Source organism: Haemaphysalis longicornis, unplaced genomic scaffold (assembly GCF_048455015.1).
Source record: "Haemaphysalis longicornis isolate Haplotype H1 unplaced genomic scaffold, Haemaphysalis longicornis Haplotype H1 scaffold_8, whole genome shotgun sequence".
Lineage (NCBI taxonomy): Eukaryota > Metazoa > Arthropoda > Arachnida > Ixodida > Ixodidae > Haemaphysalis > Haemaphysalis longicornis.
This window is the reverse complement of record NW_027526445.1, coordinates 187,490,266-187,630,871: the sequence shown is the minus strand read 5'-3', so window position 1 is coordinate 187,630,871 and position 140,606 is coordinate 187,490,266. Positions and strand designations below refer to the sequence as shown.

The window sequence follows — 140,606 nt, the reverse complement described above, 5'->3', positions numbered from 1 at the left end:
GCCCTCGAAAATTACGGAACCGTAGAAGAACGGACGCCGATCACTGCTGACGAGCTATGCCGCCTACTGGAGTTCTGCTTGGCCAGCAGACATTTTTCGCACAATGGGCAAATTTTCAAACAGGAAAGTGGAACCGCAATGGGGGCCGCCATCTCCGTAACAATGGCTAACATGACGATGGAGCACGTAGAAGAGAAAGCTTTGAACTCCTTCCTGCCGCAAGCTAAACTCTTTCTTCGGTATGTAGACGATTGTTTGTGCATAGTGAAGACCTCCACAGTTGACAGCCCGGAAAAAACGCCTAAATTCCGTTCACCCCACCATCCAGTTCACGGTTGAATCTGAACGAGACGGCTCCATTCCATTCCTCGACGCTCAAGTGACAACAGGAGGCAAGAGCCTGGTGTTCTCCGTTCACAGGAAGCCGACGCACACCGGCCGGTACTTTCATTTTGATTCGGCCTTCCCCGCTAACCACAAAGCCTCTGTTGTCTTCTCTTTATTTAACAGAGCTGATGCAATTTGCTCGGCCGAATCCGAACGTAAAAAAGAAGTAAGGCATGTAATTGCGGACCTCCAGAAAAACGGCTACCCCAAAAGTTCATTCACTCCGTAACCCGCCGCCAAGAGCAGAACAGGGTGCCAAACTCTCCGAGAACATCGACCGTTGGAACACTGAAGCGCGTACCGGTGCCTTATATCGCAGGAACGAGCGAGGCCTTGGCCCGCACTTTCAGAGGAGTAGGAGTTCACATCGCCCACAAGCCTTCGCCCCAAATCCCCCGCCCCAAAAACCTGCCGACAATAGAGAAAGAGCCTGGGGTGGTTTACCGCATTCCGTGCGCTGAGTGCAACGCATCATACATCGCTGAAACAAAAACCTACCGGAGAGGATTAGGCTACACAACGGAAACAGACTACACAGAATACGACGTACGGAAACAGAATACACAGCGCAGTCGCCGAACACTGTGAAGTGGCCGACCACAAAATTGACTTCTCCGGAACGACAATCCTCGAAGGGGAAACGAACTGCAGGAAGCGGCTTTTCCTTGAGTCATGGCGTATCCAACGAACCCCTGGGAACCTTAATCGCTCGCTTGGCACTCTCCCTTCGGTGTACACACACGGATTACGTGCCGCAGCGAAGGGCTTTGCGCGAGGGCAGCAACAGTGAAAGACCATAAGACGCAGCTGCAGTGTGGCCCCAGTCACCCCTGAAGAACAACCAGAGACTTCGAAACGTCGGGTTTTGTCTATCTGTTTACAGTTGCTGTCAGCGGAAGACCACTACCGCCTCGTTTTGCTAGCGACATTGCGGCATCAAAATCTCGAAACGCTGCCCCTTTTTATCCTACCCGTACGCACAGTACCTACAAAAGCTGAACGGGGGGAGGCAGAAGCGGTAAACTCACATTTCCGTCAAGCCGCGGCAGCTCTCGAGGGTGGCGGGAACCGTGGGTCCGGAATTGTTGTTGTTGGTCCGCGCTGTAGTTTCAACCGCTGCTCCTCCGGCTTTCTCTTCTTCGCCTCGTGCCAAAGGAGAGAACGTGCTTGATGGCCATGTCGATGATGCACTGGTGGTCACACCTTGGTCAGCTAAGATAGCAAATTCCCTGCGTAGGAAATTTGTCAGGAATCTCCTCTGCGTACACGTTTATTCATTTGCGAATGGTCGTGAAAATGATAGAGCATAAAATAAAGGCGCCACTCACAGAAATACGTTTGATTCATTCGAAAAACTGCTTTGTCCCTCATAACAATGACAACAATTTTAAAGCAAGAAGGAGGAGGAGCAGTAAGCTTTATTTTGCGAGCCTTAGGTGCTGATATCTGGGCACCCGCCTGGTGGGTGGTTTCCTCTACTCCGGGATACCCTGGCCTGCGCTGGACACCCGGGCCCTCTCTTCCAGGCTACTCTGGGAGGAGAGGTCGGAGCTGGTCAGCCGTGCCACCCCACTGCTCGTATGTAGGTTGGGGATCAGGAGTAAGGGACGGGCTTTGTTGACACCCCCATATCCGGTGGGGTGCCAGGGTGGGGCAGTATTTGGTAGATGCGTGGTAGAGGGTGGGGTACATTGCATTGAATATAGTGTTGGTGGGGGGGGGGGGGGGGCGAGGGGGTAACCCTTTGTTTGAAGTCGTCGGATCATTGTAGCTTCGGTACTGGATAGGTGTGGGTGGGGTGCTGGGTATTGTTGTCGCCCGCGGCGGTAGTGCAAATAAAAATACAGTAGAATTGCGATAACTCAAACTCGAAGGGACACCAAGATTTTGTTTGACCTGTCAGAAATGCTCATAAATATTGCTGTGTGAGACACTCCAACTGGTGTTGTAATGAAACATACAGACATATTGTATTTTACAACATTTACACACAATACTAAAGCCGTAGTCAAACAAAAAATCTTGCACCCCTCCGTCTAACAACGAGGAAGGTTGAACGCGAAGCTTTCTCGTGACAGATTAGTGTGTTGGCCAATCCCACACTGCGAGTATGTGGTACTCTGGAGGTGGGCACCACCTTTCTACAATACCCACAGCAACTCCGGGGTGTGAACTCCGTAGGCCTAACGGTTGGGTTTGGGGTGCACGGTGCACATCGTTACCTGCTTCGTGGCGTTCGCTTCCACCATATCGAAATGGAGCAATCGATAGCCACCGGCTTCATAACGCGAGGAATGCGGGTTCGATTCCGGCCACGAGAAGCGTTTTTTTTTTCTTCTTTCACTTCACCCACGATCATTCATGACGTCAGAGAAAGTTGGCTTTCCTGCAGGGCGTGTGGCATAGAACGGCATTAGAGAGGACAATACAACTTCGCTTCAAAAGACTCGCGAATGGATGACTGCTCTGTATGTGCATGAGAGTTCAAAACAAACTTTTCAATAACTTGGTGTTGAACCATTAAGCACGTCGGTGTGGGGCAGAGGCTGATTGAATCAGCCCAATGCCACAGTAAATACAATCTCAAAAGACCAGTCACGTGCTTGTGCGCGTGAGCTGACGTCCGAGAGTCACGCGTGAGTGAGTGAGTGAGCGAGTGAGTGAAAAAGACTTTATTAAATGCCGGCAACAGACGTAGTGTTGCCACTACGCCCGGACGGAGCCACTCGTTGGTCCTTTCGCCACTCTACTAGACTGGCACCATCGCTACTCACTGCGGTGGTGGTCGCCCTGTTCCTCGGAGGGAGGATGACGCCCCACAGCTTTCACCCTGGTGCTGCCGTTCGAGAGCCGACAGTTTCTGCTGGACAGCTGAAAGTTGGTCCTCCTTGCTGTTACTTCGCGTGACGTCTTGATACTCTCATGTACCGCGCTCCGGCAGGCCCCAACTCAAGTACTGCGCAGATACCAGTGCGGGAGGTGGGTCCTGGTTGAAGCCTCTACTGGTCTGACCTCACAGTCCCAAAATAAATGGGCAGCAGTCGCTCTGGCGTTGTTGCACAACACAGACGTATCGTCTGGGTACATTTCTGGTGATATGTGCCGCATTATGACCGGGGTCAGTAATGAATTGGTCTGCAGTTGTCTGAATATTGAGGCTAACTCCCTAATTAGCTCAGGGTGTGGCGGTGCCATCACCCTTCTATTGTTTCTGTAATACTTGGTTACACCTTGAAAGGTGTCGAACCTATCTTTGGTCTCCATCCACCACTCTGCAGACGAATCCATTACTGTCGCGTGGCCTGCTAATTCTCGCGCTACAGTATTAGCCATCTCGTTGTGGCTGGCCATTGTCTGTGACACATTATCATAAAGGCCGCCCCAGCCTCTAGTGCAGGCGATAGTCTTTCTTGGGCTCCTTAAACGCAGAAATTTTGATGTCGGTGAGTCGGTCGGTCGGTCGGTCGGTCGGTCTGTCTGTCTGTCTGTCTGTCCACCCGTCCGTCCGTCCGTCCGTCTGTCCGTCCGTCCGTCCGTCTGTCTGTCTGTCTGTCTGTCTGTGACTCAATTCAGCCACCCGGCCAAAGCGAAAAAAAGCTGCGCAATAGTCTTATATAGCTCCAGCCAAATGTAAACGTCTAAATCCGTCGTCAATGTTAATGCTGGTAAACATTGTTGAACAAGAACAAAACATACCGTAAATATAAGGCAGAAAATCAATACATAAGTGATATTTATTAAAAAATTCATGGATGCTTGGTTTTTGCGACAGAAAATGAAATAGTTCATCAACTGCAGAAAATCATCGCCTGCTTTTGCCCGTGCCACTATAGCTCATAACGGCATTAAAGAAATCAAACGGCAACAGCAACGAACGGATCCACTAGATAGATTACACGTTTCGCTTGGAACGCTCGTGGACTAGGGCAACGTGGTTGTATAAACGTTGTAGTGGGGTGCCTCGAATCACACGCGTATCCGCTTTACGGAAGCGCTCTCCTCGATGTACCCCACATAGAGCAGTGGGACGCGGTAAATTTAAATTGACTTGAGCAAACCCCTAGCGTGTTATCTTGAGAAGAACTGCAGAGGGACCGCATGAGAGGTGAACGGGAAAGAGAATGGCAGCATTTACCTGGCAGGGGCGCCAGTGGGCTATCGTTTCTTCTTGACATTTGCGACGACAGGAGCAGATACGCGGTCATGATTTGTTCTACCTCAATCGACACGCGATTGTTGGCGCAAACGGTTTTGCTGTGCACGCGTATGCATGTAATCGGTTTAGTTTGCGACTTTTACAGGTATAATCAATGTGGAGATGGAAGCGGCAAGCGTAGCAGATATCTTCAGGCAAGCACAAGCTAAAAGTTCGAAGTTACCTAATTTACTCAATGTAGCAGCTTGAATCAAGCGGCTTGAAAGGATATTGAAAACATAATGGGCCAACCATAAGATTGAAATTTGTTTTTGGATATACTGAACGTTCGAGTTCTCAAAGTTGGAGTTATCCGAGCTTAGTGTAATATAGACACCAAAAAAAACGTAATAAATGGGCTATGAAGACAAAATACAAGTTTGTTTTATTCGAAAGATTTCGTGTTTATAGTGCCCCCAGCGCTTGTCCGGATGGAAACGATGGTTTATTCACAGAGAAATTAGTGAATTCAAGTTAAAATTTGCCGATTGCATCTTTTAAATGTTGCGAAAGCGTTCGATAAAGTTTTTCACCGATTACTCCTACTAAAAATACGGAATTTTGGTCTTGATACTAATACGCTAAAATGGATTGAAAATTTCTTCACGAACCGCCGACAATTTGTAGTGGTTAACGAGACAAGCTCTTCATTTGAGCCTGTGCTATCGGGTGTCCCCCAAGGCACAGTACTAGGGCCACTAGTTTTTCTCATCTATATTAATTATTTGCCTAACTGTATTTCTTCCCCAGTCCATTTATTCTCTGACGACTGTGTCCTTTTCCATGAAATAGCCACAATTACTGAGGCGTATGCGCTACAGGGTATCAATAACGCTATCTCTTCCTGGTGTGGTAAGTGGCAGATGAACTTAAACGTTGACAAGTGCAAATCCATGTGAATCTGTCGTTCCACTACTAACCCGTTTTCATATCACTTAAACGGCACCCGTCTTCAATTTGATTCATCTTACAAATATTAGGCCTTCATATTACACCCCACCTATCATGGAAAGTGCACATCGAATTCATCGCCAACAAAGCTAACCGCATGCTTGGCTTTTTTAAAATGCAACTTTCATTCCACCCCGTCGTCCGTAAATCTACATTTTTACAAAAGCATCGTACGCTCGCAACTTGAATACGCATAATCCATATGGGATTCTTCCACGGAAACTCTAACTGATTTGCTGGAAATGGTTCTGAACATCTCGGCACATTTTATTAACTCAAACTACCACCGGACAGCCAGCGTAACCCCAATGAAAAACAATTTGGGCCTTCCACAACTAAGTTCACGTCGCAAAATCGCACGTCTCCGCCTCTTTTTAAATTTTCTTCCCGCAGCACTTTGCGAGATTGTTTAATCACTTCGCTATCATATATATCATCGCGTCTGGATCACACGCGCAAAGTCGCCGCCATCAGTTGTATCACTAAGGCTTTTACTGCAAAGCAGTGTATGGCTAACCCCCCCAGTTTTCATTCCGGTGTCATCGATTTACTCTGCACCGCTTCGGGGCTCCTCCTCACCACCGCTGACACCTCTTTCACAACTATTTTCCCCCTCGGCTCTACCGATGCCCCTTTGGCAAGTTGCGCAGTCGGCAGCTTACGGCGGTGGTGCGGTTATCAGATGATTGCGAAAAATAAACAGAAGCACAAATGGGCCTAAAAATGCACTGACGATTACCACAGTCGGTAATATGAAATTTGTGCGCAGCGCGAGCTGCAGTCTTCTCGGCCACGGCGCATTTCTGCTGCGTCCCAGGAAGTGTTCACGTGATCAGCGAACATAGGTGGCGTGCGCTACTCTACTGCTACCTCGCAATGCGCTTCCGCCGCCGGCCAGCATGTAGCAAATGGTGTTTGAACCACCCGCGCAAACGTCACGTGGTTTGGATTAGCGGAGAATGAAACAGCGTCTGGGGAAAGTGTCAGGGGGAGGGCGCTCCTAGGTGGCTACGCATGAGACATGTGTGTTAGAAAGCAGAATGGATGATGACGCTGTAGCCGCACGTGTCATACTCCACTTCACCCTTCGCTAGACGCTGATTTCCGTTTTCTTTCTTTCGTTGCTGCTGCGTTAGCTCATTCAGTTAGATCTAAGGACGTAAAAAATGCCATGTCACACCGTTAGGTTGGCTGAGACGTGAAATGACGTCATTCTTTAAAGTTATCACGACAGTTGCGGCAACACTCTGAACCCGGCCTTACACAAACAGTGAGAGGCTAACGACGCGGGAGGAACACAGGCAGTTCCATGTTTATCGGCAAGAACAAAGCTTGGATCCGCCAGAGATTATTTCAGCTAATTGGCTAGGAAATATGCTCCGTCGCAAATTACAATAAACGTGTGTTGTTTTGTGCACTCCGTGGACTGCATCCAGCTTTGCAGGTCAACCTTCTTCACAAAGTGGAAGGGCACTATTTTTTTTAATTCTTTCATCCCGCGTACGTCCAATGACTGGAGCTACCATCCACGAGACATTGTTTAAATTAACGATGTCTATTTGTTTCGCTCTGCACTGTGTGGTGTTACTTGAATAAGTCTTGTTTTGCGCACATCCAATTTCTTACACGTGATATCTATTTAAATTACTGTATTACTCCCGAAATATAAAAATGTGTACAAATTGATATGTCTATAGGCCTCGTGCGCTGGTATACGGTGGCGCCACTGAATTTGAACCATCGGCGCCCCCTGTCGATCCGCGCCGCATCTTTTGCTCGTACCGTGCTTCGCCGGTCCGCGTATCCCGTGCGCAGGGCCAGCGTGACTACGCGAAGCGAGTCGTGCGTGAACTGTTCTGTGGCTTCGAATAAATTGGAAGCTCTGAGAAATACTAAAAAATAAAGGCTACTTCACCTGCGGGAAAAAAAAAGAAACCGGACGCCAGCAACCATGTCTTCGGCATCAACGCAGAAATTCAGGCCGAAACAGGGCCCCCTATATAGCCCTGGAACATGGTGTGGTTCAAATGAATAGTTTAAAATGCAAGTGCGGCTGGGAGTAAGCAAAAAATATGGAATGTAAATTTTAATCCATCAGCATTTTTTGGTAAAACCCCAGAGCCCAATCTTTGTAATGCCTCGCATTTGCACAATAACGCACAATGGGAGATCGAAGTTAACGCGTCGTAATAGTGCAACTGTCGACCATTTGTCGAGTGAAGTTAAAAATACATACTGGAAAAAAGAACAAAAATGAACTTGCTATATCGAGAAGTCTGCCTATTCACAAAAACCGCGTGATTAATAAAACAAAATTATAAAGAACCCAGAAATGCAACCCGAACAACACAAAAAGTTATTAATACGCACCAAATCCCAAACACCTTGCATTCGCACAAAAGGTCATAATTATTAAAATATTTGTCGTGTAATAACGTAAATGTATGGTATTTGTATACGAAAAACTAAAAATACCAATAGAGGTAGAAACGAACTAATGGAACAAAAAGGAAACCAATCCGCCGCACTCACCTGTTTATTGATTCCAAAATAACACAAACCAGAAAAGCAAACAAAATTACGAAAAAATCAAATAAGCACCAATCTGGCCGGAACCGCCAGGGGGCGCCGACCAGTGCAGACGTGACAAGATCGGCTCCCAAGTGTTTGAACGATTTCGGTCGGATAATCTGCTTTTATCGCTGTGTTTTTGGCCTCAACCAACGCCGGAAGTTGCAGCGCTTCTGTGGATACCAGGTTTTCGCCGGTGGGTGATGTTTTCACCGAAGTACTGAAGCTTTTTCCCGAGCGCCACGCTGGCGACCGCTGGGCTATAACGCTCGGCAGGCCTAGCGCGGCGACGCGCCGATGGCTGGCCTCGCTGCTGGCACGGCGAACTCTGCGGCAGCTGTCATGGCTTCGATGCAAGTGGAAGGCGATTTCATCGCCGAAGACGATATTGACAAGGAATCGGGCTGGAAGAAGGTCACCAGCCGAAGAGAAAAAAAAGTCAGCCGAGCGCAGCACGATAGTCACGCTGGCGAAGAGAAGGTGAGTGCACGCTGGCCGTCGTTTTCCAGCGTCGTGAATCGGGTGGTAAAGGCCTCACGCATGCCTCCCATGCCTCAGGAGCACATCAAGATTGTGATGCGCCCCAGAGGTGGATTGAATTTGGAGAAAGTGGGCCCCATAGTGGGTAAGGCGATTACCGAAGCGGCAAGCTTGAGCTCGGAGCAAACGCTGCATGACGTAATCTGCCCAAACATTACGCAAAACATTATGGTGGCCAGCACCCCTCTAAGAGAAAATGCGGACAAGTACGCTCGCATCAAGTTCATAACGGTGGCCGGGAAGGTCTTCGAAGACAACGCTTACGAGACCGCCCCCAGCGATACGTGCAAGGGGATTATTAGAAGCGTGGACATCGCAGACGGGCCTGCAACCCTTGAAAGGAACATTTTGAACGACCGTAACCCGTTGGCGCTCGGCGTCAAGAGAATCAATAACTCCGGATCTGTCATTATTGTATTCGACGGACTTCGTGTACCGAACTTTGTGAGATATGGACCTACTCTAGTGCGCTGCTACTTATATCGGAAACAAGTGGGCGTGTGCTACGCTTGCGGAAAGATCGGACACCGGAAGGACGTTTGCCCGACACCCGGTGTTTCAGAATGTAGGGGCTGCGGCGTGCGCAACCCAAGTGACTCACATGTGTGCAACCCGAAATGCAAGCTGTGCGGGGCTTGCATGTGACAGCGGATAAATGGTGCAAGAAACGCTACTTGATTCCATACGTGGTGCGTGTTAGACGTCAAAAGCGCGCGAAGGCACAGATGGTCAAGGAAGAGACGCAGACAGTGAGCGACAGGGCCCAATCCAGGGGGCGAGCTAGCTCGCACTGCCGCTCTCGGTCCCGACGTCGTGCGTCATCAAAAAAGCGAGACGCAAGCAGGAGCAGAGGTCGCTCCCGCTCCAGGGGGCCGCAGGCGCGTTTCGCGGCTGGTGGGGGCGCAGACTCGTGGGCCAACAAGGTTAAGGGCAAAGAAAAAGGCGCGGATCAGCCAATGGCCCAAGCGAATCGTAGCCTAGAAAGAGATAGGATTCTATCGCTGGAAAATGAGAACAACAGCCTTAGGGCGGCGGTAGAGAGGCTCACTCTCGAATTGATCGAGCTCCGCAAAGAGATTACTCGTAACAAGTCCGAGTCCTCTGAGAGTTCCTCAGATAGCGAGGTTCTGGGGTCCATGGAGGTTGCTCCGTCAGAGGCGAGCGTCCCTCGGATAGCGAAGTTCCAAAGTCCATGGAGGTTGCTCCGTCAGAGGGCGAGGCCGCAGAGTGCCCAGCTCCCAAGAAGCGGGCCCTTACTCCGCCCAGTCAGTTGCAGTTTAAGGCAAAGTCGGAAATCAAGGAGGCTCTATCTGCCATTAATGATAGTATCAAGCAGATAAACGACCGACTCACCCGTATTGAGCACAACGGGGACAGCGTCGGGGCTAGGCTGAAAAAGATCGAAGCATACTTGAATGATACGGTAGTTCCAGCTATGGTGAAGATCTATCCCAACCCTTTGGCAGAGCAGGGTAGATCCAACAGTAATACTAACCTAAATAACGCAATCCCACACGGTCAAGATGGCCTCGATAACTAAAGCCTTTATAGCCTGGCAATGGAACTGCCGAGGATTCAACCCAAAAAAGGCGGCCCTCCAGCAGTTTATTAGATCACAAGCTGAGAAACCACATGTTATTTTGCTTCAGGAGACTTGCGGCTGACCTCCCTTTCACGGGATACAAGGCGGAGAGCCTCCGGGAGGATAAAGGCAGGGGTGTGGCTATTTTGATAAATAAGAAGATCCCTTATATCCGACACGAGCTCCGTACTTCGCATTGTAAGGTAGAATTTATCGCTGTGGAGATAATTCCTAATAATTATATAGGCAACAGCAGCAGTATATTTCTCCTCAATTTGTATAGTAGCCCAAAAGAATCGAGGCAGAGCTTTAAGGCCATCCTAACTAAAGTGGCACGGCTAGCCGGTAACGCTCCTCTGATCGTTGGTGTGGATTTCAATGCCCCTCACCAAGCGTGGAAATACCCTTACTCCACCGGCAAGGGTGAAAGGTTATGGACGCACGCCTCGGACCTTAGTCTCACTCTCATTACAGACCCGGGTCACCCAACTAGATGTGGCACTTCTACGTGCAGGGACTCGACGCCGGACCTAACTTTTGTCCGGGGAATCGAGAAACCTAGCTGGGTGAATACTGATATTGACCTCGGCAGCGATCACTATATTGTAGTCGTCAGCTTCGAGGTAGTCTGTAAGAAGCTGAGGGAGTTTAAACTGATTGATTGGGATAAGTTCCGCAAATTGAGGGCTAATCCCGATGCCTCTCCCGATGAGGCAGATCCTCCGCTCGAGAGCTGGATAGAGCAGCTTGGGCTGGACATTCATGCGTCAGAAAGAACCATCCTCACGGATGTTGGAACTGAGAAGATGGACAACAGATTAGCTAATCTCCTTGAGGCTAAGCAATCAATACTAGCACGGTGGAAAGGCCAACGACTGGACACGAGACTTAGGAAAAAGATCGCGCTGCTGAACAGAGAGATTGAGGAGTACTGTAAAGTTCTATTTAAACAACAATGGGATGAGATATGTATGTAAACAACAATGGGATGAGATATGCAATTCCTTAGACGGCCAACTTCGCAAAGGGAGAGGCTGGGGTCTCCTCAGACATCTACTAGATGAGAGAGGTTCCAGATTCAAGCCAACCCAGCGGTCGCTACTGAGCAAAATAATTCACAAGGCGCGGAAGGAAGCTAAGGATGACGAGCTCTTGGAAGATCCAGCCGGTCAGTATTTGCCACTTATAAAAACGCAGACTTTCGTCCCTCTGCCAGTAGTGTATACGGGTTCTCCCGACCACGCGCTTGACGGAGATTTTTCGGAGGGATAAATTCGTTTTGCTATTCAGGAGCTTAACAGTAAATCTGCTGCTGGCCCTGATTGTATTTCGAACAGATTTCTTCGCAATCTTGAGGATAATTCTATCAGCTATCGAACCAGACAAATCAATAATATCTGGAGAGAGGGCTACGTCCCAGATACCTGTAAACACGCTAATGCGATACTCATTCCTAAGCCGGGCAAGCCTCTCGGACTTAAAAACCTCAGACCGGTCTCTCTGACGTACTGCCTCGGCAAGGTTGCGGAGCATCTTGTGCTTAAAGGAGCCATGAAGAGAAAATGCAAGTTGGTTTTATTCGAAAGATTTCGTGTTTTATAGTGCCTCCAGCGCTTGTCCGGATACAAACGGTGCTTTATTCACTGAGAAATTAAACAATTTAGGTTAAAATTTTGATTTTCCCGCTCAATCGTGCGTTTTCGTGGTCCCAAATGACATCACAGGAACCGATCGCTCTGCAGCCTAGAGTACCTTCATTCACGCATCCGCCGTACAGGGTAGAGACACGTATACGCTGGCGCCGCCATTTTCGGTTGCTCGCTCGCCGCCGAAGCAAGTCATTGTGTCAAAACCGTGCTAAAATTATCGCCGCAACGCGGTTTACTGAAGAAGTTTGAATCATATTGTCTGTTTCGCGTTGCTAGGCCTCGCGGGAAACGAAAAGAATAACGCGTTGAGTCCGTTGGCCCAATTGCGGCGGCACGGGACCGTTCAAAGGTTGTCTCCACCCTGTACAGCGGTGTTGGTTTGTTGCCGCGTTTCTTTACGTTCCGTAACCTAGATGGCGCCACCATACCGTGGCAAGCGTTTGGTTTGTTTTTGCCCGCATTTAAACCTGGCTTGTTTTTGTTCTGGGAGAAAATATTCGTTCCCTGAAACAGTGCTCGCTCGACAAATGGGGTCACGTAAGACACCGTTGCTTGCGTCAATCGGCCAGTGTCGTCTGAGACAAATCCAAGCCCCGTAGTGCTGTGCAGCTAAACCAAGCATGCTGTGCGCAGTACGAACAGCAGAACGCATCAGTACTTCTATGTTTACATGTGCTTTCGTAACTTCCACTGTTTGTTCCATCATTCTTATTGCTTTGTAAAGAATGTGCCCTAAATTTAAGCGCAAATCGCTCGTTCGTCTAGTTTGTAAGCTCTACCTAATTTGCGTCTGCTTCTGCCAGCCTCCGCCAATCGCAGAGCTATAGGTTCTGTTGCGGGAAATGAGCTGGTGGGTAGCATGACCATTCCCGTTCTTCCTAATTATGTAGCTTATTTGAGCGAAGTTTACGTTAAAAGTGGTGTCAGTATGATTCTAACGAGACAATCTTTTGAATGAACCGAACTTGTGTTTTCTCTTCATGGCTCCTTTAACAGGCTCTCTGCTTATGCGGAGGATAACCGGCTTTTCCCGTATACCATGATCCGCTTCAGGCCGGGTCTTTCGACCCAGGAAGCTATGCTCCGGATCAAAAAGAAGCTGCTAGATCGGGTCACTCATGACACAAAGACCATTCTGGGCCTTGATGTAGAAAAAGCCTTCGATAATATACGCCACACGGCTATACTTCAGGCCATATCGGACCTTAGTCTCGGCGAGCGTTTCTTTTCTTACGTTCGATCTTTTCTCAGCGGCAGAGCCGCCTCCCTACGCATTGGAGATATTATATCAGAACCCCTCGAGCTTGGAGACAGGGGAACTCCTCAAGGATCGGTACTGTCTTCCTTTTTGTTCAATCTAGTCATGTCCAAATTAGCTAGAACACTTCTCGATATTGAGGGGGTTGAACATGCCATCTACGCTGATCATGTTACCCTGTGGAGTGCTGGGGACAGTGACGGTAAATTGGAGGCTCGATTGCAAGAAGCTGTCAGGGCCACAGAGCTATACCTCACCCCTGCGGGTCTTAAATGCTCCTCAAAGAAGTCGGAGTTGCTTTTCTATAGCCCATCTAGACCAGGGCGCAAGCCCAGGGGTTGGGAGCAGGACAGGAGGCCCAACGTTGCGCTTTTTGACATGCACGGCAATCGCATTCCGGAGGTCAATTCCATCAGAGTTCTGGGCTTAATTATCGAATGAAACGGTTCCAATAACTTAATGTTACAGAAGATTACCGGGGAAGTTGAAAACGCGTTACGAATGTTTCGACGCATTCTCAACAGGAATAGGGGTATAAGCGAGGAGTGCGCCATCAGGCCTATTCACGCTTTCGTCCTATGCCACATTTCTTACGTCGCGGCTATGCTCAATTGGAAGAAAACCGAAGAGAAACGCCTCGACATCATGATTCGTGGTGTTTTTAAGGTAGCTTTGGGGCTTCCTATCAATGCATCCACAGATCTCCTACTGAAACTAGGGGTTCACAATACGTTATCAGAAATCGCAGAAGCCCAGCACACTGCGCAGGTAGGTCGACTGTCAGGCACTAGAGCAGGCAGAGACATTCTGGTCGCTCTGGGCATCTTTACCGAACAGAATAAGGACAGTGTTAAACACCTTAACAGAGAAATCAGAGACTCCATCGTGGTCCGTCCTTTTCCCAGAAACGTCCACCCTGTCTTTAATGAAGGAAGGAGACTGTCTCGAGCCAAGGCACTTCTAGCTGCAGCTCTCAAGAGCCCCACGGAGTCGGCTTTTGTAGATGCTGCTCAGATAAATGGAAGACAGGACTTTTCGATAGCTGTCATTGATGCTCAAGAACGGATGTGCAACGCACTTTCCGTGTTTACCAAGAATCCGGAGGTTGCTGGGCAAATGGCCATTGCACTTGCTCTGCTTGATCCTCAACATAAGGTCATTTATAGCGACTCTAGGGCGGCCACTCGAGCCTTCGCCAGGGGAGTGGTTGATGCCAAAGTCTCCAAGTTATTGGAAGATAGACACATTAGTAATCATTCGATAGTCTGGTTTCCAGCACACATGGGCGACCTCGGGGGAGGAGAGCGGAACTTCAATGAATCCGCACACGAGACGGCGCGAGGACTCATCAGCCGCGCACCCTCCCAACCACCCCCGTCTCCACAAAGGGCTTTCAAGGATCAACTTCAGACCTACAACGAGCTCACCAAGCACTTCTACTTAAATCGACGGGAGCAGGACTCAACATGGCGCAGTCAGTCACTCTTCGCATGTTACAAACGGACTCGTACGCCAATCCTTGGAGGATGAGCCACATCGACTCGGACTACGACGGAACTGCTACGTGTTCAAAGTGTGATGGGCGTGTGAACTTGGGTCATATGTTGTGTGGTTGTGCTACACAAGCCTCCTATCTGGAGGATAAGGTCAAGTGGGACAGTGCTCTCAGGAGCAGTGAACTTGACGATCAACTCTGGGCTGTCCAGAAGGCCCGCGTAGCGGCGGAGAGTCTCGGGCTCCCCGTCCCGACGTGGGAGATGCACTCTACACCTTGACACCGGTCAGGTGTCCTTCAGGACACTTTTTGGAAATAAAGTTTCACCACCACCACCACCACCAATCTGGCCGCAATTAAAAGCCTCAAGTTGAACAGAAGCGGCATAGGAATCCATACACACGTACAATTCTCTAAATTTCTGGAACTTTGTTGATATTTCAGGTACACAATCCCTTGCTTCGTTTCTGTGCTCGTCGGCAAACCCAAAGCACTTTTTTTTTTCGAGGAAGCTGCTGGAAGGCTGTCTGCCGCGGCTAGGTCTAACACACGGCGACGGCGATTTTACATCAGTAGCCACGACAGCCGAGCAGAAATCGTCCACGAAGTTGCCGTGTACGTGGAATAAGCCATCTGTGCGTCCAACGCAGGACACACAGCAGCAAATAAAACGCTTATTTAAATGTTAGCACGACGAGCGCTATTGAAACTGTCGAACATCGAAATTAGTGTACACGTCACCCGAAAAAGGTGCCCGCACAAATTCGTGATGTGAAATTGCGTTTTGCTGACGTTCCTGCGTGCGAGGGCAGCCACAAAACTGTAGAGCCAACATTTGCTCCGACAGACGCTGTTGACAAAGAAATGCTGGAACCAAGCGTTGGGGTGATCAGATGGCTTCTCGGAGCGCAGCCTGCGCTCTCCTTAATAACATTCGCATCAAAACCAACACAATTTATTTTTCGGCGATGTTCCAGACTTGTTTTTGTAACTGTTGAGCCGTCGGAAAACCCAAAAGTAGGCAGAATTGCTTATTTTTTGCCCGTAAAGGCGCCGTTCTGTGATACCTCCGCCGCTGGGGGCGGCTGACCGCGCCGGCCCCGTACGAGCAAAATATGCCGCCGCGGCTGCCAGGAGGCGCTGCCTGTGCCACTCAAGTAGCAGCCCACTAGCCCTATAGAAATGTGTTAACAATTTTCTTCTACATTGCTCGAGCCAGCTTGGTAATTTTTTTGAAATACCTGCAGGTTTTCATGCTTTTTTCCGTTAAACCCACCCCCCTCTGTAATGTATTATCCTGAGGGTACCAATAAATAACAATAAATGAAGCGTAAATTGCGATGACCACTCCTTATGATTTGGGGATTGCGAAAACATTAGTGTCAAATCAGCGAACGCTTCCTCTCATTGTCTTCATAATCTTTTTTAGCTTTTTCTTCTCTCGCTTTGCACAGTCAAGCAAAGGCGACATTCAGTGATTAGCTGCTGCGGTACTCGTCAAATTGCAGTTGCGTTATTGGCGTCCTTAGACCACTCATGTAGGCTTCAATACATGTCCCTAGCCCACGTCTCCAATTCGAGGGCCTCGACGATATCACTGGGACCACTGGCGATCCGTTCTTGTGAATAACGTTCCCGCCAGGCTCGACTATACCAGTGAAACCCAAATTACCCTAATTTTCTGCGCTGAATACCGTAATTACCCGATTCTAACGCGCCCCCGATTCTAACGCGCACCCGATATTCCTGGCAAAAAAAACAACGAAAAACTTGCACCTCTGATTGTAACGCGCACGGAACTTTGTGAGCAAGAAAAACGAATGCGAGAGAAACCGGCGATTTATTTAGCGAAGTAATCTCACTCGTCTCACTCCCCGTCGCTCTCCACTGACCACAACATCTCGTCCTCGGTGCCCTCAAGCACGTTCGCGATGCCACACTTGTGAACGAACGTTCAACCATGGTTGATGGGATCGTGGCCCACGCCTCGCACGCCCATCCCGCGGGCTTCTCCAGAGGCGCACGCTTCAGCCGACCGCTCGTTTTGAACGCGTGAGAGCCACTGCTGCCATTGCTGTTATCAAGCGCGCAAGTGGAACGATTTGACGATTTGTGTGAACGCTGACAGAAAAGCCTAGGCGCCTATGCTTCCTGCGTCAGAAAAACCGTTGCTAAAAGCTTTGGCGCCATCTTGAGATGGCGATAGATGGCGATGGCGATGGGTGGGACGAAATTTCCGCTGTTTCGGCAGTTTCGGTTTCGTATTCGATTCTAAGGCGCATGCGATTTTTTTACCTATTTTTCCGGAAAAAAATGTGCGCGTTAGAATCGGGTAACTACGGTAACTTTTTTTAAATTAGTTGTATAACTTTAACGCTGATAAAAACATTGACTTTTTTTTATTTTTTTAGCCTTCTCCTGATTTGTGTGCCATCTCTTGGCCACAATGCCGGATTGTTAACTGTTCATGCCTTCGCAGTGACACCCGCCTTGGAAATAAGCTGGCCACCTAATGTGATGGAAGCGTTCGTCGTTTACGCACTGAAAGCGTTCCAACAACTTGAAAGCAGCTCACAAAGTGCACAGACCATTTCCTTAGAGACCAGTGGTGTATATTCAGAGCAGGAGTGTGAGGAGGTCGAAGGACCGCTTACCCAGTTTTAATTCGGGCTTAAGTGTTTCAGAACATCCGTTTCCAACACAAACAGAGGTAAATAATAACACACAGATTTAAACGACTTTACCCTTTCAGCCATCATTTTTTTTTATTTCTGGGAAAAAGCGGTGTGTTTTCCTGAATACTTGGAACCTATAAGCGTACAAACAGAACTTGAGCTTGTGGGGGAAGTTATTATCGATTTATGGGCATGGCATGTACTTAGGTCATCAGGTAATCAAAATATTCAATTCCAGCAGAACTAGCTTTGTTTGCTTGTTTTCCGGAACTTTAGACAACACTGAGCCCACGAACAAATAATACAAACATAAAGCTGGATGTGCAAGTATTTTTAGATTTACAGCCATGTGTTCAAACTAAGAGTTCGGTCGTTCGGGTAACCCCAACGTCAGACTGGTCATTACTGCAACGCTTTCCTCTTGCTAGCGTCCACCTGTAGTAAAAAGCTAACAATGCTATGGTGATATCTATCGAAAGGGCATCCTTGAAGAACTATTTCCCAGAAAATTACCTGTTGTGGTTTTCTACTCAAGTTGCTAGGATAATTTTGGTTAATGTCCTAAATATATGGCCCCAGCGGTGAAGGGAATACCGTATAAACCGGATTATAGGTCGACCCGGTATATAGGTCGACCCCCTACCTTGAGGTGGGAAAAGTTGACAAAAAAAAAAATAATTCGGCACAGAAGCGCACTCACAATGTCTATATTTATTTTCGACGCCCGTCCGTCACTGCCACTCACTATGCCTGCCGAAGTCACTCGTCCGAGCTCTCAGAGTCGTCCGAGGATGACTGCTTCGCACTGTCATCTTCCATGCCATCAGGCGCGTTGCTGATAAAGCACTTCCTGAACGCTCGTGTAACCATGTCGTCGGGCAGCGACTGCCCAGAGAAGGACACCCAGCTTGACACGGTCGCAACCGGCCCGTATAGGTCTTTTTGTTGTCGCCGGCTATACACTCATTGTACAGTTTGCAGAGCCGGTCCACGCATGGCCTCCGGAGCGATCGTGAGCGAAGTTCCCGGACGAAGTTCCCGGATGAAGTCCGCCACTTTGTTCTCCAACTCGGGTTGCACCGCTTGACGTCCACAGAACGATCGGTTTCGGGAGTTGTACGCGCACAGCTTAGCTTTCTGGCTCCGCCACTACCGCACACTTTTCTCTGAAACGCCTAACTGGCGTTACGCCGCTATATTCCCATTCTGCTCGGTGACTCAATCGCCGTCAGCTTAAACGCTGCGGTGAACTGGCGTCGACTGCCGCCACTCATCTCGGAACAGAGACGTACAGAAATGTACGCACGCAAGCGTAATAGACGAGTAAAAGACGAAAAAACTAGAGAAAAGCGAAATCAAATAAAGGCCTGATAGAGCGAGAGAGCAGTCCGACACGAATGGCGATGGCGATTGGCGACGGACTACGCTTGCACATTGTTGCCAGACAACAATTTCCATTCTGCCAATGACCGCTATATAAGACGAGGGGTGAGTTTTGTGCGGATTTTTTTGGAAAAAAACTCGACCTATATTCCGGTTTATACGGTAATATACTAAAACTGAAAAGGTGCAAGCCACAAACAGGCAGCTGAGTTTATTGGCGATCATTCATTTCTAGAACAGCTGCGAATGACATGAGAGGGTGCATGCCTCCTTTAGCGCTCTTTTTCCAAACGCGAAGTATCCAGGTTACTTATTGCACAGGCTTCTAGTTCTACTATTATTAGCTGGATGTGAAGAGAGAGAAAAACACAATACACTGCGGGCAATTATTCACGCACCATTTATTCGCGATAGAGAAGTATTTAGCCAACACCATGAAGGTATCGCAACAAACGTGTAAAAAAACGAGCCGCAGTCAATCAGTTTTGGTATTTCTACATTGCCGTGGTGGGCGACACGCCGGAAATCGTAGTAAAATGTCGACGACTTGTAACACTACTTATTAAAATGTAATCCTTTCGCCGGCAGCTTATCGCAGTTCACGTCACGGACTCTGCAAAAGGTTTGTGCTCTTCTCCACTGGGAAAGCAAACGAGGGATGGAAAAGGAACCCGGAAGTGGACGGTGGAAAGGAAAGACTCAATTTAAGAAAAGGTCCTGCTTGACTCGGGCAATTCTGTCGAAGAATTCCGGTATGCACCTCTTCGTCGTATCCACCATGTGGACGTTGAACAGGAGGAGCGAGAAGTTCTTTCGCGGAGGAAGGCTCTTCACGAAGGCGACCTGCGGTGCGCGCGTTTCGGGAATGCGGATAGTTACATATAGGACATAGGATGGCATTTAAATGAACACCGAAGTCAAAATATAGATTCCGGTAGATCAGCTGATTAGCTCACCGAGAACACAAATACACGACTCTTACGTGTAGCTTTTTAAAACTGGGGTAGCAGATAGCGAAAATGAGAAGGCGGATGCCGCCGCCACTGGAGCTTGCACAGAAACTGGTTAAATCCTACGGCGTCCGCAACTTCTTTCCTGGCTGCCGCTGGATGGCGCTACTCGTTCACACTTGGGACAGCGGAACCGCCTTTCCTGAAAGCTTGTACACTACGCCAAGCGGTTTATTCGGAACATCAAAGGCATGTTTCCTTCAACAAAGCATCAAGACTTGGTCTCTTTTTTTTTTTCATGCTTAAAGCAGTTCTCAGCAGCTCCAAGCAGCTCCTCGCGGGTTAGATTCCCGGCCGCGGCGACCGCATTTCTGATAGAGGCCAAAAGCAAAAACGCCCGTGTGTACGAGATTTCGGCGCACGTTAAGGATCCCCAGGTGGTCGAAATCTACATCACCTTCGTAGCGTCGGCGCGTTAAACCCCACAATCAATCAATCAATGAATTCAAGCACCTCCGTACTTTATTTGCCCATCGAACGTCTCTGGCGGGAGCAGTTTTGGGCTACTTGGAGCTCTGAGCCGGCAAAAAAAAAAAAAAAAAAAGAGACCTACTGATTCGATAATAACGTGCGCTGCATATTTGGACGGGGAACACGGACAGTGAAAAAGACAAAACCATACGATGGTGCGCGTGTTCCCCGTCCAAATATGCAGCGCACGTTATTATCGAATTCAAGACTGTACAACTAGCCCCTAAACATGACTTTATTAAGACCTACTGATCTCGGGTCGCATTAAAGAACCCTTTGATGAGTGGTCCTCAGCTGAAAATGACGTGGCAGTTGCGAAAAGCACGACAAATGCGATCGAAAGTGACCAAAACGCACGCTAAGTAGTCGCGGTTTATTCGGTTGCTTCTATACCGCTATACATCGCCGCTGCCTCGCTTGCTTCCGGTTAATGGTGACGCACACGGCGGCTGCAGAGATAGAAGCTTTATTTTTGCTGGGCTTCTTATCGATTAATCTTGACGGTCAGGCCCGATAGACTTGGTCTTTCTTTGGCCGACGTATTTCTGTAGCTGCCTACTTCGCAATGCGCGATTTCGTTCCCTTCTCGCCTTGCGGACCAGGCAGCTAGAGCGACCCGTCGGCCAACGGAAGCCCCTGACTGCCCGACCATCGTGATTAATTAAAAAGAAGAACAGCACAAATAAAGTTTTATAATCAGTGCTTAGTTAGCAATTTTTAAGTAATTGAGGCACTTCCGGCCCCGAATCAACGCTAAAACAGCTACGCGTAGGTCAGGCTTTCGTTTGAAACCAGCTTGCTGTTTGCCTTCATATTTTAGGGGTGCGATTGGATGCAAAATGCATTGAAATCATGAACCCTTCCTCTCCGTGAAGGTCGGTAACCAGCGAAACACTTTAGCACGCAACACAAAGGTGTCACAGCATTCAGGTGAGAAGTATGAGATAATTCTGTTCCCCTCGCGCGTTGACCGCGGCCATATGTAAGAAATACAGAAACATACAAGCACACACTGTTACCTTGAGTCTAATTCGAAGGCGTGCTGTTGGTAACTAATCTGCTTAAAATGCATGTCGTTAAGCATGAAATTTTAGTTATAATAGAATCCTGATTGATTGTAGGGTTTTACGCGCCGACGCAACGCAGTCGATGAGGTGCGCCGTAGTGGAGAACTCCGGATTAATTTTGACCACCTGGGGATCTTTATCGTGTGCCGAAATCTCGCGCACACGGGCGTTTTTGCTTTTCGCCTCCATCAGAAAAGCGGCCGCCGCGGACGGGAATCGAACCCGCGACCTTGTGCTCAGCAGCGCAACATAATAGAATCTTGTTTAATGTGCTGTTGTACGCGATCCACACCTTGTGACGTTCTTCTTTCTCGCCGGCGGAGACCGCATTTAAAATTGCGAGCTTGTCTTGAAAAGCCAAATATTTTCTTATTCAGGCAGCAGAAATCATACACGAACCCATACCACAGATGTCAGGGGACACACGCGACTACGCACCGATAGGCAGGCTTACCACCTAACCGACACCGCACCCACACGTGGAAACGCACGAGAGATCGCGGTGCGGTGAATCCCGTTAAATTGGTGCGCTTTTCCGCCCGATTTTTGAGAAAGAAAGCAATAAACCTTGACTTATCAGCGTAGCGAATTCGTTACGTCCAGGTTAACCGTCGCAACTCCTTCGTTACGTAGAGGTCGCAAACACATGGGCTTCAATGAAGGGGGAAATGGGGAATTGGAAAAATTCGTTAAATCCAGGAATTTGTTACATAGAGGTTCGTTATATCCAGGTTCCACTGTACTCCCTAAAACCCTTGTTATGTGGCCTTCACTACTTTGCCCGAATTTATTGCGTAGCGAACACATTCGCTTTGATTTATGACAATATCAAAAAACATTTGAGGGTCTTTTATTACAATAGTTCCACATGCAACGAAACTGACACGTCAAGAGTTACAACTGGGCAGTTTACTCGATGTGTCCACATAGAAATCCTTAAGCTTTTAAAATGTTGAATTATAACAGCTTTCTGTTCCTCGATTTCTGAAATTTCGCATTAAGTGTTTCTTCCTCTGCAGGTCGCTTTTAAAAGTGCTTAGGCCTGGATACTGAGCGTGGTAAAAAATTTTAAAGTGGCACCGACAGATTTTTCTCAGCACGTTACCGTCGTGACAGTATGTTGCGGAGTGCAATTTTAAACGCGAAGTTGGAAAAAGCAGCCAGTACGCGATGGTAATCGTTTGTATTAATAGTATAAACAGTAAAGACTACAACGAAGTACTACCGTTTTGCCTCGGGCAATGATCAAAAGGCCGTCTTTTCGCATTAAAGATGCTGGCATACGCAAGCTTCCCTGCCGACTCTAGTAATTAAGCAGTTTGGTCGCATACAAAAAGTGAATCCTCGTTCTATAAAAGCCCTTGATACAGTAAGCATTGGGGATTTTGTTATAACGACAGTGTTGATATTCGTAGACCTCATTGTTTCCGACGTGTCATTTGCAAGTACGCTAACCCCGCGTTTTAATGAAGTGTTTTATTCGGAGTCTCTATGTCCTGAAAGTGTTTCATGGTCCGCAAAGCCGTGTATACCCCTTCTCAACGAAGCATCGCTTATAACGAAGCCCGCTTCTCATCATGATGACTTCGTTATACCATGGAAGGATCCTGTGAGCTCAAATCGGCGTCAAAAAAGCAACGCCAAGAAAAAAACACGCCGGAGTTCACCACGACGTACTAGGCATAAATGTATTCTTAATATTAATGATGCAGCAATAACTTGCTTACGTTTCCAAACTAAAAACATACCTGTCTAAGGCACCTACTGAATCTAATTCTGGTTCCGCTTTACTAAAGCGGGTAAAAAATGTTAACGGCAGCGCGAGAAAGGTGTTCCTTCAGCGACGCAACCAATGGCACATTATGCCATAACCGGGCTTCAAGTCATGACAGGACATGACGTCTTATTCTTTGAAGCCCATCATTCCGGTTAACGGCGACGCCGGAAAGAAGCAGTTACAACCGCCAACAGTCATACGGCAGATTCATCAACATGGTGACGCCATGGTCATTGCTCAGGGTGAAGTCGTCTTATTGCTGGTGATGGCTAAACTTCGCGGGCTACTACCCTTACCGGGAGGCGAAGTTCCGTTCCCTTGAGGCTACAAGCCCGTCATTTTCTGTACGCACACAGTGCCATCACTAATTTTCCTTCAACACTCCTTCTAACGTTTTCAGCAACTGCTAAAATAGCGGCGCAGTTTCGGCTGAGTAGCCTACGCGTAGAATGGCGGGTTTCTGTGCGAACTACCTGGTTTCGAACAACAGCAATGTCAATTTTTTTGCTAGACCAGTTCTTGTATTTCTGCCGTATAATGTTCCGTTGACTCAGACCTACGAATTCTTTTTTAAATAATGGTGTTTTGGTGTCTTTAGGACGGTTTAGGGGCGGGATTTGGCATATGAACACGTTTAAATAACTTTCTCCATCACACCGGGAGTGCCTGGCTTGTACCCACTTCGGAACGGAATATCGCTTCCGGAAGACGGACTTAAGTGGGCCATTGGATTCCCCAAGTCATCTGAAATGAATACCCATGAAAGCACTTCAACTCACCTTCTCCGCCATAGTGCTTACTGTATCCGCTAGGAAGACGAAATAGTCTCGTGCAATGAAACCTACTTGATAGCTCGAGTTGATAACCTTCCACATCGTATTATCACTCGGGCAGATCTGAAACAGAGCGCGGAGGGCAACCTTGCAGGACATCTGAACGATTCCGCGACAGCGCCGCGTTTTGAAATGGGTCGACACGTCCTGTGTGCAGGGAAGATGTACTAAACATATTTATAATCTCCAAGTAAAAAGCGACGTTTGAACGACTCCCTTAAAGCAATTCAGCAATTCCGATTGGAATTATCGGAACGCATGCGTACCTTGGCGCAGCTCCCCTTCAAATTGGTGAACATCGAAGGCGCTGCCCTTACAGTTGTAATTCCAAAGATTTCATTAACTGATAACCAGTTTAACATTTACAATCACTGGTGGAACCACGTGTGATTTTTTTTTCGTCTGTTAAAACCTCCCTCTCCTGTTTATTCCAGGAGGAGGAATAGTTTTAATTTCGTCAGAAAAGGTCGTAAGGGAAGCTGGGCTGTAGGTCACGCGGGTGGCGACACGACCATGTTTTAAAGCGACATCCAGTGCTCTTGTCACGGTTTGAACTTCAAATAACAGGTCGGGACTGAGCATCGGCACCTCCCACTACATGGAGTTAGCCAAGGGGATACTCGGAGCAGCCATACACGATATGGGTTAATTATGCTCGTTTGGCATTTCGCAAGGAGCAGTCGTGTTGGTGTAATCTCCTGGATAGCTCAGGTATAGTTGATAAGGGTTATAGAATGTATTGGTCTGGAGCTGCCTCCAGGATACTGGCTGAATATTGCTAAGAGATTTACTGAGTAGATGATATTGAAGTACCTCGATGTGGTAGTGCATGGCGGTGTTTGTTCACAGAGGAAAATTATTGTTGATCGCTTTTTCACAGGAATCGGTAAAACACGAAAGTGGAAGGGGCCTTCACAGGAGCAGTTGAATGCTAAGGGAACCTCCTTCATGCGCGAAGGGTTCACGAGCCTGACCCCACCATACAAAGTGGCACCGACACGCAAGCAACAAAAAAAAATTGAGGTTGATCCCTCTTTCCTAGGAATCGGCCAAACACGAAAGGTAAAGGGCCTTCACAGGAGCAGTTGAAGGTTAAAGGAATCCCCTTCATGTGCGAAGGGTTCGCGGCCCTGACTTCGCCAGACGAAGTGACGACGACACGCAAGAAACAAAAAACGGTGGATGGTGCCTCAATTCAAGCGCGTCCCCCGTACACGAAGGCGCTTAGGGTGTCTCGATTCACGCGCGTCTCCGCCGCACGGAATGGAAGCACCCTCTGAACGGTCCCGTGCTGCCGCTATTGAGTCAAACTGCTCAACGCGCTGTTCTTTTCGTATCCCGCAAGACCCAGCCACGCGAAAGAGATAAGTTGATTCAAACTTCCTTCGCCAGTAAACCTTGTTTAGCGATCATTTTAGCGTGGTTTTGATACAATGACTTGATTCGGCGAAGAGCGAGTGACCCAAAATCGCGGCGCCAGCGTATACGTGTCACCACCCTGTACGGCAGACGCGTGAATCAAGCCACCCAAAAGGCGCTGGCATCGAGGCGCCAACTGTCGGCGCTCATTGGCGTCATGATGCGCCACTCGTGGCCTCCGCGATCGGCTACAGGCGGCGCGCCGTTGTTCCGGCTGTCCCAATCGCCCGGAGAGAGCGTAAGTTGAAAAGGGGGCGTGGCCGCGTTTTTCGCCACACCGCGGCGCGCGTAGCCTAAGGTCGCTTTTCTCGGAGCGGGCGGGTGCAGGGGACGAAAACTCGGCCTTCGCAGCCTGTGTGCGACGTTTCATAAAAAGAGTTACCGCACACCAATGCAGGAAAAGGTAGAAGCAATTACTGGTGTTATTAGGGTAGTTACTGGTGCTTTTGGGTTTTCTACGTAGACTACGCCCGGGGTGACGCATAAGTGAATTCGTTGCACAGCAGTATTCTTTTCTGTAGTCACGCATGGTTCCAAAAGTACACGTTTTCCGGATTTATTTCCGAAAATCTCGGACATGTTGTTTGAAACGCACGGAACGCATATTCCGTGCGTTCCGAGCAAGAACCAGATTATGGGAATTCAACCGACCAAAATCCAACCATTAGCAAACACCAAAATACCACCTCTGAACGTGTGGTCTTTGACAGATAAAGTAAATGACATGGCAACACTACCTGAAAAGTTTGGCACAACTTTTACCGCCATACTATTTACAGAGATGTGGTATACTTCAGCATCAGAAGTGTATACTGTCCAAATGGCTAAGTATTTCTTCAGCAATAGGCAGGGTAAACGTGCTGGTGCCGTTTATTGGCATGCATGCATGCATGCACAAACACAGACTTCCAGTCTACCACAAATGGACGTGGTCTAAGTAATGTCATAGAAATCTTTACCCGAGGTACGATTGCTAGTTCTCTACTTGGTGAGTTTATTACTAATATCCCGAATAACTTACTTACGGCCGACGTTGTGCATACATATATTAGTGATCACCTTAACTGCTCACCAAAAAATAATACCCTTAATATTTCATGCCAACAAATTATGTGCCGAATATTGCCCCAGCAGAACTAGAAATTCAGAAACATTCTTACGAAAAAATACGCATGTAGAGTCGATAGCGGTGTGAAACGCATCGCGGAAAACCTGACCTTTTCACACACGGCAAATAATTCAGTAGCGAGATTGCAGTAGGTACTTGAGACCTCTAAGCATATTAAAATAAAACGCAAAAAATGATTTATTCGGGCACACACACACACGCACACGCACACGCACGCACACACACACACACACACACACACACACACACACACACACACACACACACACACACACACACACACACACACACACACACACACACACACACACACACACACACACACACACACACACACACACACACACAACGGATACCCAGAGCGTTCGAAACAACTTAAAAGGAAAAAAATATCTTTTCGCGCAGCGATATTGCGCGAAAATGCAGTGACAGCAAAAAAAGAATTCAGCATTCTGGCACTCACTCTGCCCGACATGACAGAACCCTGGGCTGTGACATTCGGCTTTCAAACGAAGGACCACTAAAGCTCCGTGGAAAGGCAATCGTGGGTGTTAAACAACGTAAGTTAAACCCTTTTGTAGTTGTATGGTCGAGTCAAAACACATATACAGTCGAATCCACTTATAACGATACCGCTTATAACGATATATCGGATATAACGATGGACAACGATTGCACCGTCCAATTTTGTATGCTTTCTATGGTAAAATAACCCGCTTATTACGATGCTCCCGAGCCGCGATATCGGATATAGCGATTGAATCCGCTTACCGCGCGCGCCGAAAATGCGAGCTGCCGCCGGCGCTGGCGCCGGCTTTTCGGCGCCGACAGCACGCGACGCGCCTTGCATCCCGTCCACCCCTTAGAAAACGAGTCGACTGCGCCAAGCGAGAGGAGGACCAGCTTTTCTTCCCGACTCCCCTCCCGGAGCCGCTGCTTTGTTCTCGTCCGCGCGTCCGGCCGAACCAACGTTCGGCTGGTTCGGCCAGTTCGGCTTGCACTGCTCGCAGCTCGGAAGTTTCCCTCCCCATTTCTGCGCGCCGAACTGAGTGCTTTTTTTTCTCCGCATCTGCCTTCGTTCAACGTTTCACCAGTTTCACTGTGGAGTCGGACTGAATGTTCGGACGCCATGGCCAATTCACCTGCGGCGCTTCCTTCGCAAAGTTGCGCGCCGTCGCAGCAGAAAAGAAAGCACACGGCAATCACTCTAGAAGTGAAGAAAATTTTCAAAGACCACGCAAATGGCCAAAAAGTGTCCGCCCTCATGGCCAAGTACGGGCTCTCACAATCGACCGTCTCCACAATCATCCGTTTTCGAGAGCAATTAGATGCTCTCGAAGAAGATGTGCGTCAGCTTCGCGTGAAGCAGTCAAAGCTGACTGACTATGGCTTTTCTGCAAACGAGTAGTTGCCCTACCTCACTTGCATGCTAATAAAATGTTTTGATCTCTCTTGTGGCTTTTTTTTTCTCGACCCGCTTATAACGATTATCGGTTATAACGATGGGATTTTCTTGGCACTTGGATATCGTTATAAGTGGACTAGACTGTACCACATACTGAGGGTTTTCTGGCATGAAAACACGACAACGAAGGATGATTTAGAACTCAAAGCACATGCTGCGTCGGCCAGACGAGCGTCTCTTCATGTTGATGATTATGATTATGATTATGATGATGATGATGATGATGATTGCTATTGGTTTCCCCTTTGAAGCGGGGTGATGACATGTCATCTTACCAAAAAGGACTAATATAACCATGTTTTACACTCTTGGTTTAATACTAGCGCTGCTTAGGGCAGGCACTAAAGCTTATTAGGCCCGAAATACTTTTTTTTTCTGTTACAGGTGGTAACTGTCCTAGGCAATATTCCCCTCTCTGCTTTTCGTCCACCAGCATTCTAATCTTCTTTTCGTCCCCTCGAGAGCCTTGAAGTTAACTTCCTCTCTGATACCCTTAAATCCTAGGGCTTCTGGAAGCCCAATATTCCCTTCATGTTGATTTGGATGGATACCCTCACATTCTAACACTAGGTGCCGCATAGTTTGTTTCTTTTCCGCAGACCACGCATGCCCCATCATTTTGTGAATACTTCCCACAAAACTCTTAGTTCGCAGGCAACCTGCTCTTATTTCGCAGGCCGCCACCTCGCGGCGGGAATCGGAGTTAACAAAATTACACCTCTCCGCCTGGCCGGAGTAACGGCGCGCCGCCGGCGGCAGATCGCGTAAGCCACGCGCCACTTCGCTTTCCCTTTCCTCGACGGCAGCACCATCTGAATGAGTAATATGAAAGGACATCGTGCGCGTTCATTGGGCTGCTGACGTCTCCCTTTGTAGCGCAGTGGGCAGAGCAACACGTACCTCACGTTCTGGCGGGAGAGTCGTGGGCTCAAACCCGGGCGCCTCAGCATTATTGGCACTTTTTCTGGCGCCGTCACTTCCGTGACGGATATGACGTCGCCGAAATCTTTGTGTACCCGGGCATAAAACACTTCCGTGTTAAAATAGCCGGTTTATTCCGGGACAACAAAATCAAATATGACATGCACAGAAAGAGCAGCTTGAACACGTAACTATGATGAGAATAACGCTAAAGCGCACGGTGCCTCAATTCACGCGCGTCCCCAGTACACGAAGGCACTGGCATCGAGTCGCCATCTGTAGGCGCTCATTAGCGCCATGATGGGCTACTTCAGTTCTCCTCTCCTAGACGGCAGCTCCACCTGAATGAGTCATCGGGAAGAACATAAGACGCGTTCGGAAAGCTGCTACGTCTCGGTTCATAGTGCAGTGGGCAGGCCGCAACGTACCTCCCGTGTTGGCGAGAGACAGGAGAGTTCGTGGGCTAGAGCCCGGGCGCCACTGCGTCAATAACACTTTTTTCTGGCGACGTCCTTTCCGTGATGGATATGACGTCACTGAGATAGCATAAATGGAGCGAATTAATTGAACGAAACTTGAAAACAGAAGAGACCACAGAAATAAAAATTTAAAAATTATGTTACGAAATAAAAAAATATCGGGTTAGCACATTTAATCGTTCAATTTATATGATACGGCTAATCTAGCTGAGCCTTCTGAGCGCACAGGTGTACAAGCAAAACGTATTCGCAGTTGCAAACACACAAATAAGTTACACGTCACGGGATTAGCTACGCAGCTTCATATGCTCTGATGCATCGTGTAGTTCTTCCAGACCATGATAGGCATTTTTAACTACCGCGCATATGCGCTATATTAGTTCACAAAGCCCTTACTAAAACCTCGCGAATAGTCATGGCACTGCATTGCATGGACGATGGCGTCTGAATGTACCACGGTTGGTTTGTGTCGGACTTGCACGCTTACGATTTTTTTAAGCCTGCCTTAAAAATCCGCGGCAAAACATGTATCGTGACATGCATACCAGTCAGAAGCAATCTTAATATTGTATTTATTCAACAGATGCTAATGCAGGTCGACACTCAGGACGCGCGGGGATATTTCGGGCCACCACGTCTACATTCATCGTCACATCAACAAATCTAAATAATAAAAAGTTGCAGGGGACATCTACGCTTCGGTCTTAAGATACATGATGCGATAGCGTTACTTCGACTCTTAGCGAGCGTTTTAGAACTAAATGGCTGCATTTTCGACGCACGCTTCACGAGACCTGAAGCTCATCGAAGAGAGAAGGACTAGCAGGAAGGGTGTTTAATTGCCGTGTGCCAGAAGAGACCGAGACCCTCCGTGCTTCTGTGGCTTAAGATGTGAGCGTGAAAGGATGCGGCTGAGAGGTTTCGGCCAGTGTGAGGGAAAGGTAGCCGTGCAAATGTTTGAAAGTGTTTATTTTCTAATTTCTGTGCCTGACTGAACGGTTTTGCTTGTTTGCGAAGAGAGAGAGAGAGAGAGAGAGAGAGAGAGAGAGAGAGAGAGAGAGAGAGAGAGAGAGAGAGAGAGAGAGAGAGAGAGATGAGATCTTTGTTGCGGAAGAAATACTGGAGGGGTTTCGGGAAAGGAGGTAAACAGATGTGGGAGAGCTCAAAGGTGGCTAAGTCTAGGGCATGGATGAAGCAGGTCCTTCCCTTGCCCTTCCAATCAGCTCACGCGGATCCTGAGGTAACGAGCTGGTCAAAACTGCCTCCAATGTTTTAATGGAAGTAGAATGTGGTATGTGCGAGTTGTTCGCCCGGGAGCATGCCCTTGTACATGCCTATGATACGGAGGAGAGGGTAAATGTTTCCCCAAATTGAGCTGAGTTCGATGTTAATCTATGATGTTCCCACCCAACATCGCCGCCACATTTATCGGTAGATACTTGTGTTGGTTTATCCACCACTGAGTTCGCAGTTCTTCGACACTGAGACCCACCCCCATTTAGCATGGAGGAAGATCCTGTTTCTACGCGTAGGATTACGAGACTCACTTTTTTCGAGGAGGGGAGTGCTGCAGTCGTGGTTCAAACTAGCACGGTGTGTGAGTTCGCGGACCTCTTGTCGGTGCCGCCATCTCTTCAAACCCTTGTGCGCGGGTGTCCTAGTGACGTCCTTAACTTTACTTATTACGGACTGGAGTATATTCTTATTTCTTTTAGCAATTCGGCCTGCAGCGCACAGTCGAATGCACTTTGAGAGTCGATGATGATGCTACCATTGTGCTTCATACTTCAGCTAATGGGTTTGTCAAGAGGATGGCTCCAACGTCCGCTTTTTGGTTCCTGTAGGTAGGAGAGTCATGCAGTCACAAAGATTGCCATAATAGACACCTACGACAATTGCTGGCTTCTATCATGAATCCCCCAGTCTGTGCATACTTAGTTCTCATGATATTTCACTTCCCTTGAATTAACTTGATCTTGACCGTTTCCTTTCCTTGCGTAGGTTTAAATTCATAGTTTTCGTAGAGATTTTTTCAGTGGAGACGCTGGATGGGTGACATGACCGCAATGGCGCGCATTCGATAATTCCCCGTGAGGGCCCGGTGGGGGAAGGGTGCCGTCTTCCGTACGATGACCCTGCCCGATTTCGTTTTCCGAGCCACGCACTTGGTGGCAGGAAAGCGGTTTTTCTGGTTTCTTCAAAATATGTTTTAAAGCCACAATTTGGGGACCTATTCAATAATAAAATCATCAACAGACCATTCAGGTCTACGGCAGGATGAAGACCCTCACCCGCTCCTCTGCGGCGCTGCCCAAATTTGTTCTTTGAATCCGAAATTTCTTACTTCGTCCCTCCATAGAGCTAAAGGCTTTCCCCTTCTTTTAGACCCGTCTCTGTCTGTCATTCTGTTACGCTGCTGGCCCATCGGCTGTCAATTTTTGTCACGGTAACAATTACGAGGTGAACGGCTGCCTTATATGCTGTCCTGATGATGGTGTTCACTTGATCTTCTTCGCAGCAGGTAAAGTGAAATGGTACGGTACGCTCAGTAAAATCCGCCTGTGATCAAGGACTTCATGAGTCTTATCGTTTCATCTTTCATTCTTGCTCTTCTTTTGGTTAAGCACTTCATAATATGTGCACATGGATAAAGATTTTCCCCTTCCTTTTTGGTGATTGTGCCGGCTCTACCGTTTACTCTGGAATACGCGGAGAACTCTTACGTGGCTGCTATCTCGGAGAATATCCGTACCTACTTTCAGGGCGACTTTTAACTTTGCCCCGTGGTGCATTGCGTCGTTTGTCAAGCACGCACTGAACCGCGGGACTATCGCAAAGAGTTGGAAATTCATTTATTAGACGGTATAAATTGGTTTTTATTCCAGATGGTTTCTGCTCATATTGTATGCTTTCCTTAATTTCTGAGCGACTGGTGCTAATCCTTGTCCTCCTGTTTTAGTGGGTGATCCAATGCTGAGACCGGCATTAGTTACGTTGGAAAACACGCCTCAGTGGCTGAGTGGGTAAGGCGTTGAGCTACTGAGCCGAAGGAAGCGGATTCGATTACCGGCCGCGACAACAGTTTTTCTTATGAAAGCAAGAATTAACACGCCAGTGTTCCGAGGGTTCAGTGCACGCTAAAGATCCGCAGGTTTTCGAAATTAATCTGGAGCCCTCCACTACTGCGCACCTTGTAGCCAGTGTGTGGCTAGTGCACGTGAACTACCGAAATTAAAATTTTTATCTACCGGTGAAGAGATGATTTTATTGTGATAGCGCCAGTTGCGGTAACGATTGTATCCGCCGAGCATACTACCGCCGACAGGACGTAGAACAAACTTTAATGCGCAAGTGCGGCATCTGTTGAAAATGCGTGTCCTTTCTTCGATCTCCGACGTAGTATTATTGCCCCCCTTTTCAAACTTCTGTGGCCGTTGTGCCATATTCCAGATTGAGGTTAACACTCGCATCTCGCTGCCTCAGTCGTAGCTTGCGGGGGGCAGCGATGACGTATTTCTGTAGAGGCTTGATGGGCACGGCTGATAGCAGAAGGCTAGCAGGAATGGCAAAATCGAAAAATGGGCCTAATAACGCTGTCGCTTTAAAAATAATGGCGTGAAACTGCAGCAGAGAGCGTCAAACCCGACTGCACTTTGTTCGGGTGGTGGCGGCTCAATCTTTGTACTTGCGCGCCTTATATTAGGAAGCTAACCATGATGAAGTTATTGGTTGTTGTCTTGTACGTGTCACTTTAAACCTGTCGGCTAGACTCAATTTTACTGTAAGTTGGGAAAACGCATGTTTTCTCGCTTGCGCCAAGCTGCAGCGGAATATCTGATGCATAAGTGGCGCGCGACGCTGGACGCGAAAGACGTGGCCACGCCCTCTGTTGAACTTACACTCTGTCTGGACGACTGGCACGGCTGGAACAAAACGCGCGGGGAGTGGACTCGGAGGCCGTGCCTCGAAGATACAAGTTCTCAGACCCAGCGATAGAGGGCGCAGTGATGTCGTAGGGGCGAATTACTCTCCCTCTAGCTGGAAGCCACCCGATGATTTTTAGCTGCCGATTCCTTCGCGCGAACCACGGAATGTAAGCGGCGCCAGCGATGTCATTCTCGGTCCATCCACCCGTGCACGCTCGAGCCGACCACTGGCATACACATGGTGGGGGTGTGGGGGCGGGTGCGAGGAAACGAGCCCCCATGCCCTGAAACTGAAATTTTACGAGCGGCGTAATTTTCACGGCTGGATCAACCTGAGACTTTTTTTTTTTTAAGCAAAGCTTTACTACTTTCGTCCAGCGCTTGGCGGGGGATGCGCAATTTAACCTTTTGACCGCAGACACACCCCCGGCGACCCACCCCTCGAAGCACATAGGGTGATTCGCCGGGCCCGCTGTCGGCGCTGCGCACAAGGCCCCATTTTAAGTCGTTCTGATCGCGGCCGCTGCCCGTCGAGACGGCGGCGGAGCGGCCGCTCAGCTGATGATCGACAGCCGATCAAACCCGCAGACTCTCACGCATGCGCCGCCGGGACGTCTCGGGCGATGTGACTCATCTTACGCCACGTTCGCCGTGAAAGAGAAACGCCGCGTTCACCGAGAATGAAAGCGAGTACGGGCCTCCTTCTGCGTCCGTTGCACGTGACCGAGGGGCTTTGAGCCGTGGTCGGCAATGCAGCTACATCAAAGGTTAATGAAGTGAAACCAAGACTCAGCCACACAAAGTCAAGCTTTTGCTTTGCATATCCGATATTAGCTGAGCTAAGCCACTTCCATTTGTAGGTTTGTTTGTGTTGTTATTATTTATTACTTCTGTTTGTTCTCGATATTAGTTGGTAATTTTGTTTTCATTCTTTTCTCAATGTTTTAAGTGTCCTTCCCGCCCATTGCAAAATTCTGCCTGCGCCACTGAAGCCGACATAAGAGATGCCCAGCTCCGGTGTTTAATCAGATTTCACACTGTGTGGTACTGGGTTCAAAGTTTTCCGTGTCTACCATGGCTATAGTTTTTTTTCGTCTTTTGGCGCGAATGACTTAAACCGGCTCTCCTCTTTTGACGCGCTCGTGGCGTTTAGTTCAGGTGTCACGCGACGCGCACTATTCTACAAATTTCACGTTTACATGTCACAGTTTCTTCGAATTTTGTGTAACGCCTGCATTAGCTTCTCAAAGCCCCCGATTTCTGGCCTATTACCAAGTCGGTATGTTCCATGATGAAAAAAACACGTACAACCACAACTGAAATAACTCTTGTTCCACCGCTGGCAACATGCCGAGATATTACCGGGATAGCGCATCGTCCCGCTACAATGAAGATACCAGCTCGAGTCTTTTGGGATCTTGTATGTGCAGGTTTTGCATTTGTTTACTCCATACAGCAGCGGTCATTTACTTTACCGAAACAGTAACCACGGTTTTTCCACTAATGAGGCACTTGAAACCTTCGCCTAAGAAAAATCCGGTTACTTACCTCCCTCTTCAGGGAGCAGAGGAATTGTGGTGGGGTCACACGACACAATTGTTTTTTTAGGATACTGCCGCACGAACAGTGTCTGCGTCTCAGTAATGCATAAGGCCTGGGCAATGAGTGGTCGTAACACTCACCGACGAAAATTGCTCGCATTCGGTTCCCGAAACGGCTAGACGACTGCATTCCACAATTTAAGAGTAAACAAGATGAACAAAGTGGTCTCAACGCTCAGGAGCAAGTCTTAATCCCAAAACATACCGTTGAGATTGGCTACGATAACGTTCCAGCTCCCGGCAGATCTGATCCTAAGTTGAGGAGGACTCACAATTTCCGCGCTGGTGAAGCCGCTGGTGGTGCACTTTGCGTACGCGATCTTGTCGAGGCTGTAGGTGGGCTGGTCCAACCTGTAGGTCAAAGTGGCCATCTCCATAGAAAGGCCCACGACAGCTCCGGGGTTGTTGTAGCGGTAACTCGGCTTCACCAGGTCCCCGTGGCGCTGCTGCATGCGCCGACCATTCGCACATATGTGAAGTAGGGTAGCGGAAAGAAATTTAAAGAAAAAATTGGCCTTGTATCTGCTCACTTCGTTGCAAGTGTTGATGAAAGACGGTAGTCGTCAGCCGGCCCTGCCTTGTAAATGCCTTCCTTCTCTTTCCCTCTCTGCTCTCCCTCTCCCGTCTCTCTCCTCCCAGGATAAACACGACAGCGGTTTCCTGAAGTCAATTCAGATTCACTGCGTTCCACTGTTGCACGCCGAAAGCCTCGATGCCAGCGTTGCCGTACGGCGGAGACGCGCGTGAATCGAGGCGTCCTACTTCCTCAACGTGCGTTCCAAGCTGATCGTGAAAACTATATAGGGGAGCCGTTCGTTACTGTTGCTGTTTGATATCTTGAAATGCTTCTAAGGAAACCGGGGGCTGCCACTATTGTATTTTTGTGGACGTATTTTTATTTAAAGCAACCATCTGTGTATTGTTAATAGAGACAACACGGCGAATGTCACATATGTATTGATGTCTTGCGTCAGATATGCCCAAAATTTAAGTTTTTTGGCTCAACAATATTGGAAGGTGAACATTGCCACCCGACTTCTACGGTGAGATTTCGCTGTGGGTATATAAACTTAATAAGCAGCATCTGTTTAACATTACTCAGGTGGCTGAAAGACAGACAGACAGACAGACAGGCACGCAGACAGACACGCAGACAGACAGACACGCAGACAGACAGACAGACAGACAGACAGACAGACAGACAGACAGACAGACAGACAGACAGACAGACAGACAAAAATTTCGCGTTCCAGTAGCCCAGGAAAGACCATCGTCTTTAAAATTGTTGATGCGCCTTCCAATATTTCGGGTCAAACACCTGCCATAGCGCAATTCAAATGAAATAAGCTCATGTGGCAACGAAGTCCTAGAGCAAGAAAGCTGGATTTGTGGTAAGCGACATTTCAGTACCAGCGGGATTGACTCGATGACATGGTTTCAGTGCTAAAATAGACGAACACGTGAAAAGCCACAGGCAAAACGTTCTGTCGCTTTTCGGAATCGCTTGTCCTGCCACTTTCGAAGTGTTCGCCTATTTCAGCGCTAAAACCCTGTTGTCAAGTGTCCACCCCGAGCAACAAGTTCTTTTCAAGGGAGCGATTTTCCCTCTATGCCCGGCCGCGGGAGCACGAAAGAAACACTTCAAATTACCGTAAGGAAAGTCGAGCTAGTTGGTGTGGTTGCATTCTTTGAAATGCGCTAACACGACGGGGACACGGAAAGAAGGATGAACACAGGCGCTGTCTATTAACTAAAATTTATTCAAAGGAAAACAACGTTTACATGCACATATATCTGGTCATTCCCAAATGATTGCATATATCGATAAAAAGAGCTTGAAGAATTTTTATTGAAGAATCGAGAATCTTACTGAAGAATCGAAGAATTTTTTTTATCGATGACTCTGTACACCAACAAAAGCCGCAGGAAGAATTTTTTAGCAGGATAAGCGCACTAGAACCTAGTACTTTTAGTGCGCTTACCTTCTTGTGGTGAGAACTTGAAGGAATAAATCATCAATATGAAAATACCCTCCGCGATGGCTCAGTGGCTAAGGCGTTACGATGCGGACCACAACAAAGCGGGATCGATTCCCTGAAGCGGCGGCCCCTTTTATGTTGGAGGCGAAAAGCAAAAACGCCTCATCGCCTGCGCTGCGTCGGCGCGTTAAACCGTATAATCAATCAATCGGAAGTATGAAAATAAGCAGTGTACATCCGCATCAGCCATTTTGCAGTAAGTTTAGAGCCACAATAAAATTTCAGTATAAAGGTGGAGGGAAATCAAAAGAAACCTCAACTGGCAAGTGCACCGGGAAACGCACTTCGGGGAGTAGGGATGTGCAGGCAGGTGTGCGCATCGCTGTGGGGGGGTCTCTCCCCCAACGGACAGATGGACACATGGACAGACAGACAGACAGACAGACAGACAGACAGACAGACAGACAGACAGACAGACAGACAGACAGACAGACAGACAGACAAACAAACAAACAAACAAACAAACAAACAAACAGGCAGACAGACAGACAGACAGACAGACAGACAGACAAACAAACAAACAAACAAACAAACAGACAGACAGACAGACAGACAGACAGACAAACAAACAAACAGACAGACAGACAGACAGACAGACAAACAAACAAACAAACAAACAAACAAACAGGCAGACAGACAGACAGACAGACAGACAGACAGACAGACAGACAGACAAATTTTCGCATTAGGTAGCCCAAGAAAGGCTATCGTCTTGAAAAATTCTGTTATCAATGCTTAAGCTTCCGCGATCAATTTTAGCGCTCAGTTGGCATTTATTCCCGTGTTTTTGTTTCGTTAACTTTTAGAACATATTTTTTTTTTCAAGACAGCGCGGAACAAGGTAAGGTAGGGAGTATATAGTCAGTATTTAGCTATTGTGCGGGGTACTCACTAAGGAAGGGAAGGAGTCGTCTGGTGAAGTTGTCGCCGTGGGCGGTACGGCTCGGCATGTCGTCCGGGATTGGCGGAAGCCCGTCGAGCTGATGGCGATCACAGTGTCCGCCTTGCTTTGTCTGCGTTGAGACAAAAAATAGACGGGAGTGAGGCCTCAGCTCTCGCTGCTGCGAGTTGCTTTTGGCATGACATGGGGTAATTATTCATCGGTTACTGTGCTGATGCCCCCTGGCAACACTCTCTCCACCTAATGGAACCTTCTTGAGCTTAAAAATGGCTGACCCTTACAATACTCCCTGATGCAAAACTGGTGCACGGAGCGAACTGCATTCTTCTCGGTCAAGGCGCATGTCTGCTGCGTCTCAGGAAGTGATGGCGTAGTCAGCGAACGCACGTCGGCACGCGCTACTCTGCCTTTATCTAGCAGTGCGCCACCGCTGCCGAGCATGTTGTAAATCGCGTTTGAAACTCCCGCGCAAATTTCACGTGTTTGTATGAGCCACGCAACGGGGACGACGACGAAGGACCCGAAGGACTGATGTACAGTCGGTAAAACGCTTGTCTATAACAGCGATTTCAACTTCAACCGGCTACTACCGAAAACTGCCGAAACATACGCGTTCCAAACATGTCGGAGGCAAAAGCGAAGGGCTAAGACTTCAGAATTCCGCAGTCGTTTTATTCAAATCCCGCTCCATCGGGGCAGAATAGGGCTGAGAGTACGAAAGCTGTGTTATAGACAAGCCTTTTACCGGCTGTACATGCAGCACGCAGGGCGTGCCCGGCTTCTGTGCTTTTCGAGAACTTCAAAGAACGAGACGCTTGCTTGCATAGATACCTGCTATTGCGTTTCCTTTCTCGGGCGCCACCAGACGCCGAGCGCAGTTTTCACACTCGTGTCATGCGCGGCCTTGGCATACTGCTTCCCTCGTACTTTAGGAAGAGCGTCTCGCGCCGCCTCGGCACACCGCCGTCCTACTCACACTTTTGGTCACACTTTCCTCATTAGTTTTCTTTGTCTTCTGTGTCCCGCCGTTCGCTCGGTAACGAGGCCAATGGCACCGTCAAACTACAGGGGCGGGCGCAAAGTGCTTAGCACTAAAATATTCACATCTACTCGCTCCCCTTGCGACTAGAAAGAAACACCGCATTCTTCGAGCAAACCAACTGTATTTTTTTTTTTTTTTTGTGGTGGTAGATGCATGTCCGGGATGAATGATCCAGGAATAGCTGTGGTCACTAATACTGCGCCAAAAAAGGAAATGGCGCCTGGAAAGAGTCACATGTGACGTATCTACTAAATATCAGCTTGTAATTCCTCACTCTTTCTTTGCTTCCCTAACGACCTATCCAAATGTTCATTAAAAATGAAAACTCCAACATAGAAGCAAAGGGGATTACCTTGTTGATAATGTCGTGTGTCAGGGCACCGCCGGAGAGGGGATGCAGCAAAACCCCCCGAAAAGGAAAACAAAGAACAAAGAAACGGCAATTTGAAGTGCACGCCAGGAGTGCACCATGAGCGAACGCCAGCGATTAAAGCCCGAGGCATCATGGTCAAATATGGCAGTGGCATGAGCCAATTAGAGAACGCCGCGCAGAGGACTAGTGGCGTGATGACCACACATGGGCAAAAAAAAAGAAAGAAACATCCCCCTCGCGAGGGCCACGATCAAATGCAGAGCATTTCCGCGGGGGGCGCGCCTGTAAGTCGTATGGATTACGTATTGGTTGTTGTTGTTGTAATTCTTGTCTTCCAGCGTAGACATTGTCGATGAAGTCGATGGTGAAACGTGAAACGTGCCGTGAACCCCCTGCCGCAGCTATGACGCAACGTGGAGCGGCTATGACGCAACGTGGCGTGGCTATGACGCAACACAATCCAACACAATCCACTTTAATCCAATCCAATCCAAATCCAAGCCAAGCCAAGCCAATCTAATCGATTCCAATCCAATGCCCCTCCCGAGAGAGTGTTATAGCGCCGAAATCGCGCCACCGCACGAACGCGTGATGTTGACGTCAAGATCACGCCACAGATGTTAGCGACCGGAGTGCGCGCGAACGACATATGTCGTTTAAGCGCGAACAGACCGCGGCGAGAGAGCGCGATGCGAGCGCCCCCACTTGTTCTTGCGCGCGAACCGACTGTTGCTCAGCGCGAACCCAACGCGGCGAGAGAGGGTGTTGCGCACGTCCCCACCTGTTGTGCGCCCGAACCGAACGCGGCGAGAGAGGGTGTTGCGAGCGGAGAGAAGGCGTGGAGGACGCGGAGGAGAGGGCGCACCTGTGGCCGACGGTTGAATGAGTCAAGGATATAAGGCGCGTTCGTAACCTTCCGTTCTGCGTCGGCTTTGTGGCGCAGTGGTTAGAGCACCATGTACCTTGTGTTCCACCCACGGAGTCGTCTGATCGAAACCTGGCGCCGGTAAGTAATACTTTTTAAATGCAGAGCACTTCAGTAACTCACGATGCCACCCGCGTTGACGTCCGTTGTCCGCACCGTCCCCTCCCTACTATATATATAAAAAAATACTATCCGGCGCCCAGTTTCGATCCCCCGACCCTGCGGACGGAACGCAATGTACATGGTGCTCTACCCACTGCGCCACAAAGCCGGCACAGAACGGGACGCTACGAACGCGCCTTATATCGTTGACTCATTCAAATTACTGCTGACGAGCGCTCTCTCGTCAGCAGTTGCCACAAGTGCAACAACATTAACGTAACGCAAACTACTTAACGTCGTGCGCCCCCGGAAATGCTCTGCATTTGATCGTGCCCCTCACGAGGGGGATGTTTCACTGCGTCTTCTCTCGATCGCGGGACCCGTGGCGTCATCTGGCGGAGGCGCGACACAACTCGTAGCACTTTGAAAAGATGCGGCGCCAGCCACCTGTGTGTGTGCGTGCCGCACCTGTACAAATGACGAGTGCATTGGCTGTCCACCGAGCAAAGCATTCGTGCAAGTAAGCCGTTGCAGTCAGTCAGTCATTTCGCGATCAGATTGATTAGAAGAGTGGCGACAAGCTCTTTTTTCTTCCCTTTCGACACTTCGTGGAGGGTTCGTCGGTCCACACAATAATGGCTTTCTAAGTAAAGGGGCAAGGACGTTTGAGGCTGACCACGCTGCAGCACATGGCTGCCAGTGAGGGGGTAACGAAAATGAAAAAAGAGAGAGAGAGAGAGAGAGAGAGAAGGGGCGCTTTGAACACTGCAGATTAGTCACGAGAACGCGCGCCTAGCTGCTACCGTGAGGTACGGTTGACGGGTCAGTGCGGGAGGGACCGCAGGGCCAGGATATTTCATGCACGGGTTCCCCGAAAGCCAAATATTTTTGGGGGCGTGTCCTTACTGCCATTTTTGTCCTTACTGCCTAGAGGGACCGGTACTGGGAAAAGGTCCATTTGTGGAGCTTATCCTGCAGCAGGAGCTTCGCGAGAACATGGTCATTGATACTAATTGACAGAGAGCTGCTCCGGTATGCGAGGGCGCGCTCACCGGCCAGCTGGTCAGAAATGTTGACCTAGGGGCGCTGCGACGTACGGCTTGCTTCCGCACACGTGGAAAATGTGCAATTAATGATGCTGGTCGTCAGCAGGCCTACGTACACTGTACGTTTGGCCCTCAGGGCCCGGCTTATTGTAGCTCGTCCGGGGTTACGGTCTAGCCACCGTATGCGGCGTCACACGTACCCAAACATAGGCTGCGAAAAGACCACCGCTTCCCCTGGTCGGAATCGAACCTATACGTCCTTCTGATTACGAAGCCGATGCCAATCCCATTGGGTCACACAGGCACACGTTACTCATATGGGCGTGATCTAGCTATCTTAACGCTGCGCCGTTGCCACGGGATCCTAGTAACGCTGACGGAAGCTGTGGTTGCTAGGCCGCAAATATCATGCGCACAGTAATATAAAATGAGAAAAAAAAAACACGAATTAAAGCATCATAGCGTTGTTACTGTCCCTTTTTTGTAAGACATTTAAAATCCAACGCGCGGGTTTGGAGAATATCTCCTACATGGTTCCACTAGGCCTTGTCTAGGACAGCCCCCATGGCGCTGTCTTGACTCACGAGACTACGCCCGAGCGAAATACAGAAAAGAGAGAGAGAAAGAGATAATAAATTTTTTATATAGTGTAGGGGGAGCGATGCGGACTACGGACGTCAAGGCGGGTGACATCGTGAGTTACTGAAATGCTCTGCATTTAAAAAAGGCAAGGAGCCAATGACAGTGCGCCTCGAGAGAGAAAAGAGGGGTTAAAAGCGGGGTGCACAAAGAGAAGTGAGAGGCAAGAAATGGGAGGCCAGAAACTAGGAGGCGGTAGGAGTACGTGACCTTCAAGGAACGAGCCAGGCGGACGTGGCCAGGCCACCGACTATGACTACCTAGACTGGGCGGGAGCGGGCCGACTTCGCGTCGGCTGCGGCTATAGGAAAGGCGCACCACGAACCTGTGTCTTCGTGGCCCCAGCGGCGGCGGTCGGGCACCTGCGGTCAACGTCACCACTCCGTCGACCTTCGTTTCGACAGCCCCAAAAGGCTAAGTTCGTGCCGAGCCTACCTGGGACCTCTAGCGGCAGCAGGCTACCAGGGGGTAGTCACAGAGGAAACTTCAGGACGCGCGAAGCCCACGTCGTCCAATAAACGGCCGCGTGCATCGAGCGCCGGCGTCAAGGACCTCCAGCGGGAGCGGCTACAAGGGGGTAGCCACCAAGGAAACAAGTCAGAACGCGCGGAGCCCACGCCGTCCAAGGAGTAACCACGCGCATCGAACGCCGGCACCGAAGCCAGACGAGGACGGCTGCCACCGAGTCGCAGCCACGCAAGGGTGCGACACGTCATCGCCGACGAACAAGGTAGGCCATTCCAATAGGGACGCAATCACAGGACCCAGCTAGGAGGTTGTGGTGGTAGAGAGACCACTTAGGACGTGATGCAATGAGCTGATTTGAACTAGTTGTGTGGAACTTTATTGTCGAGACATTTGGGCTTTGCCTGGAATTGTATTTTGGGATGTTTAGTAAGGGGTTGAATGGTTAGCAGTTTTTCGGCAATTTTCTTGAGTGGTTTGCTTTAGGGTTTTCCAAGTGTGCATTAAATGTATCTTTTGCAAAACATGTCAACTGCTTTCCTGCGTCCATCTCTCTCTCTCAGCTGGTGAAGACCACCTCACCATCCGTTCACGTGACAGACATTTTGTCACGTCACTGGATTGTGGGTGTCGTTTACGTCTTCGCTTTTCAACCTCCTTCACAGGGTGGATTGGTGAGCATTTTTATGTACTAGTTCTATCTTCAATTGTTTAATTTACCTCCATAAAGTGGAACGTTGATTTTGAAGGGAAAGAGAAACGCGATATTTAATTAATACTAACTTGTTTTCACACCAGTTAGTGCTAACCCTAACTGAAATAGGGGATGTAATCCGCCATTTACGCTTCCCTGCCATTGTTTACGCTGACAATTTCTGCGTGATTGTAATTACATGATTGCAGCAGCTACGGACCGCGGGGTCTACGACCGGCCTTAGAGATAGCGACCTGCCCATTCTCGGTGATTCGCCGTGCCGAATTTGTTATTGCCTATTTCGTGTTTATTTTTGTTGGGTTTTCCGACACCCCTGCAGCAGTGTGCGCTGCATTTCAGCCCCACTTTCCCGTTGTATACGCATTGCTCGACCACCCATCCCTGTTATTTCGTCTTTTTTTTTTCTGTCCGTTGCGCTCATTTTTGGCCGACTCACCCCGGTAGAAGTGCACGCCTTCCGCTGCTACGATGGTGTAAGTAAATAGGAGTTTTTAACGCAATATGCTTCCTTGCTAAATTGGCAAAACGAACGCACAGCCGAACGTCCTCCAAACGCGCAACCACCCGGATATCATCCGCAAAAAGCTTCCACAGCTGCTAACCCTTGCTAAAGCGTCCCATGGCGTTCCCCGTGTTGGTTAGCGCGTGCACATCGGAAAAAATAGAACACAAAAACATTCAGCGCTCTCTGTTTCATAGGATGCGCCTGAAAATAAACACAAATAATCAATTAACGTGCACAGTTGTCTATAGTGCTTAGGGAAAAAAAAGAAAGGAAGCGGTCGGTGCACGGTAAATTTTCATTGGTTTACGATGCGTTTTGTGCCCCGAGTATAACACGAAACACGAAAGTGGAACATAAGGAAACAGACATTTTGCCTGCAGCTTGGTTGGCATAAGCTTCTGCTGAGGCAGTGTCGCTGAAGCATGTACAGTTATTATAACAAAAAAAGTGTGACAAGGGGAAAGACAGCACAGCTGCAAGACGGAAAGAAGCTGGACACACGAGCGCTGACCCTTTGCGCAAGCACAGACCAGATTCACGCGAAAAGAAATCTTCGCAACGTAAAGCCAAAGTCGATCATTTTTTCTATTGCGTAAACGAAAGCCAACGCTCGAAAATTAAGAATGCTTGTGGAGCAGGCAGATATTGTAGCAGTGTGGTTTCCTTGCGTACGTTGAAGATTGCATAACTAAGTTGGCCCGGACTGAACAGTAAATTCTCGGTTCTGATCCGCCGCGGTGGCTCTGTGGCTAAGGCGTTGCGCTGCTGAGCACGAGGTCGCGGGTTCGATTCCCGGCCGCGGCGGCCGCTTTTCTGACGGAGGCGAAAAGCAAAAACGCCCGTGTGCACGAGATTTCGGCGCACGTTAAAGATCCCCAGGTGGTCAAAATTAATCCTGAGCCCTCCTTCGTTGCGTCGGCGCGTTAAACCCTACAATCAATCAAATTCTCGGTTCTGGCAGGTACCATAAGTACAGCGGCGCTATTCCAGAAGGCCCGAGATAGCTCGCTCCCGAGTTTCCAGCTGCTCGAATTAACAAAGTAATGATAGTAGAGCATCCGATAAAACTCGAGCGACACCGCTTAATCGCGTGGAGCACGCTTGGAATTACAAGCGCGCCAAGCTGAGGCCGCTCAAATTGAAAAAGCACGGCTTGTGTGGACATCCGCGTGCAGCGCCCTCTAGAATTCAGTATGTATGTATGTATGTTTGTGGTTTATTGGCGCAAGGGTTTCTAAGACCAAAGAGCGCCAGAACTATGTTACGTGGTCTTTCAATAGTCATGTTTGTGCTTAAAATATGTATGAAATGAGTATGATACATCTTAAAATACTGTATATATGGGTGTAGAGGGCCCGTCCACTAAAGCATGAAGATGTTCATAATGGTGGCTGAAATGGATTATGGGTGCAACGTGATGCACCTCGAGCAAAAGAGCATGCGACGTGAGTGGGCCTCCCGTGCGGACAAAGGGAGCATGAGGGCCTCACTCACTGCTCGTAGGCTCTGAGGTCACGCACTGTACGAGATGAGTTTTAAAAACTTGATGTCTGCAAGATAACTTAAAAGACTTTTGTTTGTAAACATAGGTTCATCTCCTAAAAACAGTGAAGGATGTAGTGGAATGTTGTAGGTATATATTTTCGGGAAATGCCGTTTTCTGGCTTCATTGCAGAATGTGCACTCAATTAATACATGGAGGACGGTGAGCCGTTCCCCACACTTGTTACAAACAGGTGGGAGTGTTCCATTCAAAAGATATGCGTGTGTAGCGTAAGTGTGGCTTATTCGCAGTCTGCAAATGGATACCTCAATGAATCTGTTTTGTTTTTCTGTTGTGTATTTTCCTAGGTTTGGTTTTACTGAGTGGAGCTTGTTGTCTGTGTGTGTGTCCCACATGTGCTGCCAGCATTTACGGATTCCCCTCCGGATTACTGGTTTCAGATCGAGGTGAGGGACCTGCGCTACATCAACACCACTACGTAGGGCCGCCAAAGTGGCGTTCTGGTCAGCAATTTCATTGCCCAGAATGCCACTGTGTCCAGGGATCCAGCAAACAAGTATTTTTAGCTTTGACTTATAGGCAGTTATAAGAGCTTTAAAAAGGCGGTTTAGAATAACGTTTTTTTGTGGGCTTAAAGGAATCCAATGCAGTTACTACGCTTAGGGAGTCTGTGTAGATGACTGATTGTTGTATTTTGTTCTGTGTAATGTGTTCCACTGTGATTAGAATACCATAGGCTTCTGCTGTAAAGATGCTACAATTTCTGTTCAATGTCCTTGTGCTGGCAAAGTCCGGGCCATGTGCAGCACAGGACACAGAAGAAGAAGACTTGGAAGCATCTGTGTAAAAAGAGGCGCATGGATATCTGTGTTGTAAACTTAAGAAATGCTGTAAAATCAATTCGCGGGGTGCACGACGCTTGTCAATTTGTTTAAAGGATGTGTCACAATGAATAGTTGACATGTCCCAAGGTGGGACTATATCGGCGATACAGGTTTTTATGCCATCATCTAAAGACACCCCTATCTCCTCTGCAAGGCCTTTGACACGCAAGGCTACAGGGGCAGGGATCGACGGGCGCGCTAAATACAAATGGGCGGATGAGATGTCATTCACAATAGAATTGCATGGGTGATTCGTCATAGACATTGTCCTAATAGCATAGAGGAGTGCTGTATAAGCACGCTGGTGCTCTAGGCACCAGTGGTCGCATTCTACATAAAGACTCTGGATTGGACTTGTCCTGAAGGCTCCAGAGGCAAGGCGAAGGCCCAAATGTAGTACTGGGTCTAACATTTTTAAGGCAGTTTTAGACGCGGACCCGTAAGTTACACTTCCATAGTCTATACGTGACCTAACTAAACTCACAAAGAGACGTAGAAGGCAGTCTTTATCAGCACCATAAGACTGATGTGACAACACTTTTAAAATGTTAATGGTTTTTAGGCATTTTTGTTTGAGTTTCTTTAAGTGCTGTACGTACGTTAGTTTTCCGTCAAGTACAACACCTAAAAACTTGTGTTCTTTCTTGACAGCAATCCGTTCTCCGTTCAGTGTGACATCGGGTTCTCGACGAATTCCACGCTGTCTTGTGAATAACACACATGTACTTTTGTGAGGATTCAATTTAAAACCATTTTCTTCCGTCCATTTTGCAAGCCTGTTCACACCTAACTGTATCTGCCTTTCACATATGGACTGATTGCATGACCTAAAGCTTATTTGGACGTCGTCAACATACATTGAGTAGGAGATTGAGGGTGGCAACGATTTCCCAAGTGAATTCATTTTAATTATAAACAGAGTACAGCTTAATACTCCACCCTGGGGAACCCCATTTTCTTGTATGTATGTTCTTGATACCACTGTCCCTACTCTTACCCTAAATGTCCGCTCCGACAAATAACTTTCAATAGTGTTTAGCATATGTCCAGACACACCGAATGCCTTGAGATCAAGCAGTATGCCGTAACGCCAAGTTGTATCGTATGCTTTTTCTAAGTCAAAGAAAACAGAAAGACAGTACTGTTTGTGGATAAAAGCATCTTTGACATACGACTCAAAGGCAACTAGCTGGTCAGTTGTGCTTCGACCTGATCGGAAACCAGCCTGACAACTGTCCAGGATGCCGTTATATTCAAGAAAATGGATTAGCCTCTTATTTACCATTTTTTCAAAAACCTTTCCTAAGCAACTTGTCAGAGCTATCGGTCGGTAACTGGCAGGTAGTGAGGCATCTTTCCCCTGTTTTAATACGGCAACTACAACTGCTTCTCTCCAAGCTCTCGGAAAGTATCCCGCCGCCCATATTTTGTTGAACAAGTGCAAGAGTGTTCGGAGAGTTTCTGGGTGCAGATGTTGTATCATTGTGTATGATATACTATCTGCCCCAGGCGCTGAAGCCTTACATGTTCCCAAGGCGACCAAAAGCTCTGTTATGGAAAATTCCGTGTTGTATGGTTCGTCAGATCTTTTGTTATCACGAATCGGTTTCTTCTCCATAGATGTTTTGTGTCGTAAGAAAGCATTCGTGTAATGAGCAGAACTCGATACATATGAAAAGTATTTCGCAAGTGTGTTTGCCTGGTCCTCTAGGCTTTCGCCTGTACTGTTGACCAAAGGTAGGGTGTGTGTTTTCCGTCCATTAAACTTTTTAATTCTGTTCCATACTTTGCCTGCATCTGTGTACGAGTTGATAGAAGTCACGAAAGAGCGCCAGCTATCTCTTTTTGCTTGCTGGCGAATGCGTCTTCCTTGTGCTTTTGCACGTTTGAAGGAAATCAAGTTTTGCGTAGTGGGGTACCTGCGAAGGACACCCCACGCCTTATTTTGAGCCTGCCGTGCAAGCCTACACTCTTCATTCCACCACGGCCTCCTAGTGTTAGGTGTGGCACCAGATGTTTGCGGAATTGAGCCCTCGGCAGCATGAAGAATGTGTGCAGTCACCAGTTCACAGGCATCGTCAATGCCCAAATAGCTTAAGGACGTGTATGAAAGCTGAGATAATTGTTTAAATTTTAACCAATCAGCACCAGATTCCTTAAACTTTTTATGGCAGATGGAACTGTTACGGGCTTTATCAATGCCTTTCAAGATGACAGGGAAGTGGTCGCTCCCATAGGGGTTGTCGTCCACTTCCCATTCAACAGCCGGAAAGAGGACAGAAGAGCCGATCGCCAAGTCTATGTGTGAGTATGTATTGTGTGTAGTGTTGTAGTATGTCGGCTCTTTTTTGTTAAAGAGACAAGCTCCGGATGAGAAGAGGAATTTTTCTATCAAGCGGCCCCGGGAATCTGTGCGTTCAGATCCCCATAGTGGGCTGTGTGCATTCAGGTCACCTACGAGTAGGAACGGTTCCGGCAGCTCATCTATGAGAGACTCAAATTCAGAGCTAGATAAACGATATTCAGGTGGAATGTATAGTGAGCAAATTGTTGTTAATCTGTTGAAAATAATTGCCCGGATTGCAACCGCTTCTAGGGCGGTACGCAATTGAAGAGATTGGCAAGGGATAGATTTTTGCGTAACTATAGCTACGCCACCAGAACAGTGCGTGCAGCTATCTCTGTCTCTCCTAAATACTGAGTATTGGTTCAGGAAATTGGTGTGCTTAGGTTTCAAGTGTGTCTCCTGTAAACATAGGATGGCTGATTGCGTTTTGTGTAGGATTACATATATATCATCTAGGTTTTTAATAAGGCCCCGGCAGTTCCACTGTGTAATTATTTGTGCTACCATAAATGTTTAGGGAGGAGATTTTACCTGGTGTAGATGAGGACTCGGGCTAGATGTATACTATCTATCGGTTCTGACTTGGGCCTGTGACACGGGTGGCTGGTGGCTTTTTGCCTCGCCCCGCCATGGTGCGCTGTTCTCTTTCCGCCTTTGGCACTGGCAGAGACGGTGTTACCTCCATGTCATCATCTGAGTGGTGTGACAGTGACGAGATGGAGTCCTTGCGGGCTCCGCCTCGAGATATGTTCAAAGTGGAGGCAGGAGCCCCTGCCGTCCCCGACTGTTTGTTGGACACAGAAGTGGTCGTGGGACCGACCACATCTACGTCCATGGCCACCTGCAGTCTGGCAGCCGGAAGAGGAGGATTGACGGCAGAGCCGTCACTCCTCACACTTGCAGCTAACACAACACTTGCGGGCGCCACAGGTGTCGTGTCAGATGGTTGGGCTGCCTTGGGCAGCACCTGGGGGGGCTGGGACGGCACCAAGTCTGCTTCGCAGTACTGGGTGGCCGCCGTGACTAGACGCCGCTCCGCCCCCCGGCGAGCTGCATCGGCATACCTTTGCGAAAACATTGAGTGTTTCTGTCGTGCTTCTTGATAGGTAATGTTCTGGGTGACCTTCATGTTTATGATTTCTTTCTCGGCTTTGAATTTAGCACATGACCGAGAGTATGCAGCGTGGGGTTGTTCACAGTTCGCACATTTCAATACGTTAGAAGCACAGTTCTCTGAAGGGTCATGATGTCCTGCGCACTTGGCACATGTCAGTTTTCCGCGGCAGGTGGTAGTACTGTGCCCATACCGCTGGCACTTGAAGCAGCGGCGTGGGTTGGGTATGTAAGGTCGTACGTTGCAATGAAGGAAGCCTGCAGTGACAGACTCCGGTAGACACTTCGGTCAAAAGTAAGGATCACATGTTTCGTTTTTACTTCTTTGCCATCGCGTCTGATCATTATTCTTCTTACCGCAGTAACGCCCTGGTCACGCATGCCCTCGAGGAGGTCAGACTCACTTTCATTGAGCAGGTCCATCTCAGATATGACGCCCTGCGAGCTGTTAAGGCTCCGGTGTGGCGTTACAGCTACTTCAAGGCCAAGTAGGTCGGTCTGGTTCAAGAGACTATCAGATTGTTTTTTAGTAGATAGTTCTACAAGCACGTCCCCCGATGTCAGCTTCTTTGCCTTGTAGTTCGCGCCAACTACACTCTCAATAAACTTGGCAATTAAGAAGACCGACTTGCAGGTAACTGGAGATTCCTTGTTCTTAGATTGTATCATTAAGAAGCGAGGAAAGTTGTCCGGGGTGTTAAATTTCATGTTGGGCAGAGGTTTGAAAATTACATCGGTGCGGGCCCTTTTTGGGGCCCGATCATTTCGAAGAGAGGATTTCGAAAGTACCATGCGGCATAGTATAAAGCAGGGAACTGGGGTACTTTCTTCTTTGACGTTACCCTGATGGTCAAAGAGGCCCCGGAGCTCCCAGCCTGATAGACAGACAGGGAGCCCATCGGCCGGAGCTTGACCAGGGCTCCGACGGCCACCGTTCACGGCTTCTAACCCTTCACCTTTCAACTTCTCGCCGCGGTAGGTAACAGCTTAAGTATGGGGGGCTCGGGGTACGCGGTGTCGCCACTCACCGTCACCAAGATTACTCAAGGTGCCCCGTGCGGGGGCCCTCTAGAATTCAGTTGCAATATGCACTCCGTTGTGTAAACTAGGTAACTTAGCTATTCCTTTTAAAAGTTCAGCCTGGCACCAGCCTTCTTTGAAAGCTCCGCCCTCCAAAAGTGGCGTTTGGCGGCTCCGATTTTCTCCTTGTTCCAATCTTTAACAGAAATGTGTTTGCTGCGTGGTTTGAGCGTGGCTACAGTGCAACTCGCCGCAAACCCAAACCAAGTAAGCCGAAGAGTTAGTTCATTGTCGCGAAAGGAACGCGCCCTCCTCCCGACTCTGTCAAACGTGACCGACTGTGTTTACGTGCGGACGGCGGGCGTAGTATCAGAAATCGCCCGAATTTAGCGTGTCACGCGCGTGTTTCAACATTGACGAGTGCATTCTAGAAGATGTTGAAGGTGTGTCATCTGGTGTCGATTGTGTTTTTACTCTGTATAAATACAGCTGCCGTGGAGAAACCTTGCCGTCTTGGCCGCTCCTATAGTTTGGACTTGGCTGAACTCTTAATACGGACCGGACACCGCCGCGACTGGCAGCATTTGACTCACGGTGGTCTGGCGACTTCGTTAATTGTTTGATGTTGGGCTTTCTTACCGGAGCATCAAATTCAAGTGACTTCGTGACTGCGACGCTACTCCACCCGCGAAGCCATGGTAGCCATGGTTGGGCGGGGCTTCGGTCCATACGCCGCGCCCACGAATGAGCTGGGTGTGCTTGATTGACAGGAGAACTCGGAGGAAACTTCGGATGGATATTGAACGGCCGAGTTGAACTCGTGCCGCTCGTGGTGGCGGCTGCTGCGAAGTGGTTCATTGCTCACAGTCGCCGTAGCAGGCAAATATCTATCCCGACAAAGTTTTTTCTTTAGCGGAGGAGGGTCTTCAAGCCCTCTTTCGTCTACTTAAAGTACTATGCATCGGCCGTGCAGTCATCTGGCATCCGACCTCCTTCGCGACGACTTTCAAGCGGCTTGCGCTCCGTGCCTGCCGAGGAGTGATTGTTGTGTGCGCTGCGGGTTTACGCGACAGATACCTTTATGGAAGCGCTGGTAGCGCCGGCACCAGCGACCGCCACCAGTCGAAAGTCCGCCGGTGTGGGCTCAATGGGATTATTGCAGACATGTTTTTCGTGCAGGACATGGCTTCCGCAGATTCTACCATGCGTTTATCCGTCTGCAGCAGGAGCGTACGCTTCAGTCGTGGCTGCTCGACAAAAAAAAAAAAAAAAACCCGCCGCGGTGGCTCAGTGGTTAAGGCGTTGCACTGCTGAGCACGATCGAGGTCGCGGGTTCGGCTGAGCACGAGACCGCGGCGGCTGCTTTTCTGGTGGAGGCGAAAAGCAAAAACGCCCGTGTGTACAAGATTCCGGCACACGTTGAAGATCCCCAGGTGGTTAAAATTAATCCGGAGCCCTCCACTACGGCGCGCCCACCACCTGCGTTGCGTCAGCGCGTTACACCCTACAATCAATCAAAGCGATGGAAAGGAGGTTTCCTTCGAGTGGCCATGCTTCAGTTGTCGTCTGCTAGCAAAACTTTCGAATGTGGCGTTGCATGGCCGTACGCTTCATTTATCGTCAGCGTGGCAGAAGGTTTCACTCGAGGCGTTGCGTGCCACACCATTCTCGCGAAAACATTACTGTCACGGTAGCATACAATCAAAAGCGTGTATCTGTTATCGCAGGCGATCTCTACGTATTTCGGCGGGTTTTGCCCAGCGTCTTCGTCGTCTGGCAAGAAGTGGAGTATGCAAACCTTGTGAAGGGGAGAGCTGAGACCGAAAGAAAGAGCGTGATGCCAGAACGAGGGTGAAGAAATAGAGGGAAGTCGTCCGTAAAAACCGACTGTAGACTGCTACGTTAAACAAGAGCTGGGAAGAGCACAGTGAAATTAAGGAAACAAATTTGAAAGCTGTGGTTATGGCTATTCCTTTCTTCGTGGCCCATTCCCATCTGGCTGAGTAGCCCGCAGTTGCGAGCTTTGAGGAGCGAATGGGCCCGGTTTTGAAAATTCCCAAAACTGTGAATTGGAAAAGCAAACGTTGTAGAATAATGCGCATGGCATGACTCGTGAACGTGATGGAACTTAGCAGGGAAGGCGCACACCAGCCGCCCAGAACACCAATTACAGGAAGGCTGTGGTGTGTGCCAGTCCTCTTGCTGAAGGGTTCACTACGAAATGAATGAGAAGAAATTGACGCAAAGACGGTATATCATAAAAGATGCCGGTCGAAGTAATGCCAAAATCCATGCCGAAAGACAGAGAAATGAAAGCGAGGAAAAATACGCAAGTGCAATATAATAGTGAAAAATAATCGCAAGTACAATGTATCACTTATTAATAAGTATCGCAAGTACATTGAACCAGTTGTTATTGAGTATCGCCAAGGTTTCGCCTTGAAATCATGGCACCAGACTTCAGCGCCCCTAGCAAATTTCGATTCGAAAAGTCAACGGAAGGTTTCGATACCACCGAGCAACAATTACATTGAATGTGGCGCATTTCCATCACATACTTTCTTTTTTTTGCCAGCCGGCCTTGTTGTCTGCCACCGATGGCAGAAATGGGCAGAAACTGCTTCGTAGAACTGAAAAGTTCAAGCAAAAAGATCACATGATTGCCTGAAATAAAAAAAAAAACAAGTGAACTTTGTAGCGAAATACTGATTAAAAATAAAACCGCGGTAAAGTAAAATAGTTGGAATCATGCCCCCAGTGGCCACCGGTGCAGCGCTGGAGCCAGAGAACGAGGTGAAAAAAATGCGCTACGCCCTTTTTGGGCATCCTTGGAGCGCGCTGCCCTCGCCCGCTTACGTTCCCTCCATTATCAAAAAATAGCACGAATCGCTTTTTAAGTGCGAATGCACTTTATAAGCGACCCTGAATTCCGTCGACCGCCGTCCGTCCACATAGCAACAGCTGCGGGTGCGCGCGCTCCTCGTCTTCCTTGGCAACGGGGGGAGATGGGCGCGCGCTGCCTGGCCGCTGACATGGCACATACCCCCGTGGGGGATTGGCCAGGAATCTCCTCGTCTTCCTTGGCAACGGGGGGAGATGGGCGCGCGCTGCCTGGCCGCTGACATGGCACATACCCACGTGGGGGATTGGCCAGGAATAGGGCGTGAGAAGGGCTAATGCACCCGCTTAAAGGAGTACTGACACGAAATTTCAAAGCTGAGATCCGCTCTAGCAATCAAGTACAACGACAACACAAGTAGGTGTCTGTGCATGGCACATACCCACGTGGGGGATTGGCCAGGAATCGGGCGTGAGAAGGGCTAATGCACCCGCTTAAAGGAGTACTGACACGAAATTTCAAAGCTGAGATCCGCTCTAGCAATCAAGTACAACGACAACACAAATAGGTGTCTGTGAATAAATGCATCTTTCTTTCTTTGTAGTTGTGTGTGTGTGTGTGTGATCTCTCTTTCACGACCATTACCGAACCGCGCAAATTCAACTCGTGCATTCGCAGTTTCACATTCTTCCCCTCGGGGAAATGCGGGGAAATTTTTTAAAGAGCGTGAACTCCGCCTCGAAATCCTATGATTACGTTGTGTGGGCGTCGCTAGAGCTCGTGTCTCCCGATTTCCGCTGAATCTCAGGCCTTCTACAACAGCACCCCTGATCAGTACAATTGCTATTTACTCGTGCGGCTGCTGCATTTTACGTGAACGATCGCAAATCTCACACTTAGTGGCTTCCGTTTGAAACGGGGTTGCGTTGCACCGTGACCTTAGTCGCAACGCCCCTGTACAATCACCTTGCAAAAAAACTCCTTATGGAATTTTTGTGCCAATCTGACTTCTTTGTTTGCATGTCTTTTCAGATACTTCTCTGCTCTTTTCCCACAAACATTCTAAGCTTCTTTTACTAACCTCTACTGTTTATCGATTCACTTTTTTGTTAACATTAAATCCTAGGGGTATGTCTCCCTCACCGCGAACTGGATGGATACCTTTGGATTCCGTTTCAATATGTCGCATTATTTCTGGCTCCCTGCTGCAACCTGCGTACAGTTCTTCCTGTACCGGGTCGCGGATAAGCGTTTTTGTCCGCAGGCAACCCACCCGAGCTTTAAAGGCGATGCACTTCCTTTGGTATTATCAATGAACTTTTCCCTCGCCATCAACCGCTTCCCAATTTTGTAGATATATAAGGACAATTTTCGTATCCACCCTTGTTTTCCAGGTCCCTGTTTCTGATTCTTTCACTTCATTTTTTACTGCCTTGGTCGTTTCCCCGGTGCTTCCACGTTTCATGAACTTAGTCCTTAGCCTTCTCGGTATTTTCATACACTGTGTGTCCCCACTTTTCATGTAAAGATACCGCAATGCTATGGCCGGCCATGTCTGGTTATCAATATTTTTAAGTCGTTCTTCAAAACATACTTTGCACTGTGCTTGTCTCACTTCAAATTTAAGGAGCCCATCCCATTTTTCCCTGCACTGCCTCACTTGTTGTTCTACTGCATGCTCCTAATGGCAATCGACCTACCGCCCTCTGATTTACTTCTTGCCCTGTGTGAAACTCTGATTTGACACACGCCACTGCGTTTGAAAGGGTGAGTGCTGGTATCGTTACTCCCTTCCAGATTCCTCTAACTACTTAATATCTGTTATATCGCCACGGTGCGCTATGCCTCATGTAGAGGCGTTTCTACGGCCTTTCTTTCTTAAATGCTCCTCATGAGTTTGTAGATACGCCTGACCTTTGTTTATCCATATACCCAGATATTTGTATTCTGTTACCCACGGAATTACTGCTTTTTGAACGAATACCACTTCGTTACGAACGTCGTTATTAAAAACCAGAACCACAGACTTTGCTGGGTTAAACTCTAATCCCAGTTCAGTGGCTTCTTCACAGAATATATTTGTGAGCTGTTCCAGACACTTTTCGCTATCTGGTAATAGTACAACGTCATCTGCAAATATCAGTACCGGGATATGTTGTCCCATTTCCTGTCCTTTGTGACTATAACCCAGATTGAAACCTATTTTACTGCCTTCAATCTTTCTTTCTAGTCTTGACATGTACAGCATGAACAGCAATGGAGACACAGGATAACCCTGTTTTATACCACTATTTGTGACTACCGGTTAGGTGAATTTTAGCTCCTCCCATGTAATTTCCACCTCGCTCTCATTGTAAATTCCCTGCAGCCGCTGTTTAATGTCCTGGAATAATCACTCCCGCTTAAGTAGCCTCCACAGATGTTCTCTATCTACATTGTCGTTGGCTCCCTTTGTATCCAGCAAGGCTAACCATAGTGGTCGCTTTTAAGCCATTGACACCTTTATGCATAGGGTTAGGACAAATAAATTGTCCTCTAAGCGCCTACCTTGTCTTTATATATTTCGTAGTTCTTCCAGAATGCCGTTCCCCTCTATCCACGTTTGCAGTTCCCCTTTTATTGCTTGCATTGCCGGCTTGTATGCCTGGGACTGTCCCCTTTACCTTTATAAATCAGCTTCATCCTTCTTTTGTGCCAATCGTCCGCTACTTGGTTAGCTTTTATCACTTTTTCTATTGCTCGAATCAGTTGTGCTGTGCGTTTTGGTCCCAGTAGGTCGGCCAGCCGTATAGGAATTTCATCCGACCATGTTGTCGTACTAGCTGGAACTTTTTATCAGCTTTTTCCCAGTTTAGTTCCGCCAGCTTTAGCTCTCCATCTGTACGCACCTCAGTATCCCCACTCTCAAAACGCTTTGGTTCTTTCTTCGTTCTTTTGAACTTCCCTTGTATGATTGAGCGAATATGAAGTACCAGGTCTTCCATTTTAGTACCTGACTTTCACCGTTGATGACATGACGTTGTACTTTTTCGGTCTTTTTGCTTAATTCCTTTACATGGTTCCATAACTCTGGCACGCCTTTAACCTTTGCCCGCATCTTCGAGACCCATGTCTCACTTTCTCGGTTAAGTTATTGCTGTACAAATTTTTGTACTTCCAGCTTCTTTAGCCGCTAACCAATTCCACTTCAGTTATTTCCTCTGCCTGCATTCCCACTCGCTTGGCCTCCCTGTGCTTTCTCGACGATCGCTGTCTGTGTTGTAGGCTGGGGATTCAATTTAGCGCCACCAGACAGAGCGAGCCGTCAATACGATGTAATTTTTCGGCACGCTGGCTCCCGTTGTCGACGGCTACTATGGACAGGTCGCAATCTATAAAAACGGTCGTGCTACGAACTTACTCGACTGCGTACTTGAAGTATGTTCGGTACGTGGCCCATGCGACCGCTCCGCTGTAGTTGTACAAGCCTATGGCTATCACGGTCCTGCGCTTCACGTCACCGCCTTGAAGGTTTTTCAGTTCCTGCACGGCACGAGCAGAAATATCGGAGAAAATGAGAAAATTCTTTAGAAGCACCCTAATGTGAATAGGCCTACACCACATTGCTACACAGCGAGCGTTTTTATAGTCGGCTTCACTAGCATGCAGAAATGCATTCCCGGAATCTAAAGAAATGCATTTCTTTAGAGGAATCTAAGCAGTTTGTGTGAAGCCCGTGGTACATTTTATTAGCTACGAAATTGAGACTCGGTCTACCCTAGAAGAAATGTGTATTGATACCCGTTAAAGGGACTGCGCAACTCTTCACGGTTTCGCTCATTCCTTCGTGTGTGGAAAAGTTGCGAAAGCTGCAGTTATCACCAGAACGGAGGCGCACTGCGTGATTGGCTCGTCGCGGCAGATGCGCCTCCCCTTTCCGCTTTGCTTTTGTGGCTTTCTTTTTAAAAGCAGCATTCCTGAGACTAGAGTACACCCGGCCGATATCCGCTACACCCCTGTAACGACGTAATTTAAGGGGTCGAAGAACGCCAAGACCGGAAGAGAAAACTGTCTTGAGCAGGTTTTGGGCTATCTGAAAAGCATAGAGCAGTAATTTTGGCTGAGGAACTGGGTGGCCTCTTATTCTAAGTAGTGGATGTGCGTGGTGACTATGTTCAGCAAACAATTCAGATTACGAAAAAAGTTGCAAGTTGTGTTGCAGGGTCGTTTTGCAGTCTGCCCCACAGCTGTACACGAATGCGTTGCTAGAAACGTTTTTTCACGAAACGGACAACCATCCGAGCATGCCAAACCGGTTGATGATACTGGCATTCATGATATGAAGACTGATATTAAATTTATGAAGGCCTTAGAGCATTCTATTACGCATATTATTAAGACATCATGTATTCCGGCTACACAATCAGTGCATACAAATTTTGGTTGACCGCTAAGCACATGTGAATTGCTAGAAAGATACTCATCAGAGGCCAAATCAGTGGTCCTGCAAGAAAACAAAAATGTTTACGCATATAGCAAAATTGACCAGCATGCGTTCATCTGGAACTCCGTGCGTACCAGTATACCATTTTATTCACAGAACAAGGACAGGCGTTGCAGCCGTCACTCGACGCAAGTGCTACTTCTGGAGCCCACTAGCGCTCCGGCAAAGTTACCGCCCGGGTGCAGTGTTTCTTCATCAACGCTCTGTGCCACGCAGATCAAGACATCCACGCCCCCGCCTCTGGTACGTATATACGGGTGGGAATTTTTAGGTCGCACTTTCCCTGCGTTATATTGGATGTGCACCATATAGAATTATTTGACGTTGTCGAAGTGCTCTACGAGGCTGGACTTCCCAAGACGACCGACTTTCTTTGGCTACCTCAACTTAGACATTTTGCTCTGTCTTTCACTCCAACCAGCCAGGAATGGTGCTGATGGGCGGCTTATTGGTGGGCTACTAACCCACGGATTTTGTTTGGTGAATTGGGGCGGAAAAGATGATTTAAGAAGGTGTAAGAGAAGGAGGGAAAAGACGCAGAGAGTGAGGGAAGCAGGTTAGGGCGAGTACAGGAAAAAGGCTGCAAAAGGGAACGGACAGATGAGGAGTTGGAAGCGAATGGGGAAGTTTTCGCAGAAAGGTGTGATTGGTTGCTGATGAGGAAAGCAAGGAGCAAACGAGAGGGACGGGGAGAAGGTTCTGCGATTGTAACGGGATAATGGGAGAGATAAATATGGGGAAAAAGAAGGAGAGAGTCCGAGCAGAGCGAGAGAAAGGAAACTGGGACAGTGAAGATAAATCTTGTAGAGGAACGGTGGGGTCTAGGGAAGAAGGAGGGAAATGTGGAAAGAGATTAAAGGGAAAGGGACGGGAGGGACTCGGAAGGGATTTAAGTGCGGCTAATGATATCAATAGCGTGCACATTAGGAGGATGGGAAAAGACGAGGTGAAGGAGTATTGGATAGAGAGAGCAGGAAAGAAAGAAGGGAGAGGTTGGTGAAAAGTGTACTGGAACGGGGCTAATTCTGGGAGGGAATTTCGAGGTTCCTGTATATGAGTATAACATGATAAAAGATGTCATGTGGTGAGGAAGGCAGGAGGCAGGAGAGGGAAGGAGAATGGATGGTGGTGAAGGATATTGCAGTAGGGAGGTTAGGATGTAAGGACATAAGGGGTATAAAGATAAAAGGGATATAAAGGTATTTAGGATATAAGGGGAGGGCGGAAACGGTGGAAAGGCCGACGTAAAAAGCGAGAACGCCGCAAAGAGGTAATAAACGCAATTCATTGAGCTTCAAAACAGGGATGAGGGAGACGAGGCCCAAGCTCCGGCTCCGGGGAATACCCGTGCCGTAGATGCGGCCACAGCTCTGTCGAAAAACAGGAGCTGGTTGTCGAGCAAGGGGCCGTCCATGGTAAGTCTCCAAGGTCTATGAGGGGAACGAGGAAAAAGCGAACGGTGCTGGTAGTGGCGACGTGTTTCTGCAGTCCGAGGTGGCGGAAACCTAGAGATGGTGGGCGCCGGATCGAGAAACCCTGAGAGAAAAGGGCGAAATACCCGTGTTGCGGCTGCAGAGCCAGACCAAGATTGTGTCAGAGCCGCACAACTTGCACTTGGGGTCGGCGACCTTGTCAGAGTAAAACTGGTGTAGTTTAATTAGACACATGACTGTGTTTATTTGCAGTCTTCTTAGTGTTGTCTGGGGTGTCTTTGTGAGGATGGAATTAGGGTTTTGTAGCCGTCGACTCCTGGCTCAAAAAAGATGCGACTTCGGCGAAAAATCCGAAGACGTCGTGTATCAATTGCACCAATTTGTGTTTAATTGTTACGGGTGTTGCCGGTAGAGGTCGGATGAGGGCGAATTTGCAGGACTCAACTGTTGTGCTCCAGGTGGGTTAGAGCGCTGGCCTCGGCGTGAGCTCGATCATTGCCCCGTTGCCAAAGTGTGTCGGGGTCTAAATCAGGTGAAAATGTGTGAACAGAATCTTCTTGGCTGCTTCGAAAATTATGCCCGAGGAGAAGTTTCAGCACGCCTCCGTGGAGTCAGAGTCAACATCGATGACGGGGTATAGTACTGTTGGTTCTTAAGCAATGGCCAAGGCAATAGCCGCATATTCGGCTCCGGAAACGTAGACGTGTATCAAAATTGCCATGGCAGAGACAGTGTTTCTGCTTCCATCGATCCCTGCCGCATCCACTCGTCGTTGATTGCGGCCGGCGCCCGTAATGTGCAGGGATGTGGCAGCAGGTGTTGCGACCGAGTGGGGGCACCCGATCCGAGCTCCGTGGCCTCCGACATACGAGTGGTAGCGTGTATGATGCGAGCGGCCAGCCGCTGTTGCAGCCGTGAAGAAGTCCAGAAGCCAAAGAACAATGCCCCGACGGGCGAGGTTACAATACAGGACTCGAACAGAGCGACAGCATGGATTCGCTGCTCTAACAGGAATTGTTTACAGCGCTTGCGGGGGTCTATTTATACCCAAAAGCGGTAACTGTCAAAACGCCAACAAGCGGCAACACGTCACGAACGTCACAGACACACACGACGCTCTTTCCAGAGTTCGTGACAGTCGGTAGCCTCGGCGCACGTTGAGTCCGAGAGAGGGGAGAGAGAAGGACTCTGCTGAGTTCGCGGGGCCCCTGTGTCCTTGAAGAGCGTTGAGACGAGCCTCGCCGGCAGCCGCCGAAGTTTTGAAATGCGCCGAAAGCGAAGCGTCTGACTCGGCTTGTCGAAACTTGTCACCGACATGGTGGCGCCTGACGGCAGAAAGGCGCACGCAGTGGCTTCGCCGCCGAGGAGTGATGCGGGAAAGTACGGCGGCGCTGGCCGATTCGTAACACAGGGTAAAGTATTGCTTTTGGGTTTACGGCAGAGAGGTGTGCTTTGGTGGTGGTTGCTCTTTTCGGCTTGCGGTCTCTGTGTAGCCTTGGATGCATATTTTGGAGGGATCTGGTCGACAGAACGGAGAATGATATGTGTAATGTTAAGGGACAAGAAGAGAGTGGAGTTGGTCGGAGAATAAATGCGTGTTAAGGAGGACAAGTTAGTGGAAATTAAGAAAAATTTGGGGTGGGCAGGGAATGTAATGTGAAGGCAAGACAATCATTGGCCATTAAGGGAGGCAAAGTGGATCCCTAGAGAAGGCAAGCGTGACAGGGGGCGGAAGAAAGTTAGGTGGGCAGATGAGATGAAGAAGTTTGCGGGGGCGAATTGGTCGCAGTTAACATAGGAACGGGATAATTTGATATCTATGGGAGAAGCGTTTGCCCTGCAGTGGGCGTAGACATATTTGTGAAGATATAGATGATGATGATGTTGTTTATGACGATGATGATGGTATGGTGTTGATTATGATGATAGATAGGTATTCTAGTCCGCCATGACATCGCTACTGATGTTTTGACTCAACTGTCGGGGGTCTCCTGCGTCGAAAACCCCAAGTAGTGTTCTACGAGTACCCTCGCTTCTATTTTTTTTTAATTTGGGTTGTGATCATATGGGTCATCGTATGGGTTGTGACTGGCTCTTCGAACGTCTTACAGAGGCCTACCTGTTCTAGTCTGTAAGCATTGGTTGATTTTTGTGGGCCCAACGCCTGTTTATACTGTTTTCATATAATATTTCCCATCTCTTCAGTTTCATTAGCCCAAAGGCTGAGGTATGACGTGCTGTAAACGATTCTTAAATGACAAAGGACTGTATAATATCCTCGTGATATCCGCTTAGTAATGTTTGGTTCGTAGAAGAAGGTGGTTGGTGTCGCCGTGGATGGGTGAAAATAGCCGATGACGCTGACGCAGGAGGTAGAGGATGAAGAAAAAGTCTATTTACACCTATTTACAGACGATGAAGCAAACATAAGACAAAACGAAAACTGGGTTACAATTAAGAGGCGCCGCAGCGCACAAAGGGTGGTACCGCGGCGCGATCCCTAAAGGGGGCCCGGAGGCCAAAAGTGTGCCGAACCGCCGCGCGGTTGGCTGTAACGTGCGTGAAGCTCTGGCGCCCAGAGGCTACCACGGGAGCAAGTCTGCCAGCGTGCGCTCTCGGCGGCTGCTCCGGACGAACTCCTTGAAGCATGCGCGAGCAGGGCGCACGCAAAGCCGCCTCCTCACAGCAGCGCACATTCCAATTGGGGTTTTGTCCTCCGCTCCCCGCCTGTCCGTCCCCGAAGGTCAGGGGGATAGGAATGCTTTCCCCGACGCCGCGTAACAAGCCGCCGGGGAGACCCAACAAAGGGTTGCGACTCGCTGGCGTCGGCGGAGGCCGCCCCGACATTCCGCCACCGGATGGGGGGGACGCAACTAAGCCGCAAGAAGGGCGGAGGGTTATCTCCCTGACGAGGTGCATCGGCGCTGGCATCATTACACGCTTCTTTCATACCACAGTTTCTGCTTGCGATGCTCTTGATGGGTTGATTGTTCGTTGGTGTATTTCAGATTCTCAATCATGGTCGTGCTACGTCCTAATTTTAGAAGGTGCAGCCTGAGGTTGAGTATGTTGGAAACTTTATTGATCAGCTGGTCACAGATTTGGATTGTTGGTCTCTCAGAACTGCGGACTTTTCTAGGGCGCCTGTGGCGCCGTCCAGCAGAAGCAGGGTTCAAGAAAAAGAGCCATGGAACAGGGTAATCCAGGTCCTCTGGGCCCTCCTCTCCACGTTCAGCTCCTTCAACGCCCTTTTTGCACCTTCTTGTCCCTCCACCTCCCTGTTCTCCTCGCTCTATACATCCCACATTGCCCCCCCTTCCACACTCCTACATTCCTATTCCTCTCATAAATTTCTCACTGATTCCCAGTTGTCAATGGCCCATTACTGACCAGGCTTACCAGTAACACTTCTCACTGATTCGAGTGATAGACAGACCGACAGACACAGACACAGACAAGCAAACACAGATAGACAGGCAGACAAACAGACACAGACCAACAGACAGACAGGCAGAGAAGACAGGCAGACGCAGACAGACAGACACACAGACACACTGACAGACAAACAGACAAATATTCGCGTTTAGATAGTCTAAGAAACACGGGCGTCTGAAAGAGTCTGCCTGCTTTTTCGCCTCCTGGGACTGGTCGGATTCGTGACCAACGGTAAAAGGGCACCGCATCTCACCGTTTGCCGATCTCGGTCACCTAGCTTTGGAAAATCATTACCAGTTTTCTGCAGCGCTACGTGACCTTCATACGCAATAGAAAAATTAGTCCCACCTCCCCTCGCGGGAATCCCTGTGTAGATGCGACGCATAAGGGGTTCCGTTGTTGTTTCCGTTAGGTTAATTCTCCCATCGCGTGAAACGTGGCGCGGCTATGACGCAACACAATCTAACACAATCCACTTTAATCCAATCCAATTCAAATCCAATCCAAGCCAAGCCAAGCCACTCCAATCGAATCCAATCCAATGACCCTCGCGAGTGAGTGTTCGCTATCGGAGAGGAGAGGGGGTGAGCGGCGGAGAGCGCAGCTCGCGCGGCGAGGAGAATGGGGGAGGGGTGTGGACGGACAACAACGCCGTATGGAGGGACAATGCGAGTGAATGAGATGCAGTCGCATCTAAAAGTCGTTCCCGATAACAAAGCGGTTCCCGTCACTTGAATTCATCCCTACAGGAACAGTACACCGAGCCTATTCCGCCTCCGTGGCCGACGGGGCATGCGGCAGTGTGAAGAAATACCATGGTCTTGGATTGCAACAGACCGCGTTGAAACCCAGCACGACAACCCTTGGGTGGTTCCTGATGCAACACCGCTTGTGCGACATTGCCTGTCAAGTCCGTCATTTTCCAACGGATGCCGTACTGACTCCTGAGGCATGTCCGCCGGCGCGCGCCACCCCACGGATGAGCGCAGAGACTGGGCATCCTAGGGGCTAAAAATGGAAGCGTAGGATTGTGAACTAGCGAACGCTGCACAAAACTGTTAATCGTTTCATATAGTTTTTGTTAGGCGGCGTTGCCAGGTGAACAGTACTCAGACCGGAAGCACGCGGGAAGTTTAGCGAGTTGGGTACGGAGGAGTGATCAACGAGAAAGTGGGTATTTCACAATTACTAGCTGACGCGACAGGCAAAGGCGGCGTCGCCTAATGTAACTGCATTGCGCGCAGGGTGTTTTCTATTCCTCAAGCTGTGCAAATAAATTCCCGATTTAGACTTCCGTTAAGGAAAACCTGCAAAACCTGCATAAACTCTTTCACTTTTTGCTTCGTGCCTGAAAGCGTTTCGAAATCGCCAGCACAGAGTGGCACAGCAGATGCAACTTCCAGTTCCGGCTTTGCTTTTGTTCGCTTCCTAAAGCTGGCGGTAGAATGGAACTCAAAGAATGCGGCCAATATCCCCCCTATCAGTTGAATGACGTCATTCGAGCGCCGCCTGAACAATGCCCAAAGCGATGAAGAGAAATTTTTTGTGGTTGTTTTCAGGTTGTGAGCTGGGCGTAGGGCAACAATATTTGGCTGGAGTACTTTGTGTCCTTCTGATATGAGTACAAAATGCGCTTGTTGACTAAATTCCGAAAACATAGCAGATTTTGAGAATAGTTGCAGAAAATATGAAGGAACCCTTTTTAACAGGGAAATACAATACCTTGTATTAAACTAAACGCTACAAATTTTAATGGGAATAGGACGAACACCCTTAGATGTCTTTTTGGAGAAAAGTCACGATGGAAGGAGCAGGAATACCGTAACCATCACTGCTCAAAAAAGTTTTCACAAATCACAGTTTAAGGTTAACCTGTGATGTGATAGTCTACATGGACGCAGGTGGCTTGATTATTAGACTTCAGGACGTGACAAAAGGTTGTGTTGAAACATACTCACTTTCATTACTTCTGTTGTGTTGTCTAGCAATGGCTTGAGGTCGTTCGCTTCGGCCAGTACGTTAAGGACGCCGTAGTGTGGGATGTTCTCCTGAGCCAGCCCGACTAGGACGTTTCGAATGCCCTTTATGCCTTCCACTGTGATGTAGCTGCAATACAGAGAGGCCGAAGTAACAGTGGTGTGAGTAGATGCTAATATTGGCGTGAATTCTAGTGAATGTCTATGAGGGTGGAATAAATATTTCGCCGAAGACAACCAATGACAATGCTTCTAAAATGAAAAACGATTCCTTCAAGGGCTGCACACGGAATCAAAGCATTTACAGTGCACTACCGTTAATATAAAGTGCACAGAGACAGCAAAACTCTTCGAATTAACCGAAGTTCCAATTAAACAATAACTGCGGCTGATTCTTCTGTCATAGGAATCGGTAAAACACAAAAGTGAAATGTGCAGGAAAATCTGCAGCTGAACAAGATTTGCCGGTTTGCGGCTGTCTTGTGGGTGTGCTTGGCGAGCGGCGTCCTGCTGGCGGGTCGCTTTGGAAAAGGTGTACTGGCGTCATTTCCGCGACGGATATGACGTCAGTGAAATCTCGGTGTATCCCGGCATAAAACACTTTCGTGTTAAAATATAAAAGCTGAAAACAAGCTACCCTGAGTATAACGTACTTTTTAGTACTAAAGGGTGCTTCCCCGTAAGAAGACTGTGTGCAGGGGAGCACCCTATACAGGCCGCTTGCTTCGTTGTACTGACGTCATTTCCGTGACAGATATAACGTCAGTGAAATCTTCGTGGATCCCGGAATAAAAGACTTTCGTGTTAAAAGAACACGAACCGAATTGTTATTAGTCCGCAACAAGTCTCCCTTCTTGATCCAAGTCGAGCATAAGGCATGGGTTGGCATAATAGTTGAGACTTTCCGCTCAAATGGAATCCAGAAGTGTCCACCACTAATACTGCTCACCCAGCGCTGTACGCAACGAAGAAGGTTGAGGACCCCAAAAGAGAAAAACGCGCACGCTGGTGTGAGTCTCGACTGGCCTGCCGCCTTAGAAACTGTGCGATCCTCACTTCGATGGCGCAGACATCAGCACGAAGCGTGGCGCTGTCCTTAAGATAAAAAATTTACACTTGTCAACAAACAAAAGTCACTTCCCTGCTTCTTACCTGAAATAACTTCCAATTAACAGATTTAGTTTCGAATTGTATAGCAATTTTTTCCAATCAATTGCATGTCAAATTACCGGGACCAGGGCATCATTTATAATTACTCGACATTTTAAATCCCCGTCTTCTAATTAGCGAGGGTCGACTTGTTGACTTGATCGGGTAGACAGCATTTGCAGTAAGCGTACGCCTAATTGTGATATTTAGATTCTCCGCCGCAGTCGCGACTGACCGACAGACCGATCGAATGCGTGGCTGACAGACGGACTCACTGATTGGTCGATTGAAAGAACCAAAAGAAATTTTTCAAGGAACTTAAATCTTCTTACCTTCTTTGAAGGCGAAGTTATTATTGCTTCCCTGTTATACTCATCGATTACTTTTTACTGGTACGTCGTGTTTGCGTCCCTTAATTCGTGTTTGTTAGTCGTTTTTTGGCACGATAGCTTCGACAGGACCACTGGTGCAAATCACGTAAGAGCTTCTCCAAGAACACGGTTCTCCGTGGCTGGACTGCCCATGTTCTACTTACGGGCCGTCACGCTCAACTTTCACGTGATATAGGAGGAGAGATGCGCAAGCGCCGAACATTCGCGCCGATGAAGCTCAGGGTCCGCCGCTCGCTTCAAGCGTTTGCGCTCAGCGTCGCGTGCCCTTCGCTGCGCAGCTTTGTCTTCAGTGGACGTAGCGTTGCTGTTAGTTTGTGGGGTGGTGCTGACGCTTGCTTGCGCCAACCCACTAACTGAAGGGACTGTTGCTTCCATCACACTTCATAGGAAGAACGGAATGAAGTGGAGTCAACCGCAGCAAGCGCTGAACTGAATGCGCGCAGCGCGCTACCCGATTTACATTCAAGGTTGAAGGAGAGGCGACGAGAGGAGGAGAGATGCGCAAGCGCCGAGCATGCGCCGCGAAAGCAGAAGCGAGAACGCGGGAGAAGGGAAAGCGAAGTGCACGCAGCTGGTACGAGAGAAGAAGTGGCGGGAGTATCGCGCAGCTGTGGGAGAGAGGGAAGGAGGAGAGTTGCGCATGCTGAGTGCGGACGCCGACGCGGGACATGCCCAGACTATAATTTGCTCCGCACCTAAAACTAGTACCTTCTACATAGACCGGTTCATCGACCGAAAAGCTCTCGTAAGGTCTCTGGACACACTGCGCATGCGTGAAACAGGGCTTCCGTCGTGTCAAAACGGTGACTTGAAAATCTCGAAAAAGGAACGGTAACAGATAGGACAACACGCTCGTCAAGCCGCCCAGACAGCCAACATGCGTCACCTGGTGTGGGACTGTGAAGGACTGAAGGACGCACGTGACAAACATCGCCCGTCATCCGTATCTACATACGAGGACTGGATCCGGCCAACATGCGACCACAAGAGAATTCTACTCTCACTGTGGACATTTGCGTGTGAAGCCTCCATAGTGCGACGCACGTAATCCCCTACCCTTTTCCCCGCACCGCAACAGGCCTAGTGCCGTCCTATTCATAATGCATTTTACAACAACAACAATAACGAGGAAGAAGTACAATAGTATACCTCTATCTCATAAACCACGTTATCATCATCATCAGCCTATCTACGCAAACTTCAGGGCAACGGCCTCTCTCATGGATCTCCAATTATCCCGGTCCTGCGCTAACTGCGACCAATTTATCCCCGCGAACTTCTTAATCTCATCTGCCCATCTAATTTTCTGCCGCTCCCTGCCGCGCTTGCCTTATCTGGGGATCCACGCTGCTACCGACCAACGGTTATCTTGCCTTCTCAGTACGTCTCCTGTCCACACCCATTTATTCTTCTTAATTTGTACTAATCTGTCCTTAACACGCGTCTTTTCACTAACCCACTCCGCTCTGTTCTTGTACTTTAATGTTACACCTATCATCCTCCGTTCCATTGCTAGCTGAGTCGTTCTCAATTTAAGTTGAACCCTCTTAGTGAGCCTCCAAGTTTCTGCCCCGTAGGTGAGTACCGGTGAGATGCAGCTGTCATACACTTTCTTCTTCAGCGACAATGGTAGGGTGCTATTCATTACCTGAGAATGTCTGCCGTATGCACTCTACCCCATTCTGATCCTTCTAATTATCTCTGCCTCATGGTTGGGATCTGGGGTAACAACTTGGCCTAAGTAGATATATTGGTTTACCACTTCCACTGCCTCCCCCCTACCCCAAACTGCTGTGCTGTCCCGAGGTTATTGATCATTACTTTGGTTTTCTGCATATTAATTTTTAGGCCCACTGTTCTACTCTGTTCGTCCAGTGCAGAAAGCATGCTTTGCAATTCGTCCCCCGAGTTACTTAGCAAGGCAACGTCATCAGCAAATCTGAGGTTGCTGAGGTATTCTCCATTAACTCTTACTCCCACCTGTTCCCAATCCAACGTTCTAAATACTTCTTGTAAACATGCTGTGAATAAAATTCGAGAGATTGTGTCTCCTTGTCTGACGCCCTTCCTTATAGGTATTTTACTGCTCTCCTTATGGAGGATGTTGGTAGCTGTGGACCCATTGTAGATATTCTCTAGTATTTTTACATAATGCTCATCTACCCCCTGGTTCCGTAATGCCTGAAGGACTGCTAAGGTTTCGATCGAGTCAAATGCTTTTTCATAATCTATGAATGCTATACATAGGGATTCGGTATACTACGCGCACTTCTCTATCACCTGATTGATCGTGTGAATATGGTCCATTGTTGAATAACCTTTACGGAACCCTGCTTGTTCTTGAGGTTGACTGAAATCTAAGGTTGCAGAAATTCTGTTAGCGATTACCTTGTAGACGACTGACAGTAAGCTGATCGGCCTGTAATTTTTCAAGTGCTTCTTGTCGCCTTTCTTATGGATTAGGATGATGTTCGCGTTCTTCCAAGATTCCGGTACACTTGCGGTCATTAGGCATTGCGTATACAGATTTGCCAGTTTTTCAAGTACAATTTCTCGGCCATCCTTCAAGAGGTCTGCTGTTATCTGATCCTTACCAGGTGCTTTGCCCCCTTTCATTTCTTTCAAAGCCTTTCTTACTTCTTCGGTCGTTACTGGTAGGATGTCTATCTCCTCCGAGATACTTTCTCGTTCGTCATTATCCTGAATGTCCCGGCTACTGTACAGATCCCTATAGAACTCCTCGGCCACTGTGACTATTTTATCCCTATTTGTGATGACATTCCTTTGCTTATCTTTAAGTGCATACATCTGATTTTTCCCACGCCAATACGCCTCTTCACTGCTTTCAGGCTACCTCCGTTCTTTACAGCGTATTCGATCCTCTCCATATTATATTTCCGTATGTCTGCTGTCTTACGCTTATTGATTAACTTCGAAAGCTCCGCTAGTTCTATTCTGTCAGCGGGGGTGGAGATTGTCATGGTTTGCCGTTTCCTAATTAGATCCTTCGTTTCCTGTGAAAGTTTGCCAGTATCCTGTCTAGCCATCGTGCCCTCGACTTCTACTGCACACTCCGTGATAATGCGTGTAAGGTTGTCGCTGGCTTCCTGTGTCGTAATCTCGGCTTCCTCGTTAAGAGCTGAATATCGGTTCTGCAGCGCGATCCTGAATTCTTCTACTTTACGTCCTCAATTTAGCGTGGACCCTTTTAGTGAGTCTCCAAGTATCTGCCCCATAGGTGAGGACCGGTAATATGCAGCTGTCATACACTTTCTTCTTCGGGAACAATGGTAGACTCCCTTTTATTATCTGAGAATGCCGGCTGAATTCCCTTCACCCCATTCTTATCCTTCTTATCATCACGTATCGATATACACGCCACCACGTATTGATATACATTGAATAGTTGGTATACACAGAAGCCTCTGGATAAACGGAACTTCAAGGGACCAAAAATATTAGTTCCGTTTACAGGAATTCCGCTTACTGAGATTGATTTGTGAAAGAGCAAATATATATGCGTACACACTCTTAATACCGTTTCATGAAACTTTAAGCACCAGAAGGTGGATGCAGCTCATCGATTTTCAGAAAGCAAGAAAACTACAAGAGGTTTAGGCACAGCATTCACAAAGTTATTTGGCAACAATGAGCCGCTGTTCACTAAAAATGCATCAATTTTTTTTTGTTTGAGCCCTTGCAACTGCATATTCACGGAGGCTAGAGGCCTGAACTTCGCAAGTGCTTACGCGCCACCGAATTTAGAAGACGGCACCGTGGTAATGAAGCGCGAATAACTGCCTCGGCGTTTTGAATCGAGTCCGAACGACTGGAACAAGAACTGCGATGTTGCATTCGCTGCGTTGACACTCCTGACCACTGCTGAGACGATGCTTACGAGACGAACGAGGTTAAACAAAACATGGAGGCAAAAAAAAAAGCGATACAGCCGGAACCGTAAAAAGCTGATTCTCATGACAACGCGTTTGACAAGAAGTTCCATTCGTAGTTCCGTTTATACGGTGACGCGGAAGTTTTAGTTCCGAGTACTGAGAGTTTTTTTGCGTTATCTGAATACAAAACCAGCCACCTTACAGCCTACTGTTCCGTTTAAGCGGTAATTCCGTTTTAGCGATTTCCATTTATCGAGAGGGTACTGTAGATACATTTCCGTAGTGCGGGGACAATTATCGCAAGGGTCTTATTTATTTATCTATTTAGGTACCCTAAGGGCCCAAGTGGGCATTACATTGGGGGGGGGGGGGGGGGGGGGAATGAGTTGAAAGCCGACACAACGTACAATATTGTAAAAAGAAAAGAATCAACGCAACAAAAGTGACATTAGAATATCATAAATGCACAAAAACTATACAATTGCAAAATACAGCGTGAAACATTATATCCAAAGAACAAAAAGTGGAAAAGTGACAGAAAATCTGGTATTTGCAAAGCAGGAACACACATTTACAGCCTGGAAAAGATGAGCATGATCAAGGCAAGTTACAGGGTATTTTGAATCACTAAAAAAGCGAGGAGTGCGGTTGGTCCACTAGGTAAGGAATTCCATTCGTTGACTACCAGTACAAGGGGTGAGTTCTGATATTTGTTTGTTGGGGCAAAAATTGGGCTAACTTTGTGAGCGTGCTCGGTGCGTGTGGACGTATATGGTGCCGGGAGGATAACTTTGCGAGCGAATGGTGTTGGATGATGGTACAGGGTGTGGAAAAAAGTTAATCTTGAAAACTGCCTGCGTTGGGTGAGAGGGGGTAGATTAAGTTCGTCCTTCAAGGCAGATACACTCTGGTATCAGTACGATGATACAATGAAGCGCGCGGCCTTGTTCTGTACGGATTCAAGCATGTTAGTCAGACACATATGATGTGGATGCCAGATGATTTGCGCGTATTCTAGTGAAGAGCGGATAAGAGTATTATACGCGTGAAGCCGTGTCTCTGAATTAGCCAGATAGAGGCGACGCTTGAGCAGGCCGAGCTTTTTACACGCCTTTGATGTGATTTTTTCTATATGGGGGGCCCAGTTTAAATCGGAGGTGAATGTAACTACAAGATATTTGAAGGATCAAACTGATTCAATTTTGGCATTATCGATTAAGTAATTATAAGTTTCTGATCTTGTCATAGAAGAAAAATTGCACATGCTTAAATTTTTCTACGTTTATTTTCATCAGCCATTTTTCGCACCTTTCAGTTAGAGCAAATAAATCATGCTGGAGTGTAGAAACGTCATCGGAAGTTACTATTTCTCTATAAATAACACACTCGTCGGGAAAGAGACGGATTGATGAGGAAATGTTACATGCGAGGTCATTTAAATAAATTAGAAATAGTAAAGGGCCTAGTACGGACCCTTGGGGGACTGCTGATGAGACACCCACAGGGTTAGAAACATGGTCGTTCAATCTTACAGATTGCCAACGGTTTGTAAAAAACTGCGAATCCAGTGGGTTGTTTTGTTATCCAGATTAAGGTTACAAATTTTAAGCATTAGACGCTGACGTGGAACTCGATCGAAAGCCTCAGACAAATCGACAAAAATGGCATTGGTACAAAGCAACCTGTGCTGTGAAACGTGGAGATCACTGACCAGCTCCAAAAGTTGTGTCTGACATGAGAAATGTTTCCTAAATCCGTGTTGATTGCTAATGAAGAAGTTATTCTGGTTAAGGTGGGTTACAACATGCGTGAAAAGAATATGTTCCAGCAACTTGCAGCTGATTAAAGTAAGTGAAATAGGCATATAGTTAAGGGGATCAGACCGGTCGCCAGATTTGAAAAATGGTAGGGTATGGGCAAATTTACAATCGTCCGGCGAGATATCTGAATCTAGGGATTGGTGAAATAACAACGAAAGCAGGTAAGCTGAGTAATGAAAAGTTATTTTCAAGAGCTTCGCTGTTATAGCGTCAGGCCCGGGGCTAATCTTAGAAGCTAGGTGGTCGATAGCGCATGCCACGCCATGGGCTGTGATTAGAATGGGCGGAAAACTATAGAAGCTATGCTTGGTTGCGACGGCTCCAAAGAGCCATTTAAAGGCAGCTCGGTAGAGAAAACTCGGGCAAAGGCTCTGTTAAATTATTCGGCACATTCTTGCCGAGGATAACTTATCCCCGTTTGCATTTGCTAGGACGGGTACCGTGTTTTTCTTCTTCGGGTTTATAATGCTCCAGAATTTGCTTGGGTCGGTTTTCATTCTATGTTCTATTCTATGTTTTCATTCTATGTTCATTCTATGTTCCCGATTCGGATTTTAGGAGGTTTGACGATCGAGTAGACGCACTTTCAGCAAATGCTTTGACCAATTTTTGACGCAATTATGTTGTTAGGAAGGTTTTGCGCTTCTCTCAATTTTCGTTAGGAAGGGATTACTTTTTACAGCGGGGGGCCTTTTCAGTACCAAACAACAACGCTGGCGCTTCGCCCATCAAGGCACGCAATGCTTTCGCCATAAAAAAATTTAACCCTGCTCTGACCGGAGTGAATTGTTCTGAAACAGCGCAGCTGTGATTCTATTGTATGGGCTCCAAGCACGCAGCAAAAATATCTATAGGAGGAAAAACGGTGACTTGCGGTTGGTGTTCGCGAGCACCAGATAATGTTACAAGTAACACTAATGCCGACTAGAAAGCTCCGTACCTGAGACGAGGAAAGTAGCGGTAGCGCCACCTGATGGACGAAATAGTAACGGGCACAATACATTCTGTGCAGTGGAGTGCAGTCCAGTGAAATTCCGTGCAGTGAAATGCCGCTGTTGTACAGTGAAATGGCGATCGAGGCGGCCGCGCCGTTTATCCTCCCGCTACAGATGGCGCTAGCTTAACCTAGACAAAGCGCTTGAGGCGTTATCTGGCCGCCCTGGGAAGCAACGTTTCTCCACCCTGCCTTTTCTTAGACCATCGCTTGAACGTAAACAGACCCTCGTCCAAGAACGGCAGCACCTTCGCCCCGCAAATTCTTAGGTTTACGCAAAGAAGTCGCAGCCAAACATAAACAGGCGGAGGGTCCCCCCCCTTTCCCTCGATAGCTGGAGGCAGAGGAACCTTCCCCCGTAGAGAAAGAAACCACCCCCGCGAGATCACTGCGCCCTCTATCGCTGCCTCTGAGAAGGGCAGGTGAGGCGGTTCCCAGACAAACCCGTAGAAAACTTTATCAAAATCATGGGCAGCGTCCTTGTAGCCGTGAAGTGGTGTATACAACTCACCGGGCATCAAAGGCGGCCCCGCCCTCCGTTCGAGTCCGTTTCTTCATCTCTGTTTTGAACATCGTCCAACTGACGTCACCGACCGCCTCGTGCAGCTCGTACTTTTGTTGATCGTTAATCGTCACGATGAGGTTGCTGTAGTAGATGTAGGTGCACATCCCGTCCGGAGGATACACCCACGGAAGCACCGCCACTTGGTTAACGCTGCACAGCAGCTCTCGGATGACTGCGGGGAAATAAAGCACACCATTCATTTGTGTACCCGTTGGGATTATCTGTGTGGCGAGTGTTCAACATGGGTTGGCAGTCCATGTCTTTGTAACCTGTGAACAGGACCCATTGTTCCTAGAAACAGAGAACCCAATTACGCAGCGAATTTACTGTCTGCGGTAAATGTACTGCGTCGACACCAGCGGCGACACAACGTCTCCAGAAACAAGTAACGTGCAGGCGTTATGCTGTTGAACCGCACATGCAACGCAGCGCTAATTAGCGTGCCTTAAATTACTCCCGTGGGCCGCTGTGCATGTCTCTAATACCTGTGCTACACGGCCGTTTCAAATGTTGTCCAAAAGCCTTCGAACCAATTGTCTGTCGAGTACACGATTGCAAATATACAGCGCAAACTCAAAAGGGAGCATTCAACTGACTATTGTTAGTTGCCGTGTAAAAGATGCATAACGCAGTTTCATTAGCTGCACACTTTGCTTCACGTGTGAGCAAATATCGTTTCTAACTGGACAAACTTATTGACGTTCCTTCGGAGAGCACTTCGATATACAGTCCCGTTATGACGTAGTCAGTTATTATGAATTTCATAGTTAAGACGAGCAACCCTTTCACTCTCTAGTGACATACACAATGCAAAACAACGTCCGCTAAAGATGAATTTCTGATAATGCGAACAGATTTTCATGGTACCCTCCAGTTTGTCTTAACAGGAATATGCTTTAATATGAGGAAGTGCATTCATAAATTTGTTGGTGTTGTGCAGGCTATATGTGGCGGTTCTTATTGTGACCTAGTGTAACAAGTGACCAACAGCAGCCATTCTGGTGTTTATCAGTGTTGCCAGATGGCCGCTTCTGCGGCCTTACCGCTCGCGAGGCAAATCAGTGACCGCGGGGAGTCTGATCATCCATACGCCCTTCCTCCATACAGACTAAACTTTTTGACACCCTTTTTAGCAAAAAAGGGTGTATCATAAGTGGAAAAAGGGTGTTGGGAGGCCTTTACACCCTTTTTCTTGAATCTCAACACCCTTTTCCTAGCTCTACACCCTTTTCGTGTGAAAAAAGGGTATTGATAAACTTCAATACCCTTGGTTTTTTTAGGGTGTTGAAAGGGTGTGGAAAAGGTGTTCAGCTGTTCATTGAATAAGGCCATGATTGGATGCATAATAGCACTGTAAAGAACAAGACATCCCCTCATATACTTCTCTATCGCAAGAAGTTTTCAAACGCAAAAAAAAATAATTGCTCGTATGCAATGATCTCACGTTTCCATATGCCCAAGTTTAGCTTTGGCACGTAAAACACGTATTTGAACCTTCAAAATTAAAAAAAAAGACTAGTCGTGTGGCGAAAAGTGTGTTTACCGACAGCAACATGCTTGGATTTCTGTAGTAGTAGTTGGAACGGTTGTTCTGTAGGTTGTTGAAACGGTGTGAAATAGGTGTTCAGTTGCAAAAAAGAACAGCAGAGCTGGGGGTCAACATAGTTTCTTCCGCTGTTGCTAAGTTTTGTTATGGTTGCTAAGCTTTGCAATGTTCTTGCTAAGCTAGGATGACCGCCGAGGGGTGAGACCAAGTTTAACCGGATTTTACAAGGCTGTTCCAGTGTCCCCCCCCCTTACCCCACTTGCCAGGGGATCCAAGGGGGAAACAAGCCAGTTCGGCCGCCAGCTATGCTGTTTCTCCAGCCTTGCACCACTATTGCAAGCTCCGCCAATTTTTCGCCTTTCAGAATCCAAAAAAGACTAGTACCCTTAAAATGGTATAGTAAGAAGTGCGAATGCGATTACGCCCCTTGTGCTCACACTCTAAAAAGCTCGAAAGCCGACTTCACTGTTATAATACCCTATCTGCGGTGGTGCACCCTTTACAGGAGCAGCAGTTCTTTTTCTTTGTATTTTCTTGCTAACGCCACCGAAACTAGCTCAAGCTTAAAGAGTTTCACTGGCAATTATTATGCCAATTAATATTACTTTAACATAGTGAGGTACAAAACACCCCCCAGCTTGTAGAAAATGTTTAGTCCACCCGTGTAAACAGGTACAAAATGCCTCCCAAAGTTGGAGGTCTCTTCACCTTTTTTCTTAGTTGGCGGTCTTTTCTTGCATCCTTTTTCTTACGCCCTTTTTCTTTACGGCCTTTTTCTTAATGTCGAACACCCTAATTTGAAGTTTTTGCGAATCCGTGTGTTGATTTGTATATCCTCATAGTAAAATCCATACTTTCAAAATTAGCTCTAAAATATCTGTTTTTTGCGACAAGACCACAGACACGATCGGGGGGCTTTCCTCTGCTGGATATAAAAGCAAGAAGAGCACATGTATTACAAAGTAAGTACGCCCTCCCTGTACCGCTTGCATCCCGCTGGTTTTCTTGCTCATTTGTGTTCCAACTGTAACTTCTGCGTATTGACTGTTTGTGTTGAATGCTGCGCACTCCGCCGATTCACATTGCCAATCCGCATGCCGGATGCTCAACACCTTCTTTTTAGGGTGTTGTGCATCCTCAACACCCTTTTAAGGGTGTTGAGCTCAACGCCCTTTTTAGCCAGAACACCTTGTAAGGGTGTTAGCCATGGGACAATATTTTTACACCCTTTTCAAACAAAAAGGGTGTAAAAAAGTTTAGTGTGTACAGTACGGCCACCGACCGACTCCGTTTATGCCGACTAACCAGAAAAACAATGCGGACACCTCACCATCTACTAGACGCGGAGGAGTCCAGAAATATAAGGAAAATCCAGACCAATGCCTGCCTACATAAGTCCAGATCAGCACTTATGTTTCCAGATAAGTACAGTGAAGAATGCCATAAATTCCATCAGAAGGAGACCTTTTCCGCACTGCACGGAACTGCCCGACCATATGGCAGCAGAACAATTATAATACACCAATAGAATCCTGGAAAGCGACGCTGAGCAGCTCGAACCTCTCCAGTCAGCCAGAGCTGCTGGAAAGAGCCAAACTAGGGACTTTCGCCACTGGAGTCCTCGAAATAGGATTCAACCCTTAACTCTACCCCTCCCCCTCAAGCTTTGTTCTGAATAAAGTTCACTACTACTACTACTACTACTACTACTACTACTACTACTACTACTACTACTACTACTACTACTACTACTACTACTACTGCTACAACTACTACTGCTGCTGCTGCAACTACTACTACTACTACTACTACAACTATACTACTACCACTACTGCTGGCGCTAACATTGACAAGGTCATTTGTAAACAACACTGCCGACGACGCAGCAACACGGCACCTTCCGACACATTTTTCCAGCTCAGATGCTGCGAAGCGCGTTATCTTTGATTCGAGTTCGGGACGACGCCAGTCGCGAGCAGCCTCAGAGCGGGGACGACAAGCGGAGAGGAGACTACCACAATTGACCGACAGGAAACGCATCAGCAACAAAATGGAGGCGGGCATGAACGATCGTGCTGTAAACAAATATCACGTGATGCGAACGGACCAGTGATCCTGGAAGCGGCACGGAACAATAGGAGAAAAGAGTGCCGATACTCTGTAACCTTATTGAAAGTAGTGTGTGCATGATTCCCATGTTTTCAATTCTTGCCCACTTTTTTTGCAACGAGTGGAAGGGGCGCACTTGCTGGAATGAGAGTTTATTCGTTATCGCCTTCACCACTGCTCGTGTGGTGCTGTGCCACGCGGTAGGCTGCACCCTGCGCATTTCATCCCTGCAGAAGTCGGGTATCGCAGTTTAAATGTCACCGAACATGCGAAGCCTACTCGCACGTGCACGCCTCTACCGTGCCCCCAACTCTCCTCAATACCACCACTCTCCACCCATGCACGCATAAGTGGGTGGTTGCCGGTGACGCGTGCGTACCTGGTCGGAAAACACAGCGGCAGGAATGTCGCTCCAGGAGCCCCTCATGAGAAAGACATTCCGAGCCTTTCATTAGTTGGCCATATTTTGTATGACGTCGTTATCGCTCTGATTTTCTGTACTACCGATTTTATTTACGAAACTGTGCACCTCAAAAGGCATTAAATATACTATGGAGATATAAGAATATGGAGATATAACGACGGATTTTTGAGCGAGATTTAAAGCAGAAGCTCACTTGCGAGCTAAGCCTCCAGGCAATTCGCAAATAAAATCAGCCATCCGCATGGCCGATAGCTAAGTTACATTGGAAAAACACAAACTTATGTAAGAGGGGTGTACGATGCTGTGCACGACGCAGAATACTGCTTTTCATGTCGTCGCATATGCCATGTGCTGTAACGACACGTTGAGCATACAAGATGAATGAAACGTCCCTCTTTGGGGCTCATCAGATACTTTTATGAAATATTTCTGATGTCGGACCATGTGAAAAGACAATTGACCACCCAGACTTCATTTGAAGCACGACTGGGACTGTCTTGGAAGACCTGCCCAATGATGGAACGTTATAAGCTAAAATAAAACCGCCAGCTGAGGTTACTCCGAACATTCGCTTACGTCTATTGTACACACTGCAGACTCAGGTGAAAACTTCGGCGCAGAGGACGCGGACTACCAAAGAAATTAAAGAAAGAAGTAATGCAAAATCATTTTTTTCGGCACCGAATGGTTTCCCACTGATTTGGATAATGTTTGTGACTATGCTTTTCTTTTTTTGGAGATATTAAGTTGGACATCATACGTATTCTTCGCGCATTTTTTAATTATTTGGAGCATTATTTCTGTTCATTTTTCAAGATAAAGGAACAATATGTCGTCCTCTTTACGTCTTTTTTCATTTCTTTGTATATATAAATTAGCTGCACACACGTGTTTAGGTCATAAACCCATTGTAACATTACTTAGCGCGCAATAATTGTCGAAAAAACAGTTTCGCAAACACCCAGTCAAGTAGGAGGTTTGGCGGGGACTGAAATGTCAAAAAAGAAGGCTTCCGACGACTATACATAAGCTGTCAGGCAATTGCGTCTCTATGACGTTTTTACAGCGCATCAGAACCACATTACGGGTATATGTTAAGGTAGCATATTCCCATCCACGACAAGAATACATGCGACTTCCCGCATCTTCAGCGGGGCCTTTGCCGGTATTATTGTCACACTACATACCAGCGACCGTTACAACCCCTACTATTAAGGTGCGCATTGTCTCAAACCAGACTTTCAAGGAGTGTCTGCCTTCAATGGCACGTACTTACTCGGTGCCTTTGTGGTGGTCGTAGTGTTTGTAGTTGTAGTAGTAGATCTCTTTGTTGTTGTAGTTGTAGTAGAAGATCTCTTCGTGGTTGTAGTTGTAGTAGAAGATCTCTTCGTGGTTGTAGTTGTAGTAGAAGATCTCTTTGTGGTTGTAGTTGTAGTAGTAGATCTCTTTGTGGTTGTAGTTGTAGTAGTAGATCTCTTTGTGGTTGTAGTGAGAGGTCTCTTTGGGGTGGGCGTAGTTTTTGGAGTCCTAGTGGTAGTCGTAGTCGGGATCACACTCAAATTCTGGCGAGCTGCAAATTGTACACGTGAGCGCACTGCAATTAATGAAGAGATTGGAGAAAATGGTGGGGGCTTCTTTTATGAGTATTGCCCGGTTTTTGCGGATGAGTGGAAGGCTGCATTCCATAATTTACGACAGAAATCCCATCCCCATAATCAACAACAACATTGCGCCAGCGCTCTGCTGTGCCTACCTGCGTTTTAGTTGCACTTGCAATCTGCTTCGTATTTCGCGAAATCCTCACTATACCTTTATAACTACTGTCCCCTTGTCGATAAGGGGTTGTATCCCATTACCTTCGCTGTTACTGGAGGTACCTAGGGATTAAACACAGACAATTTGCCAGTGATAGTAGCTAGAGGACTTGTTCTCCGGCGCATTACCACAAAAGTGTGAAAAGACAAAAAGGTGCCATTTAATTTATAATACTGGGTTGATGAGTCATAAATCGTATAAAATTGCGAAAATAAAGCATGCACATGTTTCATAGACTACGGTTCGGCTTGAAAGCTACCTTGAACGTGCCGGCATTGCCCCAGCTTTAGTTTCGCAGGCTTTGAAAGAGATTAGGAGCAAGGTTTGGACTGCAGTGCAGGTCGTGCGTCCCGCCGCGGTAGGAGCATGTTCCCCGACACCCCGGCGGTTTCCATAGCCACCCATAGAGGACGAAATGGTTTCGCAGAGTGGGTCCCTCTCCATCCCAACGCTGGCGTTTCGCTGCCGATTCCTTCGCGCGGACCGCAAAATTGTCGAGGCGACAGCAGAGCCGTGGTCGGGAGAGCGGCCGTTGACATTTTAGCCGACACAATGGGACCGCACCTCCATTGCTTCAGCAGATTTCACACTGGATGGAACTGGGAATAATTTTTACGCCCTCAGTAATCCCGCCCCAGCCTCTCAACGTCAGCGAAAATTTCCGCCGTGGTTCGTGAGGAACCCTTATCAGCACCATACCAAGTGCATGTCCGCAACACTTAGGTGTTTATTTTTAGGGCGGGGGTTTTCAGGTGGAGAACTAAATTTTCTGTTCAGAACAATGTCAGATATAAAAATAGAGACGTACCAGGCATTGTAGGCATTGTAGGTATTGTAATCATAGTTTTGGCTTTACCAGTACCCGTCGGCCCAAGATCCGGTAGGTACGTCGCACTGGGAGATTGGGCTTCCTCTTCTGCGGAAATTGTCAAGCATCACAACCACCAGTGTATCAGCGTTCACAGCGTCGACGGTCAGGTGTTGTCTGAATGACAGCAACGCTTAAGCACAAGTAGCGTATAAGGCAACCATTTAAACACGGCAGCAGCGTCTTTCACCGTTTGTATGATGCACATCAGAGCCGAATACAACATAACCGAATGAAACCGTTTTATAAAAGCGATATTTCGCCTGCAGTGAGCCTTTTCTTAGAACGCTAACCAAGCGTTCATTTTAAATCAATCAACCAATGAGATCTTATTTGTACCAGGGTCAGTACAAGGGGTGAAAAAAGCGCACGTAGAAAAAGCTGCAACCATGCAGCTTCACAAGGCACCGTCCGCCGACGCAGCAATGAGAGGCTAAAAGCTTTAAATGTACGAGGAGACAAACGATTACACAAAACCTAAATACAACAAAAATGACTAATTACAACATTTAAATAAACGGATCTAGGATATGGTCATCCTTTAAAGCCAGAATGTCCGCTTCCTGTTTGTGAAAATAATTTAGCGTGTTGGGAAGTGTATACTTTAGAACCTGCTGTCCATAGTAAATCCGTGATGGTGGGGTTTTCCAAGGAGGCTTATATCAGTTTGCGTATACATTTATAGTTTCCTTTAAATATGCTGGGTCTAGAAAACTATCCAGTTTGCTTCGTTTTGCTACGTGTAGGTACGGATGAGTTTATGTAGATATATGTTTTCAGTGTTTAATATTCGGTGTTTCAGAAATAGTAGTTATTTTGTGTGGGCTAAAAAAGGAACATCTTCAACTGCCCGAATAGCTTTCTTTTGCAGTGTTACTATGTTACGTACCTTTTGCGAGGTCGTGTTTCCGCTGACTAATGCACAGTAGTTAAGGAGTGAGTGAACTAGCGCCTGGTATAAAAGTCGCTTTACGCCACTGGGTAAGAAGTTAAAACACCTATTTATGATACCACCGGCTTTTAAGCACAGTGACTTAACGTGCTCGTTCTATGACATATGTTCTGTAATAATTACACCAATCGTTTTCAACATTTTGACGGTAGTGGTTTTGTACAGGCCTAAAATAATGCTGTCAGGCACCCTAACGTGCAGAAAAGTACACCTTTCGTTTTGTATTAATTTAGCGTTAGGAAGTTTTTATGGGACCACTCTTGGATTGCTAAACATATAGAACATGATACATGCACTATAGTCTCCAAGTGTTTACCAGAACAGAGTGCTATCATGGGCATATATAAAAACATCGAAATTTATCTGCATGCATGTAATGTCATTTATGAGGGGAAAAAAAAGTTCCTGCGTTTTTGCAGCCACCCCTTTCCGTGTGGCTGCAAGCCGGGGGAACTTCCCAAGCGTTGTAGTCCCGCACAAGGGCCGAGCGCCAGGCCGGGGAGTCGCTTGTACCTATTTTACCGGTAGGTGCCCGGCGCCGCCAAGGCACACGAATGCACATGGTGCCTTCCACAGCCACGTTGGCCACTCAACTCATAACCGCCTGTGGCAGGACATGCCGCCACATTCTTTCACCCCCCAGCAATGGCGCAACGCGGCATCATTCCCCGCTAGATGGGCAAGGGTAAAGGCAGCTTTCCAGGCGTGGATTCGCCTTTCAAGGGTGCGCACTCGACCAGGTACGCCTGTACCCATTAAAGAAACCATTGGGTACCCGGCGGTACCAGGATTCGAATCCACTACCTCCCGCATACGAAGCGAGTGCTGTACCTCTGAAAGAATAGGTCCGATGATGCTCCCTCGAGGAACACCGGTTTTTATAGTTTACGATTTAGGGTTATTTACCTCTAAGGCCTGAAAGCGCACCAACAAGTAAGGCTGCATGAGATTATAGGACCAACCTAGAAAACAGTAGTTTTGATATTTATAAAAAGTACATTTTGGTGGAATACAGAAGCGCTCAAACAAACAAGGACGAAGGAAGAAGTAGACAGCATGGCGCTTACTCACAACTACTCGTTTATTGAAAAACATACAAATATATACCATCCAGAGTACACGTGGTCGGATTCCCTCCCCCATTATACACACCATTACAAGACTTAACAGCGGTCGAGGCACATGCGGCAGAAAAAAAAAATATATAAGATACAACACACGCCAAACTTATAGTACGCAAACCCTGAAAACAGCGCCACAACCTTAGATAGACCAAAGCATTAGTTCCGCAACGTGTGACACAGATAGGAGTATTCCTTGTCGGTCAAATTGAGGGAGGGGGCGCTGACACAGCGTTTCCCACACCTTTTAATGTGGAATGATTCTATAACTTCTCTCGTGGTTTTGTCCCGAAATTTTGATAAAACTGAAGCCTCGCAAAAAATCGGTGTACATCCACACGCAGAACAGTGTTTCGCCAAGTTAGAGCCATCCTTCGACTTTACAGAACTTCGATGCTCTTGCAGGCGTACATTCAAGCATCGCCCAGTCTGGCCCACGTAGATATGGCCACAATTCAACGGTAAGCAATAAACAACACACGTTGCACAACGAACAAAGGGGGGGCTGTGCTCTACTCCGCAATTTCGTTTTCTTGGGCATTTTTTACTATTTGATAATAACCTATCTATTTTGCTACACACACCGTTCAGTTTATTCGGAGCCGAGAAAACCACTCTAACATCAAACCTATTGGCAACATTCTTTAACCCATGCGCCAACTTATGCACGTAGGGAATGACTGCCTGTTTTGTGGGCTGTTTTTCGCTGTCCTTTTCCTTGGCCGCCCAATTAGACTTCACACACTTTATTAACTTCAGAACAACCTTCCGCACGACCGACTCTTGAAAACCAGCCTTGTTTAGTCTATCTAATTGATTATGAAAACTTGTGGACAGTCTATCAGAACAAGATTTTGTAATGGCTGAACGCAGACAAGAAGCAGCAATTCCCATCTTTACTACCTTTGAGTGCCCAGAGTTGAAGTTTAATATGGGCTTTTTTGAGCGCGGGACGTACGCCCAGCAAACGTGGTTTTCTTCACGAAAAAGCCTTAAGTCTAAGAACTGTAGTGCATTCTCTTTCGGTAGCTCTACTGTAAAGCTCAGTCCACGACCATACTGCTCAAAAAGACTCAGAACATCACTAACCCTGCGGCGAAGGCTATCAGACTTTACAAACACCAGGAAATTATCGACATACCTTACAATTTTTGTAGCCGCCTCACCAAGGTTGAGGTCGATTTGTCGATCCATTTTGCCTAGGAAAATGTTGCTAAGCACAGGAGCAACTTTGGATCCTATACATACACCTGTTTTTTGAAAATAAAATTTTCCTTTCCATTCCACAAACGTAGACTCCAAATAGAAAGACAGGATTTCCATGAATGTATTAACCGACACACCGCAATTGTTACTAAACCTGATTTCATCATTATCTTCCGTGATACATAGCCGGACAATACTGATACCCAAGCCGGGTAAGCCGCCCGGTATCGAGAACATGCAGCCGATTTCCCTCACGTCGTGCGTCGGGAAAGTCCTGGAGCACGTGTTGAACAACAGATGGCAGCGGTATCTGGAGGAGAAGGGCCTCTACCCAGACTCGATGCTAGGGTTCCGAGAGAGGCTCAGCACGCAGGACGCAATGATACAACTGCAGCACGAGATACTAGAGCGTCCGACAACGTCGCAGGACAACAGAGCCGTGCTGGGCGTGGACCTGCAGAGTGCTTTCGATAAAGTCAGGCACTCGGCCATATTGGCGCAGGTTTCGGAACTGGGTCTGGGCAAGAGGTCCCATGACTACATCCGCGACTTTCTGTCGCACCGGACGGTGGAACTACAAGCGGGGGACCTGGAGCTGCCGGAGAGAGAGCTGGGCAGCGTGGGTACCCCCCAGGGAGCGGTGATCTCGCCGGTGCTGTTCAACCTGGTGATGATCGGGGTGGCCAAACGCCTCTCGGGGATCCCGCAGGTTCGACACACGATATATGCAGACGACATTACGCTGTGGGTCCCCGGGGGGAGCGACGGCCACATCGAGAGTTCGCTGCAGGAGGCGATAGCGGCGATCGAACGGCAGCTGGCGGGCACCGCGTGCTCCCCGCAAAAGTCCGAGTTGCTGGTGATTCCACCGCCGGGCAGGTACCGCAAGAGAGCCGAGGAAGAGGCGAGTAAGATCAAGTTGTTCACGTGCGGTGGGACGGAGATCCCCAGAGTCAGCAAGCTGCGAGTGCTCGGGATGCTGCTGGAGGCGAACGGCGGCAACGGAGCCACGGTGGAGAGAGTAACCACAAAGATGGGGATGGCCACCAAACTGATCCAGCGGGTGGCCAACAGATACAGCGGCATGAAGGAGGAGAGCCTGTTGCGGTTGGTGCGGTCCTTCGCCACGAGCCACGTTGCCTACGTGGGCGCCTTTCACCCGTGGAAGCGCAACGAGAGGGACCGCATCAACGCGGCGATCCGCAAGACGTACAAGGCGGCGCTGGGGCTCCTGAACAGCGCCAGCACGCAGAAGCTGCTGGAGCTGGGCGTCCACAACACGCTAGAGGAGATCGGGGAGTCCCAGCGAGCGTCTCAGCTGGAAAGACTGCAGACCACGCGGACCGGAAGAAATATCCTGAAAAGCTTGGGCCTGGGTCCGAGCAGAAGACTACAGGAGAAGAACGGCCTGCCGGAGGAGGTGCGGAGAAGAGTGCGGGTGCTGCCGCTGCCGCGGAACGTACACCCCGACAGCAACCGAGAACGGCGGGCGGCCAGGGCCAAGGCGCTGGCCGAGATCTACAACGACGACGCCACGGCCACTTACGTGGACGCGGCGAGGTGCCCGGACCGCCCGAACACGTACGTGACCGTAGCGGTGTCGGCCAGGACCGGAGAGACGCGCAGCGCCTGCAGCGTGAGGGTCTCGACCGCCGCGCAGGCGGAAGAGGTCGCGATCGCGCTGGCGCTCGCGGATCCGGAATGTACCACGATCTTGAGTGACTCTAGGACAGCCATATCGGGATATGCGAAGAACGCGGTGTGCGCGCAGGCCGCGAAGATAGCTGGTGGTGCCCGTGCGGGGGGCACGTGCGAGCAGGTCACTTACGTCCGGTGGTTCCCGGCGCACTCGGGGACAGCGACGGGAGCGTACCCGAACCGCAACGAGACTGCGGACGCCGTCGCGCGTGAACTTTCCGGTCGCGCGGCGCCACCCCGCGTCTCACGCACGGAGGGTGAAGAGCCAACGGAGCAAGAACCTCTACTCAACGGTGGAGGAATCCTGCAGTGGTACAGGCTCGGCAGGAGGGAGCGGCCGCCGCCGCACCCGAGGCTCACCCGAGCCGAAGCCGTCCTGTATAGACAATTGCAGACCGGCTCGGTACTGACTCCGGTGTTGGCGCGATACGTGTGCCCCGAGGTATACGTGGACGCAAAGTGTAGTGAGTGTGCGTGTGCGAATGCGACGGTGGCCCACTTGCTGTGGGGTTGTGCGGAACACAGTGCGCGGGGGTATGACGAGAGTCTGCCCCAGGAAGTCACGGACTCGATGAACTCTCACGAGTACGAAACGCAGCGAAGGACAATCCAGCGGCTCGAGGCGGCTCTCGGCCGGCAGAAGCGCAGGGAGGCGCAGGCGAGGGGAACGGGGGGTGACCCCCGGAGACCTTTGTGGCGCCGCCCGCGCGGAAGCCCGGGCCGAGGCATCGTCGCGAGGATGACAGTATAGTCGGGGTGGGGGTGCCCTGCGTCGCACTTGAACCCACCTCCGCAGGATATTTATTTCTCAATAAAGTCATTTTCTCTCTCTCTCTCTCTCTCTCTCTCTCTACTTCTTCCTTCGTCCTTGTTTGTTTCAGCGCTTCTGTATTCCACCAAAATGAACACATACCAGCTAGCCCAACTTTCCGTTCTTCTGTTATAAAAAGTAGCCATGAAGACAAAATACAAGTCTGTTTTATTCGACAGATTTCGCGTTTTAAAGGGCCCCCAGCGCTTGTCCGGATACAAACGATGCTTTATTCCCTGAGAAATTAATCAATTTAAGTTAAAATTTTGATTTTCCCGCTAAATCTTGTGTTTCAGTGGCCTGCAATGACATCACAGGAACCGACCGCTCTACAGCCTAGGGTGCCTTGATTCACGCATCCGCCGTACAGGGTGGAGACATGTATACGCTGGCGCCGCCATTTTGGGTCACCCGCTCACCCTCGAAGCAAGTCATTGTATCAAAACGGCGCTACGCGGTTCACTGGCTAACTTTGAATCATCTTATCTGTTTAGCATTGCTGGGTCTCGTGGGAAACTAAAAGAACAACGCGTTGAGCATGTTGACCCAATTGTGGCGGCACGGGACCATTCAAAGGGTGCGGCGCTGTACGGCGGCGCTGACATCGAGGTACCCTACGGCCATGTTCGCGCGTTTGTTTACGTTACTGAACCTAGATGGCGCCATCATACCGTGGCAAGCCGTATTTAAACCTGGCTTGTTTTTGTTCTGGGAGAAAATAATCGTTTCGCAAAATATAGTGCTCGCTCGACAAATATGGTCACGTGAGACACCGTTGCTTGCGTCAATCGGCCAGTGTCACTAGTACGGATTCTTGGGCAAGTTGGTGTGGCGATTTTGACGAATTCATTGCGCAAAGAACGAGGACAAGAAAAAGTACACACCACACAGCGCTGTGTTGTGTGTCCTCTTTCTTGTCCTCGTTCTTAGCGCTATGAATTCGTCAAAAAAACGGCCAGTGTCGTCTGAGACAACCCCTAAGTCCCGCAGTGCTGTGCAGCTAAACCAAGCCTAGTGCGCGCAGTACTAACAGCAGTACGCATCAGTACTTCTATGTTTACTGTGCTTTCGTAACACCCACTGTTTGTCCCACCATTCTTATTGCTTTAAAAAGCATGTGCCCTAAATTTAAGCACAAGCTTATAAGCTCAGCCTAATTTGAGTTTGCTTTTGCCGGCCTCCGCCAATTGCAGAGCAGGCTTGTATGACATCATAGGTTCTGTTGCGGCAAATGAGCGACTGGGTCGTATGGCCTTTCCTTTTTTGTTATTATATATGCCTCGAGATTCGCGATCGCTGCGCCGCCTGCCGCCGCGTTTCCGCGGCGTTTGCGGGATTAGCGCTGCGTGGCTGATAGGTGGTCATGCACTGTTTTTGTTCTCTTTCGCTTCTCTTTGCCTTTCCGCGCACTAAACAACTTGTTTTGGTGACGTCTGTAAGCTAACTTCACGTTTAGGGCACTTAAAAAAATAGCTGAGTCTTGTAGAGCGCCCTAACGTCATCAAGAGCTACCCGGGGAGGCGGTTCTGCGCGCTTCTTGGCCGCTCTTGCGGGTGTCGGCGACGGCAGCAGCATATCACCGCTGTCACCTTCGAACACATCAGCACAAGTGAATTCTATTTATTGTGGCCCCGTTTAGACCTGATATTGGCACCGTAAGAGGTTGGTTCGTTTTGCAGCGCAGACAACAAATGCGGCTTTGCTTCGAATATGTACGTCGTAGAAAAATATGTTTCGGGGATGTGATAACCCAATAGCTGACAAAAACTTGTGCCTTTTATGGGAATATAAGCCACGCGAAAATGTTAAGTACACTCAAAGGCTGTGCATTGTCAGATATGTGCCCACTCATGCCTTATAGTAAGAACCAAGGTATATGTTAATGAAACCACGGGAAAATGAATGGTCTGCAAGTCAGGAATAAATAGAGTAGTCGTACGGGAATGAAAAAAAAAACTGAGTGCAGCTTCTGAAATGCTAAAGACGTTTGTTTGAGCAAGGTAGTATTCACCAGACCAACTAGATGCTAAATGCACTGATATTTCGCTAGACCAGGGGGGGGGGGGGAGGGGGGGGGGGCTGAGGAGGAGGACGCTCAACTATCGTTGTTCACAAATGCGGAGCGGAATCAACGAATGAACGTTTTAGTAATCACACACACAAGCTGCGTGTTCACTTTTCGTTTGTTTTTCGCCTTCAACGAACGGCTGATCACTCGGCGGACGCATTTTTTGAAGAATACAGGGTAGGCAGTTCACAAGCGATACGAGGTGTCGTTGGAAGAGTTGATTGATTGATTGCAGGGTTTAACGCGCCGACGTAACGGAGACGATGAGGCACGCCGTAGTGGAGGGCTCCGCATTAATTTTGACCACCTGGAGATCCTTAACGTGCGCCGAAATCTCGTACACGCGGGCTCGTTGGAACAGTGTCGTATCTGATAACGGTCTCTGATTTCGGTTAATGCTAGATTCTGCAGTCTCCCTGTGCCATACGACGATGTTTCGAAGAAGAGTTTGGTCACGGACGCGGATTATTCTATGAGCCCATCTTTGTGCTTCTCGTGGAGGATAAATGTAACAGATGAATCTTTGCGAGCGCTCACCTCTGGACAAGACGACCCAGCATTAAATTTGTCGTCGTGTGCGGACTCCGGAGTGTAATTTTGCATTATCCATCGTACTTCTTTGGTACAATGTTTGTGAAATTTATGTAGCATTGGCTTTTTCATGGTACTGATCAATATCTGATATGTGATATTGGCATGCGTAACTTGCGTGCTGTCAGGTATGAGTGCTCCGCTGGATTTTGTAAGTGCACAAAGTCGATTTACATCATAGTGTGTATGACCGCAACATGACCACTGGAGGAAACACTGCTTAAGGAGACACTGCCACTAAATTTCAGGGCAGTGGAATTGCAATCAGCTGCATGCAAATGCTGGCTTCGGAACGCCGGCCTGTGACACACGCCCGGCGCTCATATAGATCTCACTAAGATCGCGTCATAAACGTTTATACTCTCATGAACACACCACGCTTGCAAACAGAGTGCCTGTTCCACGTTATTCGGTATTTTGAACGCGCACTAACGGTAAATCGCTGTCTTGAACGAGCCCCAAAAGCAACGGCGACAGGTGGGAGTGGGCCGAGGACTCCCGCGCCTGCTTTCGAAACGGGCCGCTAGGGGGATTTCAGTGGCGCCCCTACAGGCCGCGCTCGAGGCGTATAGCTTATTCGAGCGAAATTTACGTTAAAGCTAGTGACAGTATGATTCTAATGAGGCCATCTTTTGAATGAACCAAACTTGTGTTTTGTCATCATGGCTCTTTTAAGAATGAGTGCATGATTGACATGATGAAATGCCTTGCTAAAGTGTAGGTATATGCCTAGCGTAAGTAGCCTTTTCTCGCAATTTTCTAAGATCGTGTCTTTCTGCATTAACTGCACGCTTTCAGTAAAGCGTTTTTTTTTTGTTTTGTTTTTTTCTGAAACTGAACCGGCAGTCAATTATAAGGTTGTGTCTCCGGGAAAAAATTTCATTTGGTTATATATTGTTTTCTCGAGACATTTAGAAAAAACTGGTAAGACTGAAATTGCTGTATAATTAGCTAGTTCATTCTTTTCACCACCTATATGTATCACGCTCACTTTGGCTATCGGCATGATTTCGGGGAAAACACCTGTTGAAAGGGCTGCATTGTAAGTGTGAGCCAATAATTCTGTCTTGAGATCGAAAACACACTTAATAGGTCTAATTTGTAAGCAGTCAACATCCCTGCTATGACTATTTTTACACTTAGTGGTGATGTCTATTACTTCACGCATACACGTGGGCTGAAGAAAGATAGTGTTTGGAAGGAATTCAATGTTTTGGGCAGTTTGTTTTAGGTTACTAGCATCTCCAAGTTGCACAAAAAAAAACCATTAAACTTGCCTGCGAAATCAGTTCTAATCAGCACTTTGTCATTCATATTGAGAGTATCTTTTGGGTACAGCTCTTGCCCAGTAGCTGGCTGAGTCTCCTCCAAACGATATCACCCTGCTTCAAACAACTCATCGAAAATGCGGTTGTAGTATCCTCGTTTCACCTTTTTTTCTTTTCTTTATTTAGGTTGTTTCTAAACGACTTGTATTCATCCAACTTGTTTAAATATCTCGTTTTCGCCAACAAATGGTACAACTTGTTTTTATTCGCAATTTGTTTTCTTAAGTACCCGGTAATCCACGGCTTGCGTGAACTGCTAGGTGCTAGGTGAATTTCAATGGGAAATAAACTAAAGTGATGCGAGTGAAAATTTTTATCCAGCTTCCATGATAGCGGTATTTACGTTCAATACGACAAGGACATTCATCCAGTTTGTTTCAGCTGTGCGTTTTCGGAAGTCTTCCAGTGCATTTGGTGATAAGTAAAGGCGTCCCCGTTTTGGTGCCTAAGTCTGTCTTGCGGGTCAGTGATTAAGAAAATGGGCATGTGATCACTGATATCCGTGCTTAGGGCTTCTGACGTAGTGTATTCTGTGGTGGAGTTAGTAATAAATATGTCAAGTAAGGACGCTGCTGTCGCGCGACACGTGTTGGGGACGTGATGGCTTTTGTAGAGCCATTGCTCTGGATTACTGACGAAAGCTCAGTTGCAGGTGCGGTGTTTTTTTTTAAGACCGGTGGTTAAATCACCACCGACTAAAGCCAGCAATTGTTTTTATTTGCATAGGATAGTAAACGGTAAAAAAATGCGAAAAAAAACCAGGAATGCTACCAGAGCGTGGGCGATATGAAACAGTAAATAGGTTTTTAAAGACGATATAGTCTTTCTTGGGCTACTTAAACCCAGAAATTTGGGTCTGTCTGTATGTCTGTCCGTCTGTCTGTCTGTGACTCGATTCAGCCACCCGGCCAAAGCAAAACAGTGCCTGCGCAATAGTCTTAAATAGTCACAGCTAAATCTACCCGTCTATGTCTGGTGTAATGTTCATACTTGTCAACATTGTTGAAGAAGAACAAGACATTACGCAAATATGAGACCACAAATTAATACAGAAGGGATATTTGCAGTGTTCCTTTATAAAAAATCAAACATGCTTGACTTTTGCGAAATTAAATACTTCATAAACTCTTGAAGGGGGTGAAGGGGGTACTTGTACATCTAGTGCTCAAGCGCAAAACTGGTCACCCCGCGAAGACTGCCCGATGTAGCGTAGTGTGGCGTGCGCTACAAAACAACGCGAAGAAGACGGGGCCAATAAGACACGTAAACAGTACGAGCCACCTAGTTTTAGTTAATAAACGTGATGCAATAAAAATCCCAGTGCACCACAGGCGTGCCTGCGTGCACATTAACCGGGAGAAAACCAGCCAAATGTGCTGCAGCTCGCGGTATACCTTAAACTCGCTTTCCCGCAAACATACGGACGTTTGGTAAACATCACATGTGTCTGTATTTTTTTTAAGCGAAACGCCTTCAAAAGCTTCCGTTAGATCGAGCTTAATAAAATTCTTAATTCCGTCAGGTACGTTTTTTTAGCTCTTGTTTGTAAATTTATTATTTTTAAAAGTTCCACCGGCCAATGCTCGAGGGCATAACAATTAAAAGTGTTAACTCCGCCAATTACGCGTTTTTGTACACACACAGGCCCTTACATGGTTGGTGCTGTATGATACACGGCAAAAATACTTCTGTTGAACACCCCTCCCGCACGAAAGAATTCGCGCGGGAATGAGTTTTCTGCGGAATATTGTCACTGCATACGCATGAGTCGTTCGTGAGCTGCCACTTCTCCCGCTTTATACCATTGCAACCCATACAGCTCTCTTTGGGTTTTCGATATTGAAACATTCGGCAACCATTCTTGGAGAGGATAGCGCGCAGGCACACGCTGCAGTCAGGCGGGCATTTCGTTCCAACGACACTCGGCGCACTGCGCTCGCAGTAACTTTAAACGGTACCGGCTGCTGCAGCACGCAGTTGGGTGTGACCATGGCTGCGTCGTCCATATCGAACTGGCTGGGGTGGCATCGGATCATTCAAAAAATATTGCCACCCTGAACGAGGCAGCGGCCCGCTGGCAACCCCGGCACGCTATTTGCCGGTAGAGTTTCTATATGTAGCTTCCGCGCGGAGCTAAGAGTTGTGCCGCCGTCCGCAATCTTATAATTTGAAAAATTAGTGCCCTTCCACTCTGTGATGAAGGATGACCTGCAAAGCTTGGCGCAGACTACGGAGTGCACGAAACAAAACACGTTTATCGTAATTTACGATGTAGCATATTTCCTAGCCAATTAGCTGAACGATTCTTTGGCGGATACAAGCTTTGTTCTCGCCGATAAACATGAAACAGCCTGTGTCCCTCCCGCGTCGTAAGCTTGTGTAAGGCCGGGTTCAAACTTGCCGAAACTGTCGTAATAACTTTATTCAATGAGGTCATTTCACGTCTCAGCCAACCGAACTGCGTAACATGGCATTTTTTACGTCCATTGCAATACTGGTTTTGCGTCGGTAATCTCAACATAGCCTAACACACAAACCCAATCCGCTCTATCACTAAGGACTCCGGACACGTCGCATTCGGCCGTTTAACGTCCGTGTTCAAATCTCGCACCAGCACAACGGACATGCCATCTATCAGTACGGAGACGCATAAGCCAGCAACCGGTCATGTGCGCGTGCTTAGAAGTGACAGACGCCCTCGAAAATATCCCCTGAAAGCCCTCTGAAGAAGTGATATTGGCTCGCGCCGGCGTTCCAAGCGAGCAATTTGCTGTTCACCTGGGAGGGATTCGCCGCTACTCCACGAGCTGAACTTGAGGCGGTAATGGCGGGACCAGCAGTTTTCCGTTGTTTTTGCACCCATTGGCGCTTGTTTTCCGGCCAACGCTTCGATTCTTGCTCTACTTCCTCCAAACTAACGGCATGCATCCGTGCCACAACGATTTAAAACCTGAAAGCCCTTGAGCTCTATCCTCGCGTCAAACATGTGGCTGTCCATTTTCCTTCCCCCTCGTATGCATCTTACTGTGTGTGTAAGATGTCTGTGTAACACACCAACCCACACCCGAACCACTCGATTAAAGGAGGACAGCCGACTAAACGCATTGAGCCATGTAATTTTGGACATCTAAATCTCCCACCAGCACAACGGGCATTTCATCGGTAGCGGTATGGCGCCTAGCTGTGCGTGCACGCCCCCCTTTTTCTACCCGCAAACCATGCACCCTTACGTGAAGGACACCGACGAAAATGTCGCTCGAAAGGCCTTCCAAGCTGAAAAAGAAATATGGGCTCAAGCCGGCGTTCCAACTGCTGAAGTTTCTCTTCTACCGGGAGGGATACGCAGCTACTTGGTGAAGTGAATTTGAACGGAAACGGCGAAGGCGGGTTTCGGTCGTTTTAGGGGGAAGCCCTGTAGCAGCCGTTATATGGGCTTCGCGGTAGCGGCATCTCTTTATGTACGCGTAACCGGGTGAGCGAACGCAAAGCGACGGAAGAAAGAAAACGGAGAGGAGCGTCTAGCGAAGGCTAAGTGGAGTACGACACGTGCGGCTACGGCGTCATCTCTCAGTGCCTTTCCCTCACACGTCTCATGCATCGCCACCAAGGAGCGCCCTCCCCCTGACACTTCCCCCGGACGCTGTTCCATTTTCCGCTAATCCAAACCACGGGACGTTTGCGCGGGAGGTTCAAACAGGATATGCGCCAACATGCTCGCTGATCCCTTGTTCGGGGCTCATCCGAAACACGTGTCATTTGCGCTGGAGGTTCAAACACGATCTTCAACATTCTGGCAGGCAGCGGAGGTGCGCTGCGTGGTGGCAGCAGAGTAGCGCGCACCGCCGTGCGTTCGCACATCACGCGAACTTTTCCTGGGACGCAGCAGAAATGCGCCGTGACCGAGAAGACTGCAGCTCGCGTTGTACAGAAATACCATATTAGGGAGTGTAGTAATCGTCAGTGCATTTTTTACGCCCATCCCTGTTTCTGTTTATTTTTTGCAATCATCAGAAAATAGCACGACCGCCGCTAGCTGTCCAATACTTTCCAAAGAGGCATCGGTGGAGGCGAGGGGGAAATAGTTGTGAAAGAGGTGTCAGCGGTGGTGAGGAGGAGCCCTGGAGCGGCGCCGAGTAAATCGATGACACCGGAATGAAAACGGGGGGTAAGGGGGGGGGGGGGGGTAGACATATACTGCTTTGCAGTAATAATTTGAATTGGGGCGAGAAGCCGCCCGCCTCACGTGCAGTCAGCAGAAGCGCGGCGAGGGCGCTTCGGTCGACGGGTGCGCTTCGGCGTACAAGTCCGGTTGTGCATCTAGGTACGCAACACATCGTCATGCCCCTGTACAAAGGCACACAAACTAACAGAGTACAAGCTCGCGAAATCACAGAGAATGCGCGGGATATCACGCTGCACGCTACATTCCTACGATGTCGCTCACGCTGCTTCTGCTGCTGGGCGGGGCGTAGCACCGCCAGCGCCGTTGTCAGCAGCGCGGCACCACAAGGGGGACTTTCGGAACGGCACTTCATTCCCTTTCGAAGTCACCAGGGCGACGCATGAAAAAGGGTGGCGCAACACTTGTATCCCTGCAGAGGCCATATAGATGGACTCTTTTCGTCAGCGGCCATTGTTTGTACCGTCTATGGCCTCCGCCCTGCCACCGAGGTAAGTAATGCTGTCGATTACAAATCAAAACGACCACGTAGTGGGGCGAAAGCTACGTAGGACAGCGTACAACGCAGTTTGCTGCAGGAACGGCCGGTGTGGTCAAGAAATACTCGGTCTACTGCGGCCGACTGTTGCAGTCAACGTATTTATCAAACGGTAGCTCTCCTTCCCCAACCCCTTGATGAAAAGTGAGACGGTAATCGCGTACCTTCGTCTCCTGGAGAAAGGAATAGGCCGAGTAAGACCAAGCCGACGCAGAGACACAGGGAGCAGGCGATAATGGCTATGATCTTTCTTCGGTCGTTCTCCCTGAAAGTGACATTTTAAAGAGACGCTGCAGCACTTTTTTAAAGTATTTATAAATCGAAAATGATTTCAGAACGTAGTCAAGAAGCGCATCCGGTAGTAAATAGAATTAGAATCAAGATATGCCTCGAAGGAATATGCAAAAAAGAAACAAGACTTACTCCTCGTCCCTAGTATGAGCTGAAAACGGAGCCGGAAAGAATGCAGAGTTATACGCAAGAAAAATCAGAAGAAAATTTTTTCCTCGCTGTGAGAAGCGGTCGTACGTTTACCCCATCAATCGAACATATACTGTTGGGGGTAATTCGCCTCATTATCGAAATAAACAGTGTTTACAAAAAATGACTACATCAAGTTAGCTGCACAAGCACATGTTTACGCCTCTCCACCTTGGAGGAGGTCAATGACGATGAAGACACAACTAGAAATCTTGGCCGCTTACTTGTTCACTTCACTGCGTATGTCATCAAAAGATGATACACTTCAGCCGCCCGTGCCCCGTAAATGCCCCTTTTCTTTTTACTACCCCCACCTCTCCCCTTTTCTTTCTCTCTTGTCACTCCTAGGAGTGGCAAGGGAGAAGCACACACCCAATATCAAAGACTTCAGCTTCCCACAGGGGTACGCACGTTGCCTACGTCAAATCTTTATATCTACATAAACCGAGTCACTTTCACCCTCATTTAATTGTGAACAAGGCTCCTGTACGGCAACCAAAAAGTCTTTTATAAACTTTCATGGTCGGTGTGACTTTTCATTAGGAATTTCGGAGGGACGAAATTCGGAGGCAAAAAATGGACTCGCGCAGCGCGCGAAAGAAGCGGTTGAAGGTCGACGGGAGTGGCCTTCGTTCTGCAGTGGACCTAGTAGGCAGTTGATGATGATTATGATGATGATGATCATGATGGTGGTGGTGGTGGTAAAGATGAAGCCGATTAAAAGGAAAAAAGAAACACCAAAAACTAAAAAACAGCCACCTTCCCAATTGTGATGCGAAGACTGAGGAAACAACAGACTTGGTGGTTCTTCACAATCTTAAACTTGGCTTTTCTTAGGTCTGCCGCTTTTTGAAGAGAAAGATAGCTATAAAGCGAATCTCTATCCGTGCAAAGCGAGATAAGCGAAATTCCACAATCCACCCTTTTAAAGTCTGAAATCCAAAGTGCCGAATTCTGAAAGTAACGTCCACTCCACCTCAACCAAATTCCAAGGTCAATGCCCGCGCTACAAGCCCAAAGAAAATGGTCTGCGCCTCGAATGCGGTGATCGAACAATCGGATACCCGCCGGTTTCGTGCCGCGAAGGACTCGATTCGATGATCCAACCATGTGAAGAATTTTTTAAACACGAGTCTTTCTTGGGCTACTTCAACCCAGAAATTTTGGTCTGTCTGTCTGTCTGTCTGTCTGTCTGTCTGTCTGTCTGTCTGTCTGTCTGTCTGTCTGTCTGTCTGTCTGTCTGTCTGTCTGTCTGTCTGTCTGTCTGTCTGTCTGTCTGTCTGTCTGTGACTCGATTCAGCCACCCTGCCAAAGTGAAACGAAGTCTTCGCAATAGTCTTATATTGTCTTAGTCTTAGTCCCAGCGAAATCTAAGCGTCTAAGTCCGGTTTATATGTTAATACTTGTCAACATTGTTGAAAAAAAAACAAGACATTATTCAAATATAAGGCAGAAAAGTAATACACAAGGAATATTTACAGTCGTCTTTTATAAAAATTTATAGAAGCTTGATTTTTGAAACATGAAATACTACATCCACTGCAGAAAAAAATTCTCTCCGTCACCTGCTGTCGACCGCGCCGCTATAGCTTCTGGCGGCATATCAATAATTCTAGCGGCCGGCAACAGTTACGAAAAGTTCCACTAGATAGGTTTCACATTCTGCTTGGAACGCACGTGGACTAGGGAACGTAGGGAGCCTCGATTCACGCGTTTCTCTGTCGTACGGCAGCGCTGGCATCGAGGCACCCGGCCTGGATCAGTGGAACACGATAAATTTAAATTGACTTCAGCAAAACTTTATCGTGTTTACCTCAAGTCGTGCTGGCAGGCTTATCTGACGCATTTTACAGCCGACAAGATGGCAGAAGCGCCGCATGCCGATTACTGAGATACCGAGAATGGCCATCCAACGATAACATTGAATGCCAAGCATGTTGCTTCCAGATCCGGAACCGAAACTGGATTAAATTCTAATCTTTGACATCGCCCAATCATATCGCATCTTGTATGGACGTCACTGCATTACTTGGTGTGGCCTCCACAGACCGCAAATGGTGGTTTTTCTTCTTTCAGGCCTTATAAATAAAAATCGCCTAACCGACCGAATAAACGACGAAAGCTGAGTTTATTTGAGCCAGTATACGCAATTCAAGCAAAAAAATCGAAGCTTTACAAATTCACTTCAGTGTCCATGCCTCTACATTTCTCGGATTCGGGGAATTGTCAGTTGCTATGGGACTAGGAGCACGACTCTAATGAAGGCGTCGTTGTACTTACGTGTGGGTCTCAATCTTGCCACTTGAAAGCAATGAGAAAAGAATGTTTGGCAAAGACTTCGTGCAATTTCTCTTAATACGGTAACTGCTTGGAAGACTGATTTCGTGCGATAAACCCCGCTTAGGATTATCACAACACGTTAAGGAGGGTAAAATCACAAACCCTCTTAAACGCATTGTTATTCATTCATTCGTGATATTTCCCTAAGCACTCACCCGACGGGGCAGGCGGGTCGCTGTCATCATCTGCAAAGAGAAAACAATTCCACTGGAACTAAGGTCTGCTTGCTTACTTGGAAAGCGAAAGTACGGCGGACATCAAACTTCTTCACTGCAGCATCGGGTTTGAGTCTTTTTTTTTTTTTTTTTTTGCTTTCGGTTTTTCTTTTTTTCTTTTTTTGAACGGGTTACCGCGACAGGTAGATCGGCCACAAATCACGCTACACCTTCCCCACAATCAGGTCTCAATGGATGGCAGATGCCTGTTCAACCCACGTGCCTTAACGGGTCATCAATTCTAGGCCAACTCCTACTTTCCTTCTCGTAATATTCTAGGTATACGCAGCGGAAACGCACTTATTTCCTGCTTTATAGTCATAGGTGGGTTCGAATCCCACACGCACCCAGACGTGTTAGAGTGCGCGGCACTTAAGCGTCCTCTACTGTGGATTGGCGGCTTTGGCGGCCGCGTAAGCGAGCGAACGAAGGGAACACCGAAGACAGAAGAAAAACGGAGGCGGAATGTGTGGCTAAAGTGTGAGGGGAAAGCGGTATGCCGAGGCAGCGCAAAGGAAGCCCAGCACGCACTGCCTCCTGGTTGCTCCTTTCTCTTTCAATAAAGGAACTCTATCTCCTCCGCGTTGGGTGGATCATACAAACCACGTGACATTTCCGCGGGAGGTTCAAACATGATTTACAACAACATGCTCGGTGACGGCGATGCATTGTGAGATAACGGCAGACGTAGCGCGCGCCACCGTGCGTTCGCTGATCACGCGATCACTTCCAGAGGCGTAGCAGCTAAGCACAGTGACCGAGACGACTTCAGCTCGCGCTGCGCGCAAATTTCGCGTTAGGGAGTGTAGTTTTTGTTTTCTTATTTGGTTATTCAGTTATTTTCTTATTTCTTAGCTATCTTAGATATTTCTGATTTAACTATTTTTGATTTCACCCGTTTGACGCCGCCACCGCCGCCGTTGCCGACGATGGCGACAATAACTTTTCCCGTTTGAGGAGGAATGTAAGGCTTTAAAATTAATATTTTCCGCAACAAACTTCAAGTACTTAACACTACGCCATAGTCCAGTTTTTGCATTTAGGAACGCATTGTCGGAGTTCTTCATTGAAGGACTCTGGCATTGTCTTGAAAAATGGGAAAAGCCGACTTCATTGCCTCCTTTACTTGGGTCCTTGCTTGATAGTGCCCAGTTACTCCTGTTTTACTCTTTTTATACTTATTCAATCAATGGATGACTGGCCCAAGATAACGCGGACGATGTGAAAAGGGTCGTTTGCAGGTTGTCATTTTTTAGAACTTTCGTCTTCTAGGGAAGGTGCCTCATTTTAATTGGAAGCACACAGGCAAGCGTTCGCCAGCGGGACTTTCAATTCTTGGCACTGCCCTAGTGCTTTCTAGTGGCTCTAGATAGTACGCTGAGTAAACAGAAGAACGTTGCTCGCAGCGCGTGAAATGAACCATTCAATTTGCCAAAGTTTCAAAAACAATGGCTACAGGCGGCTACACGTACAACTGTGCTTAAAATGCATAACAGTTGAAAGAACCGCGAAGAGAGTAATGTTCACAGGCAAGCTTTTCACACCGGACTTGCAGTCAAAATCATTTTAAAGCAAACCTCGAGAACTTATGCTAGGTAATGGGGGGGGGGGGGGCGGAATTATTGCCCTGCTTACATGAGGTCACTTGGATTAGTTCGTGCTGCTGGGGACCGTCGACGAAAGCGCTAATAAACTTAATCTGAAATAATGTCGACGCCTATGGTTTTATTTAATCTCCATGTGAGCATGGAGTAAACACAACGGTTAAAGATATTTTCGTAATGACGTCTCAATTGACGGTTTAGTTGAGCGAAATTTGAATGTTAGTCAATTTTGGAGACCTCCTCTTGACTAATGCAGTTGCACCTTTTAGATACTAGGACTTCAAAACTGAGTGTTAAGACGTACCCAAAGAGAATATCAGTACAATTTGAACACAATTTGGTTGTGGCCCAATGACTTCAACATAAATGTGTAGCTGCTATGGACCCTCTATGACACTTTCAAAGAGCGACGGACAGGATAAACACACTGTCGTGCACGTCGATGGGAATTCCTTTAAAGCACTACAAGGCTGCTTGATCCAGAAGAAGAAAGGCTGCCTTGGAATTCGTGAGGCATGACGATGCACCCGAATGAAGCGCAGATCAATGTTCAAGTGTGCGTGAGTCGACTTTTCAAACCCGTTCCCCTTGCCATCCTCTTCTTCCAAATATTGTTTCGTATCACCACCATCGTATATCGATACCCCTCCTACCCATCGACACCGCAACAGAGGCTATGACGTCATATTTGCCAGCTCTGCGACTGGCCGGGGCCGCCAAAAGCAAACGCAAATTAGGCAGGGCTTATAAGCTTGCCGAACGAACTATTTGCGCTTACATTTAGGGCACATTCTTTTTATTGCAGTAGGAATGGATGGGAACAGCGGAAGTTACGAGACTACAGGCAAACATAGAAGTACCGATGCGTACTGCTGTTGGTAGAGCACGTACTATGCTTGTTTTAGCTGCACAGCACTGAGCCGCTTAGGGATGGTCTCAGGCGACACTGGCCGATAAGAGTAAGCGACGGTGTCTTACGCGACCATATTTGTCGAGCGAACACCATGTTTCGCCGAACAATTATTTTCTACCTTAGCACAAACAAGCCGAGTCCAAATACTTTCAAAAACAAAGCCAAGGCAGGAAACGGCCCGCCATGGTATGGTGGCGCTATCTAGGTTGACTAACGGTAAACAAGGCACACTAGCTTTAGCTTGAAGGGCTGGTCTTGTGATGTCATTGTAGGCGTCACGAAAACGCACCGTTTGGCGGAAGAATCAAGATGTTATGTTGAATCGATTATTTCTTAGTGAATAAATAATCGTTTGCTTCTGGACAAGCCTTGGGGGCGCTACAAAACACGAAATCTTTCGAATAAAGCACACTTGTATTTTATCTTCATGACCGCTTTAAAGGGACAAACAACCGATTTTTGTAGAGTGCATGTCCTCTAGCTCATACGAAAGCGAGTGTTTTACATATAGGGGTAACGGCAAGGAAGTTTATTTATTTATTTATTTATTTATTTATACTGTGATCTTTGTTCAAGATCTTAGCAGGGTGGGAGAAACATAATTTACATGAGTAACTTTCGCGGCAAAACACACACACAAACATAGACCAAAATATACAGAAAACAGAAGAAGATGCATCATGTGAGCAGGTGCGACTCGAACGCAGATAGTGTTTTTTCGGTTACCGCATTGTTAGTGAGGTTGTTCCAATCGACAATGGTTCTTGTGAAGTATGAGCATTTGAAACAGTTGTTGCGTGGATTGAGTGGTGTGACTGTTAGCGTATGTCGGCGTCTTGTATCGTAACCAGTTGAAAAGTGAAATATGTTGGAGGTGTCAATAGCATACTGTCCAGTAACTATTTGATAGAAAAATTTAAGGCGTAGGATTCGATTCCTCTCAGATACTGTGGGCAGGTTGCTCTTATGGAGAAGTGCAGTTACTGACGTGCGCCAGTAAGAATTGTATATAAACCTTACCGCCTTCTTTTGAATGTTTTCTAGTTTTTTAATATTGGTTTGAGTGTATGAATCCCAAATAATTACCGCATACTCTAGCATGGGACGAATAATTGTGTTGTAAGCTAGGAGGCGCACAGAGGGGGTTGAATATTTTAAAGGGGCACTGACACAAAAATTTTGCATCTTGTTTTTTTCGTTGCGATAAGTAGCTAGTGACCTACTTATAACCTGTAGAAACCTCATTTGCTTCAGCGTGCGACGGTTGTTTAATTAGAGGCATTTTCAATGCGGCCAGTCGCAGTTTCGGTTTCAGCGAGTGCCGCGAAACGATGGATTTTGTGGATTTTGTGTGAACAAAGCTGACCACGTGACCGTCGGAGGGATATCACAGAGCAGAGCCGCCGTAGCACTGTCGAATCCCCATCGACGGCAGTTTCTGCGAATGCCCCCACGTACTGATCTCGTGAGGCGCTTAATTAGAAAGCGACCGTGGATGTGACGCAGGCGCTGCGAGTGCAAATGCTACCGCGGCTAAAGAACGACGCGCGACGCTCGAGACGGTGGGCGGCAAGACGCGCGCTGGGAGCAGCCGGCCGGTCTGCCTACAGGTCCGCCTACAGATGTGTTCGGCTCAGCACTGCGGCGGATATTCGAGTGCCGCTCTCGTAAGCGGTGCAGATGACATTTTCTAATGCAACCCGCCATCGCATCATTAACTCCTTTCTCATGTAAGCCACCATGGGCGGGACTTGGGGACAATTTCGTGCAGCGGTAACAAGCTATCACTCGAGCTACCTGCGCCGGCCTGGGCCACTTCGCGGCCGTGGCCGCCGCCTGCACAGCGACCGTGCGGCTAGCTCAGTGAGCGTTTCGTGCCTCCGGCGCGTTTTCGCATCTAACGGTAATAAACAGTAATAGAAACAGAGTGCCTGGAATCGCTCTAGAACTTTGGTCGCGGCCAACTGACCGATGAGCTGACGAAATCACGGCGCCTCCGCCGCCAACGATCGGGTCGTTCGTTCTCGAGAGCAGAAGCTCCGCCCTCCGGCCCTCCGATTGGAGCGGCGAGCCGGGCGAGCGGGCTGAAAACGCCGGTAGTGCGGAAGCGGCAAACACAAACTCGTGACGTGTTTGGATGTTGTTTATTTACAATTGCGCGTGGTCCTCTGCTGGCTGCTCGGTTGCGTTTCGCACACTTCAAAATTGATTTTAAATATGTTCTAGGCTGTATTCGCTGCTGATATTTTGCAGATGATGTATATGTGTTCCCACCAATCTATCTCCGAAGTTATCTCGCCTTCAAAATTTTGTGTCAGTGCCCCTTTAAGGCACGTCTTAAAAAGAAGAGTTTTCGAAGAGCATTAGCCGAGACAGTATTGATATGCTTATTCCAGTTAAGATCGTTCGAAATCCACAAGCCCAGGTACTTATACTGGTTCACTTCTGTCAGACTAATGTCGCCAGCAGTGTAGGTGTGTGAAAAAGGGGTTTGCTTGTGTGTTATTTTCATAAAAACGGTTTTGTCAAAATTAATACTCATTTGCCACTGCCGACACCAATCGACAACTTTTTCAAACTCACGATTCAGCCTAGTCTGATCCTCAGCACACATAATTTTGTTGTATAATATACAATCGTCGGCGTTCAGTTTGACACCGACTGACAGTCCGGCAACAATGTCATTGATAAAAATCAAGAACAATAAGGGATCAAGCACCGATCCCTGGGGAACGCCAGAATCAACACGAACATATCTGGATGACGTACGATTGAAACAAATTGTTCGCGTTTAGATAGGTATGCTGCAATCCATGCGACTAGTTTGTCGTTTTTTAATATGGTGTCTAATTTGTGAGAAAGTGTATTGTGAGAAACTGTATTAAAAGCTTTTTTAAAATCCATAAAAAATAACGTCAGTTTGAATTCCATCATTAATTGAACTAGCAAAGTCGTGAAGAGTTCCAACTAACTGCGTACAGGTAGAATGACAGCGCCGAAAGCCATGCTGAAATTTTGTGAGGACGTTATGCTCTTCAAGAAAATTAAAAATGTGCTTATGTATTATGTGTTCTAAAATTTTGCATGAACTGGATAGAATTAAAATTGGGCGATAATTTGGAAAACGCGACTTGTCTCTTTTTTTTGTGTATCGGCTTGATTCTGGCTGTTCTCCAGTCATCCGGCAACTCGCATTCACTCAAAGACCTAGAGAATAAAACAAATAAGTACTTAGCGCGCCATTCTGCATAGCGCTTTAAAAACATATTGGGGATGTCATCTGGGCCAGAAGGCTTCTTGATTTCGAGCTTCAAGAGTAAATTAAGAACACCCTGTTCAGAAAGAACTATGTCGGGAATACTCGGACAAGTCGCAACGAATACAGGCAAATTACCGTCATCCTTCGTGAATACAGACGAGAAATATTCGTTGAACTCAGAACAAATTACAGAGTCGTCACTAATGCATTCGTTGTCTATCATAAATGTATTGTTTGAGCTTGAGATTGGTGTAACCAACCTCCAAAATTGCTGGGGAGACGTCATTATTAAACTTGGAAGAGTTGTACCGTAATAGTTGGCTTTATATGCAGCAATTTTTAGTTTTAATTGCCGCGACGCTTCATTAATTTTTACTTCGATTTGAGGAATGCTTGAGCGTTTAAATTTTTTCTTTAGGCGCTAAGCTTACGCTGCAATTGTAACGCCTCCCGTCTAATCCAGGGGTTGTAGTGTTTCGATTTTTTGGCTATTTTGGGGACATAACGGTGTGTACAATCGAAGACAATATCTTTAAACATGAACCATAAATTATTGATATCACAGGTACTGTTGTAAAATGTATCGAAGTGAAGGTCCAATGCATCAAGAATAGCTTCGTCATCGGCCCTTGAAAAATTTGGGTAAAACTGTACCGCGTCTGAACTGGTAGGAGGAACGTTTAGTAAACTTAATACTACAGCTAGGTGATCAGAACTGCCAGCTGTAACCTTACATGACACTTCGTTTTTTATAGTTCCGCTAACAAAAACTAAATCAAGAGTTGCCCGAGAGTCATTCTGGATCCTTGTGAAATTGTCTACCACTTGGAGTAAATCGAACGTGAAAGCAATGTCTAGCATTTTGTTGTTAACTAGTGACGATGATTGAGAACAAAAATTGCACCAGTCAATATTAGGAAAATTGAAATCACCAGCTATAATCAGTTTGTCGTCCACTTTAACAAAACTACGTAAATATTCTTCTAATTCTCCCAAAAATGTGGCAGGCGAGCTGGGTGGACGGTAGACAGCTCCCAGGAGGTATCTAACATTTTCAAAATATAGTTTACAGAATAAACTTTCTCCCACGGGAACATCTGGCATTTTTAGAACTAGGAGTGAATCCCTAAAGAAGATCGCTACACCGCCCCCTCTTCTGTCACGGTCTTTGAGAAGCACATGATAATTCTTTGGTAGAAATTCACTGTCGTAAATGTCGCTGTTTAGCCAGGTTTCGGTAAGTACAGGAATGTCTGGGTCCAAAGTTCCAAATAAACAGGCAGAAATCGCTTCAAACTTGCGCTAAAATTTCTGAACTTTGAAAGATGGCGACATTTAGTGTCTACACGTGACACTACCCTACGTGTCCAAACAATTCCTTCGATTTAAACGCGAGATTCAGAAACCGCATAAAGGATGGAAAAAGGTTCCGCATTATTGCTGTTATATCTCGGGACAAGTTTTTAAATCCCCCTTTTAACATCACGTGCAGTTAAAAGTATGTTGCCGCACAGCTCAGTGTCACGGTTGATAGCATTCCTTTTGGCAGGACACTTATGGCTATTAGGTAAAAAAATGGCGATTTCAAAAGTTCCGGGGAGCTATCAGCAAAACCGCCTCGAGTTTTGAGGTGTTTTAAGTGATGCTCTTTCATTTGGTGTAAAGAATGTACACTTTTCAAAAATCGGTTGTTTAATTTTGGTTGACGATTGATTGATTGATTGTGGGGTTTAACGCGCCGACGCAACGCAGGCGATGAGGCGCGCCGTAGTGGACGGCTCCGGATTAATTTTGACCACCTGGGGATCTTTATCGTGCGCCGAAATCTCGTACACACGGGCGTTTTTGCTTTTCGCCTCCATCAGAAAAGCGGCCGCCGCGGCAGGGAATCGAACCCGCGACCTCGTGCTCAGCAGCGCAACGCCTTGAGGCGCAACCACATGCAACGTTTTGGCCGCGTCTTGCAACCGTCTGCGGCGCCTGGCGCCGACGTGGAACGGGCGTTGGAGAGGGCGAGCAACCACATGAGACGCGCAAAAAGCGCTTCTCCGATCCAAGTTGCCAGACTTACTTTGGTAAAGGCAGCATCGTTCTGTTTAAGTCATTCTTAATAAACTGAAGAATAATCAAAACTTCAACAAACAAAACACGTTAAATTGATGTTCTATTAAATAAAGTGCTAAAGAGCCGCCAAATAAAGAGCCGCCATGTTGCGTGCGGAGGGGGACCTGAAATTGAGGACAGCAACATCCGGCGCAGACGCCGAAAACGGACCGAAAATCTGGGATGCGCAGACACCGGCGCTCCGAGCGCGCTGCTGTGTATTTGGTGGCGCGCGCTGAACGCGCGTCGACGCGGACGGTCTCCAAACGCGACCAAAACGTCGCATGTGGTTGCGCCTTTAGCCACTGAGCCACCGCGGCGGGTGGTTGACGAAACCGCTATTATAAACAGGAGCGTGCAGTATCACTCATTTCAGCTGCAGTTTTGTGCACTAGGCTCCGTTTCGCAGAGTTTAATTTTGTTGCTATTACAGCAGAAAAGAGGGGTTTCCCAGCAAGAAAACAGCGCGAGCGTAAAGTTGTAGCCAGGATTTCTCACCGTCTGACATCTCTCAGGCTTCTGGTATACGGCAGTCAGTGTCCGGCAACAACCAAACGTTGGATCTGGAAGGCTGAAATGAAAGTTAATGAGGCAGTCAAGGTGGTGCTTTTTGCGACCAACATCAACAAATACGGCTTCACCACGCTTCAAAATGCACGGAGAAAGTACACCTTGGGGCACTTCAGAGTAGAATAGAGCAAAATTTTATCCGAATGTGTGCAAAAAAAACCCCGGGAAATGAATGTTTCCAGAGACATGCACAGATGTTCTTAAACACTCAAAGAAGAGAATTAGACAGCGAACTTTAAGAAACAAAACCTTATTATATTGCAATCAGGTCACCAAGTGCAAACAAGTTTTCGAAGCACCATGTTTCACTATAAATACATTGCGGCTTTGGTGACTGGGCTTTGGTGACCGGGGGCCAGGTTATAATCATGAAATGATAATTGGCATCCATGATTTAACGATACATACTATATATTTATTATAAAACGTATACTGTACAAAGTCGGGGCGAGAGCTCGTCAAGCTATCCACATCAGCTTTTTCTCTCCCCCCGTCATGTCTTACAAAGAACATGGAATTAACTTCTATTCCATCCCATTCTATACTATTCGATTTCACTACGACTGCATTGCTGACGCGGCTCAAATTAGTGGCTCAAAGCCCCACTATAAATACGAATATGGGCCGAAGCATTACTCCACTTTCATTGCGGAAACTAGTGGAATAGTTCTGGGACAGTTGCATTGGAAACTGGTACGGTCACCCGCAAAAGTTTGCGGCATGTGGAGTGAATGGCGGACCGGCACAAAACTGCATTGCTGCGCCATCTTCCGCCGCAGGCTGCGGGTCGAGGCTCACGAATCTTGCTCGCCAGGCGCGCTTTGCGCATGCCTGTCCTTCCTTTGTTATCAGGTATCTCTGGCCACTCAGAATGCTTTAAATATACGCGGCAGCTGCTATGGCGCCGCATGACTATCGCCGCGGATCTGACTTGCTGGTGCAACACATTGCGTAGCCCGCACCCGCCCTGTACGCAGGATCAACGTTGTCAAAATATATGCTATTTACCAAGTGATGTGCTGGCCGAACGTTGAAGTTATAGAGCTGTTATAAGCTAGGTTCTGGCGAGAACTGCGTTCGTTGACAGGGTGTGCAGAAAAAAGGCTGGCTTGGGTTGGCTGGCTGGGAAGCTGGCTTGAAAGGTGGCTAGGAGGCTGGCTACGGCTTTTATGATTTCTCCCCGATGGAATGAGAAACGCGTTTAGATGCTCGAGCGGCCGGTTGGCCCGCCTACTTTGGTGTCCCAGGCCCCGTCCAGCCGGCTGCGAGCTGCAGCGAAGCCGCTTTCGAAGCAACATAAACCGTTTCGGATATCAAGCGCGGCGTCCGGGGCTCCCAGCTTGAGCCGTTCAGGAGGGCGCCTTAACTTCTCCTCGTCTAGTGATCACAGCGGTCTCATAAGTTCTCTCACGTGGCGCGACCCGAGCATGAATTATGAAACTTTTAATGGCAGCAGTGTCAAGTTCTCGTCGTTGCCTCCCCCCCCCCCTCCCATTGGATCAAAGAACAAGGACAGAGCTACCCACGCTTTATGGATAATCAACAGTGGCTCGAGGAGAACGGAAAAGCACAAGGGCGGATCGGTCAGATAACCACCCGCAGTAAGTTCATTTCACGGGCGATTGTGTTCGAACCGGGCGTGCAAATAAAGTGTTACGTGCAACGAACGGGAGATTAGAAGGACAAGCTGATCGCTTAACCGTCTACAGTGCATCTTGTTTCTTTTTCCGCTTCTACTGACGGGGCTTTAGCTTCTTCCTGCCCGGTGTATTGCTTTCAGAAGCTCCCGCGCTCACCGTCGTGGGGCTTCGCTAATTGCGAGAAATGATTTTCGAAAACTAAACTGAAAGCATGTTGGTTACTGAATAGTAAGGTAAGCGGCCTAGTCTGTGGTTTTTAGATGCGATGAGCTCATGGAAAGCTTTGATTTACGTTTATTTGACGTCCTCAACCACTTAGAAATTGTTTATTTCAGGAAAACATCAATAGATGCTTCTCTAATGAGCTCTCGCTGTTCACCAATTTTGTGACGTCATAAACGGTAGCACCCAAAGCGTACAGGGCGTCATCGCTTTTTCTCGTTTCTGGCGTTTTCTGCTTTATTAAACAACTTCTAGTTGCGAGAATGGTGTACTCAGATTGCTGCAGGCGGTGCTTCTGTGTTGACGTGTTTGATCATAGCCCACACTGTTTACCCAACCGTTCTCATTGCTGTAAAGTAACATGCAATCAACTAAAGCGCATATTTCTGCAAGCCTATAATCCTTGTTTAATTTGCGTTGCATTTTGTCTGCCAGCCGCCCATACTATGTTACAAGCACGGTCCGGGGAAGTAGCTGGTAACGCACACGCATATTCTCTGTTTTCCTCATTAAAAAAATTTGAGCAAAGTTTATGTTAGAGGTGATGTCAGTGTTACTTTGAAGAGGCAGCCATTCGAATGAACCAGGCTTGCGTTTTGTCTTTAAGGAAGACTCCTCACTTGTGAAGACATTTTGTGCGTACCATTGACTCAGAAAGAAGTCACAAACGGCATCAAAAAATACCGCGGACCTACAACCGGCTTTTTCCTTAATACTTGCTCCCGCCGGTTTATGTACGACAGCGACAGCGGCGTCAAGCCGGAAGAAAGCTAAGAAGCAAGGTAGTGTTTATTCTCACTGCAACCACAGTACCGTGTGAAATTTCTCATGGCAGTCGCCTCTTATTGGCCAAGCACGCCACCCTGAGATATTCTGGGGTAAATGCTCGACCAAAATGTGTTCCTATACTGCTGCTCCCATGGCGCTGTGGTATAGTATACCTGCTTTGAAACGACAAGGCTCAGCTCGGAGTCTGACACGGGGGAAATGTATTTTTAGCTTTGAGAATATTTAAAGTTTTCGCTCAGTGTAATTTCGTTAACGCTTTCTTTTATTCTGCTTATTAGAATATCAAGGGATTAACGCACAGGACTCCTAGAATTGGTTAGATTAGGTTTAATATACCGTATCTACTCACGTAATGGTCGCATTTTTTCCAAAAAAATTGATGCAAATTTAGGGGTGCGTTTATTACGAGGGGTGAACTTTTCGCGAAAAACTTTTGAGCACAGAAAGTAAAGAAGTTGCGGGTTAAAATTTTTACTGTAGGTCTCAAGAACATAATAAAAAATAAATAAAAACAATAAAAACTTCGCACAAGAACGCCAGCCGCTTTGCAAAGTGACGCAAAAGGCAGTGTTTTCATGAATTATGGAACGCACCGGAACGAGTTTGCTGCGAGGTGAGAACAGGGCGACCAATAAGTGGCCGCCGCTCTCACAGTACGGGACATCAAAACAGACATGGGGGCCAACGCAGCAAGCTGAGCGCATTTTTTTCTTTGTCTTGTGAGTACATTATGTGCATTTAGTGAGAGTTTCTTCCTCATCAATATTGAACGCATGCTTGCCGATATCGCTAATACCCGCAAGTCTGCGGCAATTACCTAGCCATGTCCGTTTTAAAAGGGAAGGAAACAGAGGTCAAGGAGGTTATACTAGAAAGTTTAGTACAACCTCCTTGACAGAGGTAAGCACGATCATAATCAGCTAGACTTCGCACACATGCGACATACTGCTGCGGCAAGTTGAGGGTGCGTTCATTGCGCGGGAAATTTAAAAAATAGAATTTTGACGACAAACTTCAGGGGGGCGGTCATTACGCGAGTGCGATCATTATGCGAGTAATTACGGTAGGTTGCGCTCTGTGTCGTCGGGCTGGGTAAGGTTCGTTGTAGTTGGGCTGTATTTGGGTAGGTCATGACACGTTCGGTAGGGTAGAATACTTGGGTAGAGTAGGTTAGGTTAAGTTAGGTTCGGTGAGGTTAGGTTATGTCAGGTAACGTTGGACTACGTTAGGTTAAATCCCGCTTTCGCCTTTTCCACTTCAGCTCTAAGGTGGCCGCCGTATGGGACCTGGAGTGGATTATCCATGGTTTAAAGGGCTAAAATGCGCAGGGCTTAGGCAACCACCCCCCTTTGGCAGGAGAAAAATGACACACGTCGTGGTTTGGTTCCAAAAATTTCAAGCCTCCTGCTTATCAACCCTGATTGAAACAGATTATCTATTTCAACAATGAATGCTTCGAACAGGATGTACGTTGCGTAATGTGCATAATCCTTAAGTTCTTCAGACTGCGGTAAAAACATCGCACACGCCCAAAACCATGCATCACGTAGAGCGACTGAGCTGACCTAGATCTTGGACAACGAGAGTAGACGGACTGAGATTTTTTGAAGGGTCAATGTTTAAGATCGCGTCAACAAACTGTCCCAGCAAATGACAGGAAAGCGCTTGCTGAAACGCGCATACCTTTATTTGTTGACGTTAAAGATGAATAAAAACAAAAAAAAACATGGTAATACGTATACACGCCCAATTTCAAGGTGACATTTTTAAATGCGTAACTTATTTTCTACACTGTGTTGAGGCAGAAAATTTTAGCAAAAACGTAAATTGCTTCCCAAATTTAGTAGCGGACAAGGCGTGTGAAATATGAATGTGTTCCGTGCTCTTATAAAATTGATATTTCTGAAAAATGGATATCTATTTCCTGTTTAAATGTCTGTGCATAAATGAAAATACGTGTATGACTGTTTATTGCTGCAGAGTCCTATTAAAAACATTTTTGTGAGAGTTCGGTATCGATCTCGTTTTCTATAGGCAACAATGCACTTTATAAGCGACCCCAAACCATCCACCGCCGGCATCGGCGGCGGCGTCCGCAGTGCTCCTCTATATTTAAAGAAGAAACAGCATCCGGCGCCAGGTTTCGATCCGAGGACTTTGCGGGCCGCAGCCCGACGCTCTACCGAATAAGCCACGGACGCGACGCTGATATTGTCAGTAACGCGCCTTATATCTTTAACGCATTCAAACTACGTCGTCAGCGGCGTGCGTTGGCGACTCAGCGGCGTTATAGCGGCTTGATAACTGCGTGGTGTACACGTGATACTACAAACCCGATGGAAGAGATGGAAGAGAAGGCGGCGAGGCGGTGGGCTGCGGGGGCCGAGCGCAAGCGCCGCAAGCGGGCCGACAACCGTGCATTCGCACTTTCACATTCTCCCCCTCGGGGAAATACGGGGGAATTTTTCTTCAAGATTTAGCTCCCCGCATGATGTAAACATTTGAATAATAGGCGGTTGAAATTATTTGTTGTGTTTGGTCGGCGTATTCTCCATTGGGCTGCAAGTCAGGCGCAAAGTTGCCGATACACACAGTCGACATGCCGTTGTGGAATGCAAGTAAACACCCTAAAAGAACACGAGTGCGTAGTCGCGGTGATCACATTGATGTCCTTTATTGTGCCGTTTTGTTATCTCTCTAAATGCGGGAGAATACAGGGACTTAAAGTAGAATTGCATTCTTGTGCAAGCTTTCGCGCGTAAACGAGTCTGTCATTGCTGCATGCCGTTCAATAAACTTACCATCGACGTTTGCTGCCTGAATGCGGCTTTGCAAACTTGTTTAAACGACTTAAGACCGTGCTAGGAATAAGCGCTCTTAATTTTTACTGGGTCTTCTCAATGCATAGACGTGTTATTTAAGACCAAGCCGCTTCTTTGGATTAAGCTCGGTAGAAACCTGTGTGTTTTTGTGGTTTATTTCCCCTCTAACATGCGCACGTATGTGGGTATACCTCTTTAGGGCGGTCTCCGCGATACATTGCGTGCCAGCGCGCGCGCTGGTTAAATAAAGTATGAAATTCATAATAAAGTTGCTCGTAAGTTTTCGCCTTTTGTCAAGTGTTCTCTTTCGTTATCATCGTCTTTTCTGGGCAAGGAAAGGTTCAATACTGAATACAAACTCGCCCAAAACTACGCCTCATTTGGCCAAATTTTCTCAATGTCTTTCGAGGAGACATATGAGGCGTTCTATCAAATAAACGAAGTTAAAGCTGGTCTACGTCGTAAAATGAACAACACAGACTAATTGACAGGTTTAGGCCATGAGGAGGGAGACATGTATCAGCATAAAGGCCAATGAACAGAACGCATTGAGCTGTTAGGTGATTTGCTCATATATTCGGAACGAAATTTCAGCAATATTGTACTACAGCATCTAAACGCGATATCTTCATGAGCGTAACCACTTGCCGTGCCTATAGCACTGGCAAGGCATCGCTGATCGAGCGTTATTGGTTGCTGAGATGCTAACAAACAATTTAAATAGTACTTCGAATTAGGCTAAGTGCTATAGACTCTCTATGTTGTTTACATCGCTTTAGAATTTTGCTATATGAAAGACCATAACCTGTTTTGCAACCTTAACCACCTAAAACAAATTCCAGTTCCAAAGTAATTAGTAGCGCGTTGATACGCGGACAAATGCAAATATATTCACCTGCAGTGATAAATGACGAGCTAAGTACCAGCTCAAAACGAGATTCACAACACGCCGAGGCTTGGATTGCACTCGTTTTGCAATAAACGCACTTCAGACTCGTTTATGATAAGCTGCTGCCAAATACTTATTCAGCGGATGAAGAACTTCAACGGCCAGCCCTTAACTTAATAACAGGCTGGTGAAACGATTTCCAAAGAAATTAGGGATAAACTTTCATACTCTTTGAGAACAACAGTGTTTGAACGCGCTCACAAAAAGCATTAGTGCTAGTGACGCTCACGGAAAAAAATTCTTAGGACACATAGTATGCTTACGTACTTTGAAGTCGAAATCATGGCGAACTATTGTGATAGGTGCCATTGACATACACGTTAACTCCTACCATGCTTGATCAATCTTATAAAGTTCATCCTATTCAACTTTAATCGGTTTTAACCCATCTTTATCATATCAGTCTACCATAACCCCACTCTACCATAATCCCAGTCTACCATAGTGGCATAATCCACTTTGCATTTTCTTAATACACCTTTCTTCCTACTTTAATTCACCTCAATCTAACCTTTCGAATCATTTCTGTCAATCCAAAAAATAATAATTCGCCTTATAAGGCGAATTATTATTTTTTAGATTGACAGAAATATATTCTGCCCTAATTCTTCTTCATTTATTCTAACATTCCGCAATCCGTCTTAGAGGGACCCAGAAAAGCCTTCTGTAAAAGCTACAAAAGGCCTGTATTGTCGCGTAGCACCAACATAGCGATGCAATGCCGTTGGAATTATTGATCTACATTCAATATTAGCTGCGCCAGAAGCAATTAAATGCACCTCTCCCCACTTGCCGATCGACTCCTCCTCCCTCTCTGCTTCCTTTAAAGCAGCTGGAAACACTGGGAATAGCCATGTGACATCGCGACGCTCGACTTCCGTTCTGCGCTAGCTACATTCCTGCGCCTAGGCACGCGTCAATCGCTGCGGACCCGCCTTTGCCGCCTTTGCCTCGGGATCACGCAGGAAGGAGGAAGAGCAGCCGGAAGCCAATAACAGTGACGCCGCCGGCGGCCGACCTCGCCGGCGATTTGGCGAATCAGGGGGCGCCTTCGCCGTTGCGTCAGCCGCGATCGCCGTTGCGTCAGCCGCGGTCGGCTCGCTGCGGCGTCGCGCTCATCGGCTGAAAAAGGCGATCTTCAAAAATTGTTTACAAATTATCCGTACAACGTATGGGGCTCACACTTGGCTCAAAAATCCCCCGTTATGTGTTCTATCACTTGAATGCATTTGATTGCCACCTTCACAAAGCTCTTCGGGGTCCCTTTAATCTACTTTAGCCCTCGTTATTATTTGTTACTATCAATCGCTAATTGCAATCATTCACTCATTCTTCATTACCTGTAGTCACGTGTCAGCATTGCAACTGTGTCCGGACTCACAATTATCATTTGACATATGCACCTCGATGACTATTGTTTTCCTTTCCACAAAGAACAGAGTCCGCTCAGTGATAACGCACTCGGACCCTGATCTAGTATACGCTGTCGTTCAAATCCTATGCAAGCAGAAATGTTGTTTTTTTTTTTCTTCTATGGCAGCGGCCGTTTTGGTACCATTCATGATGCCAGCAAGAAGATTTGGGTACGCCATCTGAAACTAGTAAATTCTGTAATACCCCAGTGGAGGAATCTTAGAGCGACTAGGTAAATATATGTGTGACGTTTGACGTTTCCAATGGCCTCTTTTTTGGGGTATTTTATTTTCTATTTTTGTTTTTATTTTCGTTGCTTTACCGAACCGGTTTCTGGCTGAAAAATTCAAATGGAGAACAAATACTGCCACGTGCCTATTGTTTTACAATAGGTGTTCCGTATCGCAGACATCTCTACCCAAAAAATGCGGGTAGTGTCTATTATCACGGCAACCGTTAGAATTACCGTCAAATTTCTCACGGCAGTCGCCTCTCATTGGCTAAGCACGCTACCCGGAGATTACATGGGGCAAGTATTCCCGAAAAAGCCGTGTTTGTAGCTGCCCCTGTAGCGATGCGGTATAGTGCTGGCTTTTAAAAGAGAAGGCCCAAGAGTACTTGCCGCCGCTGCCGCTGCCGCCGCCGCCGCCGCCGCTGCTGCTGCTTATTTTGTTAATGCTTTTTTTTTTGCTCTGGTTTTTACTACACCAAGAGAACGACGCTCAAGGCTTCTAGAATGGGTTGAATCACGTTTAATTTAAGTCGTGTTCTGTGTCGTTGGGATGGGTTAGATTAGGTTTGTTGCAGTTGGGATGGATGTTGGTAGGTTATAATGCGTTCAGTAAGGTTACGTAAGGTTCGGTGAGGTTACGTTATGTTAGGTTACGTTGAGATGTAATATTATTCAGCGAATTTTAGGCCAGCCAGCCTTTATCGAAACTGCCATGAGAATTTCTCGGGGGTAATTCTCACGGCTGCCGTGAGATTAGACGCAGCCAAAAATGCGACGTGAAGGACCAACGCGACTAAGGACCAACACGTCGATAACAAGTCCAGAGTAATGGAGATAATGTGAAAGCGGTCGGGTCGACAGATAGACGCGTTCCTGTTTACCGTTGCTGTCGACGGATGTCCACTCCCGCCTCCTTTTGCTAGCGACATTGCGGCATCGAAATCTCGAAACGCTGCCCCTTTTTCTCCTACGCGTACGCCTACAGTGCCTACAAAAGCGGAATGGGGGGAGGCAGCAGCGGTAAACTCACATTTCCGTACAGCCGCGGCAGCTCTCGCGGGTGACGGGTGCCGAGGGTCCGGAATGCGCTGTTGTTTCAACCGCTGCTCCTCCGGCTTTCTCTTCTTTGCATCGTGCCAAATGAGAGGACGTGCTTGATGGCCATGTCGATGATGCACTGGTGGTCACACCGTGGTCAGCTAAGATAGCGAATTCCCTGCGTAGGAAATTGGTCAGGAATCGCTTTACGTACACGTTTATTCATTTGCGTCTGGTCGTAAAAAAGATAGAATTATAGCATTAAAATAAAGAGACCACTCACAGAAATACGTTTGATTCATTCCAAAAACTGCGCTGTCCCTCATAACAATGACACCAGTTTTGAAGCAAAGGATAAAAGCACAGTATACTCGGGATAATTCTAACTCGAAGGGACACCAAGATTTTGTTTGACTTGTCAGAAGTGCTCATGAATATGACTGTGCGACATTCCAACTTGTGTTGTAATGAAACATGCAGACATATTGAGTTATACAACATTTACTCACGCTAATGAAGTGCTAATCCCACTAAAAGTCATGCACCCCGACGCCGATGGTTAAACGCGGAGCTTTCTCGTGATGAACTCTTTGGTTGGTCATTCCCACATATATGTGCTACTCTTGAGGTACGCACCACTTTTGGAGAATACCCACTGCAACTGTGGGGTGTGCGCTCCGTAGGCCTAACGGTTGGGTTTGGGGTGCACGGTGCAAATCGTTACCTGTGTTGCAACCGGGCGGGGGCACCCGATCCGAGCTCCGTGGCCTTCGACATACGAGTGGTAGCGTGTATGATGCGAGCGGCCAGCCGCTGTTGCAGCCGTGAAGAAGTCCAGAAGCCGTAGGCTAACCTAACTGTTTACTTCATTGCGAGAGGTGAGCCGAAGCCAAAGAACAATTCCCCGACGGGCGAGGTTACAATACAGGACTCGAGCAGAGCGACAGCATCGATTCGCTGCTCTAACAGGAATGGTTTACAACGCTTGCGGGGGTCTATTTATACCCAAAAGCGGTAACGGTCAAAACGCAACAAGCTGCAACAAGCCACGAACGTCACAGACACACACAACGCTCTTTCCAGAGTTCGTAAGCCGTTCATAGCCTCGGCGCACGTTGAGTCCGGGAGAGGGGAGAGGGGAGGACTCCGCTGAGTTCGCGGGGCCTCTGTGTCCTTGAAGAGCGTGGAGACGAGCCTCGCCGGCAGCCGCCGAAGTTTTGAAATGCGCCGAAGGCGAAGCGTCTGACGCGGCTTGTCGCAACTTGTCACCCACATGGTGGCGCCTGTTTTCAAAGGCGCACGTAGTGGCTTCGCCGCACAGCCGAGGAGTGATGCGGGGAAGTACTGCGGCGCTGGCCGATTCGTAACACCGGCTGTTTGGCGTTCGCTTCGACCATATGGAAAGGGACCAATGGTATAGACACCGGGTTCGTAACACGAGGGACCCAGGTCCGGAAAAACGTTATGAACGTCTCTTTGTCCTACGCCTAAGGACACGTTTTTACCCTTGCTACAAGGGGATCTCGATGCGGAGGAATCCCAAATTTAGTGGAGGATAAACCAACACAAGTATCTACAGATATGTTTAGAGGAAGATGTTCGAGTTCAACATCGGAAATAAACGTAAAACTCTGCTAAAATCGGGGAAACGTCCACCCTTTATCACGCAGCCTAGCCATGTTCAAGGGTATGCTCAGGGGAGAACAACTCAAACATTACATATTCCACTTCTATCGAGACATGGGAGAGAGCTTTGACGAGCTCGTTAGCTCAAGATAAATGCCTGCTGACTAGAGGGCAATGGAGGGAGCTTCTGCATCCGGCGCCCTAGACTTCAGTTTCGACCCTTGAGCTCCCTACAATCTATTCACGCCTTTTCCTAAACCTCAACTATTATTTTCTTAACAAAGATTTTCTCTCTCCCTTTCTCTCTCCCTCTCTGTCAAAAATTTGCTGTCCGGCTTAGGCATCAGGGAATAAACACTTTGAAACACTCACTCACTCCAACTGACCAACACCCCGCTTCCGAAACCTTTCACTGTAAGCGCAAATTTTCACCTGATTTAGACCCCGACCCACTCTGGCAAGGGGGCAAAGATCGAGCTCGCGCCATGGCCAGCGCTCTAACCCACCTGGCGCGCAAGCATCGAGTCCTGCAAATTCGCCCTAAGCCGTCCTTTCCCGGCAATACCCGTAACAATTAAACATGAATCGGTGCAATTGATACACGACGTCTTCGTATCTTCCGCCGAAGTCACATCTTTTTGAGCCAGGAGTGGACGGCTACCAGACCCTAATCCTATCCTCACAAAAACACCCCCGACAACACTAAGAAGACTGCAAATAAACACGGCCATGTCTAATTAAACTACGCCAGTTTTACCCTGGCAAGGTCGCCAACCCCAAGTGCAAGTTGTGCGGCGCTGACTCAATCGTGGTCTGGCTCTGCAGCCGCAACACAGGTATCTCGCCCTTTTCTCTCAGGGTTTCTCGACCCGGCGCCCACCATCTCTACGTTTCCGCCACCTCGGACTGCAGAAACGTACGTCGCCACTACCAGCACCGTTCGCTTTCCCCTCGTCCCCCTCATAGGCCTTGGAGGGTTATCATGGACGGCCCCTTGCTCGACAACCAGCTCGTGTTTTTCGACAGAGCTGTGGTCGCATTCGCGGCACTGGTATTCCCCGGAGCCGGTGCCTGGGCCTCCTCTCCGTCATCCGCCTTTTAAATATCAATAAATTGCGTTTATCACCTCTCTGCGGCGTTCCTGCTTTTTCCGTCGTTCTTTCCACCCTTGCCGCCCTCCCCTTATATCATGCAATATCTTTATATTGCTTTTATCTTTATACCCCTTATATCCTTACATCCTAAGCTCCCCCCTGAAATATCCTTCACCACCATCCATTCTCCTTCCCTCTCCTGCCTTCCTCACCCCCTCACAGTTTTTTTTTATTTATGACTTTATACTAATCTACAGCACCTCGCCCTTCCCTCCCAGATTCGGCCCCGTTTCAATACACTTTTCACCGACCTCTTCCTTCTTTCTTTCCTTCTCTCTCGATCCAAAACTCCTTCACCTCTTCCTTTCCCATCCTCCTCATGTGCACGCTATTGATATCCTCAGCTGCACTGAAAGCCCTTTCGAGTCTCTCCCGTCCCTTTCCCTTTTATCTCTCCCCATTTCCCTCCTTCTTCCCTAGACCCCACCCTTCCTCTAGAAGTTTTATCTTCACCATCCCCCTTTCCCTTCTCTCGCTCTTCACAGACTCTCTCCTCCTCCTTTTTCCCCATATTTATCTCTCCCTTCATCCCGTTACAATCGCAGAACCTTCTCCCCGTCCCTCTCGCTTTCTCCTTGCTCTCCTGATCCACAACCAATCACACCCCACTGCGTCAACTTCACCATTCCTTTCCAACTCCTCATCTGCCCGTTCCCCTTCGCAGCTTTTTTTTTTGTCCGCCCCCTCACCTACTCCCCTCATTCTCTGCGTCTTTTCCCTCCTTCTCTTCCACCTTCTTGGCACATCTGTTAATTCCGCTCCAATCAACCAAAAGCCCGCGGGTTAGTAACCCACCAGTAAGCCGCTTATCAAGACCATTTCTGGCTAATTGGAGTGACAGATGGAGCGAAATCTTTACGTCGAGGTCACCAAAGAAAGCACGTCGTCTTGGGAAGTCCGGCCTCGAAGATCACTTGGACGACGTCAAACAATTTCATATTGCGCCACGCAGTGAAAGCGCGACCGAAAAATTCTCACCCGAACATACGCATTACAGAAGAGGGCGTTGATGTCGTGCTGCGCGTGGCACAGGGCCTTGTTGAACGAGCACTGCACCCGGGCAGTAGCTTCGCCGCAGCGCTAGTGGGCTATTTCCCAATAGGCGAAAATCGTTTTTATTTATTTTCAGAATACACAGGTAAGTACCATCGTTGTTTTCGGTATCAAACAAAATAGACCACAAATTGTGACCTTCGTGGCAAGTTTGAGCACGAACAGAGCGGCGGTGCGCTCAGGAAAGTTTTTTAAAGTGTTCCAATTATCGTCGCAACACCCTGTATCTAGAGTGTACTAGAAGTTTTAGAGTGGCCCGAGCGGCGGCCTCTCCCATTGCTCCGCCGGGTCGACTTTCGCGCAGAAAATAGAACCGCTATAGCGGCGGCGCTGCTGTCGTCGACAACTGAACAGCCGGCGCTCCCCCGGCACCAGCTCCCAGCCTGCGCGCGGCAAAATTTGCGTTGCTCGCGGCGCTGTTTTGCGCTTGCGAAGCTGATTTATTTTGGATTATGAAGTTTAAAGCGCCGGCGCTACACAGGCAATGAGGCAAGTGGTAATGGGGGGCTCCGGTTTAATTTTAACCACCAGGAGATCTTTAACGTGCGCTGAAATCTCGAAGGCACGGGCGTTTTTCGCTTTTATCCTCCATCACAAAAGCGGCCCCGCCGCGGCCGGGAATAAAACCTGCGCCTTTGGTCAGCTGATTTAGAAAGTAGCCGCAGAAACGTTGACTCCTCTTGAGCAAACTTTGAACTAGTACGACCCGACATAAAATTATTGACCCCCCCCCCCCCCCCCCGCAACGATACTTTCTCATTTTTTATGCGTTTTATGAGAACGTTAATTGTTGATATACAGTAACCTCTCGTTAACTCAAAGTCGTAAAATTAGCTGGAAATTTTGAGATAAGCGCAGAGTTTCGAGTTAAGTCAAATGCAGAAAATTTGTAGCCAGGTACCTGAAATAACAGCTAGTGGTGCTAACAAAAACACTATTGCACAGGGGAGATTTGTAATAAAGGTAAAATAATTCGCAGGAAAAAGAAACTTTTATTATTGCAGAAGAAAGAACTGTGTTGCGCTCGGCTGTTTCGCGTTCGCATCTGCACCCCAGAAAAGTGTACCCGAGCTTCTCAATGAATCGCATGGATTGGTGGTCGCCACCGCTACATTTTGCCTTGCTACAAAGCAGACGCAGCATGTATGTTGTTTCTGCCGTTGTACGCACGCACTTCTGGAGGCTCCTCCTCGTCCGCATGATCAGCTGCGTCGTCCACAGCAATGATGTACGCGCCAGACAGCATTCCAGTAACGGGGACGCGCAGTCCGCGTGGTCCGTGGTCCTCCGAAAAAACGTTTCGAGATAAAGCGGGCAAATGCGTAGCGCCTTTGGGAGGTAAACACACGGTGAGAAAAAGTTTCGAGAAGATATTTTCAGATAGCAGAGTTCGAGTTAACGAGGAATTAATTTGACGGACAGGCACCAGGAATGTTTTTCCCTTCCCCTTCTTTATTCTGCGCATGAAGCAAAAGCGGTGGGCGCACATTCTATATAGGCTGCAAAAAGTTTACTGTTTTTTTTACGTTCCTATTTAGAACGAAAATACCAAGAGCCTTCTTCTGGGCTACCCCAGCCGTTGATGCTTGTACTGTCGTTAGTGGGCTTTCTTCCGTGTGTACGAGATTTCGGCGCACGTTAAAGATCCCCAGGTGGTCAAAATTAATCCGGAGCCCTCCACTACGGCGCGCCTCATCGCCTTCGTTGCGTCGGCGCGTTAAACCCTACAATCAAATCAATTAGTGGGCTTTCTTATTTTATTAACCTGCTATGTCGCATATTGCAGGCACTTGGTAAGGAACTGTGTACTGAAAATGAAGTGCCAAGTCTGCATGACCAATCCTGCATGCCAGGGGAAGATGCCGCTGTGTTTACTACCTCTTGTATTTTTTTTTTTGGGGGGGGGGGGGGGTTCTGAGTCCTTCCGTGCATTTTTGAAAGTTTATTAGCGATCTCTAGGACGTTTTTACCAGTTGCTTCAGCGACAAGGAGCTCAACCATGACAGCGTTATGGATGTGCCGTAGCCCTTATTCACAGCAAACACCTTAACGGCGTTGGTTGCGACCAGCACGGGAGACCTTGACAGCAAATTTGGTTCGGTTATGTATACATTGTTTCTATATCTATTTCTATATAAAAGGTTTAATCAAGTTCCGTGATTACATGTAAAGGTGGGAGCAACACCCTAAACTTAGCCGTCGCTAATGATCGAGGGCGAGTTATGAAAATGCGTTGGCCAAAAATGTCAATTTAAACCTCCATGTTAGCCTTATTCCTAAACCTTTAGCGGTGTAGACTTTGTGAATGATTTCCCTTGTTACATTTCATTTTCTGGGCTATTGAAAATGAAAACAAAATGTGTATTTTGTTCCGGTTCCGTTTATTTGAACCTCCATGTTAGCGTACTTGAACCTTTACCTCTATAGTAGGCGGGGTATATTTCATTTTTGTTGCGGTCAATATATTTTCTGATCTATGTTTTGCATTTGTTTTATGTGCTTGTAATTGTACCATCAGCATACTTGTGAATTGAATTTGTGTTAATTTGATTCAACTCCTTTCTTGACCGAATCAGGTGAAAGGTGGTGCGATTAATAGAACGTTGCGGGAATAGTTCTATGAAAGACGCTCATTGGGACAACTAAGCTAACCGCTGGGTTAACTCATTTTTAGTTAAAAAGATATCTCGCTTGCGGGTGTCATTCTCTGTTCGGCCACCACGGTGACCCGTAATTATCCCAACCGGGCCACTGCTTAAATACTGCTATAATAACAACTCACGCCATAAAAAACAAACGCAACTTATGATATTAACCCACATAACTGCAGTCCGAGCGCAAATTGCAAGGCAACAAATAAAAAATTCTTCTGAAAAGCTATCATCTCAGTCCTCATAATTTTTTCATGTCATTTGCGTCGACCAACTATGTCCAAGCAGCACAATAAGGACACAATCATAAAGCAATCATGAACTGGTTCATACCAGGCAATTTCACGCAAAATACTTTTTTATGGGAAATTGTAATAGCGAAAATGTCGCTGCCATTACTTTATTTACAATCCGCTACGAATGCTGCAAAGGAAAATCCGTAATTTTCCTTGTTGTCGAGCGGTAAAGGCAAAACTAACGCAAAATGAGCTGCAGCGTTGATTTTTCATTTCGTTACCCACATTCCACTGTACCTACAGTATATTTAAGCAACTGGACGACCCGCAGAACAAATTTCGAGCGCTCCGCGCGTAAAGAAGCAGCGTTTCCTTGCCCGCGCGCGGCCGCGCGCGCGGCCGCCGCTTTCGCTTTCAGTTGTCGTTGACTACAGCGCCGCCGCTATTTTCTGCGCGAAACAAGCACCTATCCGGGCGGCCGGTCGGGCCACTCTAAAACTAGAGTGAACTAGAATAGGGGAGTGGCCCGAGCGGGCGGAGACGGCGTTGCCATGGCGTTGCTTTCGGCGTGCCGCGCGCCGTCGACCACCGCTAGGGTGGCTAGTGGCGCTGGTGCACGATCTCGCAGCCGGTCAGCCGCGCCGGGCGCCCGCACCACTGATCTCCACAGATCAGTGGCCCGCGCTGTCGCCGCAGCCCTCGATCAGACCGGACGAAACGTAGAAATTGGAAGGCGGTGGGCGCACGTGCGTTCGGTTGAATTGGTGCGGAGGTTCTGACGTGTTTTTCAAAACAGTGAGAGAGTGCATTTCGTCAAGGACCAGCATGTGAGGAAGACGGCGAAAAGAAGGACTGATGCGCACTGTTTTGCCCAGGCTGTCACGCCGGCTATCAGGGCGCTCCAAAGGCTTCTTTGATTGCCGCCCCAAGAGACGAAGAGGTTCGAAAAAAGTGGAAGCGCAATTTGCGCCGGCAGGAGAGAGAGAGGCAAAACTTTTTTTATCGATCGCTTTTAGGTGGGGTGGTTCCTCATTTCAGGTAACCATGTGCAGTTTCGGCTCGACTGGCCCTCTCGACCAGAAGAAGTTGATCTTGAGGGAGGGAGCTGGACAGCAGTATCTCCCACTGCTCAGGAGTAGGGGAAGGAAAAGGAGGTGGGAGGTCTGGGTTCTTGGCGCACTCCCATATATGTGCCATTAGAGTGCCTGGTTGAGTACAGAATTTACATTGTCCGTCGAATTGTATGGGAAATAGCAGATGCATCCTGACTGGATGGGGAAACGTATTTGTCACTATTAGGACAAGCCCCTCACAGAATCGTCGGCTGCAGTGTGCGAGCTCCACTTTGTGTACAGGCCGTTCTTCACAGGTTTGTGCTAAACACGGAGAACGCGTTCACTGAATGCTTCAGTCTTCTTGATGAGCTTCATTGGGATAGCATCCTTTACATTTTGAGTGTGGTGAAGGCTAAGCAGCAGTGTGAACTTGGGTGCAGTGATCATTGTAAGGCTGTTGCGGCAGAGGTGCGTTTTACCTCACGACCCGCATTCACTTCTACTTAAAAATCAGCAGAAGCAATGCAAAAAAACGGCAATCTGCAAAGTATGCTAAACTAGGTAAATGCCCGTAGTACTGGACCAAATTGCGAAAGAAACTGTGACAGCTAGCACACTGAAACGTAATCTCTCGTTCACTGTGTGTATATTATAAAAATTACAATCGGGTTTAAAAAAGGTGAAGCTGGACCATTAGCTGTACACAACTTTGCTTAAAATGTAGCATTGCATCTAAGTGTTAACATTAGTTAGGTACTGTTCTTTTTTTCTAGTAATTATAACAAGAAACAACTACAAAATAATTTGCCTTTCGCCATGATAGCACCTCTGATCTCTGAAAAATCGTAAAGACTCCATACCATGGCATATTGGCAAGCCAGCAGAAGTTACTTTCATTTTTGTGCTATGCGGCGCGTCTAAACTTCCTTTTAGGAGATTGAGGGGGAGGGGGTCAACGTGTGCTTATTTGCGCACATGCGCCGAATAAATAATACATGAGAGTTGACTGCAACACCTCGGCTAAAAAATTTGTCGCTCTTAAATGCTGCTATACGAGCAATGACGTGTTTTTAGAACCGCGATCTGCCCTGTGCAGGGCCTAACGGTCCATGCTGAACACTTGCCAGTTCGCGAAAAGTAAGTAATTATCGTTCGTCAGGCAGTATTCGGCGTGTTGCGCGGAGAACACAGGTGACAGTTCATTGACATTCAGAAGCGCCCGCGCCAGATACAAAGCTCGAGGTGAATCAAAATCGCGGATAGCGGAACTAAGGTGCCTGCAACCAGAACGGACCACCACATCGAGGCCACAGTTCTTGTGCTCGACCTGGAGCAGGAGTAAGTAAAGAAAAAATCAGGCTTGGTCGTTTAGAATCTTGCTTAGCTTCTGAATGCCTTTGAAAACCGAAAGAGAACGCGAGAACATAACAGTGCAAGGCCAGACGCGCAGTCTCGCTGCGCCAGACCAGCTGCGAAAGGGCGCAGTCGCGCCACCTCGCGGTGTCGACGCCAACCGGAGTGGCTCGGCGCCGCCGCTCGGGACACTCCCTTATTCTAGTTCACTCTACTAAAACTTCTAGTACACTCTACTGTATCTAACAGAACAGAACATTTGTAGCATGGAGGTATGATTTGTAGCTTCCCAAATCGCTCGAATGTCGACGAGCCTGACGCGGCGCCACCAAACAAACCTTATAGGTTTAGCTGGTGGCGTCACGTTACGGCAAATCACCTAACTGAGCGAGCGCAGCGCCGGACCGCCAGGTGTAAACTATAAAGGAGGCGCCGATAAGCGCGGGAATCGTCGCAGCCTCGTAGGTGTAGGCAGGTGTAGGTGCGATCGCCTTGTGCTTGGTGGTGTGCTGGTGTCTGGTGTCATTGGTGTAACGGTTCGAGCAGAAACTCGTGCTTAGGCGCCTCGGCACAGCAGACATGGTGCTGTACGTGGAGAAGGCGCTGGAGCTGGTGAAGGAGCTGAAGCGGTCCCGCGGCTGGCTGCCGCCGCTGAAGGAGGACGCCCTGCGGGACTGCCTGGCCGACATGCAGGCGCTGTTCTCGGAGAACCAGGCCGACGTCGAGGCCCACATGGAGCGGCACGCCACGGTGCACGCGCGACACGTGGCCCTGAGCCACATCCGCCGCTGCCTGCTCGCCTACCTCTACCAGCGGCTCATGGCCGCGCGCGACATGCGCTGGGGTTTCGGCAGCACGCTCGCGGCCGACCTCAAGCAGAACCTCTCCGAGCAGGAGGTGCGCGCTCCGCCCGTTCCCCTTCTACGATCCGCCTGCGCGATTGCGACGAAGAGACGCGATTTCTGTCGTCGCCGGTGACACAAATCGCGTTGCAAGTGTGAACGGGCCTTTCAAACTTGCGGCAAAAGCTACGCGATTTCTGTCCCGGCGACAAAAACTGGTTAAAGACCAAACGACAGCAGCTATCGCCGGGCGACTAGAGCGACTGAAATCGCGTCGCTTCTGTCGCTCCAGTCGCAAGTCTTAATGGGCCGTAACCATTTAACAGGCGGGAGGAGTGGCAGAATGGCCGATGCCATCTTGCTACTAGTAATTTAACCACTTCTCTTCATTGTTTTCGTGTCCTCGTAATGGCAGGAGTTAATGTTTCTGGGTAGTGGGTGAGTAATTATGGACTGGCGCCAGGGGTCTGGTATCTGCACTTGCGGGATCACGTCGAGGGCCATCCACAAAACTTTGTGGAGAACTTTTCGTCCGTGTTTATTTTGGCTGGATAAATGGCATTCGATTCACTCTTAAGCTGTGTTGTGTTGGTGTAGTTAGAGGAGCTTGTCTGTGGACAGGTTCATGGGTAGTCCTATGGCATGTTTTATTGACTTGAGAGTACAATTGAGGAGGCTTAAGTCCGCCCTTGTTCAGTGAACAGGTAAGGAGCGATGTAACTTATCCCCGAAATGACGAATGCCTCAACCAAGCATAGGGTGTCCGCTTCTTCCATTATTCTCTTCCTCGTTTACACCCGCCTAATGGTGTGCATAATTTGACCGCCGGTTTGCTAGAGTTTTTGCATGAATATGTTGCTTTTCGTGTCTGCCTGCGGTGAACTCCTAGGATTTTGACGCAGGGACTGGCAATGACCGCGTATTCGTCTAGTTGGATTTGGATGTCCTTTTTGGTGTTCCTCCTGGCCTTTGAGTGAAAGACTGGGTGTTTGGACTTCTGTGGCGAGCAGTGGAGGGCGCAGGCCTTGGTGTATCAATTTACAGTGTCTGTTGCCCTCTGGAGTGTGTCCTGAATTTCGCCGAGGGAGCTGGTTTCTGTCCAGAGGGTGATATCGTTGGCCTAGGATGCATGTCCAAGTTTGCCTATGACATTGAGTCTTCTCAGAAGGTCCAGCAAGGCAATGTTGAATAAGAAAGATGACAGCACAGATCCCTGAGGAGTGCCTCTTGCTCCTAGCCTTATGGGGTCAGATGTGATGTTTTTTATCCTGAGTTCAGCCGTGTGGGTGAAGAGGAAAGTGCGCATGGACCGTAAGGTTCCGAAAGAAAGCCCACCCAAGTTTCAGAGATATCGAGTGAAAAATACGGGATGGGCGATCTTTCGGGTCAGTTGCAAAAAAATACAAAAAGTGGCTGCACCGCCAACCAAGTCTGCGGAGATACCAAGAAAAAATACCAGATGGGCGAATTTTCGGGTCAAGTGCGGAAAAGAAAAATAAGTGACCACACACATGAATCGATGATTCGTGCTTATTTTGTTCCTTTATTGGCGCTAAGTATTTTAGGGGGTGGGTGATCTTTGGCGTCTTTTAGTTAATTGAACATTTCACCCCTAAAGGGGTGGGCATTTGCGCAGAACTTTACGGTTCTCGTGTCCGCATTCCGCTGTCTGTTGTGTTCAGATTTCTGAGTATGCTTACGTGTGGGTTACATTGTCGAATGCGCCCTTAACTTACCATGCAAAGTCTGTCATCATTAACACTTGCAGAACAAAGGGTTTGCCTTGGTTACACTTGGAAGCTGTTTGACTGTGGCCAACAAAGGTCTCGAATAGGACAAACCTTAGTACGAGGCTGGTGGCCTTGGATCTCTGAAGCGTTGTACTTCGGGTACAGAGGCGCTTGCCACACACTTGTTTTCTTGTCTACCGTTCTTTTTTTGGGAGGACTGAAGTGGGGCCCCGAAAATGGGAACAGTAAGGTGTAGGCAACTTATTGAACTACCGTACTTACTTGATTCTAACGCGCACCTTTTTTCCGCAAAAATAGGCCGAAAAATCGCATGCGCGTTAGAATAGGATACGAAACCGAAATTGCCGAAACAGCTGAAAATTCGTTCCACCCAATCCATCGCCATCTCAAAATGCCGCCAAAGCTTTTAGCAACAATTTTTCGGATCTAGGCGCCTAGGCTTTCGTATCATCATTCACACAAATCATCAAATTATTCCACTTGCGCGCTTGATAACAGCAATGGCAGCAGCGGCAACGAAGGTGCGCAGCTTCCGCGACTTACGAGTACGAGCAGCTCCCACGCGTTCACAACGAGCGGTTGGCTGAAGCGTATGCCTCTGGAGAAGCTTGCAGGATGGTTGTGCGAGGCGTGGGCCATGATCCCATCGAACATGGCTGAACGTTCGTTCAGAAGAGTGGTATCGCGAACGCGTTTGATGGCACCGATGACGAGGTGTTGCAGTCAGCGGAAGGCGACAAGGAACTCTCAGAGAGCGACGAGGAGTGAGATGACTGATATTACTTCGGGAAATAAATCGCCCATTTCTCTCGCATTCGTTGTTCTTGCTCACAAAGTTTCTTGCGCGTTACAATCGCAGGTGCAAGTTTTTTTGGCTTTTTGCCTGGAAAATCGGGTGCGCGTTAGAATCGGGTAATTACGGTACTGCAGAATGTTTCAGTTGCTCAACTTTTCCAACCTTGAGAGCTTCTTACGAATTGTAAGGATTCATAGAAGGGTGTGTCAAAGATGGCTTATCTTCCCGTACTTTAACAAAAGCCTTTCTATGTCTAAGTGTTGCTGTAAATAGAATTGTGAAAGTGAGTGGTTTTTCTAGTGGGCCCTCATTGTGTTTGCCCGGCTGCCGTGGAAGCGGCACAAGAAGCAACACCTCTCAAAACAAAACAATGGTGCCGTGCAGTTGAAGCACCGAGCGAGTTCTAAAGTTATAAACGTATTTATTGATAAATGGCATAAAATGACAAAAATCGCCTACCAGCATCGGTTCCGGTAACGGTAGCCTAAAAAGGATGGAACCCGCCTATAAAATTTTACACGACAAACTTCCAAGCGAGGGGAACAGTTGAAAGACTGAAGAAAGGCTTTGCACAGGCAATAAACAGAGTTGGCCCCAGACAAAAAACAGTGTGTTAAGCAACAGGTAATGGTGCAATGACATGCGCTTTAGTATCATGCCAGCAATACTGGTTTGCTTATTTTCTCCCAACGTGACTTGAGTCTTCGCACTCAAAGAAAAATGGAGCTCGAGTAGTAGTAAGGAAATGTTGTGCCCATTAATACCAAAATGTGGTCAAGCCGTTTGGCTACGCTAAACTTGTGCTGCTGAACAAGTGGGGCTCGCAAAAGACGAGCCCGCCGGAATGTTAAGGACACTTGAGAGATTGGCACGTGCAGTGTCGCTCGTATAACTCCGTCACTCCGCGAGAACGCCGCTGCCCTCTTTGGCCGGCCACCTGCATCATTGGCACCGTGCTTCTTCCCCTCCTCCTCTTGCTGCTGCAGCAACAGTGGCTGAGTCGCTACAGCAGCCTGCTGGCGGACTACATGTCCAGCGTGGGGCTGGACTTGGCTCGGTACCGGAGTCCGCCCAAGTCGCTGTACGTGCAGGTGCGCTGCCTGCAGGACTACGGGGACTTTGAGACAGAGGACGGCACCACTATCGTGCTGGCTCGGGACACGACCCACTTCCTGGAGCGGTCCCAGTGCGAGAAGCTGATCCACCAGGGCATCGTGGAGCACGTGGTCACCAGCTAGTCCGACGAGGGCTGCTTGCCGTCGCCCTTGGCCATCTGCTCCTTGACCATCTTCATGAGCTGCTCCGAGTACTGCTGCAGAAGGGCGTTCAGGTCCGAGCTGGACTGGGACAGGGGACCACCCTTGGGGGCCAGGCCCAGGGGAGGAGGCGGTGGCTGCTGCTGCTACACGGGGAGGGGGCAACGAGAATAAAGCTATTGTTATTTCACTTCACCGTGCGCCGTTTTCATTCTACACAGTGATGAAGTTAGAAAACAGAAGCATGAACCGTGAACCGGCACCGAACACAGCAGCGGTGGGCCGAATCAAAATGCTCGCTGGATCAAAATGCTCGCTCGCCAAACGATGCTCTTTCCATATCATGGTTAAACACAAACTCTCGTAACTTAGTCCTGCAGCACACAAGCTTTCGGCACAGCATCTACTAAAACTCGCGTGTTCGCACCACAATGTATCTTGATAGTACAATGCAAGACGAAAGCTTCCCTCGAAAATTTGAAGATACTCCTGTCGAAAGTTTGTTGAGTTCATTCAAGTCCTGCATCTTCCCCTATTTTGTTTACTGTCTCCTGGCAACCATTCCATTAAGAGGATGGTCCACATGTTTCTCATCCTCCAGACCCCATTTGTCGCCCTATCTGTGAAAACACGAGAGTGCTTCACCGTTTTGCAACCCAACGAGAGGAAAATCATTGAAGCTTTTTCAATCAAAGAAGGAACGGACGACTGCTTAATAAGCACACCTTCTTTGGAACTCTCGGACAGGGAACTTGGTTATCTGCAGAGGCTAGCACTGAGCAGACGAATTTTGTGCCCAATTACGTGTTTAGTGCACACGTGTGAACTGGGGTGTTTCATATATTCGACTGCGTGTTCACGTAATAACAATTCAGCTGATGCCCACTGTCGTTCAGTGCTTCGCTCTCTTGTCCTTGTTTCTGTTTTGCTAGTAATCGTGTCTTGTTATCCTCATTTGCAGTACATAACTGGCCCAAGCCCACTTCCTTCTCTTAATTCGAACCACAACATCTTCTACACAAGTCTGCTCCCTAATCCACGAAGCTCTTTTCTTGCCTCCAACTGTTACACCCAGCACTTCGTCCCAAGGCCTGTTGGGTCAATCCAAGTTTGCTTTCAAGGCACTTAGTAGGACCCCAAGTCTTAGCTCCAAATGTCATCACTGGAAGTACGTACATACTGCTTTCACAAAAGCTGTTTCACTGACGAACGTAGCTTGCTCCCAAGAATTTTGATATACTTACCGAATGCAGCCCATCCCATGTTATGTTATTCCTGCGCCTAATCATTTTGCCATAATTTTGATCGCCACTGGCAATTTGTGCAAGATGTGTAGTTATAATCATCCACTCGTTCCAGTGTTTCATTACCTATTTTGAAAGAGCACGTCACTGCATATCTGTTCCCACACTATCTTTGATATGTTTGTGTTTTGTTTAACCAGCACGCTGCTAAGCTTTCAGAGTACAAAAGTCAAAGCATTTTGCACAAGTTCCAGCGGGACAGACTTAAAAGGACAGACAACCGATTTTTGTCGAGTATATGCTCTCTATCCCAAATGAAAGGGCATCCCTTAAAGCACTTTAACGCAAAACAGTTTCGCTGATAATGCCATAAAACTTTGTAAATTGAAATTTTTAGACCTACGAGCCATACATGTTCTCCCAAAAGTAATGCTCGCAACCATGACATGCAGTAGCGCGGCAACTTACTTTTGTCTGTATGCAGGATGAAAAGCGATATTTAAAAACTTGTCCCCAGTTAAAGAAGGTGTGAATTGCAGGCTTTCTTATTCCTTTATGCGTGTTTTTTTAATCACCAGTCTATTTTTCACGAAGGCGCTATCTGTTGGAATGGACGATAGAGGTCGGCAGTTCGATTCTCCCCTGGCGCGTCCTTTTTTTTTTTTTCCAAGCTGCTGCTGGCGCATTTGGAAACAGAAATCGAATATTTCGGCAGAAGAAACACCCCCTACTCAGGCAGAATCACCAAAGCTCCTCCACTGGGTCTATTTACTGAATGCTGCCATTGATTCTGGGCATGGAGGTTCAGTTCAAATACTTGTGTTAAAAGGTTTTCAATAAGTGAATAAACATTTCAGCAGTTTCAGTAGCTGCAAGGTTTGCAGGTCACGTGACTGGGACACATATTGTAGTGTCACGTTTGTACACTACGAACTGCCACCATTCTGACTACGGAAAGTTGGGTTCCAAATTAAAGTTATTTCCGCCAATTTGTTTATAAATTGCTTGTAATTACTGGGCTATATAGAACGCTGGCTTTCATATGAGCTAGAGAACATATTGCTTGTATTCACTGGTGAAGCGCACATGCAGGCAACCGTGTGAGTGCGCCATCACTCGTTACGTTGAGCTCCGCGGGATAGCAGCACTTGCCTGTGCTAAGCACGACTGTGTTGCACGTTAACAAACTCTACCTCACCGAACGCAAAGTATTGCCTCGAGTCCAATGTGAGTGCGATTATTACCATCTCTGTTGACACCACCATTGAGAATCGGGTTGAAACGCAGCAGACAACGCACGCCGGCGTTTTTATTTTCTGCATGCAGGCGCAGTGGCCCAAGCCACGCCATGTCCGTGGTGCATCGGCCATATCTGTGGCCATTTTCAGTGTTGCCAAACGAAGAAATTGACCACTAATCTTTTCAACGAATACCACCTATACGCCACAAAAATCGGTCGTCCGTCCCTTTACAGTCGAACCCCGCTACAACGAACGCCGCTTCAACGAAATTTCCGCTTCAACGAAATATTTCCAATTCCCCGTCAGCCAGCCATAGAAGTCCATGCAACAAAGTCCTCGCCACAACGAACCATTTGTCATGCTTGCTTTCGCTTCAACGAAATTTTCGATGATTTGGGCTGGGTTTGAACAATTATTTTACAATAAAATAAGCATAGCGCCAGCTATCTGTAACTTTTTATACATTCAGGACGCTTAGTTTCACCGAAAACATGCGCGGTGCGGCCACACCGCCACAAAAAAAAAAAAAAACTCGTAGGCGGACGCCATTGTTTGATGGTGATAACGATGTGGCTGACCGTCTTTACATGAGGCGCAGGCCCGGTTCGCCAAGCCGGAGCTACCGCCAATCCGTATCCAGTTAAAATCGCACAAATGTGCTCCGCTGCTGGCGCGGCGCCGTCATGTATGCGTTGTGAGCAGCTGTCCTTGTCGTTTTCCTTCTACCATTCTTAATAGCCAAGAGCAAAAATCATGCTTGCGTGTTTGGTCTTGAAGCCAAGTCATCCTATCTTAGTCATGAGCGCGCAGTTGTGTTAAATGCAAGTGCGCGCGTCTAACCTGCCAAGGTCAGTAGCTGCCGCGCTGTGTCAGATGATAAGATAACGGCACTGCTCCTGCTACAAGTGAGAGGGGGGCTTCCGACGGCCTAGCAGCTATCTGCAAATAATCAGCTCGGTGGACACGCCTTGTTGTACAGCAATATGTTTTGCGCCTGCATTTCTTCACCCCACTCCGCAACGCGTTCTTCGCGTGCAGTGAAAGAACAGATAACCATTGGTATGTTTGTTATCCGAATAAACATGACGTTATTGCGCGTCACTCCTTTTTCTAAACATTGTATTATGCTGCCAATGATGCGGAAGCATACGGGGCTATTTTTCTGGCCTTTCCGTGGTGTGTTGCGGCAGATTTCGCCTCAACGAATTTTCGCTTCAACGAAATTTTTCGCACGTCCCGTCAATTTCGTTGTAGCGGGATTCGACTGTAATAAGAAAATGTCATCTTCAAATCTCAAACATTGAAGTATTCCTCACTAATGCACAATTCCCTTTTTCCCCCCAAAGAAGTTTTCTTAATACTCTCTTTAGACAAAGCGTAAGTCTCCTTGTCTCCTTGCCTGATACCCTTCTGATAAGAAAATATTAGTCCTCTTATGCAGGAGCACCGTACCTGTGGAGCCTTTGTAAATTTCCTTGAACAGTGCTCTGTATGGCTCATCTGTTCCATGGCCTCTCAAAGCAGCGGTGGCCACTGAGTCAAATGATTCGCATAATCTGCAGATGCCATATACTATAGTGGTCTACTAAGTAAACTCCGCTCATTTTTCAATTACCTGGTTGACTGCATACATATGACCCATTGCTGAGAAATGCTTCCTAAAGCTCAGCCTGCTCCCTGGTTAGGTTGTCTGGCATGCCACCTGCTCTAGTAAGCGTTACTTTTGGGAATAACTGGAACACAACAGAAAGTAGGCTGATTGGCCTGTAATTTTTAAAGTCTCTGACGCTGCCCTTTTCCGTGAGTGTCCTCACCAAATGCAACAGAGAAATCCTGGAACATATCCACTAATGCGAAACCTGGGGAGGGGTGGAGCATGCATGATGATGATGGTTAGTGTTTAATGGCGCAAGGCCAACGAGGGCAAAGAGCGCCAGAGAAGACGTTATTTAATGAAGAGAAGTGGAGCATGCAGAGTATAAGTGTATTCTTGGCGCCTTGGCGTTTTTGCCAACGGAGATAAAACCGTTGGGGGGCGTACAGGTATACGGCTTTGCTGTACAAGTCTCTGGGCTTTGAAGCACGAAGCACTCCAGCGAGAGGCGTAAACGAGTGTCCCAGTGTTTTAGTGCCGTGACTACACGAGACGACGCTTACGACGACGACATGAGACGCCAACAGCCCCAGCCACTAAGGGGCTTCGCCTCTAAAATGGAAGGTGGAGATGGAAGAGAACAGGTTTTCCAAATCTGGTGGAAGCGGAACTAGGCGGCGGCAGTCTTTAAAGGACGGTGTTACTGACGTACTGGTATGTTTTCGCACTTCCCCTCTGTAGTGTCACTGATGTACCGGTACGTTCTCCATTGTGTGTTCAAAAATTCGTGCCACAGAGCAAAGCGGGCGCGGTGCACCTGGATTGTTTGCACCATCTGTCGAATCTTTCTAGTAGCTCGTATTTTCACTCACTAACTCTCCACGTCGGTATATTGAAGAGTACGAAGTGACAGCGCCCCCCTTCATTGCTGGGGGGGCTTGGTCACTCCATGTGCTGTACTCTGTCGGGGTGAGACCATGCGGCACACGGGCGATTATGGGTGCAAGGGTTGGTGTGCCACCCGCAACGGGTTTCTAGGTTTTTTTTTATTCTATTCCCGCGTGTGCTACGACATGCCAGGTTAGCCCAGCACACCATTGCCTCTCCAATAGACCAAAACATGACTCAATCGTGACTTTTGCTCGCTCATTTCTGTGCGTTGTGCAGGCTGCTGAAAGTGCTCCCTCCATGCGCGCGGTTACTTTCGCATGGCTGACCGCGCGGGTCCTTCAACTGCGGACTGGAGCGATTGTTCTTTGATTCCGACCTGAATACAAGCTGAGCTCGGGTTTGCATTCTGAGAGTTTCTCATCTGAGGAAGGGGTGCGACTTTCACAACATCATTCTGATGTTGAAATGACGGGGTCGTCATCCCGGACGCATGCACGACAAACTAAAGGTATCTGGAAGAAAAGCAATTTCTCACCCGCGCCCTTTCCTTTCGATGCGTTTACGTTCCGGACGCTATCACAGTCAAATAAGTCATTCTGTTCCTTCCCTCATATTTCAGAAACGAAGCCGACACTGGGGGTGCATCACAAGCCGAAACATCCGACAGGGAAAGGGTTAATAAAAGAGCCATGGAAGTGATGGAGCGGCTTTAAGGTCGCTGACTGCTAACGGAGACTCACGGGTGGCTCGGCGAATCGTCGTGCGGCCGGCACCTGCTGGAAGACTGGCGGTGGCGGGGGCTCGGGCGCCGGCCACAGGGGGGCGGCTCCCGGGGGTGCCAGCAGCGGAGGGGGCGCTGCGGGCCTCAGGTTCTGCTGGGCTTGCAGCACGCCGTGTGCCAGCGTGTTGGTCATGGCCGACCGGTCGGCGGCCGACAGGTCCACGTCCATGGTCACCTGCGGTCAACCCAGGGCAGACTCCGTGTCAGCTCAGCGCTGCCCAAGCCCCTTTCAATGGGTGCACAAGCATTTCTGCGCTTTGTTCCGATAAGGAGCACAGCCCCAGCCACAGTTCCATACTAATGCACGCTATGGGGAAATCTGTCACTGCAATCGCATGCCATCGTGGGTGCCGCCATAGCACCAAGCAATGTTCCTCTCCTACTTGGCTTGGCTTGCAACATGGCTTCTTTTCACTCTTGAAGCCAAAATTAACAATGACGCAGGACAATTTTCTTTGTTCATCTGGCATGAAGCCTCTAAATAATCCCTGACAAATGAATCTCTCAGAGCTTCATTTTTCTAACAATTAAACAGCTTTAAATAATCCTTTACAATACTGTTTTCCTTTTTCTTTTTTTCAGACACAGGCAGCTTTCGAGCGTGTTGGTGAGTTATGACAAGGACAAGTGGAACATTCCTACCTGGTACATGATGGTAACACATGATGAAGCACGGCTTGCATAAACACTGGTGCCAGATTTCCCTTTAGTGTATATTAGTGTAAAACTACAGTGCCAAGGACTGCATTGTCTTGGGAGGAGGATGACGTGCAAGCCTGATGCCATGATTTTGGCGGCAGAGGAGAAAGGAGCTCTGGGCATAAAAATGGCCACTCCCACTTGATGTAAAGGGAGAATTCAGGAAGCAATGCGAAATTTCAGGCGTGTGTGTCTGTACCTATAGTCGTGCAACATACCGGAACCGTGTTCCATACCATCTGGATAGGAGATGGTGTTCTTGTGATGCCCAGCTCCTGTTCTACAACTTGCTCTTGTCCCTACTAGACTACTGAGATAGACCACTCATCCGTCCATCCATCCTCTGTGACATCCCCCCCTCCTGTTTCAGAGCTTCTAACCATAAAGCAAAATTAAGAAGCCTTCTTGATTTTCGGTCTTGGTCAGTCATTGGACTGCGCGGGACACAATCCGCTGCTCAATTTTCCCATGCGTCCCTATGAGACTTTCAGTCCGAAGGCAGTCCTTGGACTGCCCGCGGACTACCTAGGACTGGTAAATTGAGGGATGCCTGAAATGTCAAGGAAAGACTGGGGGAATCCTCAGCAGTTAAACCTGAGGAACGATCCCAAAGGATTTTCACTGAGGCGATGATGAGGATGACTACAGCATGACACAGGCTTGTACGTATTGAGCGACATGTCAAGGACAACCGTCGCACAATGAGGGACGTGTCACAGGCAGTTGGCACAGCGCATACATCCCGAGCGGAAACCCACAACTTTAGCATAAGGAATGATGACGTGGATGGCAATGAGGAACAGGTGAGGTACAATATGATGATAACGGTTGTGAGAACCAGATGGAGGGCAAGGTGAATTGAACACAACAGCACAAAGGCACTTCTCCACGCGTCCTCAAAGTGGGCAGAATACCCGGGTACAAGTTAAGAATGGCAATAACTCGTGTAGGGTATCATTCCGCCAAAGCTACGGCCCCGGATGTCAACGGACACGTGCACTTAATGTGTGACTGTTTGTTGTCGCTGCAGTAATTTACAAACAGATTAGGTCCGAAAAATTACGGAAACAACTCGTGTCGCATTCAAAGTATCCTCTCAGCAATGCACTCTTTGCACCACACAGAGGAACAGCAGGCTGCAGTAATGAGGCACAGGGGCAACTGCCGTTGTCATTCTCAAGTTGTACCAGAGCATAGTGTGGACAAGTCCTCCCTACGAATTGGGCATGCATCGGACGGCCGCAGTACGAGTGCGGTCGGCCCCCTCGGATGGGAGTTGCTCACCCTCTGGAAGACGTGTATGGCGTAGGAGGTGATGCGGGCCAGCTCCTGAGCGACCTGCTCGCACAGCTCGCGACTCAGGGGGGCAGAGGCCGGGTTGGGCGGCAGGGGCCGCGGGACAGCGGGGGTGGCACCCCTGCCCACCGCCAGGGGGGCCGTCCCCGCACCCCCCCGGCCGTGCAGGGGCATGGGCTCCACCAGGGCACGGGGGCCCTCGTGCGAGTTGCGGCCCCACTCGCGCCCGCCACTGCTGCTGCTGCTTGGGGGCACCACCTGCAAGACCCCAGGGGAATCCCACACCGAGTAAGTCCCGAGTTACTCAGTAGTAGTAGTACACACCAGTTGAGAAGATCCCCATAGGCCTCATGTGTCAAAAAAAGGTTCGTGGTTGGCCCACCTGCACTGGGGCGAGCACGGTGCAAGCTTGGAGGCAGATGATGATGATGATTGCTAGTGGTATCCTATTTGTAGTGGGGTGATGATGTGTCATCTTACCAAAAAGAAAAAGAAAACTGATGCACCTATGTTTTATACTCTGTTTAATGCTAGCACTACCCTTAGGGCAGGCACTATAAACTTATTAGGCACAAAATACTTTTTTTTTTTTTTTGCTAATTTTTTCTGGCAGGTTCCGCCTCAACTTTCTGTTGACAGAAAGTTGAGGCGGTAACTCAAGTGCTTGCGGCTGCTACTGTAGACCATAAGAGAAACACCATGGAGACCTACGTAAACATCACCCAATTTAGTGGCTCCCGATTTGAAAAGCAAGCTTTATTTTATTGAGTTACATTGTTGAGTAGATGTTTAGCACAGTTCAGTATGTGTTTCCTAAGTGCCAACGTGCCAATACACTTTCCCTTCAGCTTCAATGAAGCAAGGGTGCTTGCGCAGCCCAAATTCCAAAGGTGAGTTTTGCAATTGCTGTATGTTGCAGAACTCTGGAGTAAGTTGGGTTTCACCTGTTGGGTTCACCTGACCAGGGCCCCTCGCATAAGAAGAGGGACCCTGCAGAAAAGTAGCAGTATGACCCACCCTTACAGGGTGCGCATTTGGCTCTTCTGCTCCTGGCTAACAGCGGACGTGATCTGCTCTGCCCAAATGCGAGGACTGTTACCCCACTTGGCGAGACAAAGATAAATGGTAGGGGACGCATCCGTGCAAGCAAAGCATTCTTCGCAGCCAGGCACAAGCCAAGGAAGCACTGGTCTTTTGCACACATCTTGCAGCTGGCACCAACTTTACCACAGACACTATCCACTGCACATCTCTGGGCTGACCACACTAAGTTGCAGCAGGTGTAGAATTCGCATGGGCACGTTCAATTTGCATTGCCTGTGTAGCAGAGTATTCCACACTTACAGTCATAGCTGCCAAAAGGGCCGCACCCTCAAACATTTCATCAAGAAACAAACGAGAGAGAAAAAGCTGTCGTCAATGCTGTTAGTTTCAACAGCGATTACAGCACCAACGAGCTTGCCTACAGGCTATGTTGAGCGAGGCTATGTTGAGCAATACCCACACTTCTACGAATGATGTCTAGTTACAGTGTCTCCCCGAGTGTTGGAGTCTGATGTGGCCCCGCCTAGCACCTGGGCCTTGGAGTGCTGGGAAGCACTGCTGGCAAAAGCTTCTGCCATAAAGGCACGCAAATATTCTAAAGTTTGAATGCTTTGGAAATAATGCTTGCTATTTGATTCAATCTGCGGTGCAATTTTACCATTAAACATTTCTGGTTGCTTAAAATTTCTAAATGTTACAGTGATCAAAATAATTGAAGATTTATTGGCGGATCTTTAAGAATTTAGGAGCATCCTGCCTCTCTCCCTTGCACATTTGAGGTTCGGCTCAACGCGACTGCCTTGCTTTAGCTCCCTGGCTGCACTCCCCATTCTACAATGTGTGCAAGCAGTGGTGGCATTCACAGGACTCGTCTAGACGCCACAGAAGCAGGTGCTTTGACTCTGACATCACCCCAGAAACGTAGGCACCATCGTGAAAGCAGCTCTCCTCATGCACTCTCCCCACTCTGTAGTTCTGTGGTCTTCCATCGCACACTTTGTTGGCAGATCAACACGGCTCTGCAGAACAATACGAAAATTTTCCTGACATGCCCCATGTATTTATTGCTCGTGCAATAAAGGTTGACTCCGCTGAAGAACATGCATACTTTCAAGCTTCATTACATGGCATGCCCCTTTGCGCACGACACCAAAAGCTGTGCAAAACAATTACCGTATTTACTCGCGTAATCCTCGCACTCGCGTAATCCTCACACCCCTAATGTGAGCCAGCAAAACTTTCCTCGCATAATCATCGCACCACCAACTTTGCAGCGGCGAAAGTTGCCCGCTCGCGAAACCCGCATGGTGCACGCGCTCTCCAACACGCGCACTCCCCCGCCGCCTCTCCGTTCGGCGGAGAGCGCTGTGTATCCAAGGCCATCCAGGCGCCCTAACAACCTGCATGGCTACTCCCTAACAGGCGCCCTAACACGCTACTCACACTGTCCTTGAGCCGGTTTCGCGTGCGCGCAACAAGACGGCGTTCGCACAGCCCGCTGTCGTGTCGTCGTGTCGCCGTCGTGGTCCCGTCGTTGAGCAGCAGCAGTCAGTGAGTCACTCGCGTCAGTGGTGGATAGCTCGCTGCCATTATGAGAACTTTTTGATCGCTTTGTTTTATGCTTGGTGCCGATCTGTTTGTTTTGTGCTTGGTGCCGTTTCGCCATGGGGAAGAACGCCAGCTACACTGCCGTTTTCAAATTGAAAGCGATAGAGTACGCGATCGAACACGGCAACCGCGCCGCAGGCAGGCACTTCGGCGTGCCTGGCGGCAATTTCATGATCGCTGATCAACGGGAGACTGTTTACGATAAGATAAAAAGAAATAGCTGCTGTTGGCAACACTGAGCTTACATATACAAAAAACGAACGCTACATTTAGCGGGATTGGCAGAAGGCAAATTGGCAACACTGTGCACCGGATTTTTCCCCCCCCCCCCCCGCATAATTCTCGCACCCCTAACTTCACATTGACTTTTCCGAAAAAAAAGTGCGAGGATTATGCAAGTAAATACGGTAAATCCGTTCTATTCAATGTGAAATCTGTCGGAAGTGCAGAGCAGTGATTTGCCATAATGGGCTGTAGCGCGTTAGCCCCTCATCGCTATTACCCGTCACGCTCTTCGCCGCCCTGCATCACTCCTCTCTTGATCAATGGAACGGAGGTTTGTCCAATGCAATTCAAATTTCCCGCCTTCGCAGTACTTGCGCGCCCCCTGCCTGAAACTGTGCCAGTGGGAGTTCTGTTCTTTTTGCGCTTGCCTTTCATCCTGCACATGCCAGCACGTTACTGCGCAGTTTGGAACGCACCATTTTTTCTTGCACTGCTGCTTTTTTTCGCTTACTATCGTAAAAACCAACCCAACGTGCGTTCCTAACTAAATGAACACGAGCGCTGCCGGTTAATTACGTATATTTTGCCTGAAATGTACCTGCAGTTTTCTTTGCACTAAAACAACACAGAGATGTATGACAAGCGCCAGCAGTTCGCGAGTTTCAAACACTTATGACTATATAAACCGCTTGGTTTTCCAAGCCTCTGGGTTACACTGCTACGACGGAATGCCGTGTGGCTCTACTTAGGTCCAGTGAGCGAGCTACGATGACAAGGCGAGCCCCTAGAGTGCTCTGCACTTAGAAAGTCCAACATGTGTAATAAGCCTTGTGCGATACAGTTGTATGTTGGGAGGCATGGAATGCTACTCGTGAACAACTCCATGAGCCGAAAAGACGTATCTTGTCAGCATACAGGCACGAGTGAGAGAGCAAACAGCTATTACTCAATGGGCATGCTTGCAGTAAAGCAGCTGGTCACAC

General features: G+C 48.0%; 3 protein-coding genes across 3 annotated transcripts in view; 1 reads left to right on the top strand and 2 right to left on the bottom strand.

The window, feature by feature from the left end:
- Nucleotides 1-18,998: 18,998 nt before the first annotated feature.
- LOC144148624 (uncharacterized) lies at nt 18,999-80,188 on the bottom strand. The gene is made up of 9 exons (XM_077680135.1): nt 80,086-80,188; nt 78,739-79,032; nt 73,330-73,555; nt 64,553-64,700; nt 56,644-56,765; nt 37,716-37,836; nt 35,057-35,230; nt 23,791-23,907; nt 18,999-19,529 (listed from the first exon to the last, which is right to left on the bottom strand). Exons 1-9 carry the CDS (start codon nt 80,117-80,119, stop codon nt 19,386-19,388), a joined length of 1,380 nt encoding a protein of 459 aa, XP_077536261.1. The 5' UTR covers nt 80,120-80,188; the 3' UTR covers nt 18,999-19,385.
- A 44,590-nt stretch (nt 80,189-124,778) lies between these two features.
- LOC144149581 (DNA replication complex GINS protein PSF1-like) lies at nt 124,779-129,195 on the top strand. The gene is made up of 2 exons (XM_077681219.1): nt 124,779-125,252; nt 128,731-129,195. Exons 1-2 carry the CDS (start codon nt 124,935-124,937, stop codon nt 128,980-128,982), a joined length of 570 nt encoding a protein of 189 aa, XP_077537345.1. The 5' UTR covers nt 124,779-124,934; the 3' UTR covers nt 128,983-129,195.
- Nucleotides 128,979-140,606, bottom strand: part of Wdr62 (WD repeat domain 62) — a 77,636-nt gene continuing 66,008 nt past the window's right edge. The window contains exons 25-27 of the mRNA XM_077681220.1: nt 136,735-137,004; nt 134,711-134,926; nt 128,979-129,146 (exon numbers count right to left, since the gene is read on the bottom strand). Coding sequence (XP_077537346.1) covers nt 128,979-129,146; nt 134,711-134,926; nt 136,735-137,004 — 654 coding nt within the window. The remainder of the gene's footprint in view (nt 129,147-134,710; nt 134,927-136,734; nt 137,005-140,606) is intronic.

Bases quoted from the DNA above. Each gene is read 5' to 3' on its own strand.
- LOC144148624 (XM_077680135.1), bottom strand. From the start codon at position 80,119: ATGATTACAATACCTACAATGCCTACAATGCCTG. The intron at 56,766-64,552 runs GTGAGTATGTTT...CGTGCCGTGCAG, and splicing joins ACACAACAGAAGTAATGAAA to GAACTGAAAAACCTTCAAGG. The intron at 35,231-37,715 runs GTGAGTACCCCG...CGGCGCATGCAG, and splicing joins ACGACTCCTTCCCTTCCTTA to CAGCGCCACGGGGACCTGGT.
- LOC144149581 (XM_077681219.1), top strand. From the start codon at position 124,935: ATGGTGCTGTACGTGGAGAAGGCGCTGGAGCTGGTGAAGGAGCTGAAG. The intron at 125,253-128,730 runs GTGCGCGCTCCG...TTGCTGCTGCAG, and splicing joins AGAACCTCTCCGAGCAGGAG to CAACAGTGGCTGAGTCGCTA.